Source organism: Rhinoderma darwinii, chromosome 6, assembly GCF_050947455.1.
Source record: "Rhinoderma darwinii isolate aRhiDar2 chromosome 6, aRhiDar2.hap1, whole genome shotgun sequence".
NCBI classification, from domain to species: domain Eukaryota; kingdom Metazoa; phylum Chordata; class Amphibia; order Anura; family Rhinodermatidae; genus Rhinoderma; species Rhinoderma darwinii.
In genome coordinates this window covers 43,486,565-43,630,743 of record NC_134692.1, presented here as the reverse complement: position 1 = coordinate 43,630,743, position 144,179 = coordinate 43,486,565, and positions in this window count along the sequence as shown.

Below are 144,179 nucleotides of genomic sequence, written 5' to 3'. Positions count from 1 at the left end.
TCACATCCTGCTGCAACCGCCCTGAACGCCCTGTTGGAGTTAGCGAGGCGTTGAGATCGGTTGTGAGCAGAGAGTCAGAGAGAAAAGAAGTGAAAAAAAGTGAAAAAAAGTTTCTAAAACAACGTTTTTTTTGCTTCCCACCACCCCATCCACTACCCACTCCTGTTCCCTTCCTCTTTGAGTTCTACCCACGTTTTTTGGTCAGTGATCTCCTATCACTGACCACTTTTCAGTCTTCAGGACCACATTTCTTGGTCCCTGGGGATTTTTTTTTCATTTTTTTCTATATAAAACATAAAACAAAAAAAAAAATATAAAAAGAAAAAAAAGAAACAAAAAAAAATAGTTAGTTTAGCCAATTTTGAAAATTTAACTGGTTAGTTTAGTATTAGCCCCTTCCCGCTCCTTGACGTACTATTACGTCATGGCAGCTCTATCGTTCGCGCTCCATGCCGTAATAGTACGTCTTGCAGTTAGAACAGCGGTGCGCGCGCCCGGCGCGTTCATGCGCTGTGATAGCTGCTGTTTCTGACAGCAGGCTATCACGGCATAATGGGACGGGACCATTTACTATGGTCCCGCCTCGCCGATCGCCGCTATTGGCTAGTCAGTGAGTAACTAGCCAATAGCAGCGATCGGTCTCATTCAGCACAGCAGTGCTCGAGCCCGGCGTTCCTGAGCTGTGATAGCTGCTGTTTCTGACAGCATGCTATCACAGCATAATGGGCCGGGACCATTTACTATGGTCCCGCCTCGCCGATCGCCGCTATTGGCTAGTCAGTGAGTAACTAGCCAATAGCAGCGATCGGTCTCATTCAGCACAGCAGTGCTCGAGCCCGGCGTTCCTGAGCTGTGATAGCTGCTGTTTCTGACAGCATGCTATCACAGCATAATGGGCCGGGACCATTTACTATGGTCCCGCCTCGCCGATCGCCGCTATTGGCTAGTCAGTGAGTAACTAGCCAATAGCAGCGATCATTCTCGTCACTTCCTCTCTCTGACCTCACATCCTGCTGCAACCGCCCTGAACGCCCTGTTGGAGTTAGCGAGGCGTTGAGATCGGTTGTGAGCAGAGAGTCAGAGAGAAAAGAAGTGAAAAAAAGTGAAAAAAAGTTTCTAAAACAACGTTTTTTTTGCTTCCCACCACCCCATCCACTACCCACTCCTGTTCCCTTCCTCTTTGAGTTCTACCCACGTTTTTGGGTCAGTGATCTCCTATCACTGACCACTTTTCAGTCTTCAGGACCACATTTCTTGGTCCCTGGGGATTTTTTTTTCATTTTTTTCTATATAAAACATAAAACAAAAAAAAAAATATAAAAAGAAAAAAAAGAAACAAAAAAAAATAGTTAGTTTAGCCAATTTTGAAAATTTAACTGGTTAGTTTAGTATTAGGGTTAGTTAGTGTCAGGGAACCGTCAAAAAGCGTAGTTAGGTATAGTGTCAGGGAATTTAGCGTCAGGAATCGGTCACCGTAGATAGGCTTAGCGTTAGGGATCCATCACCGTAGTTAGGTTTAGCGTCAGGGAAGCTCGGAATAATTAGATAGGTTTAGTGTCAGGCACCCGTCACCGTAGTTAGGTTTAGTGTCAGGGAAGCTTGAAATAATCTAGATAGGTTTAGTGTCAGGGAATCGTCGCCGTAGTTAGGTTTAGCGTTAGGGAAGTCCACATAAAATTTAGTTAGGTTTAGTGTTAGGAACCCTCGCCCTAGTTAGCTTTAGTGTCAGGGAAGTCCACTTGCTCTCTAAAAACAAAACACACATTTGTGCTAGTTGTGCTATCCTATTGCTCCCAGTTAGGGATTTATTTTTTTGCAGTATATAAATTTTGTCTTCGCACAACAAGCATGTCCCAACGGACATTTACTGCTGAAGAGGCGTATGCATTTCTGGCCTCCGACACAGACTCGTCGGATGGCGATACAGTATTTTATTTGTCTACCTCCTCATCCAGCGATGAAGAGGAGGGACCCCCTAGGAGACGCCCCAGGACCACCACCATAGTAGAAATCCCTGAGAGAAGTGACCCCACAACAAGTGATACCCCTGAGCGAAGTGACCCCATTTGGACACCCACACCAGACCATTATGAACCCCAAATCCCTGAGTACACGGGCAGCCCAGGCATCAAATTTAACACGGCAGGGTTCAGTGAGATGGACTTTTTCAAGTTCTTCTTCACTGATAACTTTATAGAGCTAATGGTCACCCAGACTAATTTATATGCCCAACAGTATATCACCAAGAACCCCAACTCATTTTATGCCCAATCCCAGAGGTGGACTCCTGTAAACGCAGCAGAGTTGGGCAAGTTCTGGGGACTGCTCTTGAACATGGGGCTTCTAAAAAAGCCATCCATTAGGACCTACTGGAGCACGGACATCCTATACCACACCCCGATGTACCGTATGGCCATGTCCAGGATGCGTTATGAGGCAATACTTCGCTTCCTACATTATGCCGATAATGAGCAGTGCCCACCCCGAGATGACCCCAGTTTTGACCGTTTATATAAACTGAGACCCCTATTAGACCATTTCAGTGCCCGGTTTGCCCAAGCATACACCCCCGAGAAGTGTATTTCCATTGATGAGTCCCTGGTACATTTTAAAGGGAGGCTTCAATTCCGCCAATACCTGCCAAGTAAGAGGGCAAGGTATGGCGTGAAGTTGTATAAGCTGTGCGAGAGTGCATCAGGGTATACATATAAATTCAGGATATATGAAGGGAAGGACAGCAGTATTCAGCCCCCAGAATGCCCCCCCTTACTGGGAATTAACGCAAAAATTGTGTGGGATTTGGTGCACCCACTGCTGGACCAGGGTTACCACCTCTACCTGGATAATTTTTATACCAGCGTCCCGCTCTTCAAGTGCCTCGCTTCCAGAAGGACTGCGGCATGCGGCACTGCTAGAAAAAATCTTAGAGGCCTCCCTAAAACACTGCTTGGGCAAACACTCAGAAGGGGTGAGAGCAGGGCACATTCTAGTAGCAACATATTGTGTGTCAAGTACAAGGACAAGAGAGATGTCCTTGTATTGACAACAATACATGGCCACACCAGTACCCATGTACCTGTACGAGGTACCAGTACAGAGACCCCCAAACCAGATTGCATCCTGGACTACAATAGGTACATGGGAGGGGTGGACTTGTCAGATCAAGTCCTGAAGCCCTACAGCGCTACGCGGAAATCGAGGGTGTGGTATAAGAAGCTGGCCGTGCACATCATACAGATGGCATTGTACAATGCGTACGTGCTACGTCGATGTGCAGGCCAGAGGGGAACTTTCCTGGAATTTCAAGAGGTGGTTATAAAGAACCTAATTTTTGGCGACCAGGAAGGAGGGGCACCCAGTACTTCTGGAAGCGAGGCCACACGCATCGTACCAGGGCAACACTTTCCAGGAGAAGTTCCCCAAACTGGCAAGAAGGGAAAAAGTCAAAAGAGGTGCAAAGTGTGCTATAAGAGGGGGATAAGGAAGGACACAACATACCAATGCGACACGTGTCCCGAAAAACCAGGGCTCTGTATGAAAGATTGTTTTAAAATTTACCATACATCCATTGATTTTTAATTTACCCTGATGCACTCCGCACAGCTTATCCCCCTCATCTTTCCCTTTTGAGCCCTGCCATGTGCCCAAGCAGCAAATAACAGCCACATGTAGGGTATTGCCGTACCCGGGAGAACCCACATTACAATTTATGGGGTGTATGTCTCCGGTGGCACATGCTGGGCACAATATATCGGACACTGAAATGGCATATATGTATAGGAAATTGCAAATCTCACTTTGCACCATCTACTGCGCATTACCTTTTACACAATAACTGTTGGGTCAAAATGCTCACTACACTCTAGATGAATGTCTTAAGGGGTGTAGTTTTTAAAATGGGGTCACTTCTCGGGGGTTTCAACTGTACTGGTACCTCAGGGGTTCTGCCTACATGACTTAGCACCAGAAAAGCTCCAGTAGGCTAAATGGTGGTCCTTCCCTTCTGAGCCCTGTCGTGTGCCCAGGCAGCTAATAACAGCCACATGTAGGGTATTGCCGTACCCGGGAGAACCCACATTACAATTTATGGGGTGTATGTCTCCAGTGGCACATGCTGGGCACAATATATCAGACACTGAAATGGCATATATGCATAGGAAATTGCAAATCTCACTTTGCACCATCTGCTGCGCATTACCTTTTACACAATAACTGTGGGGTCAAAATGCTCACTACACCACTAGATGAATGTCTTAAGGGGTGTAGTTTTTAAAATGGGGTCACTTCTCGGGGGTTTCAACTGTACTGGTACCTCAGGGGTTCTGCCTACATGACTTAGCACCAGAAAAGCTCCAGTAGGCTAAATGGTGGTCCTTCCCTTCTGAGCCCTGTCGTGTGCCCAGGCAGCTAATAACAGCCACATGTAGGGTATTGCCGTACCCGGGAGAACCCACATTACAATTTATGGGGTGTATGTCTCCAGTGGCACATGCTGGGCACAATATATCAGACACTGAAATGGCATATATGCATAGGAAATTGCAAATCTCACTTTGCACCATCTGCTGCGCATTACCTTTTACACAATAACTGTGGGGTCAAAATGCTCACTACACCACTAGATGAATGTCTTAAGGGGTGTAGTTTTTAAAATGGGGTCACTTCTCGGGGGTTTCAACTGTACTGGTACCTCAGGGGTTCTGCCTACATGACTTAGCACCAGAAAAGCTCCAGTAGGCCAAATGGTGGTCCTTCCCTTCTGAGCCCTGTCGTGTGCCCAGGCAGCTAATAACAGCCACATGTAGGGTATTGCCGTACCCGGGAGAACCCACATTACAATTTATGGGGTGTATGTCTCCAGTGGCACATGCTGGGCACAATATATCAGACACTGAAATGGCATATATGCATAGGAAATTGCAAATCTCACTTTGCACCATCTGCTGCGCATTACCTTTTACACAATAACTGTGGGGTCAAAATGCTCACTACACCACTAGATGAATGTCTTAAGGGGTGTAGTTTTTAAAATGGGGTCACTTCTCGGGGGTTTCAACTGTACTGGTACCTCAGGGGTTCTGCCTACATGACTTAGCACCAGAAAAGCTCCAGTAGGCTAAATGGTGGTCCTTCCCTTCTGAGCCCTGTCGTGTGCCCAGGCAGCTAATAACAGCCACATGTAGGGTATTGCCGTACCCGGGAGAACCCACATTACAATTTATGGGGTGTATGTCTCCAGTGGCACATGCTGGGCACAATATATCAGACACTGAAATGGCATATATGCATAGGAAATTGCAAATCTCACTTTGCACCATCTGCTGCGCATTACCTTTTACACAATAACTGTGGGGTCAAAATGCTCACTACACCACTAGATGAATGTCTTAAGGGGTGTAGTTTTTAAAATGGGGTCACTTCTCGGGGGTTTCAACTGTACTGGTACCTCAGGGGTTCTGCCTACATGACTTAGCACCAGAAAAGCTCCAGTAGGCCAAATGGTGGTCCTTCCCTTCTGAGCCCTGTCGTGTGCCCAGGCAGCTAATAACAGCCACATGTAGGGTATTGCCGTACCCGGGAGAACCCACATTACAATTTATGGGGTGTATGTCTCCAGTGGCACATGCTGGGCACAATATATCAGACACTGAAATGGCATATATGCATAGGAAATTGCAAATCTCACTTTGCACCATCTGCTGCGCATTACCTTTTACACAATAACTGTGGGGTCAAAATGCTCACTACACCACTAGATGAATGTCTTAAGGGGTGTAGTTTTTAAAATGGGGTCACTTCTCGGGGGTTTCAACTGTACTGGTACCTCAGGGGTTCTGCCTACATGACTTAGCACCAGAAAAGCTCCAGTAGGCCAAATGGTGGTCCTTCCCTTCTGAGCCCTGTCGTGTGCCCAGGCAGCTAATAACAGCCACATGTAGGGTATTGCCGTACCCGGGAGAACCCACATTACAATTTATGGGGTGTATGTCTCCAGTGGCACATGCTGGGCACAATATATCAGACACTGAAATGGCATATATGCATAGGAAATTGCAAATCTCACTTTGCACCATCTGCTGCGCATTACCTTTTACACAATAACTGTGGGGTCAAAATGCTCACTACACCACTAGATGAATGTCTTAAGGGGTGTAGTTTTTAAAATGGGGTCACTTCTCGGGGGTTTCAACTGTACTGGTACCTCAGGGGTTCTGCCTACATGACTTAGCACCAGAAAAGCTCCAGTAGGCCAAATGGTGGTCCTTCCCTTCTGAGCCCTGTCGTGTGCCCAGGCAGCTAATAACAGCCACATGTAGGGTATTGCCGTACCCGGGAGAACCCACATTACAATTTATGGGGTGTATGTCTCCAGTGGCACATGCTGGGCACAATATATCAGACACTGAAATGGCATATATGCATAGGAAATTGCAAATCTCACTTTGCACCATCTGCTGCGCATTACCTTTTACACAATAACTGTGGGGTCAAAATGCTCACTACACCACTAGATGAATGTCTTAAGGGGTGTAGTTTTTAAAATGGGGTCACTTCTCGGGGGTTTCAACTGTACTGGTACCTCAGGGGTTCTGCCTACATGACTTAGCACCAGAAAAGCTCCAGTAGGCCAAATGGTGGTCCTTCCCTTCTGAGCCCTGTCGTGTGCCCAGGCAGCTAATAACAGCCACATGTAGGGTATTGCCGTACCCGGGAGAACCCACATTACAATTTATGGGGTGTATGTCTCCAGTGGCACATGCTGGGCACAATATATCAGACACTGAAATGGCATATATGCATAGGAAATTGCAAATCTCACTTTGCACCATCTGCTGCGCATTACCTTTTACACAATAACTGTGGGGTCAAAATGCTCACTACACCACTAGATGAATGTCTTAAGGGGTGTAGTTTTTAAAATGGGGTCACTTCTCGGGGGTTTCAACTGTACTGGTACCTCAGGGGTTCTGCCTACATGACTTAGCACCAGAAAAGCTCCAGTAGGCCAAATGGTGGTCCTTCCCTTCTGAGCCCTGTCGTGTGCCCAGGCAGCTAATAACAGCCACATGTAGGGTATTGCCGTACCCGGGAGAACCCACATTACAATTTATGGGGTGTATGTCTCCAGTGGCACATGCTGGGCACAATATATCAGACACTGAAATGGCATATATGCATAGGAAATTGCAAATCTCACTTTGCACCATCTGCTGCGCATTACCTTTTACACAATAACTGTGGGGTCAAAATGCTCACTACACCACTAGATGAATGTCTTAAGGGGTGTAGTTTTTAAAATGGGGTCACTTCTCGGGGGTTTCAACTGTACTGGTACCTCAGGGGTTCTGCCTACATGACTTAGCACCAGAAAAGCTCCAGTAGGCCAAATGGTGGTCCTTCCCTTCTGAGCCCTGTCGTGTGCCCAGGCAGCTAATAACAGCCACATGTAGGGTATTGCCGTACCCGGGAGAACCCACATTACAATTTATGGGGTGTATGTCTCCAGTGGCACATGCTGGGCACAATATATCAGACACTGAAATGGCATATATGCATAGGAAATTGCAAATCTCACTTTGCACCATCTGCTGCGCATTACCTTTTACACAATAACTGTGGGGTCAAAATGCTCACTACACCACTAGATGAATGTCTTAAGGGGTGTAGTTTTTAAAATGGGGTCACTTCTCGGGGGTTTCAACTGTACTGGTACCTCAGGGGTTCTGCCTACATGACTTAGCACCAGAAAAGCTCCAGTAGGCCAAATGGTGGTCCTTCCCTTCTGAGCCCTGTCGTGTGCCCAGGCAGCTAATAACAGCCACATGTAGGGTATTGCCGTACCCGGGAGAACCCACATTACAATTTATGGGGTGTATGTCTCCAGTGGCACATGCTGGGCACAATATATCAGACACTGAAATGGCATATATGCATAGGAAATTGCAAATCTCACTTTGCACCATCTGCTGCGCATTACCTTTTACACAATAACTGTGGGGTCAAAATGCTCACTACACCACTAGATGAATGTCTTAAGGGGTGTAGTTTTTAAAATGGGGTCACTTCTCGGGGGTTTCAACTGTACTGGTACCTCAGGGGTTCTGCCTACATGACTTAGCACCAGAAAAGCTCCAGTAGGCCAAATGGTGGTCCTTCCCTTCTGAGCCCTGTCGTGTGCCCAGGCAGCTAATAACAGCCACATGTAGGGTATTGCCGTACCCGGGAGAACCCACATTACAATTTATGGGGTGTATGTCTCCAGTGGCACATGCTGGGCACAATATATCAGACACTGAAATGGCATATATGCATAGGAAATTGCAAATCTCACTTTGCACCATCTGCTGCGCATTACCTTTTACACAATAACTGTGGGGTCAAAATGCTCACTACACCACTAGATGAATGTCTTAAGGGGTGTAGTTTTTAAAATGGGGTCACTTCTCGGGGGTTTTAACTGTACTGGTACCTCAGGGGCTTCTGCATACATGACTTAGCACAAGAAAAGCTCCAGTAGGCCAAATGGTGGTCCTTTCCTTCTGAGTCCTGCCATGGGCCCAAACATCAGTTTATCACCACAAATGGGGTATTGCCGCACTCAGGACAAATTGGGCAACAAAATGGGGTGTTTTATTCCTTGTGAAAATAAGAAATTTTGAACAAAAATTACATCTTAATGGAAAAAAATATCATTTTTTTAATTCACAGCCCAATTCAAATAGGTGCTGTGAAAAAACGGTGTGGTCAAAATGATAACAACAACCATAAATGAATTCCTTGAGGGGTCTAGTTTCCAAAATGGGGTCACTTCTGGTGGGTTTCCATTGCTTTCATACCTCAACACCTCTTCAAACCTGGCATGCTGCCTAAAATATATTCTAATAAAAAAGAGGCCTCAAAATGCACTAGGTGCTCCTTTGTTTCTGAGGCTTGTGTTTTATTCCACGAGCGCACTAGAGCCACATGTGGGACATTTCTAAAAACTGCAGAATCTGGACAATACATATTTAGTAGTATTTCTCTGGTAAAATCTTCTGTGTTACAGAAAAAAATGGAATAATATTGAAATTCAGCAAGAAAAATGAAATTTGCAAATTTCACCTCCACATTGCTTTAATTCCTGTGAAATGCCTGAAGGGTTAAAAAACTTTCTAAATGCTGTTTTGAATACTTTGAGGGGTCTAGTTTTTAAAATGGGGTGTTTTATGGGGGTTTCTAATACATAGGCCCCTCAAAGCCACTTCAGAACTCAAGAGGTACCTTAAAAAAAAGGCTTTTGAAATTTTCTTAAAAATATGAGAAATTGCTGTTTATGTTCTAAGCCTTGTAACGTCCAAGAAAAATAAAAGAATGTTAAAAAAACGATGCCAATCTAAAGTAGACATATGGGAAATGTGAACTAGTAACTATTTTGGGTGGTATAACCGTCTGTTTTACAAGCAGATGCATTTAAATTCTGAAAAATGCAATTTTTTCAAAATTTTCTCTAAATTTTGCAATTTTTCACCAATAAACACTGAATATATCGACCAAATTTTACCACGAACATGAAGCCCAAAGTGTCACGAGAAAACAATCTCAGAATCGCTTGGATAGGTTTAAGCATTCCGACGTTATTACCACATAAAGTGAAATATGTCAGATTTGAAAAATGGGCTCTGAGCCTTAAGGCCCAAACTAGGCTGCGTCCTTAAGGGGTTAAGGGGTTAATCTACTGTGGTTGGGCAGTCTAAGGAGCAGGAGTGCATCTTGCTGTTTCTCCCTTGAACCACATGTGAAAGGGAATGACATTCATGGTGATAACTCTTCATCCAATCACCATTGGGGTGAAATTTTACTTAGAGTGGAAGGAAAATAAACTAAGGCAGCAGAGCCGTCCTCCGTCACTTATGATCTGCCGTGCTATAAATAAAAAATGGAAATACTTTAGGTTGTAACTGGGAACATTTGACTTTCTAGTTTCGGGTGGGGTATTTAGACTATGTGCATAGACTATCCTTTTTCTTAAAAATTTCCGTGCTTGGCCCAAAAATAATGTCATATTTTTTAGTAAGTTATATTCATAAACTGAGAGAGAGAGAAAATTACAGCAGTGGTTCAACGAAGTAAAACATCAGAATTCAATAAAAAAGCTGCTAACCATTACCCATTAAAGAGTCAGATGTTGGCTTCTTGCCTATAAAGACCTCTTGTAATAATAACACATATGGTGCAGCTGGTTATAATGAACATTATTCTGCACCTTGGCTGTCACAACTTTCAGAGTCTCTACTCAAGGTCTTCCTGTTGCATCAATGACTGAGTCTGATGAAGACCTCACTGAATGCCTATACATGTAATTACAAAATAATACCCCTGAACCACTTGCTGTTTCATTTGCGCTAAAGAAGCACCCGGCCTGTTCTAATAGGAGTGCACCATGTTCTATATAGATGAGCTCCAGCTGCAAGTTATTAATCTAAGGTATTGTTCCTTGTAAGTAAGTGAAAGTGAAGCAGCAGACATGCTCTGTATGAGATCAGCAGAGCTGGCTATGGACCATTTGTATGATACTCCAGCTGCCGATTGGCCTATGTGACCTGTATGATTTAGAGGTTACTTTTATTACCTTAAAGAGTATATACGCTCCAGCATTATTGCTTTATGAATGTGCTTTATTATGCAGTGCATCTATCTGCCCAATGCACGTTTATTATACATTGCTAAAGGCTTAAGGCCAAACTTTTGCTGTAGTTGAGTTGAAAAAAAAAATTCGCCTAAAGCTGACCATAGATATTAAAAAATATTCGGCAGATCCCATCGATTTCCAATGTAACTTCCAATAATATGGGAACTGCCAGACCGTCCCTGATGAAATGAAAGGCCCTTTTACACCGGCAAATTATCGGGCAAACGAGCGTTCACAGAATGCTCATTCCCGATAATTGCCCTGTGTAAACAGGACAACGATCAGGCGATGAATCGTGCATCGGTTGATCGTATCGTTTTAAATGCTTTAAAATATTATAGTTGTCGGCAGCACATCTCCCTGTGTAAACAGGAAGATGCGCTGCCGACATGATAGAAATGTATGGGGACGAGCGATCGTAGTAACGAACGCTTGTCCCCATACTAGTTCCTTGTGAAAAGAGCAAATGTAGCCCCAATCAACGAGCTGTCTCGTTGATCTGCGTTTATTTACACTGCCCACGTTGGACTGTCTAAAAGTATCCGAAGGATCCAACAGGACATATTGTAACCTGACCAATCCTTTGTTTTCCCTTAAAGAGGCTCTGTCACCAGATTTTGCAACCCCTATCTGCTATTGCAGCAGATAGGCGCTGCAATGTAGATTACAGTAACGTTTTTATTTTTAAAAAACGAGCATTTTTGGCCAAGTTATGACCATTTTCGTATTTATGCAAATGAGGCTTGCAAAAGTACAACTGGGCGTGTTGAAAAGTAAAAGTACAACTGGGCGTGTATTATGTGCGTACATCGGGGCGTGTTTACTACTTTTACTAGCTGGGCGTTGTGTATAGAAGTATCATCCACTTCTCTTCACAACGCCCAGCTTCTGGCAGTGCAGCACTGTGACGTCACTCACAGGTCCTGCATCGTGTCGGCACCAGAGGCTACACTTGATTCTGCAGCAGCATCAGCATTTGCTGGTAAGTAGCTACATCGACTTACCTGCAAACGCCGATGCTGCTGCAGAATCATCTGTAGCCTCTGGTGCCGACACGATGCAGGACCTGTGAGTGACGTCACAGTGCTGCACTGCCAGAAGCTGGGCGTTGTGAAGAGAAGTGGATGATACTTCTATACACAACGCCCAGCTAGTAAAAGTAGTAAGCACGCCCCGATGTACGCACATAATACACGCCCAGTTGTACTTTTACTTTTCAACACGCCCAGTTGTACTTTTGCAAGCCTCATTTGCATAAATACGAAAATGGTCATAACTTGGCCAAAAATGCTCGTTTTTTAAAAATAAAAACGTTACTGTAATCTACATTGCAGCGCCGATCTGCTGCAATAGCAGATAGGGGTTGCAAAATCTGGTGACAGAGCCTCTTTAAGATAAAGAGCCCCATGGGGAGCCACTGATCATTCATCTTGATGGGATAGTTGATGGTGATACCTGTCGGTCTAAAAAGCTATTTAATACCTATAGCTACCTAAAAGGGCCAGTTACTCCACTATAGTTTGTCATTGATAAAGGCGGTATACACCATTGGACATTCACCATATCATACCATATGTTCTTTAGGGATTCTCCCACCTTGAACCCCTTTTCAGATTGCCTTAACTGCTAAACTGCAACTTTACAGCCCACCAAAAACAGTTGTAGTGTTTTAAATGTAGTCGTTCTTCTGTACCAAGAGCTGCACATCAACTTGGCACTTGGGTGTGAGAAGTTAAGATCCATTTTCATTAGCTAGAGTAGCAGGGTTTCCTAAAAAAGTACTTTTAAATATTTTCTCTTAAAATAAGAGACCCAAAAAGACTCATACTCATAGCCAATTGTCCAGTGGTTCAGCACCCGGTGAAGCTTTTCGACTAGACACATGTCATGGGTTACATGTATTTTGGAAGCTTTTTAATATTAAAAAGACACAATAAAGTTTCCTTGGCGTAGATTTTTGGGAAAAATAGGACAGTTGACACTAAAGAAAATTTATATTTTGCAGTTGTAGGAAATTCTTGTAATGTTTTACCCTTATCAGCTCTTTGGAGCTGAACTCTACAAATTGAAAAAAAAAAAGCAAGTTATTTTTAAAGAGGCAGCGCATGTACCTGTAAACGGCACTTGTCAAATAGTTCATAGAGCAGTCCTTTACCTATTTCCACTAATTAGTTAATGCATCCTGCCCTGAATAGCTTCTTAACATGAACTACACGTTGTGGATTACATTTAAGACTTCTAAGCTTCCCTGTGATGAATTGTGCTGACCCCTTCTGAGCATTAGGATCACTTTTGGCCATTGTGAGGAACTTTCCGACACTGATCACAGCTTCCTACCATTTAATGACTTCCTCAACAAGTCACTGTCTCCCTCCTTGTGAAATCACCGCAGTAATGTCTGCCTTCCTCTCTCGCCTTCCCCCAGTGTGACCACCCAACAGCAGGAGCACCTGCACATGTTGGCATGAAACTGAAGCAATTAACTGCATTAAGTAGATTTAATTAACCATAAAGTGGAAACATCACTTCATTGTTTCCTGGGAGATATTAGTAAAAGATTCTACTCATTCCATCTGAAGTTATTCGTTGCACAATGTAATTTGTCACTTATTGTACTTAAAGAAGCTCTGTCCCCACATTATAAGTGCCGTATCTCCTACATAAGGAGATCGGCGCTATAATGTAGATGACAGCAGTGCTTTTTATTTAATAAAACGATCTATTTTCACCACTTTATTAGCGATTTTAGATTTATGCTAATGAGTTGCTTAATGCCCAAGTGGGCGTATTTTTACTTTAGACCAAGTGGGCGTTGTACAGGGGAGTGTATGACGCTGACCAATCAGCATCATGCACTCCTCTCCATTCATTTAGGCAGCGCATAGTGATCCTGCTAGAGCCTTATGTGCTGTCTTATACTAACACATTAACGATACTGAAGTGTTTAGACAGTGAATAGACATTCCACAGGATGTCTATTCACAATCTCTGCACTTCGTTACTCTGTCTGTAGTAGTTACAGCAGAAGAAGCGTAATCTCGCGAGATTACGCGGTAAATGACAGGTTACAGCGAGATTACGCTTTGCTCTGCTGTAACTACCACAAAAACAGTAACGAAGTGCAGAGATTGTGAATAGACATTCCGTGGAATGTCTATTCACTGTCTAAACACTTCAGTATTGTTAATGTGTTAGTATAAGACAGCACATAGTGATCTAAAAGGATCCCTATGCGCTGCCTAAATGAATGGAGAGGAGTGCATGACGCTGATTGGTCAGCGTCATACACTCCCCTGTACAACGCCCACTTGGTCTAAAGTAAAAATACGCCCACTTGGGCATTAAGCAACTCATTAGCATAAATCTAAAATCGCTAATATAGTGGTGAAAACAGATTGTTTTATTAAATTAAAAACACTGCTGTCACCTACGTTATAGCGCCCATCTCCTTATGTAGGAGATAGGGCACTTATAATGTGGTGACAGAGCCTCTTTAAATTCCGATTCCTTGGATCCCTGAATTTTGACTCAAAGTAAAACAGAAAATTATTTCGTTACATACAGCACATGTGACAAAGGGGTTCAATTAAAGAGAATTTCTGGTTTAAGCTGCCTCTAGGGCCTTAGGCCCAATGAACATGACCGTAAAAAGCGTCCGTAATTGTGGATCGCAATTACGGTCCGCAATTACGTACCCATTCACATCTATTGTCCACAGACACCTTCCCGTTTATTTAGAGGAAGGTGTCCAGGCCGTAGAAGTTTACCGCAAAAGATAGGACACGTCCTATCTTTTGCTTTTTATAGTCCGTGCTCCCATACTTTGTATCTGAGCACGGGCCGAAAATTCATGTAGCTGCCCGCGGCCGTCGGTGGCCCGGCCGTGCCTGCAATCGTGGGCCGTGATTACTTTACTATCCTTCGTCTTACCACGTGTGGGTGTCATTATACAAACCATCTATTATCAACAAACATATTATGGACATGTCCGTATGGGTTGGATTTGCTGCACAAAATTCCGCAACGTATCCGACCCAGAATCTGCAGGGAAATCTGTCCAAAAATCTGCACCAAATTGCACTTATTTTAGTGAAGATTTTCAAGTGGATTTTCTGCTGTGGACAGTCGACTGAAAAAAAAAACTATACTCATCTCCCCTGGTGCTCTTGAAGCAACGCGTCCCTGATCCTACCGCTGGTATCTGTATAGCCAGCCTCCTGTGATGACATTTCATCTCATGTGACTGCTGCAGACTGTGATTGGCTGCAGCGGTCACATGTGATGAAACGTCATCACAGTAGGCCGGTTATACAGATACCAGCTGGGGGACCAGGGATGCGTTACTAGAGAAGCACCAGGGAAAGTGAGTACAGTCTTTTTTTCATTTTAAACTTTGAAAATTGTGTGGGTTTTTTTTGGAGGGGGGACTTGTGTAATTTTCTGCAAAATCTGCAACCATTGGCATCTGTTGTGGCTTTTGACTTCCCTATTGAACTTAAAGAGGAAAATCTGCAACAAATTGGTCATCATTCCGCAGCAGAAATTTGCATGCTGCAGATTTTTTTTAAAAACGGTCAATTTCCATACGAAAATTTTCCACAGCGTGTGGATGAGATTTGTAAAATCTCATCCACTTTGCTGCTAAAGTGTGCAGCGCAGGTTGTCTTTACTTCCCAGACGCTTTTGAGGTTGATACTAAGCGCTGGTAACCACCCACTTGACAGTTTAATCATACAGGTCTCGGAAACTAACAACACCAATTGCAGGGGAACGTTGGTGGCTAGAAAGGAAAGAAAACCAGCACTGCACTTAGAGGTGTAGCAGCTGGTAAGCTATCCAGCTGGTTTTAGATGGCAGAGTCCTGTATAAAAAGATAACTTATTACTTCCATTTTTACATCATTTATTTACAGTAGGCTAATATTCATTTCTATCCATTTTCTTTAAATAATATCTACAGTATTTTCCATTTCTTTCACAAATATGAAATTAGTGGTGACAATACTAGACATAGAAGGACTGATCCACCAGAGGATCCTCTAGTAAACACAGGCACTGACACAGTAATGGGCCTCAAAAGTTCAGCAGAAGACAAACCCATATGGAGCTGACTTTGGAGCCAATCTAGGGTCTATTTCTTATGGGCTGATTCAGAAATAATCTTATTATTATGTTCTTTAGAGATGGAGGTTGGGCTCTCAGAATCATATCCTTTGGTGAGCCCAAGGAACCCCAGTCGGACACTTTTTTTTGTAGAAGCGGCATTTAGCCAGCTTACAATCTCCTTTTCTTTTCTTGACCCCAGATCCTTACTATGTGTCCAAAAACAGAAGGGTGACATGTCGACTTTAGAGTCTCTGCTCCTACATGTGAAAGTTGCTTAGCATGAATCAAAAACTAAAGATACTATCTTAGAATAATCCTTAGTTTTTAAATTACCCATGAATCTCAGCCAGTCTTCAACTGTCAATCATTGGTGATTTTGTACCCACTGCAGTCATATCAAAGTGTTTTTTTAGGCTATGTTTACATCTGCATCGGAGCCCTTGTCACAGATTCCATCACATTTGCCAGAAAAAATGGACTTGGGCTAAGTAAGGTATGGAGTGCCTTTAAAAGGGGGGTCTCGGATCATCCATGCAGCTGTGAACATTACCATTCTGAGTTATGTGGCACTTACATAAGATAGCACTTTGTTCGGCACTGTGACGACTGTGGGGTATGTGGACCCACTGGGCCGCTCCACCATAGCAGAGTAGCAGCTGGCCAAACAAGAGTCAAAGATAGTCTTTAGGACAAGAGTACCTGGATAGAAGACCTGGCAGATACATGACTTGGCAGACGCTTGACTTGGCAGACGCTTGACTTGACTGACGCTTGACCTGACTGACACTTGACACAGAGGTAGCGTGGTGGTCTGGGCCCACGGGCCGGATGCACAGGGCAAAGATGGTGCACTCGACTCCGACACTGGACTTTGCACCAGAACTTAAACACAATTACAGGATACGGGATACTGGTAACAGGAAAACAGGATACAGCTAAGGAACCATTTGCAGAAAAAACATGGGAAGACACAACAATACTCAGGCAAGGAGGAAGAGGGCAGAGACCTTTTTATAGTCCAGGGTGCGTTTGGGATTGGGTAGGGACAATTTTACCGCTGCGCGGGCTCATTTCCGGTCTTAAAGAGGAAGAGGAGAGCTGCAGCTGAGTGTGCCGGCGTTTCCAGGGAGGGAGACGCCGGCAAGCTCTGAGTGTCCTGCGGTCGCGGCTGCCGGTGAGTACGACATTCCGGCGGTCAGCAACCACAGGCATAACAGGCACTTTATCACTTTAACTAAAGAGTCATTTTGGACCAGTTTTTTCAGTCCCCATTCACCTATACACGCTAAAACGTTTAAAGGTTAGGGTTAGGGTTCAGTTACACACGGCAGATTTTGTTGCAGAACTTTTCAGCTACTGAAAATCAGTTCCATTCAACTGCATGGGGTTGTTTTTGCTGCAGGTGCATGGATTTCTGCAAGTCCCATTCAGATGAATGGAACTGATTTTCAATCACAGAAAAGTTCTAAAACAAAATCTTCCACGTGTGACTGCACCCTTAGGCTGGGTTCCCACAAAGCAGAAACACTGTGGAATTTCCCCAGGGGAATTCTGTGCGTAAATTTTGCACCATTTACAGTAGAAGCCAAGAGGATGAGATTTTTCAAATGTAAGTATTGATTTGAATGGTGTCGAAATGTAATGTATACGTTTGTTAAAATCTAATTAGCTGTGGCTAAACATACCAACAAAAAAAGAGAAGTTACTTTGCATGTGCCTTTATTAAAGGGGTTTTCCACCCCTAAGAAATTGATGTCATGTCCTCCGAATAGGCCATCCATATCTGATCAGTGGGGGTCCGACTTCTGGCACCCCACCGATCAGCTGTTTTGAAAGGGCCGCGGCGCTTGTACTGGCACTGCTTCCCCTTCACTCCTTACATGCTCATACTTTGAATCGCCGACACACTTGTAGCGATGGTTTACAGTATTACAGCATTCTCCCATTGCAGTGAATGGCAGAAGGCTGTAATACTGTGAACCGCCGCTACAATTGTGTCGGCGATTTACAGTACGAGCAGTGACAGTACAAAAGGGGAAGCAACGCACGTACGAGCACTGCGGCGCCTTCAAAAGAGCTGATCGGCGGGGGTGCTGGGAGTTATACACCCACCCATGAGGTATTAATGGCCTATCCTGGATAACTTTTATAATTCTTTAACATGTCTATTGAGTAGCCTATAGTTACAAGGGATTGAGAGTTTATGTGTGCCATACCAGATATGTCGGACTGCAAGCTAACTCCATTACAATTCGGATTTAACAGCTAACTCTTTTGAAATGATAGATTGACAGAATGATGGATAGGGAATTTTTAAGGCCCACTATAGAAAAGGGACCTAAACCGGCTCCATCCGTTCTCAATGGTTCAATCAATAGCTTGACAAGTGATAAATGAGCTCTGGGATAGGGGTTCTCTAAACTCTTATAGGGAAAGTATACATTCACTCTGTTGTATTATAGCTTGGTTTGTAATGATTGTAATGTGATAAGAATACATAAGCATTCGGGCCCCTTGTGTTACCATATAAAAAATATTTACATGCTTCATCTTCTCACAGTGTCTATGCTCATTTTGATTTATTACCTATTGGGTTTCATTAGAGAACAAGAGCTAGGCTATGTACACACAGGGTGGATATGTAAAAGCACACAGCCAGGGGCGTAACTAAGAAAGACTGGGCCCCATAGCAAACTTTTGACTGGGGCCCCCCCTCCCCTAGGTGTCACACAACCCCCCCCCTTGTAGATAGTGCCTTTTTTACAGCCCCCCCCTGTAGATAACGCCATACAGTCCCCCCTGTCGATAACGCCATACAGCGCCCCCCCTGTAGATAACGCCATACAGCCCCCCCCTGTAGATAACGCCATACAGCCCCCCCTGTAGACTGTATGGTGTTATCTACAGGGGGGACTGTATGGCGTTATCTACAGAGGGGGACTGTATGGCGTTATCTACAGGGGGGACTGTATGGCGTTATCTACAGAGGGGGACTGTATGGCGTTATCTACAGGGGGGACTGTGTGGCGTTATCTACAGGGGGACTGTGTGGCGTTATCTACAGGGGGGACTGTGTGGCGTTACCTACAGGGGGGACTGTGTGGTGTTATCTACAGGGGGGACTGTGTGGCGTTACCTACAGGGGGGACTGTGTGGTGTTACCTACAGGGGGGGCTGTGTGTCGTTATCTACAGGGGGGACTGTGTGGCGTTATCTACAGGGGGGACTGTGTGGCGTTACCTACAGGGGGGACTGTGTGGCATTATCTACAGGGGGGACTTTGTGGCGTTATCTACAGGGGGGACTGTGTGGCGTTATCTACAGGGGGGACTGTGTGGCGTTATCTACAGGGGGGACTGTGTGGCGTTATCTACAGGGGGACTGTGTGGCGTTATCTACAGGGGGGGCTGTGTGGCGTTATCTACAGGGGGGGCTGTGTGGCGTTATCTACAGGGGGGACTGTATGGCGTAATCTACAGGGGGACTGTATGGCGTTATCTACAGGGGGGCTGTATGGCGTTATCTACAGAGGGGGCTGTATGGCGCTAACGCCATACAGCCCCCACTGTAGAGAACGCCATACAGCCCCCCCTGTAGGGAACGCCATACAGCCCCCCCTGTAGGGAACGCCATACAGCCCCCCCTGTAGGGAACGCCATACAGCCCCGCCTGTAGGGAACGCCATACAGCCCCCCTGTAGGGAACGCCATACAGCCCCCCCTGTAGGGAACACCATACAGCACCCCCTGTAGGGAACGCCATACAGCGCCCCCTGTAGGGAACGCCATACAGCGCCCCCCCTGCAGGGAACGCCATACAGCGCCCCCCTGCAGGGAACGCCATACAGCGCCTCCCCCTGCAGGGAACGCCATACAGCGCCCCCCGGCAGGGAACGCCATACAGCGCCCCCCCCTGCAGGGAACGCCATACAGCCCCCCCCCCCAAAAAAAAATGCAACCAATAGTGTGTCCTACAAATAACATGCATCCCCTATCCACAGGATAGGGGATACATGTGTGATCGCTGGCATTGATAGGGAGAACGGGGGACTGAAAGTCCCCTGAAGTTCTCCATGACTAACCTCTGACTTCCGGCGTCTGCGCAGCTCAATAAAAATGAAAAGAGCGCTGGTCACGCATGCGCACAAGCGCGACCGGCACTCCATTCATTTCTACGAAGCTGCCGACACAGACCCCGGAAGTCCGAGGTTTGTGATGGAGAACTTCAGGGGACTTTCAGTCCCCCGTTCTCCCTATCGCTGCCAGCGATCACACATGTATCCCCTGTCCTGTGGATAGGGGATACATGTCTTTTGTTTAATGGCAGAGCGGGGAGATACCTCCCTGCTCTGCCGTAGTGTTCAGTGGCGCGCACTGTATCAGCCATAGCGGCTGCTAGTGGAGCCTGCGGCCATGGTGGGGGCCCGTGCCGGCGGGCGACACGGGCCCCCTCATGCCGCGGGCCCCGTAGCAATCGCTACGGCTGCTACGGCGGTAGTTACGCCACTGCACACAGCGTATCCGTCCTGTGTGTTGCAGGGAATACTGGCCGAAAAAACCTAACCAAATTGTGGTGCAGTTTTCCGGCTGAAATGTCAGCTGCGGAAAACTGCACGGAAAAATAGGATACTTACCATGGCGATGCATCCCTCTGACGTCATGACGCTCTGCTGCCCCGGGATGACGTTTCATCCCATGTGACCGCTTCAGCCCATGTGACATTGCTGCCACTGTATTATGCTGTGGATTTTCCGCAATTAAATCCGTTGCAGTATTTCCGCTACGTGTAAACTGACCCCTACTGTATGCTATGCAGAAAAAGTCCTCATGCACATAGCAGAACGTGTGGGCGGAGCCTGTATGGAGGTCCCTGCGGCTCCTTACTACTGTGTGCTGCTGTATGGTGCCATATAAGAGATAAGCATAGCCGCATCATTGTCTGTAGTTTTGTGAATATGGTGCCTATCAAAAAACACAGAAGCTGAGAACACTTGCCAGATCATGGGAAGCGACTTCTTTCTGCTATCTTATTATGTCCTGTAATAATCTCTGACAACAGAGATGAGAGCAGCTAGCAGAATTTATTGTGATCTGCATGTGGCACATGGAGGTGTTACAAACAATACAGTTTGTGAGGGAGCGATACATGACACACTACTACTACTTGGGTCAGCTTAGAGCACTATTGGAAGATGCCGAACAAGTAGTAGCAGACCAGTGGTAGATCTAGTTAACAGGGCTAAAACCCATTTGGAATTTTGTCATGTTAGGCCTAATGCACACAACCATACTGGTTTTGTGGGCCGCAAAACCACAGACTTGTGGTCCATTTGTCCTCAAAACAACTTTTATTGTGCAACTTTGTGTAATCAGGATTCAAGGATCCACAACTAAAAAAGTCGATGTCACCAGTTTGTGAATCCACAAATCCGGACCAAAATGACTTGTCCTGAGTTTTTGCAGCCCGGATTCACACCCCCCCCCCCCCCCCACGGATCTGTGAACATCACAGGCACATAGAGATGAATGGGTCCGTGTGTTATCCGCAAAATTGCGGGTAGCACATGGACAAAAAATGTTTAACCAATAATTATTTATATGCACCATGCCAAGTGTCAATGATTTTTCATTAGGGAAACCTTTCAGCATATTGGTAATTTTTTTTTATTGTATTTCAGGGACCCTTATCTGTTCATTGGCAGTTGAAAAATAAATGCTAAATTTTTTTTGTTATAAGATGAAAACAATATTGCAACAATATAATTCTGCCATTATACAGTATGCAATAGTATGCATTCCAGATGTATGTAGATATAGCAGCCCCCTCCACAAAATTGTACAAAGTTATATCTGCCATAGTATACTTCTGTTCTTGGTGCTATAAAGGATCAAACCAATTATAGTCTCTCTGGACTACAAAACACAGCAAATAGAGTTAAACCGTATGGCTTCATCCCATCCGTTGTGCAGGGCAGCGGACGTTCCAGATTAAAGCTCTTTACTTTATAGGGACCTAATGCCCTATTAGAAATACCCATTTCTGTGTTTATTACCTTGCTTGAAAGTTAAAATGTCTTATAATATGAGTGTCAGATGACTCCGTTCACTTCACTGAACATTTATTAACCTAATCAAAAGGTATTTCAGCTTTTAGGGAAACCTATATGTTAAAAGGGTCATATTAAACGCACAAACCAGCTATCCATTATAGCTGGAAATGTATTCCAGATACTACAATATGGAGTAGGCACAATAGAGCCAAACTAGAAAATATGTTTGATGCGCGCAACTTTGCTTTTTCAATCTAAAGGAAAAACGCTCTTAAAATCTCATATTACTTCGTAAACATATTTCATGCACAGATTAATTGCCTTTTAGGTCTTAAAGGGCTTGTCCTCTTATGACCACTCATTTCCATATGCCCTTTTAAAGCATATGGAGTATAGAGGAATCCTGTTCATAGAGGCACTAAAAAGCAAATGCAGTAAAATATAACCAAAAATATGGATATGATCAATTGAATTATTGTGAATTGTTCATACAATGTATAGGAAATGTCCCCCCCCCCCTAGTTCATAACTTAGGTGTGATTGATTATAGCAAGTAAAAAATATACAAGAAAAATTGGTCCGCTCACCACTCATTCGAAGTAAAGATGCCACATTCCATGATTATTCGGTGCACGGGCAAGAGAGCTACGTCGGTAGTAGGTAGAAATCAAAGGACATGATGTGGAAAAAATACAAAACAGTTTATTTAAGTCAAAATTAAAACAAGAAATGAAAAAAGCCTACGCGATTCGAACTTTTCAGTCCTTAATCAGAGCTACTCTCTTTTTTCACATCATATCGTTATTGATTACAGGTGAATACTGCGGACATGACAGATACAGGTCCTAAGATATACATAGCCTTTAACTTTTTTTACATTTGTTTTCCGTCCCCCCTGTGAATTAGACTGTGCAATCGGTTGATCGCTTATATGATATACTCAACACTTCTGTATTGTAATGAACAATGCCTGTCATGCATAATTTTAGGCCCTGCCATTGTTAGGCCCCCATCTGCCATCGAAGGGGCTGATGGGCTGACAGAGGGAGCCCCCACCTCTATCTCACTAGTTAGATGCCGAGGTCAGCAGTCCACAGCACCGAAGGGCCGGGATCATAGTTATTTATCAGGGTCTAAATAATAATTGAGTGTTCCTCACCAACCTATAGAAACAAATAACAGGTATTCCTTATGGTTCAATAACACGTAGAACCACCATTAATAACAATAAATTACACTTTTTCTGTAGGAGTTTATCAGTATCAGTATCAGTATTTTGGCGCACTCTTCTTTACAACATTGCTTCAGTATATTGATGTACTTGTTTATGCACAGCTCTCTTAAAGGGGTTTCCTCACGATGGATATTGTGTTGGATCGCTTGCACCATGTACTGCAATACTGGTCTATTTACTGGCTTCTATTTAGCCCTGCCTAATAGGAGCACAAGAAAGCAGGCCTAAGAGTCTTCATTAGGCACCCAGGCTGCCATAACAATCATCAGCACCCCTTGACCGTGCCATGGGGTGGCCAATGGGCCATAAAATGGGGCCGCTCTCCTCATTCTAACAGCTTAGATGCCAATGTCTCCATTGACCATGGCATCTAAAGGGGTTAAGCGAGCATTGCAGTGAAGTGTCGTTCTTTAACATAATCAGTTCAGAATGTAAAAAAAAAAATGTAGATAAAAAAATGGTATTCAAGGGTGGATTTCACTGTAAGTCTCTTTCAGGCCATCCAGCTTGTTTTATGCACTATGGGCTCTTCTGATGTATATGTTGATACTATATAATTAATGGACTTTAAATAAATAGTTAATAATCTAAGGTACTCATTAACATTAGAAGAGAATTAATGGGAAGAAGTCTTTGTGCAGTTTTGTATCATAAAAAAAGTTTCAAATATGTCTATTTCAATATGTACCATTTTCTTGTGATCTGCTTGTTCTGTACTGGTACAAACTTTACAGGGCAGGGATTCATTTCCGGAGAATCATATGTGAGTAGAGACAGATGCTAAAATATAGAGCATGCATTGTCCGATATATTTAAAGGGGTTGTACAGTCATAAGAAATGAATGGCCTATCCTCAGGATAGGCCATCAATATCTGATTGGTGGGGTTCCGACCCCCGGGTCTCCCACTGATCAGCTGCTTTGAAGGGGCCGCAGCTCTCATACGAGCATGGCTTTCCCTTCATCTCATACCTACTTGCACTGTGAAATAATAACACACTTTTAGCAGCGGTTCAGAGTATTACAGCCTACTCTCATCCAAGTGAATGGGAGAAGACTTTAATACTGTTAACCACCGCTACAAGTGTGTTGGTGATTGACAGTACGAGCAGTGAAAGTAATGAGAGGGAAGCAGTGCTCGTACCAGCGCCACAGCCCTTTCAAAACAGCTGATCGGTGGGGGGGGTCCCGGGTGTCAGACCCCCATCAATCAGATATTGATTGCCTATCCTGAGGATAGGACATCAGTTTTTTATCACTGGACATCCCCTTTAAGGTGACATCATGTCCAATAAACATTCTCCATATAAAGAGTCCCCTACAAAACAATAGATTTTTTTCAATACATGTGGTTGGTTTTCAGACTGCTGAACTCATGTCAATTGCTGTAACTTCACCTCTTCATTGTAGACTTATCATTCGACTGGATACCAATTATGGAGATTCAGGATCAAGAACAGTCTCCAGAACAGATCACGTTCAAAACTATTAGGGTATGTTCACACGCTGAGTCAAAAACGTCTGAAAATACGGAGTTGTTTTCAAGGGAAAACAGCTCCTGATTTTCACACGTTTTTTAAGCCACTCGCGTTTTTCGCTGCGTTTTTCGTGGCGTTTCTCGCTGCAGTTTTTCAAAACGGCCGCGTAAAAACATGGCCCGTCGGAACAGAACACTGTTTTTCCCATTGAAATCAATGGGCAGATGTTTGGAGGCGTTCTGCTTCCGATTTTTCGGACATTTTTTCAGGCGTTTACGGCCCTTACAAGATAGATTAGCAAACTAGCAATTATCCTTAGATAATCCTCAGATTGTGAGTGCTGTCGGTGTACAGACACTACTAATCAAGTCAAAATAATTCATATTTGCCTTACCCAACGCTGTCCATAAGCAATGCAATTTGGTTTGATGTGATGATTTATCCAATAATTAGATCTAGATCTAGCATTGCTGATGATAAAAAAAACTCTTAATCTCCTATAAGGAGATTTTTGCAATATGTTGAAACTTTTCCTATGATTATACTATCTTCTCTTTCTACCATTGAAGAGGGAAAGATCAAACTCATGTTGCACTGATTCCTGTATCTGCACATGCACCAAACTGTTGAGGTATAGATCAATGAATGCCTGCACAGAAGAAGGCACAGCCAGAGGCAGCCGAGGAAGCGGTCACATAGGTATACCACATGACTCTCACCATATTCCATTTGGATGCCGGTTTCCAATGTTTACACAACACTTACTTGGGCACGAAGGGGTTTTTAATTACAAAGCTGGTGACAGACATAAATAAAGGTACTTTCTGTACCGTCGATATATCGTGCCGTCATAAAATCAGTGGCACAAACTGTAAGTTCCGCATTGCTGTCTAGGCTGCGGCTCTCGCATCTGGTTCTACAGCATTAAAGATTTACTCTGAAACGTAATATATATGGCATATCCATAGTGACCCCACAATTAGGAGAACGGGGATCACCTGTCCCCCTTAATTCCTCAAAAAAACAGAACGGAGAGGGCAAGCGATTCTGGCAGTTTTAATTAAAGTCTTTGGAGAGTGTATAATATTCTCCAATACAAGTCTTTTGGAAATATGGCTGTTTCAATCACTACCCCTCTCGCTCTCTTTTGCTCCAGGTTTAGGCCTTGTTTGCACAGTGCAGATTTGCTACAGATTTTGCATGCATTTTTTAAGCCCAAACCAGGAATGGCCCTAGGAGAGGAGACACTTTTATGCCTTCCTTTATATATTTCTTGTGTTTAGGTTCCGTTCCTGCTTTTGGCTTAAAAAATACACGCGGAATCTGCAGAAAATCTGCAGTGTGTGAACAAGGTGGAATTTCGGACTAAATTTCCACTGCGGAAAGCAGCGCTGGAAAAAACAAACAAACAAACATTGATACTTACTCCCTCCCTCTTCTCTGCGTAAAGTCTGGGTTCCTACGATGACGTTGCAGGCCATCTGACGCTGTAGCCTGTGATTGGCTGCAGTGATCACATGGGATAAAATGTCATCCCAGGTGGTCGGACTGCAGGAAGAAGGAGAGCATTCTGGGTAAGTATGATTTTTTTTTCCAGATTTGCGATTTCTGTGGCGTAATCGCTGCGACTACGTTGCAAAAGTCGCAACACTTGGCTTTCTGTTGCAGGTTTTACATCCCCATTGAATTCAATGGGGAAAACCCGCAACAGAAAATCAACAAAAACGCAGCATAAATTGACATGCTCCGAAATTAAACTCTGCACCGCAGGACAATTTATTAACGTTTACGCTGCGTTTTTTTTCAAAATCTCATCCACTTTGCTGCTACTGTAAATGCTGCGGAAATTCCACAGCGTTTACGCTACGTGGGAACCCAGCCTTACAGTTTTTGCAGCATATCCTAAAATCAAACTGCAATTTTCTATTAAACACAAGCCTGGATTTAACACACTTGTAGGTTTTCAAGATGAACACGTTTCTAGTCCCAATCACTTAGCAGATCTGCATATAATGACATTTAACATTTCTTACACATCAGTTAACTATAGAATCGCCATTCAATGGCTGAGAAGACTTTCAGGTACCAGCATTTTCTAAATACGGCGCCAGGCAACAAAGCGATGAATACTTATAGGATACAGATCCCACTGCGCCTTTGATCAGTGATTGCTGTCTCAGACTCACAAAATTAAGGTTTGCAATATTTTCTTTTAAACAAAATGAAGCTGCCGTCCTGGGGAACTGCTAATGCCAAGTCTGTGAACCCTCCCCTTATTTAATTACACGCTCCATTACCAGGTGGCTCCTGGCCAGATCTAGCTGCCAGAAAACAAATACTTTCCAGTCTGAATGTACAGATACTTTAGAAATAATCCTGCGGGATGGCGGCACCTTTAATTAAGGGAATGGCCTCAGGTAGCTAGCTCACTGCGGTTATTTTATTCTTCGCTCTGCAAGGGTTAACATCATATAATGATCTATGTTGTTTACTAAGTAAGTGGGCACTGAATGTGGAAATTCCAGGATGAGCTCATCCATCGCTTATTTTCATCTGAATCCTGATTATTCATGAATATATTATTATCTGCTAAAAGTGGAGCTACAAAAACACCCAGATGTGGTTTTTGGTGGAAGTGACTATACAACTTCCCAGAAGCCACTGAACTTATTTACAATAGACAGGAAGAAATTGGAGAAGCAATGACAGAGTCAAGGGATGAAGATTAGAAATATAAGCATGTCTAAAATAAACAAAGTGTCTCCTGTAAACTTAGGTCTTATGCATATTAACCCCTTAATGACCGCCGATAAGCCTTTTCACAGCGGTCATTAGTGGGCTTTATTCTGATGCATACGCCTTTTACGGCTCTGCATCAGAATAAAATTAACAGAGCAGGGAGCCGTTAAATCTCCCTGCTCTCAGCTACCAGAGGTAGCTGAGAGCTGGGTACATCCCTGCTCGAACGTGTGAGATCGATATAAGTATCGATCTCACCCGTTTAACCTTTCAGATGTGGCGCTCAATAGCGTGCGCCGCATCTGAGTTGTTTTGGAGAGAGGGAGGGAGCTCCCTCTCATCCCACTCACACCCGGCGATAAGATTGCCAAGTGTCTGTGTCTCTGATGGCAGCCGGGGGCCTAATACAGGCCCCCAGGTCTGCCTGTAGTGAATGCCTACTAGTTCATGCCGGAGGCATGACCTAGCAGATGCCTGTCCGTTTTAAATGGACAGGCAGTAATACAGTGCAATACAAAAGTATTGCAGTGTATTTATAAAAGTAAAAAAGTTAAAAAAAAGTTGAATAAAGTTAATAAAAACAAATGTGAAAAAAAATACAAATTAAAAATTAACTTTTTCCCCTTACAAAATGCTTTAGTATTAAAAAAAAAACCACAATAAAGCAAAAAAGTTACACAGATTTGGTATTGCCGTGTCCGTAACGACCCTGACTATAAAGCGGTTACATTATTTAACTCGTACGGTGAACGCCGTAAAAAATAAAATAAAAAACAATGGAAAAATTGCTGTTTTCTGTTAATCCTGACTTAAAAAAAAATTTGATAAAAAGTGATCCAAAAGTTGCATCTACTCCAAAATGTATCAATAAAAACTACAAGTTGTTCCGCAAAAAAAAGCCCTCATACAACTGCAATAAAAAAGTTATGGCTCTTCAAATATGGAGACGCAAGAACAAATAATTTTGAAAAAAAAGTGTTTTTACTGTGTAAGTAGTAAAACATACCAAATCTATACAAATTTGGTATCATTGCAATTGTAACAACCGTTGAATAAAGTTATTGTGTTATTTATACCACACGGTAAACGACGTAGATTTAGGACGCAATAAAAGAGTGGCGAAATTTCAGGTTTTCTTCTATCCCCCCCCAAAAAAAGTTAATAAAAGTTAATGAATACATTATATGTACCCCAAAATGGTGCTATTAAAAAGTACAACTTGTCCCGCAAAAACAAGACCTTATACAGCTATGTCGACGCAAAAATATAAAAGTTATAGCTCTTGGAATGTGACGATGGAAAACGTAAAAAATGGCTTTGTCATTAGGGCCCAGAATGCAAGTAGGGGGAAGGGGTTAAATAAAGGGGTTGTTCAGGATTAGAAAACGTGGCTGCTGTGCCACACCTGCCTATGGTTTGTGACCGGTATTGCAGCTCCGCTATATTGAAGTAAATGGGGCTGAGCTGCAATACCACACACTGTGGACAGGTGTGGCACTGTTTTTGGAAGATAGCAGCTATGTCTTTCTTACCTTGAACAACCCCTTGAGAATAGTATATGTAAGAAAAGTTACAAAAACTTTCTCCTTTCTCTTACATGAGCAATGAAAATATTTCTAAACCATTCTGCTGACATTGATCAGTAGCAGTCCAACCTATATCCATATGGTAAAAAAAGTGTGATCAACAGGAGCATGGTTAAGATATGGAAGCATATCAGTTAACTACAAAATAATATACGACCAGCAGGAACGGAGAAATAGTCTTAGCCCCTTAGAGAGACTCTGTCACCTCCGAAAACCCCCCTAAACTACAATAATCAATAAATATCTTTAAAGACGCTGATTTTGAATCTGCTATTTTTATCTTTCAACTCACTTGCATTCCCTCGCTATAAGGCTCAATGCACACGATGCGTATTACGTGCTGCAAATCCGCAGTGTAAAACAGTAGCAGCAAAGTAAATTATATTTAAAGGGAACCTGTCACCTATTAAACCGACTATACCTGGTGGTAGTGGGTGAAAAATAATTTCTATATAACCTATAATTATCTTCTTAGTCGGCTCTGTAGCTTTAGTATTCAGTTTTTTAGTGTTTACACACCGTATGCTAATGAGCAGAAAAGAGTCAGATCTTCATTTGAAAAGAGTCAAGATATCTTCATTCCTCCAGTCTTTCCAAGTTTACTCCGCCTCCTTACTTTTGATTGACAGCTCCATGCCTTCCCCCAGCACACAAAATCCTGCGCTTGTGCATTGATGTCCTCTTCTGGTGTGTGCGCACAAAGGGACACCGGATTATTACGATAAAAAGCGCTAAATGTTTGCAGACCGTTATTTACAGTCGGAAGAGGAGTTTAGGATAGGGGATAACGGCAATGAACTTTTTATAGCAGCGGCCAGTGAGGGAGAAGTAAAGTTCAATAGGTGAAATGCTGGTGACAGGTTCCCTTTAAGGAAATCTCAAGTACACACTGGGGTATTTTTCGGCACATAAATTGACCGGTGCGTATTTTAAAATCCACAGCATGTCAATTTATCTAGCGTTTACGTTTGCGAATATTATCTGCCTAGTTCTAAGGAAAAATGCACCAAAACCTGCAGCATGAAACCGCTCTGATTTGCGCATCAAAATGTAAGAACCGCATGGAAAAATGCATTAAAAAACGTGCGATTAGGTGCGTTTTTTACCTGCGAATTTCCTGAATTTTCCTGCGGTTTTGGCTTGTATTTTCCACAGCAAAATACATGTGTGCATGTGGCCTAAGCCCACAAATGGGCCTTGCGCTATATGCTAATGACAAGTCCTAGGAGTCCTCTCCATTATACCGCCGAGCTTAGGAGTCCTCTCTATGCATCAGCGTGAAGCGCATGGACCGTTTGCAGGCTTAGAGCGGGGGACTGCAAGTAAGTAGAAAGATAAAAATGACAAATTCAGAATCAGTGTCTTTTAAGCTATAAACTGATTATTGTAGTTTAGGGGGGTTTTCGAAGGTGACTGGGTCTCGTCGTACGTCATGGTGATCATGCGGGAACAGGAGCTGTGCCCGTGTGATCAACAGCAGGAGTCCGGTGTTCATTGACAGCCAGACTCCTGCTATATTAGCCAAGATCATAGATACCTCTGATCCCGGCCGTTAACCCGTTAGATGCAGTGGTCAGTAGTAACTGCGGCATCTGGAGAGGATGACAGAGGAAGCGCTGTTGTGGCTGAAGCGTGTGATTTCCGACCATGAAGAAGAAAACAGTGTAGCCATAGTAGCGAATGCCAGTTAGAGAAACAGCGTAGCATGCCAGCTATGCTATTTACATAACTACCATTCAGTTCTATGGGACTTACAGAAACAGCGTAGCTCAGCGAGCTATGCTGTTTTCTTCTTCATGGTCGGAATCACACGAATCAGCTGGAGCACATAGAGGTAGAACTGGGGTTAGATGGCCCCATTCTAGAGATAGGTGCGGGTCCCATCTGCCATATATGTCCCTGATGGGAAAACCCCTTTCATTTTGTATGTATTACTGACATGTCTAATGTAAGGTTATGTAAGGGTATCAATAGATGATTGTGTCCATAGCAGTCATAGAATATATAGTTTACATATTACTATCATGCTTTTTGATATTGCATCAACATATTATGCCACAATTTGCTAGAATTTATTGGGATATTCACAACTCACACATTTATGGCATATCAACAGGATATGCTATAAATTTGTAATAATTGTGCTCCAAAATCTGGCACCTATGTGGAGAACGGGGTCCCCCGACTCGCCTGGTGAGAATGAATGACGGAGAATGAATGAAGAGGTGGCCGCCCACATGTGCGCGGCTTTCCACATTCGGTTCTATGGGAGTCTCGGAAACAGACAAGTATATTATTGCCTTTACGTTCACAATTGATTCATGGAAAAATGCAAACGATAGAAACACTTTAATAGTGATAAACTCCCTTTAATAAAATATGGCTTTTTCTTGATTGTCAAGTTACATTCCTCATAACAGGAATAGTGCTTGCTGTTTGGAATCATGAGGTCAGAATTATTTTTTGGACAAAATACTCTCTTGCGTGGATTTATTATCAGGATTAGTAGTAAAAATAAACGTCCAACAGACTTGGCAAAGAAAAGTTTGAAAAACATTTTATTACAATATGGTGTCTTCATTTTCTGTGCAGCAGATGAGATCAAGAACAGCCAATCAATAACATTAGCTCTGTAAACACTGCTGGATCTATGACACACGTCATATAATATGAAGTGTTACAACAAGACATTCATAGTCTGCTACAATGTATCTAAATGTAGAATAAAGAAGTAAATATACTACAGAAGTTCTAGAGAGATGATTATCAGCCCCTAGTCGTATGTTCTAATTCATATTCTAATTTCCCTGCTGGAGCATGGTAAATATGCAACGGTTCTACTATTTTGGCAAACATGAATTTCCTATTCAAACAAGTGTTCCAAATTTTATAATAATGACTGTCACATTAGGAATATTGCATATCTATGACCACATAAAATTAATGTCCACCTGTTGACACCAAATAGTCTTAATGTCCGACAGTCTGTGCTGATCTTTATGGTCAAAGCTCTCTTTTTTTGATACAAGCCACCAAATTTCCTGCAAAAACATAAAGTTAAATAATAGAATTCTGGTTGCCTACAGCCAACACTAGGGGGAGCTTACAAGCTCACTGCATACTGTTTTATTATTGAGTATGATGTATAGATAATATGAAGTACGCTCTTAAGCTCCCTCTAGTGGCCGCTTCAGGCTATAGCTATACAGGGTATTTTAGAAAAATGGAGCTTCAACCACCATAAATATTAACCTATTTAGATTTTTTTTTTTAAATGTTCAAGGGTGGACATTCACTATAAGTTTCACTGGAATCAGTTTATATTTTCAAAGTAGTGCATGGTTGGGTCATTATCTCCAGTTTCTGGGAATCTGCTTTGGCTTAGTCTCAACTCACATGGCTTTTTATGAGTCTCTCAAAAATAAATACTTTTTTTTGTTTTGTTTTTTTACTTTTACCTTCGTTCTACATTCATAGCCAAAGGAGTAATTTTTCTCTTCTCAGATCCTCCTGGCAGGCAGCGTTTTAAACAAGTGCTTTGTATTGCAGGTGTTAAAACTCCAAGGAACCTTGTCAGATATCAGATGCAGACATCAGAGAAGAGAGAGTGAATTCTTGCACAGGGTCCCAATGGTTATAAATCATAGGATTTTGTGATTCTGACAGACTGCTATACTAGATGCTTAGAGCAGGAACAGCAACCACTGGGGCCTGATCCTAACCGAAACACTGCTAATATATGACCCAAATGATATGTTATCAATGCTGCTTTGAGGCGTGCTGTCAAACATAGGGAATGCGTGTGCTGTGATATACTCAGACTAATATTTATGAACAGAGGTGTTATGTCACATAGATGACTGTTTAACTGGCCAAGATTTATTTGAAGTCTACACCCAACCAATAGCTGATGACATAATACAAAGATGCTTCAATGAATGCTACACAGGTTCAAGTAACCATTCTAATGTAGTGGGTTGTAAAATAAGTTCATTGGGTTAAGAAATTGTTATCATAAGGAAAGCATTTGCATTGTTGCTCTGCACGTCTGTAAATGACCCCTAGATCAAACAGTAATAGACGTGACAGATGTTAAAGATAATGTTAGGCAAATGCATAGACAGCAATTCCTTACATATCATTACTGCAATTACTCCCTTAAAGGGGTTATCCGGGTTCCTAAAATATTTTGCTAAGGCTTCATTCACATCTGCATCAGGGTCCTGTTCTGGCGCTCCGTTAGAGCTTCCCGTCAGAACGGAACCCTGACTGAGATAAACGGAAACCTTAGGTTGCCGTTTGCATCACCATTGATTTCAATGGTGATGGATCGTGGTGCAAATGGTTTCCGTTTGTCACCGCTGTGTAAGGGCCTGTTCACATCAGCGTTGGCTTTCTGCTGAGCGGTTTCGTCTGCGGTTTCGTCGGGAGAACCCCTCAAAGGTAAGGCAAACGGAAACATTTGCTTCCGTTTGCATCACCATTGATATCAATGGTGACGGAAACATTGCTAATGGATTCCGATGGTCACCATTCCATCAGGTTTCCGTTTTTTTTTAATGGAATCAATAGTGAAGTCGACTGCGCTACTGATTCCGTCCAAAACAACAGAACCCTGTCACAACGATGACAGACGTAAACCATTAGCTAGGTTTCCGTCACCATGGAGTTCAATGGTGAGGGAAACGGAAGCTGAGGTTTCCGTTTGCCTTTCCATTGAGGGGTTAACCCGACGCAACCTCCGACGGAACCCCTCAACGGAAGGGCAACGGTGATGTGAACAGGCCCTAAGGGTTCTGATGTTTTGCCGGAATCAATACTGTAGTTGACTACGGTATTCTTTCAGTCAAAACACCGAAACCCTTGCACAACTGAGACAAACAGAAACCCTTTGCACCGGATCCGTCACCATTGAAATCAATGGTGATGCAAATTGAAACCTATGGTTTCCGTTTGTCTCAGTCAGGGTTCCGTTCTGACGGAAAGCTCAGATAAAACGTCAGAACGGAGCTCTGACTTAATGGCTGCAAATGGCTAGAATTAACAAAACTAACAGTACTTACGTATTTCTTACCCGGCGATCCAGCTCTGTCGGCACTCCTGGTAGTTGTATACATTCAGGCAGCATGTGACTGTAGAAGCCAATCAGAGGGCTCAGCGGACTCTTCATTTTTCAGGCACAAAGCAAGAAATACAACCATTGGCTGCTGAGCCTTCTGATTGGCTTTAGCGATCACATGCTACCCACATGTAAATAATCACCTGTAGTGCCGCCAGGCATCAGGATAGGTCACTACTGCTTGTTTTGTTAGTTTATGTCATTTGCAGCCATTAGGACAACATTTTAGAAACCGGATAACCCCTTTAAGCAATGGGAGCACTCCATTATTATACAGTACATTCAGTTACCTGACTCCATGTAGAGTTCATCACTACGTCCACCTGTCGTCACCTATTGCTTCAGGGGTGGTCTAGACTGGGGTGTCACATTGACTATTTGGTGTTCTAGCCACAAAATACAGACTTTTTGGTTACAGGTTTCCAAACTTATTTCAGGGTTCTGTATTATTACTAGCAGGAAAAACATGTGGCCTCGCCATGATTTTCTTCCCAATTCCTCACTGTGACCTTAGTTACATTATCTCAGGTTGATATTAGCTAGCTATTAGTTTGTACTATTATGTCTACAGCTTTTTTTTGCTCCTCTTAGGTGGGGCCCCTTCTTGGTGGGTCGGCCAACACTGTGACTGTTTTCTGAAAAAGAATATTGTGTAAACATGCAAAGCGGTGAGTCTATAATTGCAATGAATCTCATAAAGATTGAGTTAAACTTCACCCTGGTTCTCATGAACTGATCCCTTAGCCTTTACGCTGCTGGGAAATGTCACAAAAAAATGAAACTCCCTGGACCCCGGTGACACTGGAAAAGGTTAGAGGAAAAATTGGTTGAATACTTTCAAAAGTATAGCAGCTGCAAGCGACAAAGAGGATGAAGAAGGTGACAGAGTTATCACTACTCTAGGGAACACATGGAGAGCGTCGGGAGATGGTGACCTTCTTCTATCAGGTCAGCAGGGGCCATGGGAAGACAGGTGTGACATCGCTGTGTCACCATTCCTAATATACAGTGTCACATGCTCCACACACAAACATGTGTGAGCGTCAGTAATGAGTTCCAGGCTCCTTACATGCACTGAATGAAGAGGAAGAGAAGAAGCTTTAATGGTATTGTTGTAAAATAATTTCCTAATTGCTGACCTATGTAAGTTATTATGCTGGGTAAAGAGAGCACTAGGAGATATATGGGGCTGTAATCTATTTCTGATAGTGAATGGATTATCAGGAGTGACCGTAGAACGGAAGGGGGGGTTTCGTTTTCTGTATTTTCTCCTGGGTATAAATAAAATCAGTAAAAGTATAGAATTTCTACATGGGACCTCAGTGCACCTGCATGCTATTAATAATTTAAGATTATGGCACGCATCCAACGTACATCAGTGCACAGGCATGCAAACAATGCATTGATATACAATACAGAACTTAAATGTGGGGAATAGGGGCGTTTTTTAACAGAGCTCCACCAAACATTTTTGACAGTACCCCTATTTAGATGGATCACCCCAAGTTTTCACACGAGTGATATTCTCTACTCTGATATTAAGGCCTCATGCATACAACCATATTAAAGATCTGTTCTGTACAGATGCTTAATTCGGCACCCATAGACTGTTATGGGACTATACTGTACCTCTGCATGCCTCCAATTTTGTACGTAGTCACACAGAGTTTTTTCTCACGAAATCATATAGAATCCATGAGAGAGAAATTGTGGCATTTTCCAAAGCATACCATATTATGGAGATATTCTCCCCAAGTGGCATAGCCTCTAAGGGAGAATATGGTGCCCCACAGAGACACCATATGGTGACACATGGAGTGCCTATGACTCTATCAGACGAAACCTAGGGACTTCATGTGCCAGCTTACAGGATCGATACACATAGCTTTGCTGTGTACATGGGTCGTAAAACTAAGTTCACAGTTTTTTTGTGATCCAAACTTATGGCACATAGGCTTCTTAATTTTGATTGAGCGCCAATAAATCATCTCGATTGGGCATAACATGCAATTTTGCGTGTAGACTCAGAACCACGTAAGGTTCTGAGTATAAAAATGGCGTACTGGGTCCAATTTACTAACACTGGTATGCCTGATAGCAAGTATGCCAAACAGAATGTGCACTGTAGCCCACTGTGTTGCAGTTAGGGAAGTACCTGGCATTCTTCATTGCCAATATTCTGTTCCATAGGAGAAAAGTGGGCTTTCTGTGATTAAATTTGTCGGGCAAATATAATTTAAGGGAACAAGAAGAGGGCAAAGGGATTGGAGTAACACATGACTTCAGGATGAGACTACACAGGGTTTGTTTGTAGTCTGTAACTATAGAGACACATAGGTCTGCATAGGATCTCTGCACACAAAACAACAAGATATTTTATCAACTATTTTGCATAGCTGCTTCATATTTTATTTTTATATGCAATGAAGCAATAAAAAAAGTGGTTGCAAAAGTGAATATACCCTTTCAAATGTCTGCCCCTACTATGTTTACAGCAGACATGTCAAATCCATGTTGGACCCACATCTGGCCGTTCCCTTGCATCCCGCGGCTACGAATAATTGTTTCCCCAGCATTTCCAAACTTTCCTGTTTAACATTTGCAATATCTTAATACCAGATGTTGTACATTATAATATACTACTAAATTAAATAGAAATATATTTATATAGCCTACAGATTCCGTACAGCTAAATCCAGCCATGAGTATTCTGCAAGTAGAGAGTGAGGAAAAATTATCTCATAGTCCGTGACAAGAAAAACACTTGGTGATTGTCTATTCCAGGAAGATTATCATGCAGTGCCCTTTATTACTTAGTAATTGGTTTATTTTCTACCAGGACAAAAAAAAATGTAAAAAAAATTCCGTCATCGCGCTGATGTTCTATCAGGTTTTCTACCTACTCAACTATCTGAAGGAAATTATGTAAAATCAAAACAGTTTTCTACTTTAGATTTACATTAATAACATGTCAATTTTAATGAGGCAAAAATCTGGGCCTGAGTGTTGTATATTTTTTCTCTTCTTTTCTTTATTTTTTCCCGTCATTGTCCAGCCAGTCTGCTGCCATATTATAAATAATCTGTAGCTGACCTTTGTGTAACACAGTGTATTATACAGTATATACATGTCCTACTTAACTGTACAAACACTAAGTCACAAAGAATAAGAAAATGGAGAAATAAAAAAAGTGCGATTTTTTTTTATTTTGAAGTATAGTATATTCTTCATTTTAAATTTTGTTCATTGTGAACTTTTATTTTAAGTATTTTATAGGCTGAGCACTAATTGGCAACACTGATGGAGTTCTATAAACCATTACTTTGTGTATACATTCTACACAAGACATACTGCCTCAATTAAACTTCTTCCGTCAGTTAATGGCTGCCCTGGTAGACCGGAATAAATGACTTGGTGTTAAATAAATGAACATTAACATTGGGTACTAATGATATTGGAAGATCCCACAGATATATATACACGAATAATTGTCTGTATGTTTTCCTTCTAATTTGACAGATATTAGCCCCTTTGGGGACATTTGTCTCTATCAGTGATGGTAATAATACACACCCATCATTTACTGTCAGTGAAGGCAATATTTTTAATAGCGCAACCAAATTGTATGAACTTGTAGTATAGTCATTTACTGTACTAGAGAAAAGTTAAGAAAAATAGATCACTAAGAAGCAGATGAATAGAATGTTTAAAAACTTGACATAAATTATGGATTAATAATCTTTCATGGGTTTGTCCATCATTATAGAGTTTGTATAGAGACATAAGGGCAGATTTACTATGCAAATTGTGCCGGAATGCTGGCGCACAGGCCAGACCCCCAACTTATTAACTGTTTTAGAAACTTTTTGCGCCCTGTGCGACAAAGGGGTTTGGCTTAGAAGAAAAGATCATGACTTAAAACGTGCCTCATTGCACCAAAATGTTGGTACAAAAAAGTTGATCCAAAGTAAGCCAACCAAGAGGTGGCATAAAGTTAGACAAAATTGTCTAAAGATTAGCCAAATTTATTATGCAGCATGAGCAACTATGATAAATTTGGCACATCTAGTCTAGTTCAATGATGTCTAAATTTAGGACGGTATAAGAAAAACTGCCCCATTATTTTATATTATATATCATTTAAAATTAAAGCGTACCTAACTTTTCAGGTAACCTTTTTAGAATAAGCTGTCGTGTGTGTGTGTGTACATGAGGAATAACACTGATTCTGGCCATTATGTGACTTGTATTCTGCATTATTTAACAGTTTTCCCCTCTACAGACTCTATCTCTAATTCTCAGTTGTCTCTGAGCTAGTGGGCGGAGCCTGACAGCTGTTATATCTGCAAAAAATGGAATATAGGGCGCCAAAATGTTCAGTATATTGCGTAATATGAGACATGGGGGAGCGTTAGAAGTATAAGCTCACACCTTGTTAGGTTGTACAGTCCAAGTACGACTCTGGTGTGTGCGTGTCAACAGTTAGATGTCAGCTGCTGCCATCCCCGACCGGTGGGTGAATTCCACCTCTGCTTTAATATGTATACGATTTCCAGGTAAGTAAAGAGAAAAAAAATAATTGGGGATTCCAAATAGGCACTGCTAACATTTAGAAAATGTGATAGAAGAGGGTAATTTGTTACTAGTTATCATGGCTACGCGTTTTAACGCTTGTCCGGCGTTGTCCCCAGGCCAATTACAACAGTTAAATACAGTGTAAAACATTGAAAAAAAAAATGCTATCATGTCTTCTATACACTGCACACATAGAAAAGTGAAGCGAATCCTGCTATCCTATCTCTATCTCTTACATATACAGTATAAAAGCTGCAGCAGCATGGAGGAGATTACACAGCAGTAATGAGCGGTGTAGCTGAGAATCCAGCACTGGAGTGAAATATAAATATTAGCAGCAGCGTGTCTCTTTCTCTGCTCCTGCTTCCCCCTGCCTTCTCCATAGACTTTATTGGCAGTGTGTCTGTGCCTCTCTCTTTGCTGCTGCCCGTCAATTCTACTCTGTAACTAGGGACGGACTTTATTCAACAACAGGCGGTGGACAGTAGATTACAGGAAGGGAGACACCTAGTGGCAGTAACTTGATCTATATCAGGTAAACTATTAGACTAGCATAAGTTGTTTGAAAAGTTAGTGTTCATTTTAATAACTATGTAAATTAAGTGCATTACTTATCTTGTTCTGTTCCTCAGTCTCTATTATATTTAAAAACTCACAATTCTGCTGGTTATCGTTGGAAACAATCAATAAGCTTGTTGTAATTTAGATCAATTCTATGTATAAACTGTAAAATAGTGTCAGAATATAGATATTCTCTTGAAGACCTCTTGCATACTTCTCAACAATCCCCTTTCATGGGACATTTTAAGCCCCACCTCCAATCCACCCAGGAAAACCCACAAAATGCCACAGGAACGCCCATTTTCAGGTGCATTTGCATCAGCATTACCCCTTTTAAAGTCGTTTTATGGGACAATCCTGCAAAAAACTGAATGGTTGTGTAGCATGCACATGAACAGGGCCAAATTCAGGACATGTATCATGAAGTCTAAGAACATATTTTAATTTCTGATCTTTTCAATTTCTTTCTTTTTGCAGTTCCAATATTGTATGGTTCAGTTACCAATGAAAGAGCACAGGGCAAAAAGTCCTACATTTCTTCCTCCCACAGTATTCTACTTGTTCTCTCTGTATACACTCATATGTGACAGCTTTATTTCTCTCCCAGTGCTTTAGCATGATATGACAAGAGACCTCCTATGTGTAGGACCGTTATCCCACCAAAATGACACTAATGATTTCTTTACGAGTATAGATGCAGCTGTTACTAGGATTTAACTGTTGCCCTTTTATGACTTAAACCCCTTTTGCTGTCTTTAACAGGCAGACCTCTTAAAAAAAAGCCCTGCTGATGGGTATATGTTTTTAGCAGGTATGCCAATATTTTTTACATGAAACAAGTATATTAGCAGCTTCTGTGCATACTACTTTTATGTAAAAAATTATATTACTAGGATTTTTAGGGTAAACTATATCTCACCCTATTATTATATGAGTGCATGCATAAGACAGAGGTCATCATGTGGAGTATTGCATTGCAATCCTTTCTCTATATTGTCAGATGCTATATCTATTATCTGTCTTTATTTAATATTATATATGCCAAATAATAAAGCATATAAAAAATAAATACATAATGTAAAATTTCACTAACACAGCATCTATTGGCTCACAAATATCTTTATTTTGTCATTTGAGAAAAATAGTCTCATGCTGGATTAAAACTACTTGGTAAGATGGCAGGTTGTCAATGGATGGAGTTCAATGGCGGCAGGAATGTGTTGTGGGTCCAGGTTGTGTGACTGGCGATAAAGTGCATCATGCCTTTATCCATTTGATTTTGGCTTAGTGGAAAGTATCACTTCAAAAATGACAGCAGAAATGTAATATAGGCCGATAAATTTAATCTAGGCCCACGTTGCCATATATGGTGCTTTGTCCCTAATTTCCAATTAAATTAATAAGTGTGTATGTATGTATCTCTGTAAACATTTGTCTGATGTCCGGTTCGATATTTAAGGTCATTCGGCACCGTAACATTACCGATAGTGCCGGATTTTACTGTAATAATAATAATTACAAAAACTATTTAAATCATTTTTACCGTTAATTTTACTTGTTTATATCTCACATCAGCTCAGTGTATTTGTCAATATCTTTAGAATGAATAAGATGTGCATGTCTCCATAAATACATTTTTATCTATCTATCTATTTATCTATCTAATTAAAACATTTTTTTAGAGACTATGTACACCTTTGAAATCATTTTATCAAATAGAAATATCTGTGTTTGGTGCAATTTTCTAAATAATTTTTATTAAAAAAAAATATTTTTATTTTAAGAGATACAGCTTCTTTGTATTCTGTATACAAAGCAGCTGTATCTAGCGCAGAGACCTGAATCCATCAGGTCAGCGGCACTAATGGGTTCAGTGTCAGAGGAACCACGCAGGATGCACCTGTTATCGATCACATCTGAGTTCATAAACCGTTGTATCTCAATAAGTGAAAATAATTTTTAATAAAAAGTATTTTGAAAGTTGCACCAAACACACTAATATACATTTTTATTAAAAAAAACAACATGATTCCATAGGTGTAAATAGCCTTTAAAAAGTAGTCACACTCTGCCCTCCTGCAAAGATGTCTGTTGAGTGTTTTCCATTGTTACCTCTTTTCATGACTGCCTGCCATCATTGTATCTGTTGGACAAGACTAGCCATAGACCCCATCCATTTGCATTGTACTGTAAATTGTTGGGTATTTTAGGAGAGGACTCCAATACAACGTGTGAATTCACCCTTGTGGTGTAACATATTGGGCCAAAATAATACAATCATAGATTGCTTAAATAACATTGCCAATAAGGTGCCCAAATAACACTGCCCAATCAATAAACTAAAGAATGAAGCTGCTTTTCCATAGGTTCGGGCAACAAGGGTAGAATTGGGGGCGCAGTCTCTGGGTACCCAGGCCATCAGCGCCTGTGGTGCACCTCTTCAGTAGGGACGGGTGATGTGCATTGGTCGACCACACTGGTTGCACACCCCTAAGCCGGGCCCTGGCTCATGCCTGTCTATTTTTGCCTTTGACGCTAAATCATAATATACCTGCTGCCCAGTTTTCTATAGTGGTTGTTCCTTGTCTTTTCCTCCTTGGTGATGCCCAGTTAGATTTGTCATTATCTCTATTTGTCTGCATGTAAAGTCATGTCTGCATTCATTACCCTATAATGCCCCCCATTAATGTACTGTTACTGTATGCTTTGCCCTGTTTTCGTTCTCTTTCTGTCCACTGTTACCTTATCTGTCACTTTCTAAATATCTCCCTGCTACCTGTCTCATAGATGTTTCCCCATTCTTCTACCATCTTCTCTTACCTGCTATTTTGCCCAGCTAATGTTTTCCTAAGTAATTTTGCTTTACCACACAGTCCAATAAATTCAGCATGTTGTTAAAAGCTGAAACTAAAGCCTTAATACACACAGCAGAGGGTGTTCGGCAGCAGAAAGTCCCATGTGGCTCCATATAACGGAGCCGCGGAGTCTTCATGTGCCACCATACCATGCTCCATTAGGGTGCCATATGAAAGAGATATTCTCCCCTAAAATCAATGCTTCTAGGAAAGAAAAGCTCTGTACATACTACATCTGATGGAACATGCCACAAGTAACGCTACATTCAGACGAGCATGTCTGATTTGCGCGCGTAAAAAACGCAGCGTTTTTCCTACATTTCATGTCCGTGTGCCATCAGTGTGCACTGAATATTGGCATCAGTGTATTTTGTGTGTGGCATGCGTTTTTCACGTCCGTGCAAGCACTTCTTTTTTGTTTTCTCTGCATTTCTTTGTAACTGATGCGTGAAACACGGACAACACACGGATGTCGTCTGTGTGCTGTCTGTGGTTTTCACGCACCCATAGACTTTAATGAGAGACTAGGTGCGCAAAAACGCACCAATATAGAATATGCAGTGAATTTCACGCAACTCCCTGTGTGAAAATTCACGCATGTCTGTATAACCCTATTAAAATGAATGGGTCCGTGTGCTGTGAGTTATTTCAACGCACAGCACACGGGTGAGGAACACGCTCGTCTGAATGAGTCCTAAATGGGTAAAATAACATATTTACATGAGTATTGTAAATAATCAGAATTATATGAATTACAAATGTCGGCCAACCACAAAGGCCATGATGAATACAAAATGTGTCGATTTCAAATTCCAAAAATATTATTTTGAATATTATTGGGAGTAAGAAATTCATACATAAAGTTTGATCTGTATAGTGTAACATAGTTTTCTAGATGTTTTTCTTTCACAAAAGATTTTTCTACAATAGATTGAACTGTGTCCCGCTAAAACCAGGGTGTGTCTGCAATGGGATTATACATTTTCGGAGGCACTTATAGTTATTCTCTGACAGAAAATGCCATTACTACAAGTGCTGTTCTTCAATTGATGAGCCCTCTTGAAGTACATAAGGGAAAATTCTTTCCGGTGTAGGAAAATAACTTCATGGTGTATTAACTGAAAGTCTTAAGTATGAGAACATCAAAAAGCCACTTCAGTGATGCAGCAGAAATTATTCTAAATCTTGCTCCTAGGGCAGTAATTGTGGGGAAAATGCTGATCTTTATCAGGATTAATGTTCTGAATGTTGATATAACTCAAGATGTCGTCAACCCGGCATACCTTGCCTTTCTTAGAAGCTAGTTTCATGTGTTGATCTCTTGGTAATTCTTTTTTTTTTATTACTCCATCATGATCATAACAGTTTGCTTGGCTGTTTTCGTAAATCCCATAGGAAGGAATGGAGAGAACAGCTCCTGGCCACTTCTCTGTTCATCCTCTGCCCAAATGCGGTGGCCAGCGACTGCTTCACCAGGTGGGACAGGTCTCGGTTGACCCCCTTTCTTGACATAGGTGTGGGAACCGCAGACATAAATGTTTCAGTTGGAAAAACCCTTTTAAGGGGTTAATAGAGAATTATGTGGGAGGCCCACCCCTTGGATGGTTGGGGTGGGGGAAAATGGCCTCAATAGGGTTCTGAATGCAATAGCAAAATTTGCAACACTTTTAGTTATTGAACGGTTTATCTTTTATCTCCTAGACTTATTTGGAATTCTTGTGATCGTCGCAGAACTTTTTCTCCCATAGAGGAGCATAGGGGTCACACGGCAGTTTTGGTAACCCAGACACATAACCAAAAGTTGCCATGAACCCTTAAGATAGAGAGATAGAGTAACACAGGATGCAAAAGGACGTGAAACATGTAGGAAAACTAGTTAAACATAATCCCATCGCTTATTACTGCGTTTGGTTCTCAGAGTGTACACAGAGGAAAGTGTTTTAGAAAGCTAACATGGTAACAAAAAGAGGCTCTATGTATAATTCTTAAGGGGTATTCCCATGATAGTGATGGCATATGGCTAGGATATGCTATCACTAACTGATCGGTTGCGGTTTGACTCCTGGAACCGCACCGATCCTCAGCAGTGCTGCTGCTCCTTCAGTTTAAATTCAACTGCGTTGCAATTCCCTGCACAGCGGTGGATGGGAGTGCTGCTATTCAGGAAAAAAATCCAAAGGGACCTCGTTTCCCTTCGTTCTTATCATAGTTAGGGGTCCCAGAGGTTGGACGCCCACGAATTATAATGTTATGGTGTATCCTAAGTATATATGAAAATGTTGTAATTTTTGGCTACATTTCGGTGTTAACATTTATGTCACATACTCTGAATGGCCTCTTTATACGTAGACACCTGCCCTTTCACGATTGGAGCTTCCCTGCATGGAAATTACATGAGACCACAGAGTGCATAAAGTCAAGTGATTAAGTTTTCCATGGATCAGTTTCAGTCTGAATCCACATTAGAGTGGGAAAATCGAGCAATCTGAGCATCTTCGAACTTGACATGGTCATCGGCGCCAGTATTTAAAAAACCACCAACCTTGTAGGATTTTCTCGTGCAACGTTCTCGGGAGTATTCAGAGAATGGTGTGATCGAAGAACAATATTCAGCAGAAGGTGATCCTGTGTACGCTAACAACTTGTCGACAAAAAGGATCAGAGAAGGATGTCAAGAATCGTTCCGAAGAACAGACGGTGCACAGTCAAATTGCAGTCGTACACAGCTCTAGTGTTCCAACTAACGTGTCCGAACGCACAACTGGTGGTCCCTTAGCATGGATGGCAGTTCGAGTGCCATTGCTCTCTAATAGAAACAGAAAAGCTATCGTCTTATGGGCCAATACTTCGGCAGAACAATTTCAACATCTAGTGGAGTCTATGCCACAACAAATTGCTGCAGTTTTAAAGGCCAAAGGAGGTCCAACGTGCCACTAGATGGGTGTTTTACATTAAGTGGTCATTCAGTGTATAATAAAGAACAATGTTTATTTGTGCAGCTTTTGTTGCTGCTACTTCAAAATACTTCTAATGTTTACAGAAATAATCAACATGATGTTCAAGGAAAAAAAAAAGTCAGGAACTCTTCCAGCTATTGGGAAATAATATTGTTATTAATGTGTTACTTCCCTGTCTTTATTCCAGAGTTGATGATATAATCCATGGCACTTGTCTTGTGGAACATCTGTGTATTAAGCAATTGTATTCCACCCATTGTCAAATCTCTTTGAAGCCTTTTCAAAGTATTTAGATAACTTGTGCAGAAATGCAATTCTCACCTGTTAACCCCATAAAGGGAAGGTGTCATGATTTATTTATTTTTTAAATGATATTGCTTTTAATAAAAAATAAACAAAAATGGTATTTATTAGTGTTGTGGCTTTCTACTTTTTACTGTATTCAAACTTTTACTTCTCTATGGGGGTTGCCATTTTTTTTCATCTCTATATGTGTTGATTAACGACACATACAGAGATGCTATATGGCACATACAACCCCATAGAGAATGCGAACGGGAGCCGTAAAAACACGCCCAGTTGTCCATTAAGAAAGTAATTAGCATAAAGCTAAAATAGCTAATAACGTGGTAAAAATAGATCGTTTTTCTAAATAAAAAGCACTGTTGTTACCTACATTATAGCGCCCATCTCCTTATGTAGGAGAAAGGGCACTTATAATGTGGTGACAAAGCCTCTTTAATTTCCTCCCTTCCGTTGATTCTATTTTGTCTCACATTGCAGTAAAGACTGATAAATACATAAGAAATCTTCTACAGGTGTCCCAGGAGATCAGCTATTTCCCCCACCTCCCTTTCACAATCGTGTGTCTGGCTGTACGACAACTGGCTGCAGCACGACACCTTCCCCACTGCTCTGTCTACAATAAGAAAAAAGGATTGGTAAACCACGCCCCCTGGATAAGCTCCATCTTCAGTTATCTGTCAAATGGAAGAGATCAAAAAGAAATTGACCCCTCTGTTCTCTGCAAGATTTCTACAAGACTGTTTATTGTATCATTCATATTCAGGTTTAATCCCTTGAACAAAGTTCTAACAAAGTTTTTTTCTGCAAGTTCTAACCAGGTGAATGGGGCTGGGTCTAGCTAGCTATTGGTGTTCTCATTGATCAGATAGTGATGGTATGTCCTAGTGCTTAGTCTATACTTAGGGCTCAGTACTTTACCATAGTCTCTTAGGTCTTATTCAGACGAACGTATAAATAGTCCATGTGACGTCCTTTTTTTTTTAACGGCTGTCGCATGACTTCCTGTATTTCGATGGGTCTGTTCACACAGCCGTTGTTTTAAAGGACCGTGTAAAGGGCCCATGAAAAAAATAGGACATGTCCTATTTTTGTTCGTTTTTACAGATCCCTCAATGGACTCAAGTCTATGAGGGATCTGTGAAAACGGGTCCCACACGGGTGCGAATCGGATGTGAAAAGTTGCAGTTTTTCACGTCCGATTTGACACACGCTCGTTTGAATAAAGCCTTAGTATGCCATCACTTGGTCCTAACTTCATTGCAGTAACTGTTTCATTGCTGTTATATACATTTAGAAAACCTAGGCTTATTTCTCTTCTGGCAGCTCCCTGTCAGTGTATCCTGTAGAATGGTTTAGTTCAGGTTGCCTTGCATCCATTATCTACCTTTGTGAGTGATCACCGTTTTCTGTATATACATGTACTGAGCTCATCACAGGAAGGTCTACCTGCTATACGATAGGCTTCCTCTTCCTTTTTTGGTCCCTAATAACCAAGAATGAAAGAGTTTTGATAAGTGTGGGTCCGACCTGCACCAATCAGCACCTTGAAGAGGCCGTGGTGCCCCTTAAACGGGACATGCTGCATTATCAGGCACAGACCCTCGCACAGACTAGCCGCTATGCTTGTTCAAACAATTAAGGAGATTTGGTCCTTGCAAGAATACCATAAATCCTCCATTGTCTTTATCAGCAAGGGTCCTGGAAGTCGGACCCCCACTATTCAAACATTGATGACCTGATATTCTAGGACTAGGCCATGAATGTTAATGTACCGGAGAAGCCCTTTTAATACAGTTTCAAAAAATCATGCAGAAAACTCCCAGAAACAAGAAGGGATACACAGGACATCATGTGTTATCTGTGTACCAAAAGGGAGGCTTGAGAGAAAATTTTTGTAACAGATGAATATAGATTTTAGGCTAGGGCTCTATTCTGACATTTACCACCTACTAGTCATGGTAATGTTTCCTTATGGAGGAAAAAGTCACGTAATAAACGCAAAATCATCTACATGATTGGAATTCTTGACATTATCACACTTTACTTTTTTCCTGATATTGAAACATTGGGGCAGATTTACTAATGAAAATGTGCCTCATGGGACAAAGGGACGTGGCTTCAAAAAATGGTCTAAAATAAGCCAACCAAGAGGTGGTATAAAGTTAGACAGAAGTGACGAAATATGCGTCAAAGTTATCATCCTGCATGAACCACTGTGATATATTTGGCGCATCTAGTCTAATTGTATGCTGCCTAAATTTAAGACAGTATTACTAAATCTGCCCAATTAAGGTCTCATACGAGTAGCTGTTATGCCGCAATTTTACAGTGACGCATGGACAACCAAGTGTCACCATGGAGCCCTAGCCTTAAAATTAATAATTGCAAAGTAATAAGACACAACAATTTGTTTTTACACTTCACATTTATATATGCATTAATATCATAATAGAGGGAACAGCAGGATATGAGAGATTTTTTGAAAACACTTTTTGTCCGTAAAAATGTCCTGGCTCCATTTACAGTGTTGTTTTTTTAGGCGTTAATAATGGCGGAGTTTACATTATATTCAGAACCATCTTAGCAGTGATCCAATTAGATCATATGTAGTATATCTACTTCTTTAAAACATTAAGGGTATGTTCACACTGCAGCGTCCGTTACGGCTGAAATTACGGTACTGTTTTCAGGAGAAAACAGCACCGTAATTTCAGCCGTAATGACATGTGCAGGTGTCTTTTGCTGCGTCCATTACGGACGTAATTGGAGCTGTTTTTCCAAGGAGTCCATGGAAAATGGCTCCATTCACGTCTGAAGAAGTGATAGGCACTTCTGTGATGCGGGCGTCTTTTTTATGCGTCGCCTTTTGACAGCGGCGCGTAAAAAAAATGACCGTCGGCACAGAACATTGTAAGACCCATTCAAATGAATGGGCAGATGTTTGCCGACGCTTTTGAGCCGCATTTTCGGACGTAATTCGGGGCTAAAACGCCCGAATTACATCCGTAAATAGTGTGTGTGAACCCAGCCTAAAGGGCAGATATACAAATAGTAAGTTTTAGACATCGTAAACTGAGATAAGGCAATCAGACAACGTGCCAAATATATCATAGTGGTGCATGCTGTAAGATAAATTTGGTCCATCTAGCTAGCTAGACATGTTAGACACATTTGTTTTCCTTATACACCACCTCTTGGTTGGCTTAGTTTACGCCAGTTGTTTACGCCCAAATTTTGCCCAAATTTTGGTGCACGGCTATGTATTTTAAGGCATTCCCCTTTCCGATAGACTGCACCCCTTTTCCATTAAGCCACGCAGCCTGCCGAGCTTGGCGCAAAAAGTGTCTAAAACAGTTAATAAATGTGGTGCAAAGCATGAGCATCAGAATTCTGACTCATTTAGAATAATAAATCTGCCCCAATATGTTTGTTAAAAGATGTTTATTGCAGAAAGACCTAAATGCAGTTTTTGGCTTTAATTTATTCCCCTGCTCGAACAATGAACAATCTTCTTTTATTCTGGTTTCTGGTCCTTTTGACCTGCCGCAGACTCTGATGAACCATTACAAATAACATCAAACATCATCTGCTGAGGTTTGCCAAATATCATAAGCTGTAGTATTGTGGGAAGACCATCACCCCGCAACTAGACTGACAGCACAGACATGAAGACAAAGGACTATGCTTCTTTCCAGCAGATATCTAGCCCTCTCCCTTTACTAAGGTTCATTTGGCTCTGTATATGTATGGCATTTACCTGATTTCCCTTTTCTCACTAGAGGTTTAGTTGCTTGCTGTATCTTTGCTGTAAGGGAAATTATCACAACATTCAATCATTTCTTGGTGAGTTTATGCTGGGCTTGTGCTTATACACAACAGCCTTTCTGAACAGGCAGAGATGTACAATAAAGTGTTAGAAAGGAACAACACGACAACCTGGGGCAGAGATGAGTCAGGAGCAGTGGCGGATTATCATATGGGCGGTTTGAGCGGCCGCCTGAACCGCACATCATTTTAAAAATTACTTAAGAGACTCAGTACTAGCGGCGCTAATGGCCGCTGCTGATAGAGAGGGAGGGAAGGGAGGGGCGGACTCGAACGGAATAGAGCCACCAGTGCAGTGCTGATCGGGAGGAGGGGGAGGGATAGTAATAGCAGGTGCTGGATAGGACTATGCGTCTGCTAGGTTGTAGAACACGCCCCTCTTTGACGCTGCACGTAACGCCAGTGAGGAACAGAAGAGAAGGGCGGTGGTCGAGCGGTGAGGAAGAAGGTTAGTCTGCTGTTCGCCTCCTGCCCCAAGCAGCAATTGGCAGACGCTAAGTGGGGATTAATTATACAGCAAGGGGGGGGAGATTTCCATCTAACTCACTGCAGAGGACTCTATGAAGGGGGGAATAATCCCCCCAACCCCCATAGAGCCCTCAGTATTTCAATATTTATTATACAGCTGGGGGGGGGGGATTTCCATCTAACTCACTGCAGAGGACTCTACGGGGGGATAATAATTTCCCCACATTGACACTCAGCAGTCAGTTACACGCTCAATCCCTTCTGTATAATAAATAGTGAGGGCTCTATGGGGGATGGGGAGATTATTCCCCCCTTCATAGACTCCTCTAGAGTCACTTAGATGGTTAGACCCCCCCATTCAGTATAATCCCCCCCTTCCCATAGAGCCCTCACTAGTTACTAATATATTGCAAGGGGAAGTCAAATTGTCTGACTGCTGGGGACTCTATAGGGGTGTCTGAGCGCCTAAATTCTGGGGGCTCTATAGGGAGGTCTGAGCGGAGGATTCTATGGGGGGGGGCTACCCCCCCCCCCACAGAGATGTCAGAATCAGACACTCAGACCTCCCTATAGAGCCTCCAGCAGTCAGTGAGACAACCTCACCTACCTTTGCAATATAATATAGCCCTCAGTTTTCCCATAAGGGAAATGTATGACATATCCACCTGTTTTTGCTCTCGCTGCCTCCTGGCCACATCCTGATTACATGGTCGGGAGTTACGAAAACAGCGTAGCTTGCTGAGCTACGCTGTTTCCGTAAGTCCCATAAAACTGAATGAAAGTTACGGAAGCAACGTCGCTCGCAGACTCCCACCGATCACTAAAACTAGGCGGCAGAAGCACTCGTGTGAGCACTGAGCCGCTTGGTTTCTGTTTCCGGAAAGCCGAGAAGTTTGTGTACGGGCTCATAGAAAGTCAATGAGCCATACATCACTACTTTGGCTTTCCGGAAAAAGTCGAACAGAAACTAAGTGGCTCAGCGCTCGCATGAGCGCTTCTGCCTCTTAGTTTTAGTGATCGGTGGGGGTCTCAATTTGTGTTACAATTTGTTTTTATTTGATGTGTTAAAGGCTATGTAAACCTTTCAAAAAGTTTATGGTGTTTGGTGCAACGTTTCGAAATACTTATTAAAAATTATTTTTACTTTTTGAGATACAGCTGCTTTATATCCTATACATATATAATTTATATAATACAGAGCACATGTTTCTAGTTCTACAGGTACAGTGTCAGCGGGTTGGGGAGGTTGAATTGCGTGTGAAGGGGAAGGTGGGGGCCCAAGTTGTGTGAACAGCCTAGGGCCCATGGTACACTTAATCCGCCACTGGCCAGGAGGTATGTTCAGCCTGCATAAGACTTCTTATAAGGTACACAGCGTATCCGCCCTGTTGCCCGCAGGGAATAACGGCTGAAAAACCGCACCAAATTGTGGTGAAGGGTTTCGCTCAGAATGTCCCCTGCGGAAAACTTGCAGTGAAAAAACCGGCTATACTTACCATGGCGACGCAACCCTCCGACGTCCTAACGTTCTGCAGCCCTGAGATGATGTTTCATCCCATGTGACCGCTGCAGCCTGTGATTGACTGCAGTGGTCACATGGCATGAAACGTCATCCCAGGAAGCCGGCCTAGATGAAGTAGCACAGAATTCTGGGTAATTATACAATTGTTTGTTTTATCTAAGTTGCGGTTATGCACCGGAATCGCAGCTTTTCCGCCACAAAAATTGCAACATCTGCTATATGTTGCGGGTTTTACCTCCACATTGAATGGAGAAAACCCACAACAAAACAGCAGCAAATGACACAAATTCAATTCTGCTGATTAAAGAAACGCACCGCAGGTCAATTTCTGAGAGTTTTTATCCGCTTATCATTTACGCAGGTGTAGATGAGATTTATTTAAATCTCATCCACTCTGCTGTTACTGTATTATGCTGCGGATTTTCCCACAGTATTTACACTACGTGTCATAGTTACATAGTCGATAATGTTGAGAAAAGACACAGGTCCATCAAGTCCAACCTATAATCCTACCACGTTAATCCAAAGGAAGGCAAAGTCCTCATGAGGTTGAGGCCAATTGCCTCATTAGGGTAAAAATTCCTCCCTGACTCCAAATATGGCAATCAGAATAAATCCCTGGATCAACATCCCATCTCCAAAATCTAGTACTCATAACCTGTAATATTATATTTCTTAAGAAAGGCATCAAGACCCTTCTTGAACTTGTTCAAAGAATCAACCATCACAACATCCTGTGTCAGAGAGTGCCATAGTCTCGCTGCTCTTACAGTAAAGAATCCCGTTCTGTGACGGTGGTGAAACGTTTTCTACTCTAGACGTAGCGGATGCCCCCTTGTCCTTGTTACAGGCCTAGGTGTAAAAAGATCATTAGAGAGATCTTTCTACTGTCTAATTATATATTTGTGCATTGTAATTAGATCGCCCCTAAGCCGTCTTTTTTCTAAACTGAATAACCACAAGTTTGATTACCTTTCTTGTATTACAATCCGCCCATTCCCTTAATTACCTTGGTTGCCCTTCTTTGCACCCAATCTAGTTCAGCCATGTCCTTCTTGTACACAGGTGCCCAAAATTGAACACAATATTCCATGTGTGTTCTGACTAGTGATTTGTATAGAGGCAAAACTATGTTCTTGACACGAGCATCTATGCCTCTTTTGATGCATCCCATGATTTTATTTGCCTTGGCAGCAGCTGCCTGGCACTGGTTGCTAAAGGTAAATATACTGTCCACCAATATCCCCAAATTTTTTTCAGTAGTAGTTTTACCCAGTGTTTTACCATTCAATGCATAATTGTAAAATCCGTTTTCTCGGCCCAAGTGCACAACCTTACATTTATCCACATTAAACTTCATTTGCCATTTCTCTGCCCAAACCTCCAGCTTTCCCCAAATCCCTCTGTAGTATTACATTATCCTCCTCTGTGTTGATTACTTTACAGAGCTTAGTATCATCTGCAAATACTGAAATTATACTCTGTAAACCCTCTACAAGGTCGTTTATAAACATATTAAAAAGAAGATGGCCCAATACTGACCCCTGCGGAACCCTACTGGTAACTGCGACCCACCCAGAGCAAGTACCATTAATAACCGCCCTGTTTTCCATCACTGAGCCTGTTGTTGACCCAATTACACATATTTTCCCCCAGTCCCAGCATTTTAATTTTATATACCATCCTTTTATGCGGCACAGTATCAAACCCAGCCTTACAGTTTAGACAACTATGCAGCTACAAAGCAGAAGTCACTAGAAACGTACCTGAAAAGGCTAGCACACAAAGATGGGGGTCTCAGGAATGTAGTCAAACAGTACAGTAATCGGTAATAGGGATCAGTCAGATTAGGGATTAGGTAGCGGATAGTCAGGAAAGCCGGGTCACAACAGTAGTTCAGGTTCAAGTTCAAATACACAAGGGATAAAGCACAACCACGCTAGGGTAAGTTCACCTATAACTGGCACTGAGGCCAGTGCATTGGTGCTTTAAATCTGCTACCCTTCATCCTAATTGACCGGGCAGCTGTGCCTTCCTCGCTGTTGGGCAGGAGGAAGAGATAGCACTGTAGCACTGAGCTGTAAATACGTTACAGTTACATTGTTGGTAAAGTTGAAAAAACATAGGTCCATGACGGTAATATGGGTGCAATGTATGAAAATGTATTTGATATAGTTCAATAAAAGTCTTGGGTATAATCATAATATATAGTAAAAAGTGTTAGGTAAGGTTGCTGAAGCACAAAGGGAGACTCATAATATTCCTACTGTATTTACAGGTGACTGGGATCTGCACAAAGTATGAGAATGTAGAGTGTTTTCTTGCTCCCACACTCATCAACTGTCAAAGCTACAGTGTCCAAGCATTAGTCTGAGACCTTGTCTGTTCCCACTCTTGTCAGCACAGCCGGACCCTAGAAGTCGCACTCTGAGTCTGCAAACGTTTATCTGTACACCGGTGTTGTGTTATGGGGGGGACATGTGGTGGCACTTCCCCAGATGATGGATAGCCACTTATACTTCATCATTCTGGAGCCTCCATGGGTCACTCACACACAAGTGTCTGCACATTCTATGTCTTGGGGAAGGGTTTCTTAACTGTGTAACTATTGTTTCCAGGATTGTTTAATTTATACATTATTTCCCTTAGGTCTTATCATTGTTTCTTTACTTCTCCATCAAGGTTGATGATGTTGTATTGATCATCATGTATTCATCAAACATCACAATGCTACATACAGTCTTCTGTGGCTTGTTAGTACTACTTTTACCTCTTCATGTCAAAAAATATAGACTAGATATTTATAACCCCTGAATTCTAACAAATGCTGTAAATCCTGGGATTTAGGGCAGTCAAATTGGTAATTGAAGTTGATGAAAAAATTTCACCCGATCCACGTATTCGACACTGCATACAGCCAACATGACCTGACTATTAAATATGACCATGACACAGTTTTGTCACACTTTATCCAATGTGTCCCGATGTCTGGATGTGATGATACAATTATAGTGGTTATACAACTTTGCTATAGGCTAAACGAATATTGCGCACCACACATAGCCTTCATGACATGAACACGGAACATGATCTCAAGAGTCAATATAAATCGCAGGGCCCTATAGCAAGCCTCCCCCACTCTGTCCACATTAAATAGTTAATTGAGTCTGCAAGTCAGCCAGTTCCTGACACTAATGAATTTAAAGCTTTCATTAGACAATCTCATTGTGATGGTTTTCCTCCCTCTTGGGGTCTTCTAGAGTTGTGAATGACCATTTGCTGCATCACTAATGACTTGACCTTGACCAAACACCTACCTAAACCCTACTGACTGGAGTTCGATCCCTTGCTTCATCATACTAATTAATTCTACCTCACATTTAATGCTTTACACATGCGACTATTGTTTTACCTGTGCGGTTTGTTGTATAATGCAGCCCAGACTGGGCATTATAGGGCTTAGCAGTGTTTTCTTTCAGCACAGGGAAGCACTGCTTGCATTGCTAAAATACACAGACATGAGTAGGAAAAGTGAACAGTCCCATGGAATAAGCAATAGACTCTGTTCACGTTACCATTTAGAGCCTCCATAAGGGTTTACGTCACTTTTGATGACAAGAAAATAGCAACATGTATGGGTGGGGCTTAGCGAAAGGGGATGTGGCCTGCTGCAGCCAACAAATTTATTATAATTTGCACCGGAAACTGGCGGAAGTTACAGTGGATATCTATGCCAGCTCGTAGCTGGTGTATATTTTTTTCAGGCGCATGCATGGCTAGAGATGCGCCAAATTTAATAAGAGGCATGTGCATCTTAATAAATTAGGCAATTCTTACTCTAGCGATCTTTATTTTAAAACTGGCGTATGAAACACCAGTGTTAATAAATTTGCCCCAATGTCTTTTGTTCTGTGTCTTTTTCCTTCATTTCTGTTTTTTTTGTCTCTTTAAAGCATACCTAACTTTTCAGGCGATTTTTAGAGTAGGCTGTCATATGTTTGTACATGAGGAATAACACTTTTTCTGTCCATTACATCGCTAATTCTCAGTTGTCTCTGAGCTAGTGGGTGGAGCCTAATGGCCATCATGTCTTGTCTTCTATACACTGCACACAGAGAAGAGAAGAATCCTGCCTTCCTATCTGTGTCACATATATAGAAGCTGCAGCACAGAGGAGATTACACAGCAATATTAAGCAGTATAGCAGAGAATCCAGCACTGGGGTGACATAAAAATCTTACCAGCAGCCTGTGTCTTCTTCTCTCTGCTACTACTTCCTCCCCCTGCTCACCGCACCCCACCCATAGAATTATATGCAGCATGTGTTGCTCATTTACTCTCTCTCTCTGCTCCCTCCTCCTGCTCCCCTCTATGGGTAGGCAGAAGAGAGACACATCACCTCCTTCTGCACCCATCAATCCTGCTGATTAACCAGGGTCGGCCAATGCTTGACAACCGGAGGTGGACAGCAGATTACAGTAAGGTTAACACCTTGTGGCAGTAACTTCATAAAGAATTTGCATGGATAAAACAACTAAATTTTAACAGTAAGTAAATTACAAAGTTGTTTTATATCAGGTATACTGTTAGAACAGCATAAGTTGTTTGAATAGTTAGTGTCCATTTAAGCATGCATTAATAGTATTAAATTGTATGCTGAAAAAATATCATTCCTTTAAGTAGGAGCTGCCTGTAGTCATCTAAACCTTTCTAAGCCCTTATTCACACAACAGGGTTTCCTGGCCGGGTGACGGCCGTTCATAAAACGGCCGTCACCCGTCTGCAGTAGGAACAATAGACCCCTAATGGGGCTATTCACACAACCGATTTTTTGACGGCCCGGGAAACCTGAATGTGTCCCGAGTGATGGCCATGTATTCCGTCGCTCGCTCCCTCCTCACAGCGCAGAGTGCATGTGAGGAGGAGGAGTTTATGCCATTCGGACTAATGGCTACGCTGGAGGTAAGTATATACACTGTGTGGCAGGGCCGGGGTGTACAGCAGGTGGAAGGGAGCACTGCTCTGGCTCCCTTCTCCTGCTTGTTTTAAAAGCGCCCTGGCCCGGCGACACCTTCCATGGCCGATGGCGCCGCTAGCTGCTGCTGCTGCGGCTGCTACTATTGTAGCGACGCCACTATAGCAGAGCAGGGAGGTATCTCCCTGCTCTGCTATGTGCTAGCCCCACTTTAGCTCCCTGAAGGAGCGGAATCCCCGTGTGTTTGTGGATTCCACTCCTGGATAGAGCGCTTGATGTCTCTGTCCATATCTGGGCAGTGACATCAGGGGAAACTCCTGAAGCGGAATCCCCGCACACATGGGGATTCCCCTTCAGGAGTTGCCCCTGATGTCACTGTCCAGATATGCCCGGCCCGGAACGGATGCAAAACTAATGCAAACCGGCTGGGAAAAACGTCCGATTTTATCGGTCGACACTCAGGCTCGGGCGGGACCCTGTCGTGTGAATAAGGCATAGGGCTGGATTCACACAGATTTTTTTTGGCAATTTAAACTGAATCAGAAAACACTTCTAAAATTGCTAGCGTTATTAAAATGTAACATTCATTTTTTTAAAGCGTTCTTAGTGGTGGTATTAATTTGGTGTCATTTTGTACATGCTTTTTTTTAATGGCGTTTTTGAAGTCATATTGAGAATCCTAGGGGTAAAATGCCTGAAAAAACACCATACCCAGAGCATGCTACATTTGGAAAAAAATACCACTGACCACAAAATTGCCTTAAAAACCAAAACGCAGTTGTGTGATGTGCATTTGATATTTGAATATAAACTTTAATGTAACACATGACCACACTAAAAAAAAAACATTAAATAAACGCGGCAAAACGCCAAGAAAAACACACAAAAACGCACCAAAACATTTCATTCAGTTTATTCTTAACTTAATGTTTGTAACACTGAAAAATGTTCATTTTCTAATGTGAATATGATTTCATGAAATAATACTGCCAGAATTGAGAGCTGGTACACACAATAAAAATTTTGTTTGCATAGTGTTGTCCTCCATCTGACCATATAATAAGTCACTGTATTTCAGTGAATCCCTTTAAATTTATAACAGTTTACATTCTGTTGGTGGCTGAAGTCATGGACTAGTTCAGGGAGGAAAAAACAAGATGTGGCTTGGAATGACTGTAAAAGTCTGATGACTTGATCTGTCCCAGTTTCTGCTTGTCATTAGTCTATGAGCAGCCCTGCCACAAGTCTGACCACAGGGGAACAGCTGCCAGGAAGAGAGAGTGTTCTGCGGGTCATTAAGGTATACACCATACAGTCTCCGGCCTCACGCTGTCATTTAAAAGGAAAACACAAGTCTCCAACGTTTTGCAGCATAGGCAAAGTAAGTTAATTAAAAGTTCATTTATCTTGCCTGAACTTACAGACAATCAAGATATGTCTGTGTACATTTGTAGAAATCCTGTTGAAAAAAAGCTTACCTTAATGGAGAAAAATGAATAATCTTGAGGATAAAGTGAAAAATAACGTCTACAATATTTGTAAACTAGAGAATACAGTATATATGTGGATAAGTGTGACAATAATATAATAATAATATAATATAATTCTTTAGGTATGATAGTACATTTTGTATATTAAAGGCATCTCCATTTAAATAATGCAACATGCATATTAATGTTCCAGTTCTCTTCAGACCCTATTAGACGCAGTGATTATCGTACAACTTTTTGTATATTTGTGTGAATGTAAGAGAAAATCGCCACGTGGAATAGCGTGCATCGATAGAACGACAGGCGATAAATCAGTGCGTTTCCGTGGATTGAAAGAGTTCTGTGAATGAAGATTATCGTTCGTCTTCACCACATCCCGTGGTCTAATCAGACATTTTCCAGTTCAGAGATGAGGTGTGGGCGAACAAGCAACGATCGCAGTTACACCTGAAAAGTGGAAATGAATAGCAATTATTGTCACGTGTAATAGATTGTCTTTCAAAGGCAAACGACTCGCTAAATTATCACTCGTCATTTTTTCATGAAAGAACTGCCCGTTTTATAGGACCCTTAGTCACCTAGTCATATGTGCACTGTCTCTCCCCTGCTCTCCCCACTCACTCTCCTCTCTCTGCGTGTCCATAGTTAAGCCCCTGTGCTTTCTATGCCTGCTTGAAAAAGTGTTGCCCACATGGCAGCCCACTGGAGCAGGGCATGCAAACTTCTCTATTTTGGCTTTAGATTATTTTTACTGGAACGGAGGTCAAATATATTGTAAAGAATTGAATATTCATTTGAAAATCCAAATAGACAAGATATCCAACCTGGTCTTCAACAAAATAAAAACATATAGATACATTTATACAAGTGTATATGTCTTACATTTATGATATGATAGCAATGTCTGATTGGTGGGAATGCGACTTCTGGGTCCCTATCTAATGCCTAGAATGGAGGGGCTTCAGTGATCAGTAAAGTGCAGTAAGTACTTCAGCACTATTCACTTTAATGGCTGGAGGGGCTACAACCACTTCCTTCTAGGCATCGGTTGGCGTCCCAGTGCTTAGACACCCACAGACTGACTAGGCATTATTGGCCTATCCTATCAATATGATATCAGTGTTAGTTGTTGAAGTACCATTACCGATACAAAGTTCATTGTAATTCTGCCTCGGCCACCATTCTTAAAGATCAGTACAACAGATTTGGGGACAAAAGGTCTAAATTCACTCTGGGGAGGGCATACAAAATCTGCTATGGCCTCCCCTTGTATCTGTGTAGATTCCAGTTTTTCAGCATGTACATCATAAATAATGAATAAACAATGTTCTACTACCAAACCCATATTCCCATGCAAGTAGCAACCTCCCGGTTAAATAAACACTCAATACTTCATATGCTGCTTCACGATAAATCATTGCTACAAAGTTCTTGAATTCATCTCAAAGGATGTAAAAACACTTTTAGTTCAGGACACACATTCAGTGCTGCACAAGACGTTCCCCAGTTGTGACCCCCAAGCCTCCCTGCTCAACAACTATAGCTGTTAGATACTATTTATTCTCAAAATATAACCAAGCTCCTTGTATTCTCCCAGCCACTGGGACCGGGTGTGTTCATATATTGGGATTTTCCATCTAGATGCTATATGTGTAATTCCCTTTCACAAATCGTGTTATTAAATCCCTAGATTATTGCTGTTCATAGTGTCTGTTATTTGTCCATAGTACATCTTGGGGGAGATTGGAAACTATGATATAAGAGAAAAAACTCACACATTCTGCCCTCTACAATTCCCTTTAATCCTGGACATTCACCAGATATTTCCAAGCTTTTATCTATATTATCCCAGAGTCCTCTTCCTCTAAAATTCCTGTTTTTCTTCACAATTAACATCAAAACTTGTTTAAAAGTTTTCTTATACCCAATATGTTGCAGAACTTTTGCATCGCCCTTGTCATATTAGATCTGAGTCCTATCAACATGTTCACACTCACTTTACACATTCTCTCTTTTTTATCCTCGACTCTTCTACAAGAAAGGAGATAATAAGACATTCGTGATAACATGTTTCTCTTCAAAAGACATTCTGTACATTCCAGCTAGTGGATTGAGTGGGCATTTCCAACCTATGTTTGGCTGATGAATTTAATAATTATAAAACACAAATAATCTACAAAGGAGAGTAAAGTATAAATAGAGAGATTCAATAATGTGCCGGTGTCTGATAAATGACACCCAATATGACTCCCACATATCCTGTATGCTCATCAGACACCTAATTTATATGGAGACCCATGGATTGCACACTAGCTTACAATACAGAGAGTACAGGTGGTTCACCAAGGCACCACTGGCTCACCAGGGACTAAACAGATCACCAATGAGGTACCAGGGAGTAGACCAGGCACAAATGAGTTACCAGGGACACAGCCCAATTGAATCATCAGGGAATGGATACATCACAAATGAGTTTCCAAGTAATTGACTATGTACCACTAGGTCACCAGGAAATGGATCAAACATCACTAGGTCACTTTTGAATGGACACATGGGAATGGACCTAGTGGCAGTGGGTCAACGGTGAACGAGTAGATCACAACTGTGTCTGGGCACTATAACATGTGATCCTACTGTATTATTGAGTTAACAGACACCATGCAGAGAGTATACAGTTTGGTCTGGGCATAGTATGTACCAGTTAATTTTGTATAGTATCTTTTGGCATACTAAGTGAGGAGGATAGTTAGCAAATTAAGAAAATTAAGATTCAACAGAAAGTTGGTCTTTACATATAACGATGTTGTAATGATAGGGGTAGGGAAACGGACAAGTGAGCCCTAATCTACCCGCCACTCTGTCCCTGCCTACTTGCAACGACCCGCCCTAGGCGACGAGGTACAACTGGGCGGCGGTCCCTACGCTCAGTAAGTGCACGAGACAAACAGACAAGGGCACACAAAGCTAAGGGAAATGGGGCAGTTGCTCACGGCAACACCGTGAGCAACAAGAGAGGTGAACGAGCCGAGTCAAACCAGGAGTGTAGGAGGTACCAAACGCAGAGCAGGAGAGTAGTCAGTAAGCCGGGGTCAATATGGAGCAGGATCAAATAGTCAGAAGCTGTAGCTGGGCCAGGAAACCACACGAGAAGAATCACAAGCAAAGGAGGAACAGGAAAGGCAGGTATAAATAGACAGAGGGCGGGAGCTAGCTGAGTCTGGCCAAGCTGCGATAGGCTCTCCCACTCCTAAGCCTGCCAGCCTGAGTGGTGGAAGCTGGAGTCAGTCTCAGAGACATAGACTCAGGTGAAGACTGATTACCTATGGGCGTTAACCCCGAAGTTGTGCCTGGCAGATCCTTTACAGATGTGTTTATAAAATTCAGACCAATAACATTGTAACTTAATCTTGGGATAATGGAAGTAGTCTGTTTTTCCATGGCACATATTGTGCGGTGAGGGATGCACGTTTTCTTAACATTGCCCTCGGCACCAGAATTGCTTTCCAAGCCACTATACAGAGCAATGGGACTGGTGAAATCTTTTTAAAATATTATCAGGTCACTTCTTGTTCAATATCTTTTTTTATTGTTTCTTTTCCCCATTGGTCTGAGAATAGTAAGATATATTTATGTTAGGACACATGTGCTAGCAAAATACATGTGTGTGTGTATGAGCGTGTGCATGGTGCTGCACAATGGAGTGGCTAAGATTGTATGGAAAATCCTGTGTGACCCCGTCTGTCACCACACTTGGCAGGGACACCTTTTTTAGCTATAAGTTTAATGCAGTAAAGTCAGTTTATATATTTTACTTTCAATAAATCTCATATCTGTGTTGATATAAGATTTTATGACTTATTATAACAAGAAACTACATTTATGCTCTTCAGTCAAATAACCCCATTGTGTACCTGCTGTGCTCTGTAGACATTTAAGGTATTTTTTTTCCATTTTGTACAAAGATTAGATTACAATTGAACACAGAAACCACATAAACCATTACAAAATGACCTAATCCATACATCAAACATTTATGAAGTGAAACGACATCGACAACTTTATTCCGAAGATTTGTATTATTATCTTAACCAATCCAATATTAATAGAAGCACGATAAAGAATTTCAGGGTTCTGGCTCACCAGGGTACAATAGGATTTTTTGGATTGTGGGAGGAAACCAGGGAACAAGATTCAAAACCCAAAACACCAGCGCTACAAGGCAACAGTGCTAACCACAGAGCCATCGTGCTGCCCCTGCAATAACAGGGACCCAAAGGTCTAGCAGAAGACGACCCCATTTAAAAATGTTTTAGAGGCAATCACATGCTGCTAATGACTATTCACAAATAATCCATTAGACTTTACTAATTATATTGTTTGCAATGATGGCAACAAAGTTTATACAATGTAATTAGAAGTGGTAGTGCCCATGTTCTGTATAGATTGAGAGTGGGCCCCATCCCATGAGGATAAAAAAATGTATTACTTTCTGTCATTTAAATAGAACCAACACAGCAACTGAACAGGGGCCAAGTAGGTAATGGAGACCACTGCCACCTTAAAAGTAGCTAGAAGCTTCCTATTGTCTAATAGATTGAATGTAAAGCAGGCGCGTAGCTGTAGGGGTCCTGAGGTAGCAGTCGCAGCCTGGCCCTGGTGCCTAAGCCAGCCCCTCTACCGCATAACAAGACACCAGTATTCTAAATGGCACATAGTAGGTGGGGTCCCTGCTACAGATTTTGCACTAGGGCTCAAGAGCTTTGTTAGACCTTTGATGTAAGGGATTAAGGGTCCTCTTACACAGCCCGACATTGGCCGATCAACAAGACAGCTCGCTGATCTGCGCTTTTTTGCTCCTTTCACAAGGAGCTATGTAGGGGGACGAGCACTCGTTACTACGATCGCTTGTTACTCCGATCACTCGTTACTCCGATCGCTCGTCCTTATACATTTCTATCATGTTGGCAGCACATCTCCCTGTTTACACAGGGAGATGTGCTGCCGACAACGATAACATTTTCGGCTACATAAATGATGCAATCAGCCGATGAACGAGCGTTTGGTCATTCATCTGCTGATAGTTGACTTGTTTACACAGGGCAATGAGTGGGAACGAGCGTTCTGTGAATGCTCGTTTGCCCGATAATTGGCTCGTGTAAAAGGGCCTTTACTTATTTAATTTTACAGCTCACAATTACTTATGTTAGAGAAACAAATGGAGGTTCTCTATGATAAGCTATTGAAGAGCAAGAGGCCATTTTGCACATGGCCCTTTTCTGTCTATGTCCGCCCCTTCTCCCAGATATTATGCAGCACTCTACATAAAATATATAAATGTTCCTAGGGAGACTCAAAATGTTATCTCTCTACCTGACATCCATCATGGCTAGTTTTATAGAAAGCCAATTGTCTTATGGACATTTTTCTTTAATATGGGAAAACATGAGAGAATATGGTTTTGAACTCTTAGCAGAATCTTTTATGATTTAAAGAAAAACGTCGGTAAAGCCAAGCAGGGTCTACAACTAAAATACAACTAAGTGCAGGAGTGATTGCATGTTCGCAAAGATGGACTAACATTTATAATAAAACATATATATTTTTAATGAATTTAAGGAAAAAATTTGTAATTCTGGCTGCTTCAACTATGAGTACACCAGGTGCCGGCTTCATCAATTTCTCTCAGACTGTCAGCTCCACTGTACCTATAAACTATGCATGGCTTGTGTTTGGTTAAAATATGAATCTTGTCATTTTGAAAATTATCCAAGCCAAAGTTTAATATGAGCCACCTCTATCGGATAGACACCAGACGCTGTAGAGAGGAATGCCATGTAATTAGAAAGTAAAATATATAAACCCACACTTATTACAGTGCTTGTTGGCCGCTATCTGCATGGATATTTCTTATCGTTTCATTCTTTTTGGCCATATTCTCATATTCTATGTTTTCACCTTCTACAAAGGTTTCTCTTACTGATTTATTAGGTGAATTCATAACACAAGATATTCAATGTTCTGTAACATTTACAACATTGGCAAAGTTTTTATAATATTATAACTTTTATGCCAAAATTATCTCCGGGGGTTAAAATTTCCAAGCTCACTTTATTATTTCTTATTGAAGTCATACCTTAGAGTATTTTTAAAAGGATACAGCTAAGGTCATAGATTCAAGTTGTAATAATGGGAAATACTAAGGAAAATAGTCATCAATCGGAAACTACACAACTGTATGAAACACTTGGAGTTCCCTGTTATAAGAGTCAGCAAATCAGCACCTGCTTATGTGAGCCCGGATGGCGAAACCTACCGTTGTGATTGGTCAATGTCTTTTTACTGATTTATAATAAGGACTTCCTGCAGTAACAGCCGATGAAAGGTCCTCATTGTACATTGTACATGTGAATCACAGGCCTGCAATAGTGCTGCCCCTTAATCTCTAGGTCTGTTCATTTTCCTATCCCCACCATGGAATAGGAAAGGTGCTTGGAAATTCTGCACTACTTGTAGTCAGTGAACAGATTTGTGCATATCTAGAGCAGGAACCTAAAGCTCTGTAGGGATTTCACAGGCGCAATCTCTTGGAGAATATGGCCGGGTTCCCACGGGTTAGATACACTGCCGAAAAACTGTGCAGCGTATCCGACCTGGAACCTACAGTACATTTCGTCCGAAAAAACGCACCACATTTTGGTGCGGTTTTTCGAACGGAATTTTCACTGCGGTAAGCAGCGCTGTGCAAGAAAAAAAGCCCTCCCTTTTCTCTGCGCGTAGTCCTGTCTCCCTGGATGATGCTGCAAGCCATGTGACGGTGTAGCGGTCACATGGGATGAAACCTCATCCTAGGAGGCCGGACTACAGGAAGAAGGAGAGCGTTCTGGGAAAGTATGCTTCTTTTTTTGTATTCTGGAGATGCGATTTTTGCGGCGTAATCGCTGCGATTATGCACTTGGCTTTCCATTGCGGGTTTTGCATCCCCACTGAATTCAATGGGGGAAAACCCGCAACAGAAAATCAACAAAAACGCAGCATAAATTGACATGCAGTGGAAATAAATTCTGCACCGCAGGTGAATTTATTAACGTTTACACGGAATTGTTTTTTTCGCAGCGTGGGCATGAGATTTACGAAATTTTATTCACTTTGCTGCAGAGTTTCTGCACACAATTCCGTTGAGGAAATTCCGCAGCGTTTACGCTACGTGGGAACACGGCCTAAGGAAGATTTACAGGTCCTTCTCAATTAATTAGAATATCATAAAAAAGTAAATTTATTTCAGTAATTAAATTCAAAAAGTGAAACTCATATATTATATAGATTCATTACACACCGAGTGATCTATTTACAGCATTTTTTTCTTTTAATGTTGATGATTATGGTAACAGTTAATGAAAACCCAAAATTTAGTTTCTCAAAAATTACAATATTATATAAGCCCAATTTCAAAAATGATTTTTTAAACCGAAATGTTGGCCTACTGAAAGGTATGTACAGTATATGCTCTCAATACTTGGTCGGGGCTTTTTGCATGAATTACTGCATCAATGCGGCGTGGCATGGAGGCGATCAGCCTGTGGCACTGCTGAGGTGTTATGGAAGCCCAGTTTGCTTTGATAGCGGCCTTCAGCTCGTCTGCATTGTTGGGCCTGGTGTCTCTCATCTTCCTCTTAACAATACCCTATAGATTCTCTATGAGGTTTAGGTCAGGCGAGTTTGCTGGCCAATCAAGCGCAGTGATACTGTGGTTATTACACCAGGTATTGGTACATTTGGCAGTGTGGGCAGGTGCCAAGTCCTGCTGGAAAATGAAATCAGCATCTCCATAAAGCTTGTCAGCAGAGGGAAGCATGAAGTGCTCGAAAATTTCCTGGTAGACGGCTGCATTGACTGGATTTGATATAACACAGCGGACCAACACCAGCAGATGACATGGCTCCCCAAACCATCACTGACTGTGGAAGCTTCACAGTGGACCGCAAGCAACTTGGATTGAGTACCTCTCCACTGTTCCTCCAGACTCTGGGACCTTGATTTCCAAATGAAATGCAAAATTTACTTTCATCTGGAAACTGGACTTTGGACCACTGAGCAACAGACCAGTCCTTTTTCTACTTAGCCCAGGTAAGATGCTTCTGACGTTGTCTCTGGGTCATGAGTGGCTTGACACAAGGAATGCGACAGTTGTAGCCCATGTCCTGGATATGTCTGTGTGTGGTGGATCTTGAATCACTGACTCCAGTCACATGGCCTTTTCTTGACAATCCTTTCAAGGCTGCAATTATCCCTATTGCTTGTGCACCTTTTTCTTCCACACTTTTTCCTTCCTCTCAACTTTCCATTAATATGCTTGGATACAGCATTCTGTGAACAGCCAGCTTCTTTACCAATGTCCTTTTGTGGCTTAACCTCCTTGTGGAGGGTGTCAATGACTGTCTTCTGGACAACTGTCAAGTCAGCAGTTTTCCCCATGATTGTGTAGCCTACTGAACCAAACTGTTGGACCATTTAAAGGGTTAGGAAACCTTTGCAGGTGTTTTGTGTTGATTAGCTGATTAGAGTGCGACACCATGAATCTACTATCTTCAACTTTTACCCAATATTCACATTTTCTGAAATTTTGGGTTTTCATTAACTGTTAGCCATAATCTTCCAAATGAAAAGAAAAAAATGCTGGAAATAGATCACTCTGTGTGCAATGAATCTATATAATATACGAGTTTCACTTTTTGAATTGAATTACTGAACTAAATTAACTTTTTGATGATATTCTAGTTCATTGAGAAGGACCTGTATATGGAATATATCATGAACATTAATGCATTTAGCAAAGCACAGGGGGGCGTTTGAGAAGAAGAGAAATTCCAGACCTAAGGATTGTGTCCTATAGGTAATCGGTGATATGCTCATGGGGAGATTGTAGAAGAAGTATTTTATGCTGTATGGCTGATTCATTGAACAGTCTCTCAATAGGAGCACTGTAGAATGACAGGGCGTATAAACGATTCCACATTCGTGTGAAGTGTTCAGATAAACAAAGCACTGGAATTTTTATGGTTGCTGTAATATTTTAAGCATAGCAAGCTGACACTGTTCTGGATTAAAGCTGACCATGCGCATAGAACAACTAACATCCAAATATATTGTTTGGCTGTCAATTTACATCTCAGATACCCCATTAACTCTCAGCCATGGCCAGTTAATCCATATGGAAACAGGAAAGGTGAGCATGGTGCCAGACACTTCTAACATGACTTATCTTGGGAAAAGACAATAAAATCAGCAAAAACCCAACATGTCTGATTCATTTTTCACCCAGCAGCAGACATCCATGTGTTCATGTCTTTCCCATATGCTTTAGATTGTCATTGGATCCTTCATCAATCTCAAGCCTTGCATTGCTACATGTAAGCCATTTTGAAGATTGAATACTGTAGATGCTTGGATTATTTGAAGAACATCTTTAGTCATATACTTTTGAGAAAACAAAGCAGAATACTGCATGCTTGACAGTGTGTATGGGTGTAATAAGTTGTATCTACACCTATTTCTAGGGCGAGATCAAGGTTGTTAGAAACCCCTGTGCAAAGATGTTCCATTAGCAGTATATATATATATATACATGAAGAAGATCTTGCAGCACTCCAAGTTCAAAGTATAAAACTGGTTTGTTCAGACAACATCAAAAAGGTGCAACGTTTCAATCACACATTAGGGTCTTTCTCTAGAAAGATCCCAATGTGGGATTGAAATGTTGCACCTTTTTGATGTTGTCTGAATAAACCACAGTTTTATAGTTTGAACTTGGAGTGCTGCAAGATCCTCTTCATGTATCTATATAATCCCTAGGATCGGGATTACTTGCTTGGCACCTTGACTTCACATGCTTCTTCTTTTTTTGCTAGTTTATATATATATATATATATGTTTCAAAACTTAAAATGGACAAATACATTACATAATTGTATGAGGGAAGTCCCTCGAGCAGATAATCGGACACAGATTCCAATGCTAACAAGTGATCATGCACGATAACTGCTTGATGTGAATCGGTGTAGCGACTGAACGACTGGTGATAAAACAATCGTTGATTCTACAAATTATCGTTTATACCAACATAAAAATAACAGTTCTCAACCTGTGGTATGTAAACATGAATCCTTTGATTGATCACAGATATGTGATGTTGTTAAATAGGCGACCAATCGATAATTTTCAAAAGACAATTGTTTCAAAAGATATTTATTGGTATATAAGCCAACATACAGCTAATACATTTGTAACAATGAACCCCTAGCTGGGGGATCTAAATCAAAAAGAAATCGACAACTTTGCAACAAGGGAATAACAGGTAAGCGTATAAAACTAGGGTAATTTCCACCATTACTATAGAAAAAGACATGGACGCCACATCCACTATATATACACTTTGATCTATAGCTGTGCTGTTGGTCTCCTGGGTTGCTCTCCCTGCAGGTACTGTGTTGTGGTAGCGCCGGTTGCCATGCGATACGGCACCTAAGAGAGTAGTGACCCACTTAAAAGAGGTCATCGTGAAGTTGCAAGTGGGTTTATACAGTTTGATCAAAGTATTTACTAAGAACCTTATGTTCATATTTATAAATTTTGATATGCCACAATAGGTCAATGTATAACAAAAGGATGTGCGATCCGAATTTCTCTGTTCCTCGTTGGATATGAATAATTTCCACAGTGACAAGTACATCATCGACAGTATAAATTCACATCTAAACCTTATTTCAATTCATGGAGCCAACATATCCATATAGGGGGCATCTTAAAGGGGTTGTCTAGGCACGGACAACTGATGACCTATCCGAACACCGGATATCCATGCCGGAAGCAAATGGCTCTGGTCCAAAATAGCGGCTGAGTGAATAGGAGCAGAGCTGCAGTTCTGCAGCCTGGCCACTATTCTGGACCAGAAACATCTTCTTCATGGACATCCGGTGCCCGGAGGCAGCCGGAGCAGCTGATCGGTGCGGGGTCTGGGTATCTATCAGATGGAAACAAAGTAATGTAGTTTTGGGAAATGAAAGGAGGATAGTCAAGGCTGCCATATTTTATAATATTGATTGACGGTATAAGATCTTATGATACAGTTTTAATGATTATTGAGGCAATAATATTGTATCTAAATATTTGTATGTAATCGCTAATCAATCGCTAACAGCAATCGTATTATCGAAGATCACTAATACAAATATCTGCTCGTATAAATGAACCTTTAGTCTACTACTTATAATCTATGAGCATTTCAATGAATTCTTCTAAGATTTCAAATGACAGATTTTTGATGGGACACTCTAATCTGGGAGAGTATACTGGGGCTACACGTATCCTTTGAGAAGGTCTGTATACCAATACATTCACACTTGAAAACATTAAAATAGTGTCCAACCCCTGGGTTTGCAAACTGAAAAAAGGTTTTCATTGCATCCCATATAATGAACTTTCCCAACTAATCACGCAGAATAACTGTTTTGGAACATATGGACTGTCTCTGTTTGCTATCATTTTCATTGCCGTAAACAGAACATATAGAGAGTGTAAATATACAAATTCTGATTTTTGAATGTATGCCTTGCGGTATCCATTACTGTGACTGTGCAGTGTCATAAAGCATGCTATTGTAATGACCATGTTTTTGCATTAAATAAGTCGTGGTTTCATTTGATACTGGGGAAGTTTCCTCACCCGTCTGCACTGTAACTAGTATCTACCTTCTCCATAAGGCAATGTGACTTCACACATAGAGATAAATACAGTACATACAAATGTATTCTACCTCCCTTTCTTCAGAGTCGTATCTAGGCATTCTTCACCCAGGGCGAAGATTCAGCTTGCTGCTTTAGCCCTGTATCTAAATACCCTGGCCAAGGCAGAGTGGCTTGTTGAAGCCCCCCTCTGGCACCTAGCTCTTGGGGCACATGTCTTCCAGCCCACCAGCTACACACCAGCATTCTTCTTGTATAAACTTTGGACTTTTAAAGGGGTTTTCCCAGAATCATAAATTATCACCTATCGGCAAGATTTTCTGTTTGCTGAGGGCACCATCACTAGGACCCCCAGCGATTGTGAGAACAGGGTTCCCGAATCCCCAGATCCTCCTCACTGCACTGCACACAAGGAAGAGGTGCTTGAATGGAGCGGCAGTCGAGCATGCGCCCCGCTACACCATTCACTGCCTAAGAGCATGAAGGAAACAGCCGAGGGATTTACTCGACTGTTTCCGTCATTCTCATAGACTTTGAATGGACCGCCACTCCGTTCAATATCCTCACTGCTGTCGAGCGGGTTTTGGAAAATGATCACCTATTCTGTGGATAGGTGATAAATTATGATTCTGGGAAAACTCCTTTAACCACAAGCAGCTATACAAAGGAGATACATACATATATCCATAATTGGATGCATAATGTAAAACATACTTTACATTACATAGGGAGATACAAATTGAAAAATGTATTCTTTCTCCATAAGAAGTGAAAGATTGACCCAAATAGTAAACCTATTTTACAGGGGCTCTGTAGGCAAGGGGGCCCACTAACACCTTCAAAGAAAAATTAGATTGCATGCAAGGGATTGTGCTATGGATTCCATGGCTCTCAATTACTGGAGGATTGGCACACTGGAGAGGGATTTACTAGAGATCCATGAATGAGGTGCGATATGATTCATTCTCATCATATTAGCAGTTGGAAAGCAAGGGGCCCACATACTGTTTTTTCACAAGGGCCCTCTGCTCTCTGTGTCCACCTCTGTATAGGATCTAAGTACAAAGTGGATTATCTAGTTTATCCTTCATTTTAAAGAATTGAACAATTTGTAATCTGTGTAACTTTCTCAGCAGCATGAGATAAGAGATGATCATAGCCATGTCATTATATTGCCAAACATCAGGGAGGGGTGTGCTGGATTTATGCATGGACTATGAGAAATGGCAAGCATGGGGGCATTTGAGAGGTTTTGTGTCAGCTATATGTATTGCCTGCCCACAACTCTGAGGAGTAGGCTAATATATTACTAATATAAGTTTTATTATTTATAAGTACTAATATATGTATTTTTATTTATACTCTATAACCGTGCCAGCCACAGTGCCCCATAACATAGCGAGACACAGGGACCTCCATAACAGTTCCATTCACATTAACACCAACAAAATGTCATCCACTATACCCCAAGAACATTTCTTGTCACAGTGTCCAATACCCTATTACAGTGCCAGCTATAGTGTTCCCAAGACATTGCCAGCCACAATATCCACAATGTCCACATAAAATTGCAAGCCATAATGCCCTCAGTACAGCAAAGAATATCTAAACATGTGCAGCATAAATAAGTAAAAATGTGACCCTGGGCCTGTGGCGCGGGCCTAATAGGGTACATAAAAGATTGCTTAATAAAGAACTGCAAATCGAAACGCCATTATTGATTGAGATTCTCCTTAAAGGGACAAAAAGAGTTAAAATTAAGATTCCTTAATATGTTAATATGTAACATTCATATCCAAGGGGATGTAAAATATGATGAGCGGATTAGACAGGTTGTCTGTAGGAGATTATAAGGAATTTGATGACTCTCTGATGCTTTCTCCCTGCGGGTGTTGGTAAGTTATTGGAATTTCAGGGGGCACATTTGACTTCTGGGGTCTTTGAAAATGCTCCACAAGACCATCTGTGAGGAATTTACTTGTCACTTTCTATGTATGATAAAGGGAGTTTCATCACAAAAACACTGCGGTTATTTCCTGCTCCCAAACCTCTTATGTCAACCTGGCATTAGGAGTCATCTGGATGGGAGAATCATTTTGCATGCCTATATGTTACATACGTCAAGGATTTTAGGAAATAAAGCACATCAGGCACACTACTGGCATCTTTATTTTATGAATGCAGAATATTTTGAGTACCAGACTATATTAAATCTTTATATTCACTTTTATGTAGTATAAACAAAATATTGCCGAACTATGCGAAGATTCTCAGTCCAGCTAACTTTACAATTGACTAGACTAGATCAAGGGAATTGTCTACGGTCACAAGAAGCTGACACCGGGACTTTAACGTTTAGTTTGATCTGTTCACTTACTTGCAAATAAGATCTGTTCACTAATAAAATAATTTTAAAAAAGTTTTTTCTTCTTTTTTATCTATGAGTATAATTTTACAGAATCAATGATGTAAACACAATTTCAGTTTAACTGTTTACAATTAAAAAACACAATTTTCCGGTGCTCTTGCACATGTATATGCACTTCAGCACCCTGGGTAAGGCCTTCAGCATTGTTCATCCTGCTATTCCTTGTTCATGAATATATAGTCAGAGTTACAGAACTTCCAGAAGTACTGTGATATACAGGCAGAGCGGTATGAGAAAGAGAGTGCAGGGGAGGAGATATAGTAGTGCCTAATAATGGAGCATTAGGACATGTTCACACAGGTCGCATACGCTGTGTAAAATGACACAGTGTATCCGACCTAGAACCTGCAGGGAATTCCGGCCGAATAAACGCACCAAATTTTGGTGCAGTTTTTCTGCCGGAATCGCCGCTGCGAAAAACAGAGCTGAAAAAAAAGGCAATAATTACCTTCACTAGCATTGCCATAGCGACACATTCTGTTCCTCATGCAGCCCGGCCTCCTGTGATGACGCTGCAGCCCATGTGACCGGTACAGCCTGTGATTGGCTAGAGCAGCCACATGGGGTGAAACGTGTTCCCAGGAGGCTGGCCTGCACAGAGAACAGCAGGGGGTGCCAGGAGCCATCACTATGATAACGCCAAAAGGGTTACGTATAGACTTTTTAAATTATATTTAAACAAATTTTTTTTTATTATTTTTAGATTAGCGATTTTTGTATCAAAATGGCAGCTTTTCTGCCCAAAAAACTGCAACATTTGCTATTTGTTGCGGCTTTTACCTCCTCATTGAATTCAATGGGGAAAAACTGCAACAGACATGCAACGATTCCACAGCATAAATTGACATGTTGCAAATTAAAAGACTGCACCACAGGTCAATTTATTAATGTCTTCTCAGCGGATTTTTTCCGCAGCGTGTGGTCGAGATTTGTTCAAATCTCATCCACTTTTCTGCTACTGTAATACGCTGTGATCCGCAGCTAATACGCCCTTAAGGTATGTTCACGGGGGGGGCATTTTTGTTGCAGAAATTCCTGCGACTGTCCCATTCATCTGAATGGAACTTGTAGAAATCCATGCACCTACCGCAGAAACAACTCCATTCAGATGATGGAGCTGTTTTTAAATTGCAGAAATTTCTGCAACAAATCTGCCCTGTGTGAACTTATACGCCATTTAGGGTCTTTGAAAAACTATATGAGAAGCCGTAAGTGCGCATCTTCTGGCATAGATAACACGTAAATGACTGAATAGAGTATTAAAAGACTTCACATAAGAAAACTCAGAAACATAGTAGCACAAACTATACAGCTTATATCACATCTGAGGGCTGACCTTGTGCACCGTGTGTTCGCATTCTTTGCTTTACAAGTTCGCACAGCTTCTGATGAGTTTTAAAAGATTTTGCACTGTTTATATGGGTTGGTAATGTACTCTTCTTTTGTCTTGTGGAGGAGGACAGGAGGGGCAGATGGATGAAGGGCTCAGCCTGACAATAAACACAGAGGATGAGGGGACCAGGCAACGGGATAAAAGACTGAGGGGAGTGCCCTCTTTGATGTTAATGGAGGGTTCCCGACACTTATTATGGGATGCATCGCTCATGTGCTCCTGACATTGACAAAGAGCGAGGTAGCAGATTTGACATTGTGTTACTGACCCCTTTGACATGGGAAGGTTATACTTAAACATTTTCTATATATGAGTAGGGGAGAGCAACGTGATGGTGAAGAATAGCACACACATGAGAAAAACATGCACTCCACGTCACAGATCGCAGTACCATTACAATAATTTTATAGCTCCATTTGGTACAACAAAGTTTATGACAAGTCTTGCAGCAGGGGGCATGAGATATGCTGTGAAGTCTTCGCCATTGTCGGTCTCAGTCTTAGACTAGATTCACATGAACGTATCCATTTTGCTTCCGCAAAGACACAGCTTTTTTTTCTGCATTGCAGTCCTGTCTGCCATTATTGTTTGTTCCGTGTGGCATCAGTTTTTTATGTCAGTGTTGGTGCATATATTTTATTTATTTGTTTTTTTCTCAGCCTTTATTTAGCAACTGTTACGTGAAACACGGACAGCACATGGATAACGTCCGTGTGCTGTTCGTGATATTCCTGAACCGATAGACTTCAATGGGCGCGTGGTCCGTAAAAACAGACGCATGTCTGAATAGCCCTATTGAATTGCATAGGTCCGTGTGCTGTCCGTTGTTTTCGTCTGAATAAGGTCTTAGTACCAGGTGTGGTGTTAAAATATTATAGATATGGACACCTACCAACTGATCTGCAGTAAAGAAAAATAAGCTCCATACCAAGTCCTTATGATTTCGTTGATGCCATATATGTGTATTTTTTCAACACTTTTGCAAAACAAAACCACTTCTTACAGGGAAAAAATGATTTTATGTTTTTATTTACTCTGAACACATTTTTTTTTTTAATAAACTAGATTAAACTTCATGTCATTTTTGTTTTAAGTTCACAATGCTATCTGCTGATCGTTTAAATAGCACTTCGGTATACTCAGTATACCAAAATATTATTGCCTGTCAGTAATAAACTGGCAGGCAATCTTTTAGACCTAATAGGCATATAGCCATGGCAGACCTGGGGGCCTTTGTTACACCCCAGCTGCCATGGCAACCCATCAGCGACCCACGATTATGTCGCTGGACACCCATGAGGTAACAGAGGTAGCTCCCCTTCCTCCATCTTACCAGCTAGATGCTGCAGTCAATAGACCATAGGCTATTAATTACGGCAACTTCTGGGGTTAAACGGCTGGGATCAGAGTTATCTCCGATCCCAGCTGCTGGAGAGGGATGTTGGCTGCATATTACAGCCAGCACCCGCTGGTGTTGGTGTGGGCTCCTGTGCTCGTGCCATTCACTGGCTGTCACTGCACAATAATTTGCGGCAATGCACTCGCAGTTTGAACATACAGCTTTTTACATCCATGTGTAGAATGGGTTAAGGAAACTTTGAATTCACTGCTTCCCTTACATAGAGTTTAATCATATAATTCTGGCTGCCTGCAGCCACTACTGGGGGGTTTACTGCATTTAGATTTATACAGCTCCCATTGAGTCGCTTATCTAAAAATATTTGAGGTAAAATAGTGACGGAGGGAGTGTATATTTTATTACACACAGCAGGCTACTATATAGGAATGCAGTTAAAATATACTGCAATCATCATCTGACAATGTGAAACTCTACTTTGTTCTCCTCTACACAGCAAATGTTAATACAATGTGAAATATATCCAGTTCTTTGAAGGTATCAGAAGTCTTACACATACACTATTAATGTTATTTCTAGCTTCCTAATGTAAAACAATTTGTGTTTAGGTTTAGTCGCCTTTAACCTTCCACGGTGGGAGTAGGATGTTTTATGTTTAAAGTTAAGTTTGTTTTTTACGCTCCTATGATTTTAATTTATTAGTTTACCTGCGCTCCCCCAACTTTCTCTGTATACATTACATACTACTCATCTTCTAAAACTATTATAGAGCAGACCTAGGAAGAACTGTATCCACAAAAATACGTACCTCTACCTGGATTATGCAAGTAAAAAATGTAGGTAATTAATGGAAAAATTACAAAGCTTTATTAAGACATAAATACACACATAATGAATAGTAAAAATAGAACCATGCTATGCAGAGAGTGTCCTGCAGTTGGAAGCAAAATGGGAAGACAAAGATCAAAAAGTGTCGTGCAGTGCAGAGATCCGGCGTTTTATAATGAACATATATTTATAGCAGAAGTCAAGTGACACATGTATTATCGCCCAAGGTTGCCTGCATGTAACATTGTGGAGTCTAAACACAGGCCAGATGTAAGGCCAAGAAAAGACTTACCCATGAGTGGTTGCTCCTACAACTGCAGAGACACCAAACCCGACGCGCGTTTCGGCGGAAATGCCTTCGTCCGGGGGTGGCGTCTCTCCAGCGGAACAAGGTATTTAAACAGCCAATATCCAATGAAAATGTTAAGGGCACATACGGAGAGGCAATCAATGTGATTAGCCACTATAGAGCGGCACACGTGAGGTACAGAGCGAACCCGTGACGTACTTCCGGTACCGCGTCATCAGGGAGGACGGAACAGGAGCGCACATGGCGCACATGCTCCGCCCCTCCAGATAAAGACACATGAGCGAAAGACGCCCGAGACACTCCCCCCTGACGTGAGCGCTGGGCTAGTCATCTGTCAAAATGCAGTATGTATATACGCTCCGCCCTACATGGGATACACGGCTGTTAATGGAAAAAAGATGAGACAGAATAGAAGATGAGGCTAAAAATAGGATATCGACACATATGGATGGAACAGGTATTGAAAAACAATACCGATCATAATGAGACATGGTACAGCATATTATATATAGATCAAAGATCACCTATAAAAAGGTGTTCTTAAAGCTGTAAATAAACAAAATGATAACAAAAAGCAAAAAAGAAAATAGGCATTACATATGCCACAAATGTTCTATATATATATATATACTGTGATAAACAATAAATATATAGATTCAAATATTTGCCGTACAAAACATTGGTATAATCATAAACAAATAAATACATATATATACAGACCTGTATTGCTGACAGGTGAAAAACATAATACAAGTAAGAGAATTTGATAACAATGATAGTGAAAAATAATGAAAATAAATGTAAAAATGAATAAATAAGATGAATGAAAATGATAACAAATATATATATACATACATACGCAAAACATATATATACATATATATACACATATAAAAGTATGGAAAAATTATGTATGAAGAATAAATAAATACATAAATAAATAAAAAATGAAAGCCAATGAAAATAAAAATAAAGAAATATATATATAAAATATATAATATAAATATGATACTAAAATACATAAGAAATGTATGTTGTTGTGTATAAATATAAAAATAAAACAGTTAATGCATAGGTGTTATATCCCAAAGTTGCGTGGTGTGATGCATTGTGAGGTTTAAACAATAATGAAATATAAATATATGTGTGACAAAGTGATATTGTGAAATGAAATGTGCAACATATATATATATAAGCGATATAAATAAAAATACATAAACATGCATATGTGCATAAGTATACAAATTAACTAAATGTGTTTAATAAACAAACATGTTGATAAGAACAATTCTTGTTGTATATAATAGTGAAGTGAAACTGAAATATGTGCCTATGAAAAATTTCATTGGTTTCAAAAAAGTCAGCTATTACAAACAATATGTAACCGATAGTGATTACATAAATAATAATAATGTTTACATTCATATTCCAAAGAAAATACATAAATAGATAAATAAATGAATATAGCAGCTGATCCATATTGTACGTCTTCAACGGATTGTGTTCCAATATATCATCTCCATCTTTCCAGAAGGAATACAAATCTATGGTGCCTCAACCATTCATCTGTCTGTATATAGGAGATACAAAAAAGTACCATTAAAAATAGATTAAGAACAATTAAAAATGGGACCGCTGGGGATACCATAGGTCAAAGAAACGGCGCAAAGCTGAGAACTTCATTTAAACCTTGTGGACAAAGGGTGTTGAGAGTCCAAATCCATTTCGACTCGCATTGAGCCAACTTTTGGCCAATGTCTCCCATTCGAATGCCCATCCTAATGCAATCAATGCCCTTAACTCTTAAATCTTTTGGATTGCACGCATGGTGTGTTTTGAAGTGGCGGGCTATGGGTTTTAGTTTAAGTTGGTCCATAGAGTCCATATTCTCTGCCCCAGCAATATCACGCATATGTTCCCTGACTCTCACTTTCAATTCTCTAGACGTTAGACCGATGTATATTTTTGGGCAGGGACATGTAGCGTAATATACGACAGCTTTTGTGGAGCAATTAATATGTTGCGTGATTTTGTATGTTTTTTCCCCTTTTGCGTCAACAAATGTAGTGGCCCGGTCAATGTTTGGACATGCCACACAATGTCCACATGGGGTGCAGCCCCATTTTGGTCCTTTTGTCCCAAAGGGAAATTTTAAATTTTTCGGTTGATAGTGGCTTCTCACTAAATGGTCTCGCAAATTGCGAGAACGACGAGCCGATACACATGGGAATTGTGTGACATGTCTTTCGATGTTAGGGTCTGCCAGGAGAATGGGCCAGAATTGTCTCAAAATAGCGTTCATCTGAGGCCATCTTGAGTGATAGTTTGTGGTGAACCTTACTCGGGGATCGATTTGTTGTATTTTTTGGGAGAATAACAGATTCTCCCTTGGGGTTGTTTTTGCACGATGGTATGCTGTTTTAATACACCTTTTGCTATACCCTCGACTCAAGAAACGTTCTGTTAGTTCAAACGCCTGTTTTTCAAAAATTTCTTCTGATGAACAAATTCTTTTGATTCTAAGAAATTGTCCAATGGGTACAGCTCTTATAATATGTGTCGGATGGGAAGACGACGCATGGAGTAATGCGTTGACAGAAGTCGATTTTCTGAAAACGTCTGTCTGTAGAAACCCTTGTTGGTCCTTGAACAATTTAACATCCAGAAAGTCTATCTGATCTTTATGATACTGATAGGTAAGTTTGATGTTCAGATTGTTAATGTTTAAACTGTCCATGAAGTGCTTCAAAGAGTCTGGGGTACCCCTCCAGATGATCAGGATGTCATCTATGTACCTGGCCCAAAATGTGACCTGGTCCATAGAGACATCCTGACCACCATCCAACAGGTCCCTCTCCCACAGCCCCAGGAACAAGTTGGCATATGAGGGTGCACATGCAGCCCCCATTGCTGTACCCTGAAGCTGTAGGAAGAAGGACCCGTTGAAGGTGAAAAAATTATGCGTGAGAATATATTCGAGAAGACTCAATAGAAATTCTCTGAAAGATGTTTCCATATTTTCCATCAATAGAAAATAGGACACTGCTCGCAAACCATCAGTGTGTCGAATGCTCGTGTAAAGCGACTCGACATCACAGGTTACGAGCAGCATATCATCCTCCATATTGATGCCATTGATCTTTTGTAGTAGATCTGTTGTATCGCGAGTGTACGATGGTAAATTTTTAACAATGTCCTTCAGATAATGATCAATAAACAGACATGTTTTTTCCGTGAGACTACCCTTGCCTGAAATAATTGGGCGACCAGGTGGAATTGTGGCATTCTTATGGATTTTAGGTAACAGATATAGAGTTGGAATAGTCGGCTCAGAGACGGTAAGTGCTATATTTACGTCCTTTGATATGATATTCCTCTGTACCGCTGTGTTCAGAAGTTTCTGAAGGTCAAGTCTGTAAGCAGAGAGAGGATTGTAGGTCATTTTTTTGTAGCATTCTGCGTTATGTAGCTGGCGATAGGCCTCTGCCTCATACATTTTGCAGGGCCACACAACTATGTTGCCACCTTTGTCGGCCGCTTTGAATACTATGTCGTCCATTTTGGCAATTTGCCGAAGACTTTGACGTTCTATATTTGTGAGATTGTCACATCTTACACTCCTAGATATTTTTTCAAATTCTCTGCTTACAGACTTGACAAACATATCAACAGCCGGGCAAACAGCCAAAGAAGGAAATCGTTTGGACTTTATTTTCAGATGTGCAGGTATTTTACCTGTTGTATCCGTATCTTGTTCATTAAGAAGCTCTTCCAGGGCACGTAAGGTTAGTTGTTCTTCCATGGTGGTAAAGGTTTCCTCAGAAACGGGCCTATAGAAAAATTTCTTGTATATTAAAGACCTGCCAAATATATGCAAGTCCTTGATAGCAGAAAAAACGTCAAAGTTAGCAGAGGGGGAGAACGTTAACCCCTTCTTAAGAATCTCCAAGTCAGATGTGGAAAAAACATGAGAGGACAGGTTAATTACCTTTAAACTGTTGGATGGTTCCTCCCTTACTGGTTTTCTTTTATTGAAACCTTGTTTTTGTGTGAGTTTTCTTTTTGATCTGGTGCTATATGGTTGATATGGACGTTGTCGGGGTATATCCTCTGATTCACTTTGAGAAGAAAATGATGTTGCCGAAGAGGAACGATAAACAGGGGTCGGATTGGGTGTTCTTCTCCATTTATATACCCTTTTTTGAGCGAAATCGGCCGTATCCCTATTAAATTTCTTTGATTTAATATCACGAATTTCTTTTTCCCAATCTGCAAAATTCTCATCTAGGGCACGATAGAACGACGCCAGCCTCTCTGTCGTCATTTTGGAAGACAGGCATGATTGTATCTGTTCAATTTCTTTATCCAATTCGCCCAGAAGTTTGGTATCAAATCCCACGAGCAATTCCATGAATTTGAATGCACTGGTATCACAGACCTCTTCCCACCGGGCAACAAACTCATCATCAGCAATTGGGAATGAGGGAAAGATTTGGACTCTCAAACCCCGGGGAATTAATTTCCTTTGTATGTAGTTCTCAAGAAACACTTTGTTCCACCATACTTTCATTCTACGGTGAAGTAGATTTCTGTATTTATTTTGAGAATCACTTGTGTTTCCCTGACCATTAAAACCATGCATAGCCGATTCGCTGTTAAAAACCTGATCCATTTGGGAGCGCCAAGTACGTTCCCTGGCCTTGTAGTCCATGGATCCTGAAGCACTTGGATCTGTGAGGAACACAGTATGATTTATAACAAATGACTTATATGTACATTCAGGAACAAACCTACAATTGTTGGCTGAGATACAGACAACGAAGGTTTGATGTGAAACCAAGTAAGACTTGGTGTATTGACCTTAAAATATCATAAGTTGTACCTATAAACAAAGGTCAATTAACACTCAGATAATTAATGGAAAAATTACAAAGCTTTATTAAGACATAAATACACACATAATGAATAGTAAAAATAGAACCATGCTATGCAGAGAGTGTCCTGCAGTTGGAAGCAAAATGGGAAGACAAAGATCAAAAAGTGTCGTGCAGTGCAGAGATCCGGCGTTTTATAATGAACATATATTTATAGCAGAAGTCAAGTGACACATGTATTATCGCCCAAGGTTGCCTGCATGTAACATTGTGGAGTCTAAACACAGGCCAGATGTAAGGCCAAGAAAAGACTTACCCATGAGTGGTTGCTCCTACAACTGCAGAGACACCAAACCCGACGCGCGTTTCGGCGGAAATGCCTTCGTCCGGGGGTGGCGTCTCTCCAGCGGAACAAGGTATTTAAACAGCCAATATCCAATGAAAATGTTAAGGGCACATACGGAGAGGCAATCAATGTGATTAGCCACTATAGAGCGGCACACGTGAGGTACAGAGCGAACCCGTGACGTACTTCCGGTACCGCGTCATCAGGGAGGACGGAACAGGAGCGCACATGGCGCACATGCTCCGCCCCTCCAGATAAAGACACATGAGCGAAAGACGCCCGAGACACTCCCCCCTGACGTGAGCGCTGGGCTAGTCATCTGTCAAAATGCAGTATGTATATACGCTCCGCCCTACATGGGATACACGGCTGTTATTGGAAAAAAGATGAGACAGAATAGAAGATGAGGCTAAAAATAGGATATCGACACATATGGATGGAACAGGTATTGAAAAACAATACCGATCATAATGAGACATGGTACAGCATATTATATATAGATCAAAGATCACCTATAAAAAGGTGTTCTTAAAGCTGTAAATAAACAAAATGATAACAAAAAGCAAAAAAGAAAATAGGCATTACATATGCCACAAATGTTCTATATATATATATATACTGTGATAAACAATAAATATATAGATTCAAATATTTGCCGTACAAAACATTGGTATAATCATAAACAAATAAATACATATATATACAGACCTGTATTGCTGACAGGTGAAAAACATAATACAAGTAAGAGAATTTGATAACAATGATAGTGAAAAATAATGAAAATGAATGTAAAAATGAATAAATAAGATGAATGAAAATGATAACAAATATATATATACATACATACGCAAAACATATATATACATATATATACACATATAAAAGTATGGAAAAATTATGTATGAAGAATAAATAAATACATAAATAAATAAAAAATGAAAGCCAATGAAAATAAAAATAAAGAAATATATATATAAAATATATAATATAAATATGATACTAAAATACATAAGAAATGTATGTTGTTGTGTATAAATATAAAAATAAAACAGTTAATGCATAGGTGTTATATCCCAAAGTTGCGTGGTGTGATGCATTGTGAGGTTTAAACAATAATGAAATATAAATATATGTGTGACAAAGTGATATTGTGAAATGAAATGTGCAACATATATATATATAATCTATTTTTAATGGTACTTTTTTGTATCTCCTATATACAGACAGATGAATGGTTGAGGCACCATAGATTTGTATTCCTTCTGGAAAGATGGAGATGATATATTGGAACACAATCCGTTGAAGACGTACAATATGGATCAGCTGCTATATTCATTTATTTATCTATTTATGTATTTTCTTTGGAATATGAATGTAAACATTATTATTATTTATGTAATCACTATCGGTTACATATTGTTTGTAATAGCTGACTTTTTTGAAACCAATGAAATTTTTCATAGGCACATATTTCAGTTTCACTTCACTATTATATACAACAAGAATTGTTCTTATCAACATGTTTGTTTATTAAACACATTTAGTTAATTTGTATACTTATGCACATATGCATGTTTATGTATTTTTATTTATATCGCTTATATATATATATGTTGCACATTTCATTTCACAATATCACTTTGTCACACATATATTTATATTTCATTATTGTTTAAACCTCACAATGCATCACACCACGCAACTTTGGGATATAACACCTATGCATTAACTGTTTTATTTTTATATTTATACACAACAACATACATTTCTTATGTATTTTAGTATCATATTTATATTATATATTTTATATATATATTTCTTTATTTGAATTTTCATTGGCTTTCATTTTTTATTTATTTATGTATTTATTTATTCTTCATACATAATTTTTCCATACTTTTATATGTGTATATATATGTATATATATGTTTTGCGTATGTATGTATATATATATTTGTTATCATTTTCATTCATCTTATTTATTCATTTTTACATTTATTTTCATTATTTTTCACTATCATTGTTATCAAATTCTCTTACTTGTATTATGTTTTTCACCTGTCAGCAATACAGGTCTGTATATATATGTATTTATTTGTTTATGATTATACCAATGTTTTGTACGGCAAATATTTGAATCTATATATTTATTGTTTATCACAGTATATATATATATATATAGAACATTTGTGGCATATGTAATGCCTATTTTCTTTTTTGCTTTTTGTTATCATTTTGTTTATTTACAGCTTTAAGAACACCTTTTTATAGGTGATCTTTGATCTATAATTAATATGCTGTACCATGTCTCATTATGATCGGTATTGTTTTTCAATACCTGTTCCATCCATATGTGTCGATATCCTATTTTTAGCCTCATCTTCTATTCTGTCTCTTCTTTTTTCCATTAACAGCCGTGTATCCCATGTAGGGCGGAGCGTATATACATACTGCATTTTGACAGATGACTAGCCCAGCGCTCACGTCAGGGGGGAGTGTCTCGGGCGTCTTTCGCTCATGTGTCTTTATCTGGAGGGGCGGAGCATGTGCGCCATGTGCGCTCCTGTTCCGTCCTCCCTGATGACGCGGTACCGGAAGTACGTCACGGGTTCGCTCTGTACCTCACGTGTGCCGCTCTATAGTGGCTAATCACATTGATTGCCTCTCCGTATGTGCCCTTAACATTTTCATTGGATATTGGCTGTTTAAATACCTTGTTCCGCTGGAGAGACGCCACCCCCGGACGAAGGCATTTCCGCCGAAACGCGCGTCGGGTTTGGTGTCTCTGCAGTTGTAGGAGCAACCACTCATGGGTAAGTCTTTTCTTGGCCTTACATCTGGCCTGTGTTTAGACTCCACAATGTTACATGCAGGCAACCTTGGGCGATAATACATGTGTCACTTGACTTCTGCTATAAATATATGTTCATTATAAAACGCCGGATCTCTGCACTGCACGACACTTTTTGATCTTTGTCTTCCGATTTTGCTTCCAACTGCAGGACACTCTCTGCATAGCATGGTTCTATTTTTACTATTCATTATGTGTGTATTTATGTCTTAATAAAGCTTTGTAATTTTTCCATTAATTATCTGAGTGTTAATTGACCTTTGTTTATAGGTACAACTTATGATATTTTAAGGTCAATACACCAAGTCTTACTTGGTTTCACATCAAACCTTCGTTGTCTGTATCTCAGCCAACAATTGTAGGTTTGTTCCTGAATGTACATATAAGTCATTTGTTATAAATCATACTGTGTTCCTCACAGATCCAAGTGCTTCAGGATCCATGGACTACAAGGCCAGGGAACGTACTTGGCGCTCCCAAATGGATCAGGTTTTTAACAGCGAATCGGCTATGCATGGTTTTAATGGTCAGGGAAACACAAGTGATTCTCAAAATAAATACAGAAATCTACTTCACCGTAGAATGAAAGTATGGTGGAACAAAGTGTTTCTTGAGAACTACATACAAAGGAAATTAATTCCCCGGGGTTTGAGAGTCCAAATCTTTCCCTCATTCCCAATTGCTGATGATGAGTTTGTTGCCCGGTGGGAAGAGGTCTGTGATACCAGTGCATTCAAATTCATGGAATTGCTTGTGGGATTTGATACCAAACTTCTGGGCGAATTGGATAAAGAAATTGAACAGATACAATCATGCCTGTCTTCCAAAATGACGACAGAGAGGCTGGCGTCGTTCTATCGTGCCCTAGATGAGAATTTTGCAGATTGGGAAAAAGAAATTCGTGATATTAAATCAAAGAAATTTAATAGGGATACGGCCGATTTCGCTCAAAAAAGGGTATATAAATGGAGAAGAACACCCAATCCGACCCCTGTTTATCGTTCCTCTTCGGCAACATCATTTTCTTCTCAAAGTGAATCAGAGGATATACCCCGACAACGTCCATATCAACCATATAGCACCAGATCAAAAAGAAAACTCACACAAAAACAAGGTTTCAATAAAAGAAAACCAGTAAGGGAGGAACCATCCAACAGTTTAAAGGTAATTAACCTGTCCTCTCATGTTTTTTCCACATCTGACTTGGAGATTCTTAAGAAGGGGTTAACGTTCTCCCCCTCTGCTAACTTTGACGTTTTTTCTGCTATCAAGGACTTGCATATATTTGGCAGGTCTTTAATATACAAGAAATTTTTCTATAGGCCCGTTTCTGAGGAAACCTTTACCACCATGGAAGAACAACTAACCTTACGTGCCCTGGAAGAGCTTCTTAATGAACAAGATACGGATACAACAGGTAAAATACCTGCACATCTGAAAATAAAGTCCAAACGATTTCCTTCTTTGGCTGTTTGCCCGGCTGTTGATATGTTTGTCAAGTCTGTAAGCAGAGAATTTGAAAAAATATCTAGGAGTGTAAGATGTGACAATCTCACAAATATAGAACGTCAAAGTCTTCGGCAAATTGCCAAAATGGACGACATAGTATTCAAAGCGGCCGACAAAGGTGGCAACATAGTTGTGTGGCCCTGCAAAATGTATGAGGCAGAGGCCTATCGCCAGCTACATAACGCAGAATGCTACAAAAAAATGACCTACAATCCTCTCTCTTCTTACAGACTTGACCTTCAGAAACTTCTGAACACAGCGGTACAGAGGAATATCATATCAAAGGACGTAAATATAGCACTTACCGTCTCTGAGCCGACTATTCCAACTCTATATCTGTTACCTAAAATCCATAAGAATGCCACAATTCCACCTGGTCGCCCAATTATTTCAGGCAAGGGTAGTCTCACGGAAAAAACATGTCTGTTTATTGATCATTATCTGAAGGACATTGTTAAAAATTTACCATCGTACACTCGCGATACAACAGATCTACTACAAAAGATCAATGGCATCAATATGGAGGATGATATGCTGCTCGTAACCTGTGATGTCGAGTCGCTTTACACGAGCATTCGACACACTGATGGTTTGCGAGCAGTGTCCTATTTTCTATTGATGGAAAATATGGAAACATCTTTCAGAGAATTTCTATTGAGTCTTCTCGAATATATTCTCACGCATAATTTTTTCACCTTCAACGGGTCCTTCTTCCTACAGCTTCAGGGTACAGCAATGGGGGCTGCATGTGCACCCTCATATGCCAACTTGTTCCTGGGGCTGTGGGAGAGGGACCTGTTGGATGGTGGTCAGGATGTCTCTATGGACCAGGTCACATTTTGGGCCAGGTACATAGATGACATCCTGATCATCTGGAGGGGTACCCCAGACTCTTTGAAGCACTTCATGGACAGTTTAAACGTTAACAATCTGAACATCAAACTTACCTATCAGTATCATAAAGATCAGATAGACTTTCTGGATGTTAAATTGTTCAAGGACCAACAAGGGTTTCTACAGACAGACGTTTTCAGAAAATCGACTTCTGTCAACGCATTACTCCATGCGTCGTCTTCCCATCCGACACATATTATAAGAGCTGTACCCATTGGACAATTTCTTAGAATCAAAAGAATTTGTTCATCAGAAGAAATTTTTGAAAAACAGGCGTTTGAACTAACAGAACGTTTCTTGAGTCGAGGGTATAGCAAAAGGTGTATTAAAACAGCATACCATCGTGCAAAAACAACCCCAAGGGAGAATCTGTTATTCTCCCAAAAAATACAACAAATCGATCCCCGAGTAAGGTTCACCACAAACTATCACTCAAGATGGCCTCAGATGAACGCTATTTTGAGACAATTCTGGCCCATTCTCCTGGCAGACCCTAACATCGAAAGACATGTCACACAATTCCCATGTGTATCGGCTCGTCGTTCTCGCAATTTGCGAGACCATTTAGTGAGAAGCCACTATCAACCGAAAAATTTAAAATTTCCCTTTGGGACAAAAGGACCAAAATGGGGCTGCACCCCATGTGGACATTGTGTGGCATGTCCAAACATTGACCGGGCCACTACATTTGTTGACGCAAAAGGGGAAAAAACATACAAAATCACGCAACATATTAATTGCTCCACAAAAGCTGTCGTATATTACGCTACATGTCCCTGCCCAAAAATATACATCGGTCTAACGTCTAGAGAATTGAAAGTGAGAGTCAGGGAACATATGCGTGATATTGCTGGGGCAGAGAATATGGACTCTATGGACCAACTTAAACTAAAACCCATAGCCCGCCACTTCAAAACACACCATGCGTGCAATCCAAAAGATTTAAGAGTTAAGGGCATTGATTGCATTAGGATGGGCATTCGAATGGGAGACATTGGCCAAAAGTTGGCTCAATGCGAGTCGAAATGGATTTGGACTCTCAACACCCTTTGTCCACAAGGTTTAAATGAAGTTCTCAGCTTTGCGCCGTTTCTTTGACCTATGGTATCCCCAGCGGTCCCATTTTTAATTGTTCTTAATCTATTTTTAATGGTACTTTTTTGTATCTCCTATATACAGACAGATGAATGGTTGAGGCACCATAGATTTGTATTCCTTCTGGAAAGATGGAGATGATATATTGGAACACAATCCGTTGAAGACGTACAATATGGATCAGCTGCTATATTCATTTATTTATCTATTTATGTATTTTCTTTGGAATATGAATGTAAACATTATTATTATTTATGTAATCACTATCGGTTACATATTGTTTGTAATAGCTGACTTTTTTGAAACCAATGAAATTTTTCATAGGCACATATTTCAGTTTCACTTCACTATTATATACAACAAGAATTGTTCTTATCAACATGTTTGTTTATTAAACACATTTAGTTAATTTGTATACTTATGCACATATGCATGTTTATGTATTTTTATTTATATCGCTTATATATATATATGTTGCACATTTCATTTCACAATATCACTTTGTCACACATATATTTATATTTCATTATTGTTTAAACCTCACAATGCATCACACCACGCAACTTTGGGATATAACACCTATGCATTAACTGTTTTATTTTTATATTTATACACAACAACATACATTTCTTATGTATTTTAGTATCATATTTATATTATATATTTTATATATATATTTCTTTATTTTTATTTTCATTGGCTTTCATTTTTTATTTATTTATGTATTTATTTATTCTTCATACATAATTTTTCCATACTTTTATATGTGTATATATATGTATATATATGTTTTGCGTATGTATGTATATATATATTTGTTATCATTTTCATTCATCTTATTTATTCATTTTTACATTTATTTTCATTATTTTTCACTATCATTGTTATCAAATTCTCTTACTTGTATTATGTTTTTCACCTGTCAGCAATACAGGTCTGTATATATATGTATTTATTTGTTTATGATTATACCAATGTTTTGTACGGCAAATATTTGAATCTATATATTTATTGTTTATCACAGTATATATATATATATATAGAACATTTGTGGCATATGTAATGCCTATTTTCTTTTTTGCTTTTTGTTATCATTTTGTTTATTTACAGCTTTAAGAACACCTTTTTATAGGTGATCTTTGATCTATATATAATATGCTGTACCATGTCTCATTATGATCGGTATTGTTTTTCAATACCTGTTCCATCCATATGTGTCGATATCCTATTTTTAGCCTCATCTTCTATTCTGTCTCATCTTTTTTCCATTAACAGCCGTGTATCCCATGTAGGGCGGAGCGTATATACATACTGCATTTTGACAGATGACTAGCCCAGCGCTCACGTCAGGGGGGAGTGTCTCGGGCGTCTTTCGCTCATGTGTCTTTATCTGGAGGGGCGGAGCATGTGCGCCATGTGCGCTCCTGTTCCGTCCTCCCTGATGACGCGGTACCGGAAGTACGTCACGGGTTCGCTCTGTACCTCACGTGTGCCGCTCTATAGTGGCTAATCACATTGATTGCCTCTCCGTATGTGCCCTTAACATTTTCATTGGATATTGGCTGTTTAAATACCTTGTTCCGCTGGAGAGACGCCACCCCCGGACGAAGGCATTTCCGCCGAAACGCGCGTCGGGTTTGGTGTCTCTGCAGTTGTAGGAGCAACCACTCATGGGTAAGTCTTTTCTTGGCCTTACATCTGGCCTGTGTTTAGACTCCACAATGTTACATGCAGGCAACCTTGGGCGATAATACATGTGTCACTTGACTTCTGCTATAAATATATGTTCATTATAAAACGCCGGATCTCTGCACTGCACGACACTTTTTGATCTTTGTCTTCCCATTTTGCTTCCAACTGCAGGACACTCTCTGCATAGCATGGTTCTATTTTTAGTATTCATTATGTGTGTATTTATGTCTTAATAAAGCTTTGTCATTTTTCCATTAATTATCTGAGTGTTAATTGACCTTTGTTTATAGGTACAACTTATGATATTTTAAGGTCAATACACCAAGTCTTACTTGGTTTCACATCAAACCTTCGTTGTCTGTATCTCAGCCAACAATTGTAGGTTTGTTCCTGAATGTACATATAAGTCATTTGTTAAGTAAAAAATGTAGCAGGAAGCCAGATAGATTACACATTAAGCATTTACAAACCAATAAACGCTCTGTAATAGCACCAAACTAGAACCAATGACAAAAAGTGCCAAATTTCTTCACAATCTTGCCCAGTGGCTTAGCAAACCAAACTTGAAGTGTATGCTTCCTATTATCTTTGCCTATTATGAACCATATCCAGTGGAAAATTTATCAAATAGGAAAAATTACAGTATTCCATGGATGAGTCTATATTATTATTATTATTATTATAATTTTACTGAGAAAAATCAACAATCCATAAAAAAGTCAGCTGAATGGTAATTTTGAGAACGCATTTGACTCCCTCCACTTCACATGTCCAAGATCTAAAGAGCTTAACGCACTGCCATCGCTTATTAAGTGAACTAAAGGCCCTTTGCTGTGGACAGTCCGCAGCGGAATTCTCCAGCGGCCGTTTTTTACAGCTGTTTCAATACATTTTTAAGCAAGTTAGTTCAGACGTTGCGGGAAAACTCCGCTGCGGACTATAGGCTACGGTGCGGAATTTTCCCTCCGCAGCATGCACTGTCTGTTACGGAGAAGAAGCGGAATTTCACTGCGGATTTAAGCCTTTGCAATGCAAAAACTGAAATCTGTGGCAAGTTCGCTGTGTTTTCTGCAACGTCTGAATTACCTGTCAAATATACAAATGTTAGTGCAGATTTGTTGCGTAATTGCCCCAAATCTGCCCCAACATTAGCCGTGGAAAAACTCTGCCACGTCTGGCCATGCCCTTACACCGGCCAATTATCGGGCAAACGAACGTTCATCGGCTGACTGTTTACACAGCCTAAAATATTATCTATGTTGGCAGCACATCTCCCTGTGTAAACAAAGAGATGCACTACTGACAAGATATAAAAATTTGGTTCCATTTATAATCTAATTTAGCTGGTTCAACCAATGAAATTTACTTTTCTTTATCCTCAGATTATCCTTCCAATAGTAATATCACATATATGTACAATATGTGATATTTTAGTTTACAAAACCATCACAATTTCAGGTGTTCATAGCCTTTAGGGCATGCCCACACGTGGCGGATTTCCTCCGCAACTGTCCGCATCAATGCCGCACAGAATCTGCGTTGCAAATTCTGTGGCGGATCTGCCCAAAATGTGCAGTAAATTGATGCGGACTAGCTGCTGCGGACTGCGGTAAAAGTGCTTCCCTTCTCTCTATCAGTGCAAGTGTAATGATAGGGGTAGGGAAACGGACAAGTGAGCCCTAATCTACCCGCCACTCTGTCCCTGCCTACTTGCAACGACCCGCCCTAGGCGACAGGGTACAATTGGGCGGCGGTCCCTACGCTCAGTAAGTGCACGAGACAAAACATACAAGGGAATATAAAGCAAAGGGAAAGGGGCAGTTGCCCACGGCAACACCGTGAGCAACAGAGTGGTGAACGAGCCAAGTCAAACCAGGAGAGCACGAGGTACCAAACGCAGAGCAGAAGAGTAGTCAGAAAGCCAGGGTCAGAATGGAGCAGGATCAAATTGCTAGGAGCTGTAGCTGGGCCAGGAAACCACACGGAAAGAATCACAAGCAAGGAGGAACAGGAAAGGCAGGTATAAATAGACAGAGGGCGGGAGCTAGCTGAGTCTGGCCAGGCTGCGATAGGCTCTCCCACTCCTAAGCCTGCCAGCCTGAGTGGTGGAAACTGGAGTCAGTCTCAGAGAGATAGACTCAGGTGAAGACTGATTACCTAAGGAAGTTAACCCCGAAGTTGTGCCTGGCAGATCCTTTACAGCAGGATAGAGAGAAGGGACAGCACTTTCCCTAGTGAAAGTAAACGAATTTCATACTTACCGGCCGTTGTCTTGGTGACGCGTCCCTCTTTCGGCATCCAGCCCGACCTCCCTGGATGACGCGGCAGTCCATGTGACCGCTGCAGCCAGTGATTGGCTGCAGCCATCACTTAGACTGAAACGTCATCCTGGGAAGCCGGACTGGAGACAGAAGCAGGGAGTTCTCGGTAAGTATGAACTTCTATTTTTTTTACAGGTTGCTGTATATTGGGATCGGTAGTCACTGTCCAGGGTGCAGAAACAGTTACTGCCGATCGCTTAACTCTTTCAGCACCATGGACAGTGACTATTTACTGACGTCTCCTAGCAACGCTCCCGTAATTACGGGAGCCCCATTGACTTCCTCAGTCTGGCTGTAGACCTAGAAATACATAGGTCCAGCCAGAATGAAGAAATGTCATGTCAAAAAAGCAAGACGCATCCGCAGCACACATAACATGTGCATGACAGCTGCGGACTTCATTGCGGAATTTAGAATCTCCATTGAAGTCAATGGAGAACTTCCGCCATGAGTCCGCAACCAGTCCGCCACTGGTCCGCAACATCCATTGTATGCTGCGGACACCAAATTCCGCACCGCAGCCTATGCTCCACAGCGGAATTTTCTGCCTCGTCTAAACGAAGCCTACTAAAAAGAAGTGGAAGGCAATGGAGAAACGGCTCCGCTGCGGATTAACGCTGCGGAGTGTCCGCAGCGGAATTCAAGAGCAATTCCGCCACGTGTGGCTTTGCCCTTAAAGGGAACCTGTCACCAGCATTTCACCTATTGAACTTGACTTATCCCTCACTGGCCGCTGCTATTAAAAGTACATTGTCGTTATCCCCTCTCCTAAACTCCTCAGCCGACTGTAAATAACGGTCTGCAAATATTTTGTGCCTTTTCTCATAATAATCCGGTGTCCCTTTGTACGCACACACCAGAAGAGGACATCAATGCACAAGCGCAGGATTTTGTGTGTGGGCGGGGGGATGGCGAGGAGCTGTCAATCAAAAGTAAGGAGGCGGGAAAAACTTTGGAAAACTTGAGGAATGAAGATATGACTCTTTTCAAATAAAGATTTGACTCTTTTGAAACAAGATATGACTCTTTTCTGCTCATTAGCATACAGTGTGGGAACACTAAAAAACTGAAGACTAAAGCTACAGAGCCGACTAAGAAGATAATTATAGGTTATATAGATTGATTTTTCACCCACTACCACCTGGTATTGCTGGTTTAATAGGTGAAATGCTGGTGACGGGTTCCCTTTAAGGTTGTTCTGGAAAGACAAAATTCTGTTACCACAACACATTCAACCATATTGGTGATAAACATATTTTCTTAAATATTTTTTATGTACTATTGACATAAAAGAAAAAAACTTGACATCAGCTACATCTTTGGGACTCCTCGACATGTCATCTAAAATGCACTCCAGTGAATCTGACTCTTCCCCATGGCGCTGATCATTTTACTTCACTTTTACTTCTAGGATATCACGTTGCAAATTCCAGAAGATCAAGCATTTCTCGATCAAAATTGGTTTGGCAGGAGTGGAGTTTGCGTACTACACTCCTAAATACGTGTTTGTTATATACATTTTTATTTTATTTTTTTTAAATGACACATTTTAGTTCAATATTTTACAAAAAAAAAGAGATGAAATCTTGAGTAGAGAATTTGAAAATTGAATTGCAAATTATATTCTGGACAACTTGACTGGTCAGAATGTAAATAGAGTGAATAGGGAAGCTATTTATAAATAACTGTTTACGACCGACTGGTTATTTCTACAAAATAAATAAAGCCCCGAAATGCTCATCAACTACGCTATTGTTTCCGTAAAAAAAACCTGAAACTTTACAGAACGAAAACAATTGGAAACCATATTTAGAAAATGTCCAATAAATAAATTATGTAATACAAAAAGTTTAAAAAAAATGAAAAAAATGTTAGAATGTTTTTCATCACTGGCAATTTTTTTCCGTCAGGGGCCATATCAAGAATATATACCTATAGTTGTGATCTGGATAGATCAGAAAGACACAAGCGTGTTTTGATAAACCTCCTGAGCTGTTTATTCTAGTAACCATTGAAGAGGAAAGGAATGTATACATAGTTTAGGTACTAGTGTCTGCTTAGAAACCATGCTTTTTTACATTTTTATTTGTTTAACATATGAAAATATACAATGCTTGTCTGCACAAATGTGAGGTGCAACGAGCACATATACAAAAAGTGGTTCAACAATTACAAGCATTTCTGTTACTACATGCTTACTGAAAATAAACTAGCCAATTCACAAACAGGACAAGTACTCACACAGGAGAATATTAGTACCAGGGTCCTTTGAATCTCTATTTAACCCCAGTAGGACACGCCCAATCCTCGTTTTTTTCATTTTAGTTTTTTCCTCGCCGCATTCCAAAAGAAATTTTTTATTTTATTTTATCATTGATGTAACCGTATGAGGGCTTGTTTTTTTGCGGGACAAATTGTACATTTTTATGGCACCATTTATTGTACCGCATAATGTACTGGGAAACTGCAAAAAAAATATTTGTGATGTGAAATGAGCAAAAAACTGCAAAAAAATTGTTGTGTTGCCATATTCTGAGAGCCACAACGTTTTTATTTTTCCATCGGTTGAGTGGTGTGAGGACTTATTTTTTGCAGGGCGAGCTGTAGATTTATACCATTTTGGGGTACATGTGACTTTTTTATCACTTTTTACTCAATTTTTTTGGAGAGCTAAGATGACCAAATAACAATAGCAATTTGGGTGTTTCATATATTATTTTTTTTTACGGTGTTCACTGAGCGGGTTAAATAACGCTGTATTGTAATAGTTCGGAATTTTACAGAATTCAAGGGGTTAAAAGGGTGGAATCAAAGTAATCTTTGATTCCGCCCGTTGCAATGAGGTGTTGACTGTATTCACACGTGGCAAAATTTTTCCGCTGCAAATGTTGGTGCAGATTTGGGGCAATTACGCAACGAATCTGCACCAACATTTGCATATTTGACAGGTAATTCAGACGTTGCGGATATCACAGCGTACTTGCCATAGATTTCAGTTTTTGCATTGCAAAGGCTGAAATCTGCAGTGAAATTTTGCTTCTCCGCAACGTCGTGAGCATGCAGCGGAGGGAAAATTCTGCACCGCAGCCTGATTAACGCACAGTTATTTTCTGCAACATCTGAACTAATTTTCCTAAAAATGTATAGAAACAAATGTAAAAAACGTCTGCCTCAGAATTCCACTGCGGACTGTCCGCAGCGGAATTCAACAGCAATTCCGCCACGTGTGAACGTGCCCTAACACAGCAGTCACCTGCTAAGTATGGAGCAAGCTCACCCTGTGAACTCGCTCCATACTTCCCCTTAACGGCTGTCACATACATGTACGCGGCATCTCGTTAAGGGGTTAAAAATGGATACTATTGGTATTTTAAATAAAAATGCATCCCTATGATGTTTTTTGCTAAAGTTTCTGGGTGTGTGTTCTGCCTAGACTAGAGATTCTCCTTCTGTGGTAAATTATTGTAGTTGCCGGATTGTATTGCAATGAATTGCCATGAGGATGAAAACCCAGCACCGGTTTGGGTAGTGGAAGGGCTCAGGCAAATAAGTCCAAAAAAGGCACTTCGCTTAACCTAACAGCTGTCACCTGCTGCCCAGTAGTCCTCCCAGACTAGAGAGTCAGTAAGAGGCCGTATCAACAACGGAACTGTTGCAGCGGAAGTGCGAGTAGGCGATTACTGGACATGGTTTAAGGCCGAGGAGAGAGGTACACCCAGACAAGTAGAAAGTTAAAATTCTGTACTGCTAAGCATAAAGGCAGAGATTAAATTGTTGACAACGGACTGCGGGTGGATCAGCCATTCCCCCGCACCGTAAGCTGGACAAGGCCCCATGACAGTGTCTGCCATCTTGAACTGAAACTGTTACACATTATGCCTCTGTAAAAAGTATCATTACTCTTGTTGATTTCTTATCTGTAATCGTAACGAAGAGCGAGTAAACGCTGATCATTTCTACGGTTATGTCAGTCTGGTGTGTTTTCTTTCTTGCCTAGTTGTGCCATTGCTCTGAAGGTGGTCTGAAGGGGTAGCATAGCCTCCCCATGATGACTGGCATTGCACCGTGTGCCCCTGCCCTGCACAGGTCTGGTTCGTTACCCTTGCACAATGGCCCTTTTATTTCATGTTATTGAAATTGCACAAGTCCCTAAATATGAATTAGTCTTCTAGCCATTCTACAGGGACCTATCAAATATGTTGTATGAGACACGGGGAAAAGTAAGGGAAAAAGGATACTATAATCTTTATGGTGGGAAGTTAGCCTCCCAAGTGTTCACCACAAGTACACAATGGGGTCCAAGATGGAGCATTGGAGATATTTAAGGAGGTTCAAGGGGCCTACATATTTTTTATAGCCATGTGAAAACTGCATGGTTTTAGGGTATGCTATGGCTTTTAAAACTGCAACATGTACATGTTTTTCTCATACTTTTCCCCATGTCAACATATTTGATAGGTCATTGCGCAAGGGTAACGAACCGGACCTGGGTAGGGCAGGGGCACACGGCGCAATGCCAGTCATCATGGGGAGCAAATCCAAAATAAAACCATGTACATGTGAAAACTGCATGGTTTTAGGGAATGTTATGGTTTTTAAACCTGCAACCTGTACATCACGGTTTTATTTTGTATTTGCTATTGCATTAAAACCTGCATATAAAAGACCTTATCTACTGCATTACCACTTTTTTTTTTTTACGTTTTTTCAATTTAGTAGTGGGGAGCTTCCTCTCACTACTTTTAGGGCAAAGCCACACGTGGCGGAATTGCTCTTGAATTCCGCTGCGGACACTCCGCAGCGTTAATCCGCAGCGGAGCCGTTTCTCCATTGCCTTCCACTTCTTTTTAGTAGGCTTCGTTTAGACGAGGCTGAAAATTCCGCTGCGGAGCATAGGCTGCGGTGCGGAATTTGGTGTCCGCAGCATACAATGGATGTTGCGGACCAGTGGCGGAAGTTCTCCATTGACTTCAATGGAGATTCTAAATTCCGCAATGAAGTCCGCAGCTGTCATGCACATGTTATGTGTGCTGCGGATGCGTCTTGCTTTTTTGACATGACATTTCTTCATTCTGGCTGGACCTATGTATTTCTAGGTCTACAGCCAGACTGAGGAAGTCAATGGGGCTCCCGTAATTACGGGAGCGTTGCTAGGCGACGTCAGTATATAGTCACTGTCCAGGGTGCTGAAAGAGTTAAGCGATCGGCAGTAACTGTTTCTGCACCCTGGACAGTGACTACCGATCCCAATATACAGCAACCTGTAAAAAAAATAGAAGTTCATACTTACCGAGAACTCCCTGCTTCTGTTTCCAGTCCGGCTTCCCAGGATGACGTTTCAGTCTAAGTGACGGCTGCAGCCAATCACAGGCTGCAGCGGTCACATGGACTGCCGCGTCATCCAGGGAGGTCGGGCTGGATGCTGAAAGAGGGACGCGTCACCAAGACAACGGCCGGTAAGTATGAAATTCGTTTACTTTCACTAGGGAAAGTGCTGTCCCTTCTCTCTATCCTGCACTGATAGAGAGAAGGGAAGCACTTTTACCGCAGTCCGCAGCAGCTAGTCCGCATCAATTTACTGCACATTTTGGGCAGATCCGCCGCAGAATCTGCAATGCAGATTCTGTGCGGCATTGATGCGGACAGTTGCGGAGGAAATCCGCCACGTGTGGGCATGCCCTTATATATGAAAAGACCCCTTATGGTCCTCAGTTTCATAATGTGTTAAAATGTAAAACTGTTTTCTTATTCCAATATAGTATCTGATGGGTACGTACACTATACTTTTTAAATCTGACATCGCAAGAGCAAACTCTGCACAGACACTGAGCTAGCAGGGAATGCTGACAAATTTAAGATCAGCAGCCAGCAGATTTATGAATACAGCTATGAGTGAGAATGACCTTTGGACTGGATGAGAATGTAACTCTGTACAAGGTAAGTAAAGCAAAGCATTACTCAATGTTTTATGTAATATTATGTTGTTTATATCTATATGTAAGGCCATGTTCACACTAGTTCATAATGGAAGCCACAACGCTCTGCTGGATCAGTCATACGAAAGATACCAGCAGCACCTAACGGACCCCATTGACTTACAATAGTGTCAGTAGGGTTCTGGCAGGGTGTCCGTCATTTTGACAAGACAAATGTCGATTAATGCAGAATCTGCGATGGATGTTCTGAATGGACGCAGATGTGAACAGAGCCTAAAGTGTAAGTCATGTACAACGAATCAACCTGCTTGTACCACTAAAACTAAATGATTGAAAATTCGGCACCAACTGAATTTCATGCCCTGTCCATCAAATGTAACTTAGATGCCAAAAAGTTAATAAAAACATGCCTAGAAAGCATGGAATCATCATTTTGGCCCTATTATTCTATCCACATGCAAAATAATGAGCTCTAACACTAAGTGGGAGAAGACCTAAAGAAAAAGAGAGGCCTCGGGAAGGGGACATGGGATCTTCCTTTGTGTACGGTTATAACTTGTTATCACAGGCGTGCCCACCATCCTCTTAAGCTGACCCTGCTTTCTTCAGTTAGTACACTGGGGACTTTAGTTGCTGAAATGCTTGATACGAACTTATGTTTTACGTTAAACTATAGGTACATACCACCGTTAACATATCAAGCTATGGTGAGTGATGGAACATTAATAAATAGTTTGTCAGTGAATAATACCTGTATGAAAAAAATTATCAAAATTGTCATGGAACTTGTTAACATCAGTAAATAGCAGCCCATTTGTTATAAAAATGATAATTACTATAATTGCATAATTTACCAGAATTTTGAAATTGTAAGAACACTTGAAATTCGGAAATTTACATTATAAACAGATATGATAAAAATAAAATATTCTAGAAGTGCTGGTTACGATGAGAAACTTGAGTAGTTGACGGCTTTTATGCAGATTTAGTTCACTGCTTTAAAATAGTGTTTTGTGTGTTGAACTCAGCACTTTAGCTTATAGGACCTGGCAAGGTTCTGCACTAGGCTCGGCTCACACCGCATTTGGGCACTTGGTTCTGGGGAAACATTAAAAAAAAAATTGTCCGAATCCATGCCACTGATGTGCACAATGGTATGCCTATACAGTTTCACACATCTGTCATTGACAACATTTTGATAAAATGAAGTATATCAAGAAGTATACGTTTGTTTTTTCTGTTGTGGAGGGGGGTGGGAGTTTACATAGTGGTATTGAATAGTGTAGTCTACTATGGACACATTGGAAAAATACATCCAGAGGATATCCAAACATTATGTGAATTAACAGTCCCTGCAATTATGTGAATTAACAGTGAATTAACAGTCCCTGCAATTTCAAGTTGTATGCCAAAAAAACAGTCTAAAAAAGAAAAGTTATTAAAGGGGTTGTCGGGTATTGGAAAACAGGGTCTGTTTTGTTTTTTTTAGAAACAGTGCCACTCTTGTCCATGGGTTGTTTCTGGTATTGCAGCTCAGCCCCATTCAAGTGACACAATCCATGGACAAGATTAGCACTGTTTCTGGCAAAAAAAAAAAGCAGACCCTTTTTTTTCTAATCCCAAACAACCCCTTAAATGCTGGAATAATGAGGGGTGATAAAAAAAATGTGTGCGGTCCTGAAGCCCAGAATTAGCTGCTTCCAGGGGCTAAACTTAGATATCTCATTTTTTACCTAGTCTACAAAATAAAAAAAGTATTGCTTCCCCACATTTCCTATGTATAGTTCACATGCAATAAAACGCTGTATAAATATTCTCTTGTTATTTTGTGTATTTACCGCAGATGTTGTTCTCTCTTTGTCAGTTTACAATTTAAAGTGTTTCCATTCCTCCCTTATGAATTCCATTGACCAAGAAATCTTCTGATGACCTTGAGGAACCTCACCACAGGCATCAGCTCTTACCACAATCGACCTCATTAGTATTATGCCTGCTGCTATTCTATTATTACAAAGTCAAAATACCAGACATTCATTGAAGCATGCTAGGAAAACCCAAATCATAGCTTTTTTTTCTGATTTATTTAAATTAATAACGTATATGCATTACATTGCACTTTCTATACTGCTTTTTTTTTTAATTCGTTTTTAATAAAATTTGTTAGAACTATTGCTGGATTGGGGTATACAGAATTTATCCATTAAGCATACAGCATACCTACCAACCGTCCCGGATTTAGCAGGACAGTCCCGGATTTTGGGCGGTGTCCCGTTGTCCTGGGCAGCCGGTGGTATTTCCCACTGTCAACCGTATTTGCATCCTCTGGATGCAGATACAGTGGAAGCCAATGCTGAAGCAGGGAACCGTCAGCTCCCTACTTCAGCATTAGTTCAGAGCGGAGGAGCAGAGGTAGCTCCTCCGCTAACTGAGGACTCCCCGGTCACAGCTCTACTTTAAGCACTGTGCCTGGGGAAGCCCTTGACCGCACTGTCCATATATATAGGCAGCGTATCCGGCCTGGAACCCACAGCACTTTGTCTGTAAAAAAAATTTGGGGCGGAATTTCCACTGTGGAAAGCAGTTCTGAAGAAAAAAACTAAACGTTTATACTTACCCCCTCCCTCTTTCCTGTGCGTAGTCTGACCTCCTAAGATGAAGTTGCAGGCCAAGTCATGCTGCAGCCTGTGATTGGCTGCAGCGGTCACATGGGATGAAACTTCATCCCAGGAGGCCGGACTGCCGGGATAAGCAAGGTGTTCTGGGTAAGTATGATTTATTTTTTTCCCAGGCTTTCTGTTGTGGGTTTTGCATCCCCATTAAATTCAATGGGGGAAAACCCAGCAACAGAAAAAGCAATGAAAACGCAGCATAAATTGACATGCTGCAGATTTTAATTCCGCACCGCAGGTCAATTTATTAATGGTTACACTATTTTTTTCTGGACCGTAAGCATGAGATTTTCGTAATCTCATCCAGTTTGCTGCTACTGTAAATGCTGCAGAATTTCTGCACAGAATTCCGTTGCAGAAATTCTGCAGTGTTTACACTAGGTGGAAACCTGGCCTTAGGATGCAGTCACACGTGGCGTACTTGCTTTGTATTGCGCTGTGAAAAACTACAATGTATGCCTATGACAAAAATATTCCACAACTCTAGCTCTCTAATTCTTGCGTTGCAAAATATTTTTCCCATAGGCATACAATGTCAAGTTTGGAAATATAAAGCAAACATGACTGCACTGTTAGGGCATGACCAGATGTGACGTATTTCTTCCGCCACTGTCCGCATCAATGCCGCACATAATCTGCGTTGCAGATTCTATTGCGGCTCTGCCTAAAATGGGCATTAAATTGATGCGGACTAGCCGTTGCGTATTGAGGTGAAAATACTTCTCTTCTCTCTATCAGTGCAGGATAGAGAGAAGGGACAGCCCTTTCCCTAGTAAAAGTAAAAGAAATTCATACTTACCCGGCCGTTGTCTTGGTGACGCGTCCCTCTCTTGACATCCAGCCCGACCTCCCTGGATGACGCGGCAGTCCATGTGACCGCTGAAGCCTGTGATTGGCTGCAGCCGTCACTTGGACTGAAACGTCATCCCGGGAGGACGGACTGGAGGAAGAAGCAGGGAGTTCTCGGTAAGTAGGAACTTCTATTTTTTTCACAGGTTGCTGTATATTGTGATCGGTAGTCACTGTCCAGGGTGCAGAAACAGTTACTGGCGATCGTTTAACTCTTTCAGCACCCTGGACAGTGACTATTTACTGACGTCGTCTAGCAACGCTCCCGTAATTACGGGTGCACACACGTAGTCACCCGTAATTACGGGAGCCCCATTGACTTCTATGGGCCTGCCCGTGCCGTAATAACGGCCCGTGATTACGGGCGTTTTTACGTTAGTGTGCATGGGGCTTCAGTCTGGCTGTAGACCTAGAAATACATAGGTCCAGCCAGAATGAAGAAATGTCATGTTCGTAAAACAAATACGCTACGCAGCACACATAACATCTGCGGACTTCAATGCGGAATTTTGACTCTCCATTGAAGTCAATGGAGAAATTCCGCAATGAGTCCGCAACAAGTCCGCTACACGTCCGCAACAACCAGTGTATGCTGCGGACACCAAATTCCGCACCGCAGACTATGGTCTGCAGCGGAGTTTAACCGAACCTCACTAAAAAGCTCTGGAAAGCAATGGAGAAACGTGTACGCAGTAGACTGTCCGCAGCGGAATTCCAGAGCAATTCCGCCACGTCTGGTCATCCCCTTATAGTTAATGGTACTACCAATGTCTTTCCTAAGACGATGCCTTTAATTTAACTAGCCCTAGTAAAATCATTCTAGCAAATGCATTTAAAAAAAAAACATATGCTCATAAAAAATAAAATCCCGACTAGATTTTTTACTTAAAGAGGCTCTGTCACCAGATTTTCAAACCCCTATCTCGTATTGCAGCAGATCGGCGCTGCAATGTAGATTACAGTAACGTGTTTTTTTTCAAAAGCGAGCACTTTTGGCCAAGTTATGAGCATTTTTATATTTATGCAAATGAGCCTTTCTTAAGTACAACTGGGCGTGTTTAAAGTTAAAGTACAACTGGGCGTGTATTGTGTGTGTACATCTGGGCGTTTTAACTTGTTTTACTAGCTGGGCGTTGTGAATGGAAGTGTATGATGCTGACGAATCAGCATCATCCACTTCTCTTCGTTAACACCCAGCTTCTGGCAGTGCACAGACACACAGCGTGTTCTCGAGAGATCACGCTGTGACGTCACTTCCTGCCCCAGGTCCTGCATCGTGTCGGACGAGCGAGGACACATCGGCACCAGGCGACAGAGGCTACAGTTGATTCTGCAGCAGAATCGGCGTTTGCAGGTAAGTCGATGTAGCCTCTGTCGCCTGGTGCCGATGTGTCCTCGCTCGTCCGACACGATGCAGGACCTGGGGCAGGAAGTGACGTCAGAGCGTGATCTCTGGAGAACACGCTGTGTGTCTGTGCACTGCCAGAAGCTGGGTGTTAACGAAGAGAAGTGGATGATGCTGATTCGTCAGCATCATACACTTCCATTCACAACGCCCAGCTAGTAAAACAAGTTAAAACGCCCAGATGTAACACACACAATACACGCCCACTTGTACATAACTTTAAACACGCCCAGTTGTACTTAAGAAAGGCTCATTTGCATAAATATAAAAATGCTCATAACTTGGCCAAAAATGCTCGTTTTAAAAAAAAACAAAAAACTTTACTGTTATCTACATTGCAGCGCCGATCTGCTGCAATACGAGATAGGGATTTGAAAATCTGGTGACAGAGCCTCTTTAACTTTCAATTGTATTTAATTGCATGAATAAGAAGTGTTAGCTATCAGTTTAGAAATAAGTTTCCATATGAAACCAAACTATACCTAGCCTCCCCCACCCCCCTCTTGTACTGAGACTTTAATTTGCTTTACATGCAAGGGTTTACTTTTAGTCTAGTTAACATCTTTCTTAATCCACAGGGATTTGTAAAATTAGGATTAATTCCTTATTCAATATGGTTATTCTATAACAAGACAAATGTCTTACTTTACTCCAAAATTCCTTCCAAACTATAATATTATGATTCCTGAGCCTATATTACACAATTTATAAACTTCTATACAGTAAAATGACCTAGGGCCCCTGAATCCAAGAAGACAAATTATCAAAATATTGTCAAATCACTGGCCCTGGAGGGTATAAACATAACCCCAATCCTCCTCTGCCTTCTAATCTGACTACACTTTACCATTTTATGTCAATCTGTTCTAAATATTCAAGTGAACACCCAGACAAAATGTAAACTTGTCCCAAATTCTTCAATATTCCTCTAATGAAGTGAATCCACAGTTTTACCCTTAACATAATAACTCATTCTAAATTTCATTAGACCCACAACATGCCACAGTTAATACCTCATTTTTCATTTTACTAGATCTACAACGAACTCTGGTATTATAATATCATATTTCAAAAGCAACTTGCACTGTCAGCCCCTTTTGATGTTCCACATTCACACATTATCGGGGGGATTATATAAAGGCACACATGTGACCCCAATTCACTGATCCACATTTTCTTTTAATGGTTATGTTAGGAGGAAAAAATAAAAAAAGTAAAAGATATTATTTAACTTTGCTCCCAACTTGAATAGACATGGGAAGCCTACATTGGTTCACCAAGCTGAGGTAAATACCGATAACCCTTACATTATATGGTCCTTTTTATTCATTATACAGGGTAATGGCATAATAAAAATGTTTCCCCACAGTACATAATACATACATTACTATCCACAACAATTCATAATTTCCCTATTTATGTGTTCGTTTACCCTTGACATATCACTGCAACCAGAAAATATTGCTAGCATATGCCATCAATTTCTAATCTGTAGAAGATCGCTGCTGGAACCTCTAATCCCCTGGGCTATTCAGCATTTTCTCTTCACAGCCCGCCCACAACCAGACACCTTTCAGAGAACAGCAACTTGAGTGGGGATTCAGTACCATATCTGCCCCGTGCCGCTCTGTTGTACTATTGGCCCGTTCACTCTAGGGTTTGTGTGGGTCACAGTGGTCAGACACCCAACAATCTGTAAGGGTATGTTCACACGACTGAACACCCGTAAACTGACCAAAAAACGGCAAAAAAATACGGAAGCTGAATTTCTCCAAACATCTGCCCATTGATTTAAATGGGAAAAAACTGTGTTTCGTTCCCACGGGGTGTAATTTTACGCGGCCGTTTGTAAAAATGGCGAGTAAAAATAGCCCTGTAAAAAGAAGTGCATGTCACTTCTTGAGCCGTTTTTGGAGCCGTTTTTCATTGGGTCAATAGATAAACAGCTCTAAAAACATCCGAAAAAAATGCATCAAAAAACGCTTGATGCTTAACCCCTTAAGGACGCAGCCTAGTTTTGGCCTTAAGGCTCAGAGCCCATTTTTCAAATCTGACATATTTCACTTTATGTGGTAATAACGTCGGAATGCTTAAACCTACCCAAGCGATTCTGAGATTATTTTCTCGTGACACATTGGGCTTCATGTTCGTGGTAAAATTTGGTCGATATATTCAGTGTTTATTGGTGAAAAATTGCAAAATTTAGAGAAAATTTTGAAAAAATTGCATTTTTCAGAATTTAAATGCATCTGCTTGTAAAACAGACGGTTATACCACCCAAAATAGTTACTAGTTCACATTTCCCATATGTCTACTTTAGATTGGCATCGTTTTTTGAACATTCTTTTATTTTTCTTGGACGTTACAAGGCTTAGAACATAAACAGCAATTTCTCATATTTTTAAGAAAATTTAAAAAGCCTTTTTTTTAAGGTACCTCTTGAGTTCTGAAGTGGCTTTGTGGGGCCTATGTATTAGAAACCCTGATAAAACACCCCATTTTAAAAACTAGACCCCTCAAAGTATTCAAAACAGCAGTAATAAAGTTTTTTAACCCTTCAGGCATTTCACAGGAATTAAAGCAAAGTGGAGGTGAAATTTGCAAATTTCATTTTTCTTGCTGAATTTCAATTTTATTCATTTTTTTTTCTGTAACACAGAAGGTTTTACCAGAGAAACACTACTAAATATGTATTTTCCAGATTCTGCAGTTTTTAGAAATGTCCCACATGTGGCCCTACTGCGCTCGTGGACTAAAACACAAGCCCTAGAAGCAAAGAAGCACCTAGTGCATTTTGAGTCCTCTTTTTTATTAGAATATATTTTAGGCAGCATGCCAGGTTTGAAGAGGTGTTGAGGTGTCAAAACAGTAGGAATCCCCCAATAGTGACCCCATTTTGTAAACTACACCCCTCAAGGAATTCATTTAGGGTTGTTGTTACCATTTTGACCGCACATTTTTTTCACAGCACGTATTTGAATTGGGCTCTGAAATGAAAAAAATGTCATTTTTTCCAATAAAATGTCATTTGTGATCAAAATTTCTTATTTTCACAGGGAACAAAATACCCCATTTTGTTGCCCAATTTGTCCTTAGTGTGGCAGTACCCCATTTGTGGTGATAAACTGCCGTTTGGGCCCATGGGAGGGCTCAGAAGGAAAGGAGCGCTATATGTTTGTTGGAGTCCAGATTTTGTTGGATTGGTTTTCGGGTGCCATGTCGCATTTGCAGAGCCTCAGAGGTATCAAAGCAATGGAAACCCACCAAAAGTGACCCCATTTTGAAGAGGTGTTCAGGTGTCAAAACAGTAGGAATCCCCCAATAGTGACCCCATTTTGTAAACTACACCCCTCAAGGAATTCATTTATGGTTGTTGTTAGCATTTTGACCGCACAGTTTTTTCACAGCACCTATTTCAATTGGGCTGTGACATTAAAAAAATGTCATTTTTTCCAATAAGATGTAATTTTTTACCAAAATTTCTTATTTTCACAGGGAACAAAATACTCAATTTTGTTGCCCAATTTCTCCTGAGTGCATCAATACCCCATTTGTGGCAATAAACTGCCGTTTGGGCCCATGGGAGGCCTCAGAAGGGAAGGAGCGCTGTGTGTTCTTTGGAGTACAGATTTTGCTGGTTTGGTTTTCGTGTGCCATGTCGCATTTGCAGAGCCCCAGAGGTATCAAAGCAATGGAAACCCACCAGAAGTGACCCCATTTTGGAAACTACACCCCTCAAGGAATTCATTTATGGGTAATGTGACCATTTAGACCCCATAGTTTCTTCACAGAACTTATTTGAATTGGGCTGGGAATTTAAAAAAAAAATATTTTTTCCAATAATATGTCATTTTAGCTCAAAAATTCTTATTTTCACAAGAAATAAAATACTCAATTTTGTTGCCCAATTTGTCCTGAGTGCGGCAATACCCCATTTGTGGTGATAAACTGCCGTTTGGGCCCATGGGAGGCCTCAGAAGGGAAGGAGCGCTGTGTGTTCTTTGGAGTACAGATTTTGTTGGATTGGTTTTCGGGTGCCATGTCACATTTGCAGAGCCCCAGAGGTATCAAAGCAATGGAAACCCACCAGAAGTGACCCCATTTTGGAAACTACACCCCTCAAGGAATTCATTTATGGGTAATGTGACCATTTAGACCCCATAGTTTCTTCACAGAACTTATTTGAATTGGGCTGGGAATGAAAACAAAATTATTTTTGTCAAATAATATGTAGTTTTGGCTGAAAATTTCTTATTTTCACAAGAAACAAAATACCCCATTCTGTTGCGCAATTTGTTCTGAGTGCCGCAATACCCCATTTGTTGTGATAAACTGCCGTTTGGGCCCATGGGAGGGCTCAGAAGGAAAGGACCACCATTTGGCCTACTCTGGATTTTCTAGTGCGAAGTCATGTATGCAGAAGCCCCTGAGGTACCAGTACAGTTGAAACCCGCAAGAAGTGACCCCGTTTTAAAAACTACACCCTTAAGGCATTCATCTAGAGGTGTAGTGACCATTTTGACCGGAGACCTACACCCCATAAACTGTAATGTGGGTTCTCCCGGGTATGGCAATACCCTACATGTGGCTGTTATCAGCTGCCTGGACACACAGCAGGGCCCAGAGGGGAAAGACGAGGGGGGATAAGCTGTGCGGAGTGCATCAGGGTAAGTAAAATTGGGGTAAATTATAAACCAAGGGATGTATGATAAATTTTAAAACACTTTCATACAGAGCTCTGGTTATTCGGGACACGTGTCACATTGATATATTGTGTCCTCCCTTATCCCCCTCTTATAGCAGACTTTGCACCTCTTTTGACTTTTTCCCTTCTTGCCAGTTTGGGGAACTTCCCCTGGAAAGTGTTGCCCTGGTACGATGCGTGTGGGCTCGCTTCCAGAAGTACTGGGTGCCCCCCCTTCTTGGTCCCTAAAGATTAGGTTCTTGATAATCACCTCTTGAAATTCCAGGAAAGTTCCCGTCTGGCCTGCACATCGACGTAGCACGTATGCATTGTACAAAGCCATCTATATGATGTTCCCGGACAGCTTCTTATACCACACCGCATGGCGCTGTAGGGCTTCAGGGCTTGATCTTACAAGTCCATCACTCCCATGTACCTATTGTAGTCCAGGATGCAGTCTGGTTTGGGGGTGGCCTTTCCTTCATATATCCTAAACCTGTAGGTATACCCTGATGCACTCTCACAGCTTATACATCTTCACGCCATACCTTGCCCTCTTACCCGGCAGGTACTCGCGGAATTGAACCCTCCCTTTAAAATGTACCAGGGACTCATCAATAGAAATACACTTCTCGGGGGTGTATGCTTGGGAAAACCGGGCACTGGAACGGTCTAATAGGGGTCTCCGTTTAGACAAACGGTCAAAACTGGGGTAATCTCGGGGTGGGCACGGCTCATTATCAGTATAATGTAAGAAGCGAAGTATTGCCTCATTTATTTATTTTTTTAGGTTCCAATTCAGTTCTGAAGTTGCTTTGAGGGGCCCATATATTAGAAACCCCTATCAAATACCCCATTTTAGTAACTAGACCCCTCAAAGTATTCATAACAGCATGTAGAAAGTTTATGAACCCTTTAGGTGTTTCACAAAAATTTAGAGCAAAGTAGAGGTGAAATGTACATTTTTTTTTTGTCAGAAAATCCTCTTTATACCATTTTTTTTATAACACAAAAGGATTTATCACAGAAACGCAACTTAATACGTATTGCCCAGATTCTGCAGTTTAGAGAAATATCCCACATGTGGCCCTAGTGCGGTAATGGACTGAAGCACCGGAGCACCCAGTGGATTTTGAGGCCTCTTTTTTATTAGGCACCATGTCCGGTTTGAAGAGGTCTTGTGGTGCCAAAACATTGGGAACCCCCCAAAAGTGACCCCAATTTGGAAACTAGACCCCTTGAGGAATCCATTGTAGTTTTCTTGGGGTGCATGCGGCTTTTTGATCAGTTTTTATTCTATTTTTAGGTGGCGTGGTGACTAAAAAACAGCAATTCTACTATTGTTTTTTTTTTTCATTTTTTTTTACAGCGTTCACCGTGCGCTATAAATGACATATTCACTTTATTCTGCGGGGCGATACGATTACGGCGATACCATATGTTTATAGTTTTTTTTTATGTCTTATGGCGTTTGCACAATAAAATACGTTTTGTAAACAATCATTCACTTTTTGTGTTACCTTATTCTAAGAGCCAGAACGTTTTTATTTTTCAATCAATAAAGCCGTGCAAGGACTTATTTTTTGCGTAACGAACTGTAGTTTTGATCAGTACCATTTTTAGGTACATGCGACTTTTTGATCTCTTTTTATTCCATTTTTTGGGAGGTGAAGTGACCAAAGAATTGTGATTGTGGTTCGGTTTATTATTATTTTATTTTACGGCGTTCACCGTGCGGGATAAATAATGAAATAATTTTGTAGTTCAGGCCGTTACGGACGCGGCGATACCAATTATGTATAGTTTATTTGTTTGTTTATATATTTTTATTAATAATAAAGGACTGATAAGGGAAAAGGTGGGATTTTTACTTTTATTACTTTTAAATCTTTTATTTTCTAATTTTTACACATCTTTTTTTAACTTTTTTTTAACTTTATTACTTTGTCCCACTAGGGGACATGAGGGCAGGAGGCTCTGATCGCTATTCTAATACACTGCACTACATGCGTAGTGCAGTGTATTAGAACTGTCAGCTACTCACTGACAGCAAGCATAGTGGGTCCTGACGTTGTCAGGACCCACTAGGCTTCCGTCTATGGCATAGCCGGACGCCATTGTTTGGTGTCCGGTTGCCATAGTCACCATCGCCGGCCGCTATCGCGTAGCAGGCCGGCGATGGCAGCTTAACCCCTAAAAAGCCGCGATCTCTATAGAACGCGGCTTTTAAGGGGTTAATCAGCGGGGACACAGTGATCGGTCCCCGCTGTAGGAGCTGTGACAGCTGCTGAACAAGACAGCAGCGTCACAGCTCCTGTATGTGTCGGGAGGACGGCCGAAACGGCCGTTACTCCCGAGACGTACTATTACGGCATGGAGCGCGAACGATACAGCTGCCATGACGTAATAGTACGTCAAGGAGCGGGAAGGGGTTAAAAAACGGTTTCCCTTGAAAACAGCTCTGTATTTTACAGCCGTTTTTAGTCTAGCATGTGAACATACCCTTAGAATGACATACTAAAGTTTTATTAATGGAAAAAGCCCTCTAAAAGTTTTCCATAACTAACAATAACTCTAATAAAAACAACCTAAACCTAACCTATTGTTACATGTTTTGCTTTTTTTAAACATTCGGTACTTCACTATACTGATGTGCTCCGTTACTTGCAGCCACGGTCTCTTGATTTTGGGCAGTCCCTCCATGCTGAGTTTTCCCTGCAATCTACAAATGTCATAATTCCTTGCGGTTTCTCTCTCGCTGACTAATTCTCCTCGCTCCAGTCTTTTGCCGTCGCCCCGCTAGCTGTTTCATTCCCTCCCACAGTAGCTCACCTGTCACCCCTCCCCTAAAAGATCAATATATGCATCGATCTCTGGGCGGTAGAAGCTGCGACGGAAATGTTACATGACATATGATAGTTCATTGTTTCTGCATTTCTGAATGAGAATAAAAAGTCACATATAATGTGATGTTTCCTAAGGGGGCTAGCGGAATCTAGAGGATATGTCACCTTATCAGTGACAAATTGTTTCATCGACACTTGAGACCATAGGAAAGCATTACATGATCATAATGTGATTCATCACCAATGTCACGATGCAGGGTGTGGACCCACTGGGCCATACCGCGTAGCAGGATGGCAGCTGGCCAAACAGGTAAGTACAGAGTTCAATAGTTCAGCAAGGGTACCTGAGGCAATCGTAGGCAGTAGCGAGGCAGGCACGTCCAGGACCAGGCGGCGGGAAGTCGTCAGGTGAGGCGTAGCAGATCAAGTGTAATAGCACTAGGTAGAACGGAAACAGGATACTGGATACAGGATACAGGAGCAAGGTACACTGGGAAACTGTAAGAAACTGGGAGACCATAAGCACGACAAACAATGGGTAATGAACAATGCTCTGGCAAAGAGCAAGGGGACAGAGCCCTTTTTATAGCCCAGGGCATCCTGGGCTAGATTGCAGAGTTCCTGCAAAAATGCGCGCACTGGCCCTTTAAGGCCGTGCACGCGCGGGCGCGCACGCCCTCCGGAGGCACTAGGAATCCGGAAGTTAGTTCCCGCGCCTGACAGGAGGACGACGCTGCAATGAGGTAAGATGTCCATGGCCACGGCCGTCGAGGTTAATGACCGAACGACGGACTGTGGCCATAGACGTTACAACCGATCAAACCCGAGGATAGAGGGGAAACTGCAGCACCGAATGGAGCAATTTCAGAACACATTTTAAATGAGTAAGGGAACCAACTTTGCATGAAATTGGCAGTGGCATATGATTTCTGGAAAGTGGATAACCCCTTTAAGACATGTCATGAGTTTATACTGGTGAGGGTCAAGGTTTTTAAGACATCCACCAGATGCCAGAACAAAGGGGCTGAAGTGCTTGGCTAAGTACTGTGCACTTTTGGTTGTTGCTTGCATTTTGCAGTTTTCATGGGAAAGGCCGGAAGTTAAAGATGGTCTGATAGACTGTTTATCCGCCATCTTGAGCTAACTCCATCACTCAAAGGAGAAGTGGAAAAAGAAGACAGCAATCGAAGGAGCACATCGCTCAGCTGAATCATACACATGGCCTCCACAATTTAAACCGACCCTCCAATCTCCGGCCAAAACTGTAAATGTGATGGGGTATATAGAGTAGTATTACCTGGTGACCTCCAGTTGCCCCCCTCTCCCGTGGGTCTGCCAGTTTATAGTCCCCTCTGTGTTGTCTCAAAATGACCGCAGCGCTGCTCAGACGGAATATAAGACACTCTCTCTGTTCACGGTTTGGACAGAACTGCAAACGTGAGCTGCTCTGACCTATTCGAGAGCAGTGGGAGTGTTTCAGATTCGTAGTTTAAGAAGTGCTACGGACATTTTGGAACAGCATAAAGGGGACCCTAAAATTACGGATATACAGGGGGCAATTGGAGGGCACCAGGTAATATTACTTCATATAGACCATCATATTTAAAGGATTGCTTTAAATGTATGGGGCCTTGAAATTTCTGATGGCGGTCCTAAGCATAATATACAAGTAATATATATATATATATATATATATATATATATATATATATACACACTACCGTTCAAAAGTTTAGGGTCACTTAGAAATTTCCTTATTTTTGAAAGAAAAGCACAGTTTTTTTCAATGAAGATAACATTAAATTAATCAGAAATACACTCTATACATTGTTAATGTGCTAAATGACTATTCTAGCTGCAAACGTCTGGTTTTTAATGCAATATCTACATAGGTGTATAGAGGCCCATTTCCAGCAACCATCACTCCAGTGTTCTAATGGTACATTGTGTTTTCTAACTGTGTTAGAAGGCTAAAGGATGATTAGAAAACACTTGAAAACCCTTGTGCAATTATGTTAGCACCGCTGTAAACAGTTTTGCTGTTTAGAGGAGCTATAAAACTGACCTTCCTTTGAGCTAGTTGAGAATCTGGAGCATTACATTTGTGGGTTCGATTAAACTCTCAAAATGGCTAGAAAAAGGGAGCTTTCATGTGAAACTCGACAGTCTATTCTTGTTCTTAGAAATGAAGGCTATTCCATGCGAGAAATTGCCAAGAAACTGAAGATTTCCTACAATGGTGTGTACTACTCCCTTCAGAGGACAGCACACACAGGCTCTAACCAGAGTAGAAAGAGAAGTGGGAGGCCCCGCTGCACAACTGCGCAACAAGACAAGTACATTAGAGTCTCTAGTTTGAGAAATAGACGCCTCACAGGTCCTCAACTGGCAGCTTCATTAAATAGTACCCGCAAAACGCAAGTGTCAACGTCTACAGTGAAGAGGCGACTCCGGGATGCTGGCCTTCAGGGCAGAGTGGCAAAGAAAAAGACTGGCTAATAAAAGGAAAAGATTAATATGGGCAAAAGCACACAGACATTGGACAGAGGAAGATTGGAAAAAAGTGTTATGGACAGACGAATCGAAGTTTGAGGTGTTTGGATCACACAGAAGAACATTTGTGAGACGCAGAACAACTGAAAAGATGCTGGAAGAGTGCCTGACGCCATCTGTCAAGCATGGTGGAGGTAATGTGAGGGTCTGGGGTTGCTTTGGTGCTGGTAAAGTGGGAGATTTGTACAAGGTAAAAGGGATTTTGAATAAGGAAGGCTATCACTCCATTTTGCAAAGCCATGCCATACCCTGTGGACAGCGCTTGATTGGAGCCAATTTCATCCTACAACAGGACAATGACCCAAAGCACACCTCCAAATTATGCAAGAACTATTTAGGGAAGAAGCAGGCAGCTGGTATTCTATCTGTAATGGAGTGGCCAGCGCAGTCACCAGATCTCAACCCCATAGAGCTGTTGTGGGAGCAGCTTGACCGTATGGTACGCAAGAAATGCCCATCAAGCCAATCTAACTTGTGGGAGGGGCTTCTGGAAGCATGGGGTGAAATTTCTCCCGATTTACCTCAGCAATTAATAGCTAGAATGCCAAAGGTCTGCAAAGCTGTAATTGCTGCAAATGGAGCATTCTTTGACGAAAGCAAAGTTTGAAGGAGGAAATTATTATTTCAAATAAAAATCATTATTTCTAACCTTGTCAATGTCTTGACTATATTTTCTAGTCATTTTGCAACTCATTTGATAAATATAAGTGTGAGTTTTCATGGAAAATACAAAATTGTTTGGGTGACCCCAAACTTTTGAACGGTAGTGTATATATATCTATATATAAATCTCAAATTCACAAAACTCAACTGTGTTTGACTCCCAACACAAAAATACATGTAAACTTACAGATTTTCACTGAAGTGTATTTGGAACTCTATAATCGTTAGACCATCCATCCATAGAGCGTGCAATGTAATCCATCTTAAGAGAAAACGGAGTAATTGATTAATTAGTGAACTGTAATAAGTATCAATGCTCTGAGGGGGTTTCAAATGGACAACACATGTTATGATTATTTATCTTGAGTGCCACTAAACCAGCATCAGGAGTTACATTCTCTTGGGAGTGTTGCCTCCATTGTCTCCACAGTGAAGAATTACATGCCCTCCCTATGCTATCCCGTCATTACTTTCATCTGTCCATAGTAAGGAATTGGCTTTACTTATTGGTTAATCCCAGAAATCATGTATTCAGTCTCCTTCCTTTCAGTAACCTGTTCAGCAAATGTTTGGGATATTTGAGTAACTTCCCTTTGGTTTCATAAGTGTCCGGTACCATCGCAATATGTCAGTGTCACCTCCTGACCTTGTAAGTGATCACTTCATTGAGGATGCATGTTAAGGTCTCCAGATGTCCAGCCACAATTTTTCACGACTTTCTTATCTGCAGTAAAATGTTATTCTCCTTAATTGGAAGCAACAAATATTTGCAATGAATCTCGAGCGTTTAACAGCAATGTGTTAAGAATCTTACCACATTTTTTTTAGAATAAAAAAGTTTATACTTACTCCTCTGGTGTTGTCATAGCGACTGCTGCTTTTCTTCTCGTGCTGTTCTCCGTGCAGCCCGGCTGCCTGGGATAACGTTTCATGGGTCCTACAGCTCTGGCGGCCGTTCAGCATACGGGAGCCATGGAGACTAGCAGGACGCTCTGTCTTCTACTGCAGAGTTATGAGCCGCCAGCAGCTCGGGCCATAGACAATTTGTGCTGCTGTTAGAAGCAGAAACGGTAATACAAGTTATTTAGAAAACCGATTATTGTGCACACTCCTGCACTAGAAATGTTTTTAAGTGAAAGCGGAGGTACGCTTTAAATGCTTGTAAAAGACGCCATACATTTTAAGTCATTTTCATGTAAATTTTTCTAAACATTTTTGACGCCATTTTTTATTCTGTAACTTTTTGAACATGTGTTTTTTTTTCTGGCGTACCTAGAGCATTCTGCATTAAAAAAAAAAAAAACGCTACTTAGTAAAAATACGCTACAAAAATACATAAATCCAGGCTTATGCTCCACACAGACTTTTAGGAACAATTCATATATCAAGGCAGCACAGTGGCTCAGTGGTTAGCACTATTGCCTTGCAACGCTGGGGTCCTGGGTTCAAATCCAATCAAGGACAACATCTGCATGGAGTTTGTATGTTTGTGTGGGTTTCCTCTGGGGACTCTGGTTTCCTCCCACACCCCAAAAACGGTGTAATATGTTGATGCTATATAAGTAACTGAAATAAATAAATATTTCAAGTCCTATGCATGAGATGACCATATGCATCAGGATCACACATGCAGTTTTTAGGTTCGTATTTTAAGTCAAACACAGGAGTCGACACAAAAGAAGGGCGATGCACTAGTCTTTTCTTTATACAGTTCCTTCATTTTGGATCCACTTCTGGCTTGGGCTCAAAAAAATTTGCAAAAAAACTGCATCAAAACGGTGTGTGTGATCCTGGCCTTAGTGATATAATTGACAATTGCTTGAAAATGTCATTGCAATATGTATTCTTATAGACTGAAATTGTCATTGAAATTAGAGCTGTGGCAGGAAGTCTATGTGCAGCCCCGGCCCTACAATATCTGACACAATTGAGCATTTATATATAAAAAAAATTAGCTGTCTATATCTGTTACGCATTGTCCACACTGCGTTTTTCTTGCGTTTTTATGCTTTTTTTTGTTTTGGTAGAAAAACCTCCCATGTCTCCCATTTTGAGTTCATCAACTAAAACAAAAAAGTATGCTAAAAATGCAACAAAAATGCACAGTGTGAACCCAGCCTTATACCTTTCATAGTAAAGAAGCATCTGGATATTTCACCATTTAACAAGTAAAACGCTGGCTTGTGACTATATACAAACACGGCTTTGCACATACATTTTCTCTTGCTGAGCACATTGACTGCAGTATGTGTTTATTTTGGCAGCCCTGATTATTTCGGCTTGCATGTTATAAGTGCGGCCTCTGTCTCCCAGGTTGCTCAGTGCCCACATTAGATGTGGTTTTCCGATGCTCTGTGTTTATCCCTCACTCATCTATATCATCCAATCGCAAGTGTGCCAGAGATCTTGGCCATCTGTTTTATTTACATAGAAGCTTTATCTAGGATCTAACTGAGGATACTTTCCATTACTTATAAAGATGTCTATGTTCAAGATGCTAAAATTGGTCTCAAAATACAAATATCTATTTATCCTCCATTTGTAGTTTGGCAGATGGTGGTCACAGGTTCTAAACCCACATCCTCATTAATACTGTATTTATTCTGGTGCCTAGCAAATTAAAGGGAATTTCCATCCATTTATTTACAAATGCAATCAGAATCCGTGTGTAAATACGGACTTAAAATGTATCCCATACATAGGAATGGGGTTGTTTCTGGAGCATGTTCACGGATCCCTGCCGTGTGTGGATATATCTGCAATGAAATCCACATGTGTTACATGCAATATCTAGATAAAAAATATATATTTTTTAAATTATTTCAATTGAAGAAATGTTATGTTTTACATGTTCTAACTGAAGAATTTTAGATTTAATCTTAGGGCAACCTCTTCAGTACCATAGTATCATATGGTAGTCATGTAAATAGCATATTTTAAGACTTTTAGGCCCTATATAATGTCCAACTGTATGCATTAGGGCCTATGTACATGGCTGTGTTATGGATCCATACAACAAAGTAATACAGGGCCCATAGACTACTATAGGCCCAAACTGTAGGTCTGTGTTCCTCCATATTAAAATCATCCATGAAAAAAAATATTGTGGCATGTTCAAATGCATGCCGTATTCTGGAGGTATTCTCCCCTAGAACCATTGCTTCTGGGGGATAATATGGCGCCATTACAATGCCTTCAAATATCTTGAGCTATTTTAACATTATAGGGAACTAGGTTTATGGCCATGTGCACAGTCACCCCAGGTAATAGCCCATAGGCACTCTGTGTGCCACTGTATGATGTCTCTGTGCACACGGCATCTGCTTTTCTGTGATATTAACCTGAAACAGAGAAATTCATGCTATATAGCGAAACAAAACCATTTGTATCAAAGGTTAAGGTTTTACAGATTGAAATGTGTTGTGCTAGACATAGCTGCAAAACAATAGAGAAGAAGGAGGGGATCGTATAAGCAAGCAAGAAGATTTTTAGAATGAACTCCCCAAAAAAGCAAGGGTGGTTTGTTTTTTGTTGGAAAGTTTACCATAAATTACTGCTTGAATTATGGAAGTTGCTAAATTTTCGCTGCACTACAATTCCCTGAAGACCATTAATTGTAGTGTGGGCCGGAGAATTAAGTAATTCTCTTATGAAACCAACATTTGAATAACTGCACCCCTAATTTACATAAACACGCCCATGCTTAGTGCTAGACAGTGCAGCACAGTACAATCTATTTAGACGTTAATGTACCGGCACTTTTTTTAAGCTTAAACCACTGACAAGGGGCTTAGCTATAGGGGGTGGTGAGGTAGTGGTCGGATCGAGGCTCTGGAGTCCAAAGACCATTCTGACACAGAGGAGACAGCAGTATTAGGTTATAAGTTAAGTTTCTGCCCCTGGGCACCCAGCTACATTTTTAGAAATATTTGGCACATCTGGTTTCTTCACTTGGCTTAAAGCAGGTGGGAATGAAAGCTTGTTATTTACTGATTCCAGTATCATAGTCCTGGTAATGATAGATCACTATTTTCCCAGGACATATTCTCCCCAGAGCTAGACAGGAATTTCAGCTGCAATATATTCAGTTTTTTACTTTGTTCTAATTCCATGTATTCATATAGGATTTTGGTGGCCTATATATATTATCTATGTCTGATTGTAGGGGTAATAGATATTTTATTTAATTATTATAATTATTTAAATGCTTATTCTTATTTATATGAATATATATTGTGTACACATATGTTTTATAATATGTGCCTACTTGTCTCTACTTATCCGTCTCTTTCTTCTTCTGCCCTGTTCACACTGCTTTTTTTGCAGGCATTAATTTCAATGGGAGGTCAGAGATGGAACGCGAGAAGAAAGAGCATGTCGCTTTTTTTTCCTGCAAACCTTTTTTATTCTGAAAAAAAAAACGCCTCAGCCTCCCATTGAAATCAATGGGAGGCGATTTCAGGTGTTTTTTTACGCAGGTTCCACCGTGGTTTCCGCGTCAAAAACAGCACCAAAAAACAGAGTGAACTAGTCCTAATTCTCTAAACACTTATAACTATAATATTTGTCCAACTGAAGATAAAGCTTTGCCCTGTGCCTAGGAGCTGGCACTTTAAAATATCTTTTAATAGCTGTACACTGTCTTCTCATTCATCTGCCCCATCCGTTTCCCCAGGGACTGCTGTTAAATCTCATACTTATGCTTGGTTATCTGTGGGATTCTCAGAAGATTACAATGTGCTATTTTAGCCATGAGCAAGGCTGTCTTTACAGTTATTTTGGGTACTCTCAGGTCTGCTGGAAATTCCCATATAAAGCAAGGTATGAGTATGTTGGATACAAGAGTTACTTAAGCAAAACATTAGAAAATATAAAATAGTGTAATACACTATCATAGAAATGTCACAATGACACATCTACAGACAAATCAAACATTTCCATTCCAGAAAAGGATGAAAACAGACAGATGTATTATTTGTTCATGCAGAATTTGAAATACATTGAAATAAGTTTGAGTGGATTTTCTGGAAGCTGGGACCACAACCGATGTGAAGAACAAACAGATCCTGATTCCCTGCATGAGACCCTTCGTATGAACCAGGGCAGAGAGCTACTGCAAAGAGCACGACAAAGTACTACACATTCGCCTATATATTTGTTGTTGTCGCAGGGTAATAAAATGCGTCCTCCAGGAATATCACTTCCACGTCCTTTTTAGGGGAAAGAACAAGCGGTTTACTGCACCCTATTCTTTTTACCTTTAGGAATTTACCAGAACGAATACATTAAAAACTATCTGATTAATATGACTGCAAGCAAGGCTTCATACACACAGCAGAATTATGGCTCCGTACATAGCCCGTTTATTTACAGCCATGGATGGGGATGGATCTTGTGAGATCAGACAAGCTTTTTCCAAATACTTTTCTGATCTCACAGTCTCATCCAATCTTATCCTGGGCTCTAAATATACTGCTCCTATTATGGCCGTGTGCATGGATCTGGCTAGTCGACTATGAGACCACCCGTTGGTACCAGCAGCCACCTGCTTCTAAACGTTTTCCTACCAAAGAGTACCAAGACTTTAAAGTTACGGTAAAAGGAAATTCTGTAGCTGAAATGTGCTGTCCCATATAGTTCTTTCTCTGGGTATCTCTGAACCAGGTTTCTAACAAGACCTGAGTAATCTAAGACAAAATGAATGATAGGGACACACTGTCCGACAGCAGAGGACGAAAAGTCACACCATCACCCCCTCCCCCTGCGGTATAAGTTTAATTAAAAAGAAAAAAAAAACAATTTAAATAGAAAACATTGTGAATGTCAAAGTATGTTATAACTTTTAAACTTAGCAACAAACAAATCTACTTTTGTGCAGTAGAAATACTGGGCTCCCCTGAGTAATGTCACAAAAACAGCTAAATGTGCAATATCCTCTTTTTTATCTAATTTAACTAATCTGTTCCTCTTTTTTCTGTCAATCTTCTTCACACTTGAACTGCGCTAGAATTTGCTAACAGGAGGTATATTTTGTCTATTGGGCACATGAAACCTGTTCTTTGTGATGGAACTTTTGTAATGATGTGAATGTACCTGCATAAGTTTTCCTATGCTGCCCCTAGTATTTACTGAGCGCCCAACTGCTGTGCAACATGTTAGAAACTTTTGGCAAATTGTCCATGGGTTGAAAACAAGCTAATAAATTGTGTTATAAAAAAAATTAACCATTTGACATGATTATAGGTGTTTTCCACCACAATAAGTGACGGCATATTAACACAGAAGTTGGATCCACATCGATATCAAGGACCCACTTATAGCTCCCCATGCACAGTGCCGGGTCAAGAGTGAATCTTTGCAGACGAAAAAAAATCTAAAGGGAAATTGTGTTTTAATAGTACTATGGACCCTAAATTCTAGTGATCACTCCAACGCACCTTGTGATGTGCCATTATTTTTTGTGTAGGGAATTCCCTATAAACAGAATTGTACAGCGCCTAGTGAAAATATTCACCCCATTGGAATTAAAATGGATTTTGAAATTTAATTTTATGTAATGGACCTGACAAAGTAGCTCAAATTGTTAGAGTGGAATGATACAAAATACCTTGTTTCTTTTTTTTTTTTTTTTAAAAGAAAGTAACTAAAAAACAGAAAACTTGTGAGTGTATATGTATTCACCCCTTTGCTATGAAATCTCTAAATAATGTCTGGTCAAACCAAATAAGTTCAGAAGTCACATAAATAGTTGAGTAAGGTTCCCCATGTTCCCCTGTGTGATATTAAAGTGTCACATGATCTGTCACATGATGTCAGTATAAATACACCTGTTCTAAATGGCGCCTGAGTCTGCAACACTAATAAGCAACTAACATGAAGACCAAGGAGCTCTCCAAACAAGTCAGAAACAAAGTTGTGGAGAAGTATAGATCAGGGATGAGTTATAAAAAAATAAAATCCCAAACTTTGAACATCCCACAGAGCACCATTAAATGTATTATAACAAAATGGAAAAAAAAAATTGTCTGACAAACCTAACAAAAGAACGCCACCCACGAAAACTCACAGACTGGCCAAAGAGGGCATTAATCTGACAATCAACGAAGACACCAACAATAACACCAGGTGCTCCAAAGATCCACAGTAGAAATTCCATGGCAGCCGGGGGCCTAACAAAGGCCCCCAGGTCTGCCTTCAGCAACTGCCCATTAGGCCATGCCAGAGGCCGTATTACACCGACAGGCAATAATGCTTTGGTATACTAGGTATACCAAAGCATTATATCTGAGATTAGAAGATCGCTAAGTTAGGTCCCCTAGTGGGACAAAAAAAAAGAAGTAAATCAGTTAAATAAAGTTTATGACAAAAAAAAAAGATTACAGTAAAAAAAAAAAACAACACTTTTTTTCCCAAAAAAGTGGTTTTATTTAGTAAAAGTGTAAAAAAACAATAATAACATATATGGTATCGTAACAACTTAATTAAACCGCCGGGTTAACGGCGTGAAAAACCCCAGCAAAAAACAGCAAAATTCCTTTTTTTCCTCCCATAAAAAATAAAATAAAAGTTAATCAAATCTTGTTCCCATAGGGAAACGCCTTTTAAAATTGTGTGAATGATTTTATCATCATGTACCCCATGTACCCCAAAATACTATCAATGAATACTACACCTTGTACCGGAAAAAACAAGCCCACATATGGCTACATCGATGTAAAAATAAAAAAGTTACGGCTCTTGAAATGCGGCAAAATTGTTTTTAAAAGGATTTTTATTTTGCAAACATAGGAAAACATGAAACGTTTACATATTTGGTATCCCTGTAATCGTGCCGACCCATAGAATAATGGTAACATGTTATTTATGCCGCATAGTAAACAGCGTAAATTTATAACGTGAAAAACAATGCTGGAATTAGCTGTTTATTTTTAATTCTTTCCTAAAATAAAGTTAATAAAAGTTAATCAATATATTATATGCACCCAAAAATGGTGCAAATAAAAAATACAACTCGTCCCGCAAAAAACAAGCCCTTATACGGCTATGTCGACGGAACAAAAAAAAACGTACGACTCTTAGGCTATGTTTGCACGGCAAACCAAAAACGGCTGAAAATACGGAGCTGTTTTCAAGTGAAAACAGACCCTGATTTTCAGCCGTTTTTTCAGCAACTTGCGTTTTTTGCTGTGCTTTTTACGGCCGTTTTTGGAGCTGTTTTTATATTGAGCCAATTAAAAACGGCTCCAAAAACGTCTCAAGAAGTGACATGCACTCCTTTTTACGAGGCGTTTTTTATGCGACCGTTTTTAAAAATGGCCACGTAAAAAATGCCACGTGGGAACGGAATGCCTTTTTTCCCATTGGAATCAATGGGCAGATGTTTGGAAGCGTTCAGCCCCCACATTTTTAGCCGTTTTTCGTGGCGTTTACGGCCCAAAAAACGGCTGAAAATAGGTCGTGTGAACATATCCTTAGAATGCGACAGTGAAAAAAAAAATAATAATTGGTCATTAACGCGCAAAAGGGTCTGTTCATTAAGGGGTTAAAGGGGTATTCCGGTTACCAGCTGTTTTTTAAAAAAAAATGCAACTAAGTTATTATGCACCTGTAAGCTCTCTAATGCAACATGTGTGGCTGTTCTTCGATTCCCCTTTAGCTTATTTTGTTCTGCAACAGCGTTGTAGTTTCTTCATCAAGTATCAAGGTGCCGCCGCTGTTACCATGTGACCTGATCTCTTACATTTCCCATCATACCGCACCGCACAGATCAGTCTGTTTGCACGTTCATGAGATTCTGTGCTCACTCATTGGTTGGGAGCAGACAGTGTCGTGACCTAAACAGTTATCAGCATCCCCGGAATCCACAGCATCTCCTGTATCACGTAATAAATATACACTCAATGCGCATGCTGAACCGGAGCCTACAGGGCGTAGCTATTAGTAACGGAGGCCAAACAACAAGATCAGGGGACTATAAAGGTCATTTTGTACTAAGAGAACGATGCAAAATTGCTTATAACAAATTTGAGACTTTTTTTTATTGTGTAGAGATGTATGACAAAGGTCCATATTCAAGTAACCGGAATACCCGGAAGACCTTTAACCCCTTCCCGACTTTTGACGTATAGATACGTCATGGAAAGCTAGTGCTTCCCGCATTTTGCCATATCCATATGACAAATGGTGGACACCGGCACAGAAGCTGAGTCAGTGCCCCCGTCCCCGGGTGTCGGCTGAATGTTATAGCTGACACATTGGGGTAATGGCGAGGACTGAAGTTTGCTCCGATCCCCGCCATTAACATTTTGAATGCAGCGGTTAAAAGTGATCGCTGCATTTAAGGTGTTTGCAGATCATCGGCACCCCAGCAATTAAATTGCGGTGCCGATAGCTGCAGAGGAAACCAGAGGCCTAATACTAGCCTCCCGGCATGCCTAGTGTGGAAGACTTTCAGGCCCCAACCGGAGGCGGGGCCTAAAAAGCTTCCGTAGCCCCCGGAAAGATGGCGCCGGATCAGCTGACAAGATGGCGCCGTACGTTACAGCTGACATCCACCTGTAACGGCAGGAAGCAGAGCTAGCTCCGATTCCTGCCATTAAACCCTTAGATGCAGCGATCTAAAGCGATCGCTGCATCTAAGAGGTTGTTCGCAGATAGGCAGCCCTGCATGCTATAGCAGGGCTGCTGACTGCTGCAATGGCAATAAGAGGCCTAAAAATGGCCTCCTGCTCTGCCATTACGGAAGCCGATTAGGCCCCGCCCAGAGGCAAAGCCTAATCGGCTTATTGTCATTGACTGACAGATTTAATACATTGCACTACATAGGTAGTGCAATGTATTATAAAAAGAATCTGAGAGTTGGACCTTCAAGTCTCCTAGTGGGACTAAAGAAAAGTTTAAAAATAAAGTGAAAAAAAAGTAAAAAATATAATAAAATTTTCAAGTAATAAAATAAAACACAATCGCCCTTTTTCCCTTATCAAGTCATTTATTATTGAAAAAATATATAAACCATACATATTTGGTATCACCGTAATCATAGTGACCCGCAGAATAAAGTTAACATGTAATTTATAATGCAATGGCGTAAAAAAAAAACGTTAAAAACTATGCCAGAATTGCTGGTTTTTGGCCCCCTTGCCTCCCAAAAAATAGGATAAAAAGTGATCAAAAAGTCGCATGTACCCCAAAATGGTACCAAAAATAACTACAGCGTGTCCCAAAAAAAAACATCCCTCATACCACTACGTCTATGAAAAAATAAATTAGTTAAGGCTCCAATATGTCAGGAAATAAAAATATGCAGTTGTGCAGATCAGAGGGGAACATTTCTTCTGTTTCAAAAGGCGATTTATGAAAGCCCTAAAATTAGGGAACCAGGAAGGGTAGGACCCAAACATATAAGCTAACAGGACAACACTTCCCAGCAAAATTCGCCAAACTGCAAAGGTGCGTGCGGAGTGTGGACTAAAAGGGGGATAAGAAACAACACCATTTATAAGTGTGACACTGGCCTGTGCAGAAAGGATTCCTTCACAAAATAACACACATGTATGGATTATTTTACCCCAATAATACACCACCTGACTATGCCCTTGATGTACTCTTCCCAGCTTACATATGCCTCCACATTATAAACTAAAATACCAGTAAAACTCCAAACAAAACTACTACCAAGCAAATCCACGCTCCAAAAGCCAAATGGTGCTCCCTCCCTTCTGAATCCTACAGTATGCCCAAACTTTTGGGGTGTGTGTCTCCAGTGGCACAAGCTGGGCACAACATATTTCCCACCGAAATGGCATATCTAGGGAAAAATTGTAATTTTTACTTTGCACCATCCGCAGCGCAATCATTTATGGAAAAGACCTGTGGGGTGAAAATGCTCACTACACCCCTTAATAAATGCCTTGAGGGGTGTAGTTTCCAAAATGGGTTCACTTCTCAGGGGTTTCTTTTATTATTTCACATCAGAGCCTCTGCAATTGTGAACGAATACTTAAATCGCCAAATTAGGCCTCAACTTCGCATGGTACTCTTTCACTACTGAGCCTGGTCGAATGCCCAGGCAAAAGATTAGAGCCACATGTAGGGTGTTTCTAAAACCGGGAAACACAGCATAATAATTAGAGACCTGTCTTGTTATGGTGGCACAAGTTGGGCACCACATATTGGCATATCTATGCAAAAAAATCTCATTTTCACTCTGCAACATCGAGTGCACACTAATTTCTGCAAAACACCTGTGGGGTTAACATGCTCACTAGACCCCTAGGTGAATACCCTGAGGGGTGTAGTTTCCAAAATGGGGTCACTTCTGGGGGGTTTCCACTGTTTTGGTCCCACAGGGGCTTTGCAAATGCCAGCTAGCGCCTAGAAACCAATACAGCAAAATCTGCACTCCAAAAGCCAAATTGCGCTCCTTCTCTTCTGAGCCCCGCCGCATGCCCAAACAGGAGTTTCTGACCCTATATATTTCCATACTTTAGGGAAGTTGCTTTACAAGTGTTGGGGTTCTTTTTTTCCTTTATTTGTTGAGCAAATGAAAAATTTTGAGCTAAAGCTACGTCTGATTGAAGGAAAAGGATTTTTTTTATTTTCACTGCCCAATTATAATAAAATCTATGAAACACCTGTGGGGTAAAAATGCTTACTACACCCCTAGATGAATTCTTTAAGTAGTGTCGTTTCCTAAATGGAGTAACTTTTGGGGTCGATTTCACGGTTTTGGTCCCTCAGGGGCTTTGCAAATGTGACATGGCCTCCGCAAACCATTCCTGCTAAATTTGAGCTCCAAAAGCCAAATGGCGTTCTTTCCTTTCTAAGCCATGCTGTGTGTCCAAATAGCCGTTTATGACCACACGTCGGGTATTGTTTTACTCGGGAGAAATTTCTTTACAAATGTTGTGGTGCTTTTTCTCATTTAGTCCTTGTGGAAATGAAAACAAATTAGCTAAACCTACATTTTCTTTGAAAAAATTTAGATTTTCATTTTCACGGCCTACTTCCAACAATTTCTGCAAAATCCCTGTGGGATCAAAATGATCACTATACCCCTAGATAATTTCCTCAAGGGGTGTAGCTTCCAAAATGGGGTCACTTGTGGGGGGTTTCCACTGTTTTGGCATAACAAGACCTTTTCAAACCTGACATGGTGCCTAAAATATATTCTCTTAAAAAAGAAGGCCCAAAAATCCTCTAGGTACTTCTTTGATTCTGAGGCCTGTACTTCAGTCCATTACCACACTAGAGCCACATGTGGGATATTTCTAGAAACTGGAGAATCTGGGTAATACATATTGAGTTGTGTTTCCTTTGTAAAACTTTCTGTTACAAAAAAAATGCATTTCTGCAAAAAAAAAAAAATTTAATGTGTACATTTCATCTCTACTTTGCTTTAATTCCTGTGAAAGGTCTAAAGGGTTAAAAAACTTTCTAAATACTGTTTTGAATGCTTTGAGGGGTGCCGGTTTTTAAAATGGGGTGACTTATTGGGAGTTTCTAATATATAAGGCCTTCAAAGCCACTTTGCAACTAAACTGGTCCCTGAAAATACAGCCTTTTGAAATTTTCTTGAAAATGTGAGAAATTGCTGCTAAAGTTATAAGCCTTGTAATGTCCAAGAAAAATAAAAGGATGTTCAAAAAACTATGTCAATCTAAAGTAGACATATGGGGATGTTAATTAGCAACTATTTTGTGTGGTATAATTGCTGGTCTTGCAAGCAGATACACTTAAATTTAGAAAAATTCAAATTTTTGCAATTTTTTGATAAATTTTGGTGTTTTTTACAACTAAATACTGAATGTATCAAGCAAATTTTGCCAGTAACATAAAGTCCAATGTTTCACGAGAAAACAATATCAGAATCGCTTGGATAGGTAAAAGCATTCCGAAGTTATTACCACATAAAGTGACACGTCAGATTTGAAAAATGAGGCTCTGTGAGGAAGGTCAAAAGTGGCCAAAGAGGGAAGGGGTTAAAGTCTGAAAAAAATCCAATGCCTCATATTGGGGACTGAACTGGACCTTTCCATCCACTAACGTGCTTTAAACAAAGCTCAGTATTGGCAAAAAAAACTCCAAACCACTGAAGTGGTTTATGGGGAAACATTTTAATGTCTTGAATGGCCTAGTCAAAGCCCAGATCCCAATCCTAATTGAGAATGTGTGGCATGACTTGAAGACTACCGTATACCAACACAACCATCTAACTTGAAGGAGTTGGAACAGTTTTGCCTGTGCAAAAATCCCATGGTCTAACTAAACTAATAGAGAAATACCCCAAGAGACTTGCATCTGTAATTGCAGCGACAGGTGGTTCCACAAAGTATTGACTTTGTGAATACTTTGCAAGTTCTCTGTTTTTTGTCTTATTTATTGTTTGTGTCACAGTAAAAACATATTATGTACCTTCAAAGTCGTAGGCATGTTGTGTAAATCAAATAGTACAAATCCCTCAATATTCCAAGGTTGTAATGCAACAAAACAGGAAAAACACCAAGGGGGATAATACTTTTGTAAGGCACTGTATATTGACAGGTTTCAATGTCGTATATAATTATTAATGGTCTTATTCCCTGTTCTATGTATTTGTGTTTTAGCAGTTAAAGAGGCTCTGTCACCAGATTTTGCAGCCCCTATCTGCTATTGCAGCAGATAGGCGCTGCAATGTAGATTACAGTAACGTTTTTATTTTTAAAAAACGAGCATTTTTGGCCAAGTTATGACCATTTTCGTATTTATGCAAATGAGGCTTGCAAAAGTACAACTGGGCATGTTGAAAAGTAAAAGTACAACTGGGCGTGTATTATGTGCGTACATCGGGGCGTTTTTACTACTTTTACTAGCTGGGCGTTCTGATGAGAAGTATCATCCACTTCTCTTCAGAACGCCCAGCTTCTGGCAGTGCAGATCTGTGACGTCACTCACAGGTCCTGCATCGTGTCGGCACCAGAGGCTACAGTTGATTCTGCAGCAGCATCAGCATTTGCAGGTAAGTAGCTACATCGACTTACCTGCAAACGCCGATGCTGCTGCAGAATCAACTGTAGCCTCTGGTGCCGATGTGGCCGACACGATGCAGGACCTGTGAGTGACGTCACAGCGTGATCTCTGGAGAACACGGCTGTGTCTGCACTGCCAGAAGCTGGGCGTTGTGAAGAAAAGTGGATGACACTTCTATACACAACGCCCAGCTAGTAAAAGTAGTAAACACGCCCCGATGTACGCACATAATACACGCCCAGTTGTACTTTTACTTTTCAACACGCCCAGTTGTACTTTTGCAAGCCTCATTTGCATAAATACGAAAATGGTCATAACTTGGCCAAAAATGCTCGTTTTTTAAAAATAAAAACGTTACTGTAATCTACATTGCAGCGCCGATCTGCTGCAATAGCAGATAGGGGCTGCAAAATCTGGTGACAGAGCCTCTTTAAGAAAAAAACTTTGAGGACATGGACTAAGACACAAAACATTAAATATATAAATCAAAACCATTGAAAGAACCTTCCTATTTGAAAACCAATTTATATTATATCAATTCCATTAGTGTTCCCCTGGAGATGTTAATACCATTTTTCAGTAACTATGATGCAGCATATAATTGGTGTATATATCCGATATTGAAGGGTTAATGCATCAAGCTGCTAACACATACTGTAGTATTAGGGGGGTAACAGCAGACCCAGCATGTGTCCTTGTCTGCCCCAATGGTCCCCTGTCACTGGCTAATCAGCCCCTCACTCCTTACAAGCGCATCTCACAATAGAGTCCTGAATTCTCTCGGCAATGCTTCTGAGCACTGGGGTATCAGCACTGTGTATGTAAGACCACCCAGTTAGATCAATGGCAGCCTGCAACTTAAGAGGACACATTCCATGTCCTTCACTAAGGACTGAGCACAATTACTAGGACCGCTTTATGTGACTACCAATACTTAAATCACATTTTAGTACTTTTAGAAGACTCTTTTTTTTAATCTTGGCATCAGTTTTATTATGTGCTTATATGTCTGTGGAGAGATTCCAGATCAGTAGTTTTCATCAGAGAAATGTTTCCAACAATAGTACATGGCTACATTTAGCGTGATAATTTACAAGGACAAATTCTCTGCCAGTTAACCCGTTTAGATCTAAATGGCCACAAATTGTCTTATATATTGGATCCAAAAGATTTCTCATTAGCCCGCAGGAAAAGAGCATGCAGTTGTAGTAATCCCACACCAATAGATGTATTTAGAGAGAGCTGTACATTGAGAAACAAGGGCCCCAGAGTAATGTCAGCATAGTCCCCCATGACAGAAGCAGGAGGCTGCGGGACTGGACCAAAAGGCAACTCTTCCAATTGAGGTAGGTATGGTTTGGGGCCTGCTCTCCTTAGCTCCCAGACCCCAAAGCCGTAGAGATACATAGTTCTATCACAGGTATACTCTAGAATATAGCCGGGGTGGCCCACGAGAGCCACTGCCCTCTAAAACCAATCCTGATTGTAAACTCAATATGGTATTCCCTAAGATCCCTCACACCTAGTGATGCCCATGACACCTGAACTGTCCCAACTGGTAGTGCTCACAGCAGACTGTCCTGACAATAGGGGACTTACAGATGTAGCCAAGTTTATCTTGACTCTGTTGATATCACACAACAAAAGCCATTGAAAAGTCATTGAATAAGTCAAGTTAAAGTTTCTTGCCACTGTGTATTGAATGCGTTACGAGTCAAGATAAAGATGGCTACATCTGTAAACTATTTATACAGTGGTGCCACCGTGCAGTTATAACATCGCAAATTTCAAAATGTAGTGCAGGCAGAATAGTAATCTCAGCACAGTTATAACATCAACACAGAATTGCCCAAATCATTGTGCCCACTACACAGAATTATCCAAAAAATAATGCCTTCATATAGCATTAACCATAAATAAATAATGGTAAAAGTGCCCTCAGAGTAATGTCCATACAAATGATTCCAGCGTATTCCCCCATAATACTACTTCTACTCCATGGTTCTGCACTACTCCCTACTATCAGGACCTTACATTTGAACAGCCAGTGACCAGCCCTTCAAATGGAGCTTTCTCAATCTGTAGTTAGAGACCAGAGAAGTCTATTGTGCACAAGAAGTTTATGATTGATGTCTGTAATTTTTATTTTAAACCTGCCTTTTTACCAAAATTTTTCCTATGAAACGTAGGGAAACATCATAGAATAGATATAAGTCAGAAATAAGTATAAATCATTGTAACAATGCAAAATTATGGCTTGAAAAGTAACGGAGCAGAAGTCGGAGCAATTGATTAATGCAGGTTAGTGATCCATAACATTGTAATACAAGATTACTCAGACATCGCTAGACTATAAGCAAAAAATGGGGGGATAAAAGGAGTATCGGTAAGGTTGCTCAAAGGATCAAGGCACTATGTAGCCTAAACCTGGACCTAAAAGGGCAGCTAGTCAATGGAAACCACTGTGGAGCAGGTGTTAAAGAGGCTCTGTCACCAGATTCTGAAATCCCTATCTCCTATTGCATGTGATCGGCGCTGCAATGTAGATAACAGTAACGTTTTGTTTTTTTAAAAACTTTCATTTTTGGCCAAGTTATGAGCTATTTTATATATATATGCAAATGAGGTTTGAAATGGACAACTGGGCGTTTTTTTTCCGTTATGTTCAACTGGGCGTGTCTTGTGTTTTTAACTGGGCGTGTTTACGTGTATGATGCTGACCGATCAGTGACCAGTCAGCATCATACACAGCAGCGATGTGCAGCCACATAAACAGAGATTAACGCTACTGCAGTGTCCTGATAATGAATACACATGATCCTCCAGCCTGGACGTCATGTGTATTCATTATCAGGACACTTCTGAATCTTTTCTGTGAGATTTGCAGCAAGGGAAACGAAATCTCGTTTATCTCCGAAATCTCGCGAGATTTCGTTTCCCGTGCTAGAAATCTCAAAGAAAAGATTCAGAAGTGTCAGGATTCTGAATACACATGACGTCCAGGCTGGATTTCATGTGTATTCATTATCAGGACACTGCAGTAACGTTAATCTCTGTTTATGTGGTTGCACATCGCTGCTGTGTAAATCAATGGAGATGAGTGATTGATGCTGACTGGTCACTGATTGGTCAGCATCATACACGTAAACACGCCCAGTTAAAAACACAATACACGCCCAGTTGGACATAACGAAAAAAAAAACGCCCAGTTGTCCATTTCAAACCTCATTTGCATATATATAAAATAGCTCATAACTTGGCCAAAAATGAACGTTTTTAAAAAGAAACAAAACGTTACTGTTATCTACATTGCAGTGCCGATCACATGCAATAGGAGATAGGGATTTCAGAATCTGGTGACAGAGCCTCTTTAAGTAGGGAACCACATAGAGCAGTGGTTAAGTACACAGAAGAAGGCAGGGAAGAAGAAAGAAAAAGATGAAGAGTAGGAGGCGAGGGGGAAGTCCGAGAGCCCACCAACACCAAGCCCATGCCGTCAACTAGTAAGGATGACAACTCTACATAGGAATGGGATGAAAAAGCAGGTTGAATAGAAGGGGTATTGCTGACGTAGTCCACCCAAGGGGACCACATTAATTGGAACTTGTCTATCTTGTCCAGGTGTATGGCTGTCAATCAGTCTTTTATTACGGCAAAAATATGGTATTCCAGGACAGTGTCGGAAATCCTTGACTGTCTTACTGAATTCTGGATGCTTGTTTGTCATGGGGTTGGTAGGTCAAGAGTTGCAGGAAAGAGGCCTTCAAGCTACACGTGGCTACATGGCCACGCTGTGGTCATCCCTGGTATATGGTCATTTTAGATTATGCTTATTTTATTCTATCACCAACAGACATTTGCAAAACTTGATCTTTTGCGTTGTGTCTTACTATTACAGAACTTTTCATATCACATTTAAAAGATTCGCTCTCTTTTTTTAAATCAAAATCAAGAGAATGTTTCCCCTCTCCCACTTGTATCAAGATCTGTCCCTCCTTTCAATTAAAGGTAACCTGTGATGTCAAACATGCAGTCCTATTTGTGGGAAGCAAGTTAGGGAGCAGGAGAAGCTGAACAGATTGCAGTATAACATGTAATTTATTTATTTAAATTCCTTCTAACCCTGGGCTTAAATAGTCACTAACCTTTCAACAATTTTTGCTTAAATCAATAGTATAAGCGAATACAAGATACTTTGTAATATACAGTACTGTGCAAACGTTTTATGCAGTTGTGGAAAAATGCAGCAAACTAAGAATACTTTCAAAAATAGAAGTGTTAATAGTTGTTTTTTTTTTTTTATCAATTTACAAAATACAAAGTGAATGAAAAGAAGAGAAATCGAACTCAAATCAAGATTTGGTGTTACCACCCTTTGCCTTTAAAAAAGCATCAATTCTTCTAGGTACACTTGCACAAAGTCATGGATTTTGCAGGACTAGTCAGGACTAGTCAGGTGTATGATTAACCAATTATACCAAACATGTCATAATGATCATAATTTTACTGTGTAGGTTGAAACACAGTCATTAACTGTAACAGAAACTGCTGTGTAGGAGGCTTAAAACTATGTGAGGAACAGCCAAACTCTGCTACAAAGGTGAAGTTGTGAAAGACAGTTTCATGTCACAGGTTCATCATGGCACAAGGTAGTTATACTGCATCAGCAAGGTCTCTCCCAGGCAATGATTTCAAAGAAAACTAGGGCTTCAAGATGTGCTGTTCAAGCTCTTTTGAAGAAGCATAAAGAAACAGGCAACGTTGAAGACCGTAGATGCAGTGGTCGGCCAAGGCATCACAGACACATCATGCTTACTTCCCTTCGAAATCGGAAGATGTCCAGCAGTGCCGTCAGCTCAGAACTGGCAGAAACCAGTGGGACTTAGGTACATCCATCTACAGTTCGGATAAGTCTGGCCAGAAGTGGTCTTCATGGAAGAATTGTGTCCAAAAAGCCATACCTTCGATGTGGAAACAAGGCCAAGTGACTTAACTTTGCATGAAAAGATGGGGTGCAGAAAAATGGCAGCAGGTGCTCTGGACTGATGAGTCAAAATTAAAAATATTTGGCTGTAACAAATGGTGTCCTGAATGCAGACACTTATCCATCATGCAATACCATCAGAGTGGCGTCTGATTGGCTCCAAATTTATACTTCAGCAGGATAATGACCCCAAACATACAGCCAATGTCATTAAAAACTATCTTCAGCATAAAGAAGAATAAGGAGACCTGGAAGTGATGATATGGTCCCCACAGAGCACTGATCTCAGCCTTATCGAGTTTGCGATTACATGAAGAGACAGAAGAATTTGAGGAAGCCTACATCCACAGAAGATCTGTGGTTAGTACTTCAAGAAGTTCGGAACAACCTCCCTGCCGAGTTCCTTCAAAAACTGTGTGCAAGTGCACCTAGAAGAATTTATGCTATTTTGAAGGCAAAAGGTGGACACACCAAATATTGATGTGATTTAGATTTCTCTTCTGTTTATTAATTTTGCATTTTGTTAATTGTTAAAAAAAACTATTAACACTTCCATTTTTAAAAGCATTCTTACTTTCCCCCAACTCCTGCACTGATCATTCACTCTCAACTCACTGCTGAAATCCTTCTTGGGACAAGACAAGACGGACCATCAGCTCGCTAAAAGATCAGGTCACATGTTGGGTTATCTGCCTGAGGAAGACGCCAGTCCGGCGTTGAAACGCGTAGCAATCTGTTTACCTTGCTTTATGCAATAAAACAACTTTTATCAACCAAGCAGCGCCTACAGTATCCCTCTTTTTTATTTTATTTTCTTTACAATTTTCATCAAGGCAACTCCTTTAGGTGTTTGCGTTTGGGGATCGGCAGCAGCTTGCACCTCTTTGCATTTACCTGCCAGTATTTGCAATTTGGAAAAGGAAGCACATATTTTTTTCCCTGGAAAAACAAACCTCTTCTGGCGCCGTGTCCTTTTTTCTTTTATCTATCATTACATGTTACCTATAGAAGTCTATGGAGAGGGAAGAAGGAGGAGGAGAGAGCTTCTGGAGGGAGACAGGGGCATAGAGACACACACAGAGACGCTGCTGCAGCTTTGAGTAAGTGTTTTATCTCACCCTAGTGATGTTTTCACAGCTACACTTCTCATTACTGCTTTGTGATTTACTCCAAGCTGCTGCTTTTTCTATATGTGTGATAGATGATAAAATAGATAGATAGATAGATAGATAGATAGATAGATAGATAGATAGATAGATAGATAGATAGATAGATAGGAGAGCAGGATGTTCTCTTCTCTATGTGTGCAATGGATGGCAGACATGATAGCAGCTAGCCTCCACCCACTAGTTCAGGGAACCCTGGGAATTAGAGAGAGAGAGCCTGCAGAGGGGAAAACTGCTAAAAAATGCAGGATACAAGTCATATAATGGTCAGACATAGTGTTATTCCTCAGTAACTGGCAGCTATTTCTGTATTTGCACTCATACAGGGAAGGCTATCAATCAGTGGCTGCTCTATAACATGCTTCCTGTAGATATGTTCAAAGTGACAGGTTCCCTTGAAAACAAATGAACAGGAAAGCAGATCTCAACTGTGATGGGAAAATGGCCAAACACAAAGATGCACCCTCTTAGTTGTAAGAAACAGGCAATCAGAAACCCCTTAGTTTTGAAGCACAATTTCATTTAAGGGATTATGTCACCAGGAGAGACCTCTGTAACATAGGGTTGGATTGTTGGTATGTCCTAGTGAACGATTCCTTTTAATGGCTTGCCAAGACTGTCTTAAATTTCAAGGCAATTTTACTAAGTTGTGATGTTTACTAGAGTATATGTAACGCTCAAAATAGAAATTATTAGATAGATTTTTCCCTAGTTTTAACAGAAATAAGAAATAGTCAGTTTATATAAGATAAAGAGACAAAATAAGTAGCTGTCAGATGACAAGAAAGAATTTGCCTTCATTAGAAATGCAGGTTAGAATCAGTCACGCCTTTGAGCAAAAGTCATCGATGGCATGGGTGCAGACGGCCACTGTGAGACCAAATTGGATTGTAAATTACCTAAATCCATCTATCCCATATTATCTTTTTACAGTTCAATGAGTTGTATTTCTACATGTTTTGTAGATTATCAGAAAGGCCCAAACATTGAAAGTGGGCTGTGTCAAAAAATTTAATATGTGTGACAGCCATTTGGCATGAGCACACGGATAGCCTACTCTTTGTCTAAAAAAGATTGTACATTCTGTAAAAAAAAGTCTCACAAAATGTGAACCTATAAATTGTTAGTTTAAATGTGGCTTAGTTTCCTTGTAAAATTGGCGAATGCCAAGTCCCCTGGAATTTAAAGTCAAGTATTGTAAGTTGAAAGCTTGTCCCATTTTGGCTATGTGGAGAATATGCAGAAATGAAACAAAATTTTTTGATAGTGTTCTCTGTACAACATTGCAACATATTGATCAAACTGTTGGAAAATTAGAGTAGCCTATTGCCAATTCTAGTAATTCCTGGAATTATATCCCTTGTTTTCTAGTATTCTCTCCCAGGCCTCAGGTTCAGACTAAAAATGACTTGAGCTCTACAATACCGGAAACATATTAGTAAATATATTGTGTATCCTATTTTATTAGTTGGAGAGGCAGACAGCTAGCAACAGCTGTTGGGTATAGATGGCTGCCTAAATTTTCAGAGAAAATGAAAAACCACGCTGGTCAGCTAGAAGCGCCCGTGGTCACATAAGCAAGTCTCATGAGACGGGTGTCTCTTCAGAATTTTTTGGAAGAAGATGCTTGCTCCATAGCACCATCTCCGTCAGTCGGGGCATCCCCTACAAAGCACACCAGACAGGCTACTTACCCCGCTCCCTCCTCCTCTGAAGAGTAGAAAGTCAATAAAAAAAGCACCAAAAAAAACAGCTTTTACGAACAGTACTCTTGCTTTCCAACAGTCAGAGTCTAATTCTGAGCGGAGATTGTTAGATGCCTATATATCTTGTTTGAGGTTTTAAAAGAGGGCAGATAAAGGGGTATTCCACAGTACTAATGTGACCCCTATAGCTGATTAGATGGCTCGTTTGACCCAAACACTCATGGTTCCCAGCCACCATGTGGCGTTTGTCTCTTCTAGTGCCTTTGCTCCTGGCTTCCCTGAACAACATGAGGTAGACTGCGATTCAGAAATAGTCACACGCTCCTCTTCATATTTGGAGAGAGGCCGGTGGAGGGACCTCCAAATGCAGTGGGTTGGCCTTGCATTTGGACTCACCACTCTAAACTTTTTACACAAAGGTGGGCAATTTATACCTTGTTCAAAATGAGATAATTTGCAGAGCTTGCTTTTCGCCCTATTGTTAAACAGGAAGAGCTGGGGTTAAGGAAATGTATTGGCATTCCTGACATCAAAGCACTAATTGCGCCAGAAATTGACCCCGCTTTAATATCTATCAGGATAGTATTTCGTAACTGTCTTTCCTACTAATGAGGAATATATGCCTTATAAAGGTGAACTTGAAAGATGCATCTTACGCCATTTAAATAATGCCAAAGGACAGACACCTGTTACAATTCAGACGGAAGGGCAAGCTATTTCAATGGAAAGTTATGGTTTTGACATTTCAAACTCCCTATATACATTCTCTTGGGTAATGAACACCTCAGATCTGCCTTGTTTACCTAGAAGACCTCTTAGTGTTCCACTGGCTTTGCTGTAAATGTTGGAAAGTTAGTACTCTTTTCCACAAAATACCTGACATTTCTAGGGTTCTCTTTGGACATGGCCGCATCTTCCAAAGGCGTTCTAGAAGAAAAATATATAAAAGTAATATCCCACTTCTCTAGCGTCCTGGCCAGATAAAATATCTCTCTAAGGGAATTGGCAAGACTGATAGGGAAGCTGGCATACGTAACCAGGCTTCAGAACTGCTCTAGCCCGTTGTTGTCACATACAATTCTGCTTGGCCAATATCCTACACAGGGAAAAAGTGCAGTTCAGTAGCTCGGCTACCTCCGAGAGTACATAAAAAATTAGGAAGGTCATAGAGTCGGGTATTCCTCAACACTGTCCCATGTGGATGAAGCACCCTGACCTAATAGTGACATTGGATGTATCACTGATAGGGTGGGGAGCCTTCTCCCAGAGCTCAGCAATAAAGCGGAGGTGATTGAGTGCAGAGTCAAACCTTCATATCAACTTGCTGGAATTGAGGGCAGTAAGGTTGGGGCTACAGAGATTGGTCTTCCCATCACTCTTTCACCGCTCATTGCTAATCCAGATGGACAGCAGGGCGGCTATGGCCTATATCAACAGGATCAGGGGCTGTTGATGCTCTCCCAGAAACCTTCAGGGGCTTTCTAGTATAGACAGTTTTCTTTTTTATATCTTCAGATCAACCGTGGAGCCAGAAGATAGGGGTCCTATCTCAAATGCAGTCGAAGAAGTAGAGGCTCTTGATGCTCTCCCAAAAAACTTCAAGGGCTTTCTAGTTTAGAACCAAAAGTTCAGACATCATTGACTCTGCGAAAGTAAATCTAACACGAATTAGGTCGTACCCTATGTTCATTTGCTTTCTCTGCAAGAAGTATTGCAGGAGTTGTTAGTAATCTTGTTCATTAAAGTCTTCCTGAAAACGCCAATGATCTAGTGGTGGTTTTTGACACTAGTACTTTAGTTTCTCTGGGGATGATCGGGACACTGGATGGCCGTCATACCTTCTGGGAAAAATTCTGAAGAGGCACACACAATTTTGCAAAATTTGCACATGTGACCGCAGGTGATTCAGACTGGCCACGACTAGCACAGTGATTCTCTTTCCTGGAGAATTAAGAGGCAGTTCCTACACCTAACAGCTGTTGCTCAGTGACTGCCCTATTCCGCTAGAACAAAAACCCTTTGCAAGTCATAGATTCCTACAAACTGTACTGCATGAGTTTTTCCAGGGATAGGGCCGGACTCCCACTACCAAAAATATATTTACCTTGCTTTCTCCCAATCAATACATCCTCAGTAAATGTAAAGAGTGAACATTCCCATCCTTTGTATTATAAAAAAATATATAAAGAATCCCTCCTATCTAGTAGAAATATCTATTTATACAGATGGAAGATTTATTGCAACACTCCATCCAGGTGCTTAGCTTGTCATTAACCAAGCAGGAAGAGCCCTCAAAGTAACTGCATTGTGAGACCTCAAATAAGGGAAACTTTGAATGTTGGAAGTTTTTTTCAATCCAGGAGATTCACTTTAAATACTCATTGTGCAATTATAGTCAGACTCATGTGCACAAATCAGACCTATATCAATTTATCTGTTCTACCTAACCTATTGTCTCCAATAATGACAGGACAGTTCCCATCTTTTTGACTTCACAGAGAAAAAGTTTTAAAAAAGTACGATTGCTAGATCTCGTTGACATGGCCATACAGAGGCTTCTCAGTTGTATGAGGCTGTAATACAACACCCATAGAAATCTGTGCCAATACTGTACCTCCAAATGCCTCCGATTTCATTCAGAGGAATACAGGGTTTTGTTTTTTTCGTTATGATTTATATGAAATTATTGTAAATGCCTTGACATGTTTTGGATATTTTACACAGAAATAAATGACTACGTTTTACATTAATTCTATCAACAGGTTGGCCTTTTTTTTTTTTAACTAATGTGAAGCTACAGATAGAAACACACAAGCACTGGCTGGCTGATTTATTAGTTCTGTCTTGTTCATTCAGATGTGGTTGTTTGGTTGCAAATTCCAAGTTACACTTAATACCTAAGATGCCTCCAGTCATTGGCATGAATTCTGATACAACTGCAACCCTGACTCCACCGATGTTTGATCTATGGAACATCACTAATATTTGTCAGTTACTGTAGTATAGCAAGCTTTAGTATAACCTGAGGTTGTAGGTACATTTTCCACCCTTAATTACGAACATTAATTAACCCTATTATTAATTACCCAAATAATGTCAGATATTTTTTTTAATCTCATAAATCCATACTGATATACCACACAGGCTGGTGGATAGATACAGCAGTCATATTAGTAGTACAGTCTGTTGGAAAGCCTTTTGCTAATGCTTGCCGAGTTTTTCTCATTAGTTTCTCATTGGAGAAGAAATATGAATGTAGAGAATGATAACAAATCAACAAATATGCACACGGCAGATGTAGGGAATGTCAGATTTGTTGCGTGAGAGTTCTGTCTGGGGAATATAATTAAAAAGTGTTTATGTTTTGTAGGGCAGTGACTGTACTCTGATCTGTGATATAATCAAAATGAGGCTTCAAAATATTTTTTTCTTCCAAAAACCAAAGCTCTTCATCTGATCCTAGTTGTACGGCTCGGCGTTGTTGAAACAGTACTGTTTTAGGACAGTTTTTGATAACTTTATATTTTTCTTTATTATGGTTCCACCCCTGATTTTGGCATCAAAAATTGCACCAAAACTGTGCTGTGTGAATGAATCCTGCAGGTGGATATATACTTTGCAATATAATAAATATTAGTACAGATGAATTTGAAGTCATAGGACATATGGCCATGAAGACTCTACTGATAGTAATAATATCATGATCATTATGTTTCACGTTAAGCAGTCACAGGAGGATGACCACCAACAGACTTTACTCGACTGTATATATGGTTGTTATTTAGACCACTGAAAGAGTACATAGTAAAAGCTTATCCTTTTGTTTTGAAATTCAACATATAACCAACGGAATTAGTATTGTATACGTCCTAACATTTGCATCCCCATTCACAGGACACTTTTAAGACATGCCACGATCCACCCGAGAACGCCCATAAAACAACACAGGAACATCTGCAAATTGGCATAAGCCCACTTTGCAACCCGTTCAAGGGACAATCCCACAAAAAACGGGATGGTTGGAAAGTATAGTACTAACGTTAGACATTTTTGGCAGATCCCATGAATTTGGATGGAAACCACCCACAATCTCATGTCTATGTAGATTGGCTGATGACCCCCAACATCTGATGTTGGGGGAAACCAGAATCAGGCAGTTTGGATAAACCTAGTGTTTCCCCCTAGATAAGTGGCACTAGACACTTATCTCTATATACTTAATGACAAAATATGCACTTACAATGATCATTCAGGTAACAGCTATCACATGTCTAGTCCCAACTTAAGGGGTTACTAAACTTTCAGAAAACTTCTTACATGTCATAGTGACATGTCAGAAGTTTCGATTGGTGGGGGTCCGAGCACTGAGAGGCCCACGATCATGAAAATGAAGCTGCAGAAGTGCTCGGGAGAGCGATGAGCCGCTTATTTTCTGATAGGCTTTTCTCGGAACTGGCCCATAGAATTTCTATTGAGTCCGTACATTGTTTCATCGGCTTTCGGAGAAAAGCCGATCAGAAACCAAACGGCTCAGTGCTCACCCGAGCGCTCCTGCCGCTTCGGTTTAGCGATTGGTGGGAGTCTCAGTGTTCGAACTCCCACCGATCAAAACTTCTGACATGTCACTATGATATGTCAGATGTTTTGTGAAAGTTTAGTTACCCTTTAATCAGAGGGGTAACTAGGAAATACTGGGCCCCACAGCAAACTTTTGACTTGGGCACCCTCCCCTTGGTGCCACACATAGCCCGCTCTTGTAGATAGTGCCCCCCTGTAAATAGTGCCATACAACCCCCTCCTGTAGACAGTGGATAGTGCTATACAGCCCCCCTGTAGACAGTGCTATACAGCCCCCCTGTAAACAGGGCTATAGAGTGCCCCCTGTAGACAATGCTATACTTTCAAGTATCACAAAGAGGGACAATTGATGCGACGCGAAGCGACAATTTTTTTCTTTTAAGCCACGCCTCTAATCCCACCCAATCCCCGCCCATACACACCCGGTTCAGCCCACACAGTATCATGCTCCCTTAGTGCCCCCACAGAGTATAAGGCCCCCATAGCTGCCACCATACAGTATAATGCCCCATGCAGTATAATGCCCACACAGATGCATAATGCCATCCATAGCTGTCCCCACAGTATGATGCCACCCATACAGTATAATTCTCCCCACAGTATAATGCCCCCCATATAGTAAAATGCTCCTATAGCAGTATAATGCCCACACAGATGCATAATGCCATCCATAGCTGTCCCCACAGTATGATGCCACCCATACAGTATAATTCTCCCCACAGTATAATGCCCCCCATATAGTAAAATGCTCCTATAGCTGCCACCATATCAGCCCTCTTTCCTACCCAGTATAATGCCCCATAGTGCCTAATACAAAAAAAATAACATAATTACTTACCTATCCCCATTCCCATGATGGGTGGAGGATCCTTCTCCTCCGGGCTGTCCTGTGAGTGACTCAGAGCAGGCAGGTGCGATGACGTCACAACATCACGCCTACCTGCGCCGAGCCGCTCACGGCAGAGTGAATGCTGGAGCAAGGACCCGTCAGCTCCGTGCTCTACCATTCAGGAAGCGGGACCAATGTGGTCTGCGCTGTGTGGCTACTGAGGCTGTATGCCCCCCCCAGGGTTAGGGGCCCGGTCACAATTGTGACCGTTGCGACAAATTGAGCTACGCCACTGTTACAGTAGCCTATGGCAGAGCAGGGAGATAACACCTTGCTCTGTCATAGTGTTCAACATCATCTGCGTCCGAAGGACGCAGACACTATTGAATGTGGCGTCGCTACCGCTGTAGCAGCCGTAGCGGCAGCTAGCGGAATCTCCGGGCATGGGGGGCCGTGCCGACTGGTGGCACGGGCCCTCTCATGCCGTGGGCCCCGTAGCAGCCGCTATGGCTGCTATAGCGTTAGTTACGCCACTGCCTTTAATAATGCTTAAATGTCAGACCCGTTTTAGACAGCCGTAACCCAGGCAGACTTATTTTAGTATTATGCCTGCAATGTTTGGACCTCCCGTACTTCTACTGAACCGGATATAAATCACCATTTAGTTGATTTTAAAGCCCCCATGTAGAAAAGACTATGAAGACAATAACCATGATTTTGATTGACTAATAGAACAATACTGTAGCAGACATTGCTATATTGGTTATGAAGTCTAGCTACAGAACCACACATGATGATTGTTCAGTTATTTCTTAGTTAACTTTATAGTTAAATGTTCAGAAAAAGCTGCACCACAGAACTTTGCTTGTCCCTCAAGTAGGTAACAGGTCTAAACCTTCTTTCAGTGGTTAGTTATATTGCTGTGTCTGGAGCCTGGTGCTCTAGTCTCCAAAAGAACATTTATCACATTTTTATTTAAAGAAATTGTAAACGTGTCAAAACAAGCAGTCTTTTTCGTATACTATAACTGGGAGAGATCATAAATACAGCTCGGGTTTCCCTAAACCAAGAAAACACACTGCGCTCTGTTCTAATGCAGAATTCCCACTGGGACAGTGACCCCAATAGATTACATGGAAGGCCATCCAGCGTTTGGGTTTTTAATGTCCTAGTTCTCATTATTGTTATGTAAAAATGTGACCTAAGAGAGTATCTGGTTATCAGACTTGTCAATCATTAATCCCTATGAGGTAATGTGATTGATACGGAGTAAAACAATATATTCTGTATTTTGGAAATGTGTACAGCAAACCAATTACTATATTGATACAATTCCCCTAACACTGGTAGGTCATGAATCTTTCTCATTGGGGATCAGCCTATCATTTTACAATGAAAGATCACTGCTTGCCAGTATGGCTGATAGTCAGTTAAATTAAATCTTGACTTCCCAGGGTGTCATACAGTACAGGTGCCGGTCTATAAAGCCGGCTATACATTTAACAATTACGCCACCTCTACCTCCTTCTTGCACATAATTGTCCTGACAAATGTTGTTGTTAATGTATCCAGAGACGTAACTTGAAGCTCCTGGGTCCCAATGCAAAGTCTGTAATATCTAAAGATGAGAGAATTTCCCAAAATTAGTTTCGGGTCCGATTAGATCAAATCGGACATCTTATTTGATTCGGTCCAAATAAATTTGTCACGAATAGAAAGTACCACGATAGCAATGTATCCAGTGGCCAACCACTTTGAGGCTGGCCACTATATGTTTATTTTCAGTAATAAATGATAAGTGGCCTCTTTTGAATAAAACCGCATAGCAAGCGAGTGCAGACAGAGTACAGTGCACAGAATTTAGTAGTGGCCGCTAAGCGACATGCCTAGTTACCCCTTGCCACATGCCTCACCATTAGTGGCCATGTTCAGAACGGGGGCACAGTATAGTCTGTGGAGATGGCTGTACTAACAAGGAGCCTGCGTTTCACACAGGAAGACATGGTTGGCGGACATTATTTTAACACGATTCATAGGCTTTGAAACCCAAAAGTTTCACATATTTCGCAGAATCCCAAACTTTTGGGAGATTCTAACCGAATTTGATTCATTTAGAATCCATTCGCTCATCTCTAATGAGAGGCCCGATACCTACCATGTGCCATTTATAATGCTGGTGCCTTCTTCTGTGTTAGAGGGTTATTTGGGCCCCTCATTTACAGGTGCCAGGATGCAATTGCAATCTTTGTACTCCCTATATCTACGCCCCTGGCAGAACATAAGGTGTGGTACATCCTTTCAAAACCCCAATAAAACTCCTTCCCACCAGGTGAGGGGTGTGACTGTTAACTAGCAATGACTCTCGTGAGAGCTGTGCACTAGACAGCAATGCCTATTGTAAAGTAAGTGTGGCCACGAGCATATTTAAATTTACTGATCATGCTGCCAATAGCGATGATTTTTTTGTGGCAGTATTATCGATATAGGCCAATGATAATTAATTGTATTATATGTAAACATGCTCAAAGTGCATTATTAGGGCATATGGACTTAATAAAATAGTCCCCCACTCTGGACTCCAATCTTTGAGACAAGCAGTTACTCTATCTCTGGCAGACTCAGGCCATCCATGTATTACATGAAAGGCCATTCATATGAGCCAACAGCAACTTCCTCCAGCAAAATTAACTGTTTAACAGAGGTCTTGGGGTTGTTTGTGATCAAACAACCTCTTTAGAAGTAACCATGGTATACCTTTCTTCCCCATAAATCAATAGTACAAGCAAAGATAAGAAACTTTGTAACATATTAATATATCTTATTAGAGGAAAATGCCTCTTTCTGCACTGATTGACTCCTCTTCTTCTCCCCCCTGCCTCCTGCACTGATCATTCACTCTGAATTCACAGCTAAAATCTGTCTTCATTGAAGCAGAGATAAACACAGACTATCAGCTCACTAAGGAATCAGGTTACAGCTGCTGCCCATAGAAGCCTGCGGAGAGGGGAGAAGGAAGCAGCTGCACAGAGAGACACAGACACACATACACTACTGCAGCTTCTAGTAAGTGTTTTACTGTCTTACCCCAGTGCTGGATTCACAGCTACACTGTTCAGTACTGCTGTATGATGTTTTGTTCATAGAGCCTGTTACGGGGAAAAACTGCTGATAAATGCAGGATACAAGTCATTTAATGGGAAGATATATTATTATTTATCATGTACACACACACACACACACACACACACACACACACACACACACACACACACACATACATGGCAGCTTATTCAAATAAAGCAGCAAAGAGAAACTAGCAGTACCTGGTTTGAGACTGTGTTCACATCTGCATTCCGGTTTTCCATTGTACTGTTCCGTCGTAGGAGCATAACGATGAAAAGCTGTAGCCACCGGATCTGTCGTCTGACAGAAAACAATGGCGCCCGACTGATTGACTTTAATGGGTTCCGTCGGGTGTCTATCATGGTGACCGTCATTTTTCCATAGTGCTGAGCTTTTTTGTCTGGCAAAAACAACGGAATCCTCAATGTTGGATCTAATGGAGCCTCCAACACAGAAGTAAACAGAGACAAAGTAAATAGAGCTTGCTGAGGGCTATGGTAGTTTACAAGGGTTAGTGTTGGGTGTAGACAATGTGTGTATATAAATATTATTATAAAATGAAGCTATAAATTCATGTACACTTGACTCATAGTACACAAGTAAATAAATTGTTCTCCATACAGCTTTATGACATAAATATTTATACATAACCCATCTAGATTGTTACGTTTCTGTTCTTTCAGTTCCAGACTTTTGAGACTTAATTGAACTTTGTTGTTAACGTCAAGATGTCAGCAAATTAGTTGTAGATTATATTATTGACTTGCACAAACACATTTATTTACAAGAATGTTTTTTATGCCATAAATGCCTGATAGGTACGGGACCTTTGGTCTAGTGACCCCAATTCGCTGATTCTCGGCCGCCGCAGTCTCCATGCACTTCAATGGAGAGGTGGCCGCACTTGCTTGTCATAGACATGAGACAGCAGGCTCCCAAGCCTCCTTGCGAACTTGTCCTACCCCCCTGACACCTCTGGTGTTGCTTATTTCCAGAGAAGACAAATGATCTTACAGGTAAATATATGAGCATT